This window comes from Saccostrea cucullata, unplaced genomic scaffold (assembly GCF_032062105.1).
Source record: "Saccostrea cucullata isolate Sc308-1 unplaced genomic scaffold, CSIRO_AGI_Scuc_v1 ctg106, whole genome shotgun sequence".
Taxonomy (NCBI): Eukaryota; Metazoa; Mollusca; class Bivalvia; order Ostreida; family Ostreidae; genus Saccostrea; species Saccostrea cuccullata.
This window is the reverse complement of record NW_026927985.1, coordinates 142,776-286,954: the sequence shown is the minus strand read 5'-3', so window position 1 is coordinate 286,954 and position 144,179 is coordinate 142,776. Positions and strand designations below refer to the sequence as shown.

The 144,179-nt window shown below is 34.0% G+C and overlaps 3 protein-coding genes across 6 annotated transcripts; all 3 read left to right on the top strand.

Annotated features, from left to right (window-relative positions):
• Positions 1-15,316: 15,316 nt before the first annotated feature.
• Positions 15,317-56,886, top strand: LOC134276088 (dynein axonemal heavy chain 10-like). The gene is made up of 68 exons (XM_062758372.1): positions 15,317-15,648; positions 16,431-16,574; positions 17,682-17,696; positions 20,248-20,417; positions 21,216-21,440; positions 21,588-22,405; positions 22,554-22,767; positions 22,981-23,346; positions 23,519-23,695; positions 24,017-24,200; positions 25,423-25,527; positions 27,698-27,819; positions 28,056-28,142; positions 28,247-28,360; positions 28,508-28,648; positions 28,991-29,340; positions 29,733-29,964; positions 30,262-30,516; positions 30,666-30,824; positions 33,618-33,734; positions 34,162-34,264; positions 34,377-34,555; positions 34,688-34,899; positions 35,056-35,212; positions 35,466-35,699; positions 35,941-36,063; positions 36,258-36,491; positions 36,599-36,825; positions 36,986-37,255; positions 37,628-37,811; positions 38,011-38,145; positions 38,337-38,489; positions 38,640-38,975; positions 39,162-39,353; positions 39,606-39,724; positions 40,339-40,633; positions 40,916-41,173; positions 41,314-41,521; positions 42,425-42,702; positions 42,967-43,119; positions 43,242-43,567; positions 43,838-44,045; positions 44,260-44,424; positions 44,705-45,026; positions 45,129-45,217; positions 45,408-45,558; positions 45,700-45,788; positions 45,883-46,080; positions 46,376-46,609; positions 46,744-46,841; positions 47,012-47,193; positions 47,363-47,505; positions 47,984-48,201; positions 48,426-48,647; positions 48,806-48,953; positions 49,092-49,227; positions 49,939-50,093; positions 50,318-50,536; positions 50,872-51,145; positions 51,315-51,418; positions 51,715-51,870; positions 52,134-52,673; positions 52,872-53,177; positions 53,300-53,471; positions 53,660-54,003; positions 54,280-54,447; positions 55,044-55,224; positions 56,056-56,886. The coding sequence occupies exons 1-68, from the start codon at positions 15,432-15,434 to the stop codon at positions 56,346-56,348; spliced, it is 14,103 nt and encodes a 4,700-aa protein (XP_062614356.1). The 5' UTR covers positions 15,317-15,431; the 3' UTR covers positions 56,349-56,886.
• Positions 56,887-72,279: 15,393 nt separating this feature from the next.
• LOC134276086 (huntingtin-interacting protein 1-like) lies at positions 72,280-117,583 on the top strand. Of its 3 annotated transcripts, none has more exons than XM_062758370.1 (33): positions 72,280-72,483; positions 75,462-75,525; positions 78,353-78,495; positions 81,264-81,320; positions 81,537-81,617; positions 81,975-82,051; positions 86,945-87,006; positions 87,833-87,973; positions 88,433-88,490; positions 89,671-89,746; positions 90,133-90,261; positions 92,192-92,247; positions 92,361-92,433; positions 93,110-93,202; positions 96,218-96,296; positions 97,015-97,103; positions 97,806-97,874; positions 101,966-102,004; positions 102,401-102,643; positions 102,997-103,159; positions 103,532-103,621; positions 103,716-103,802; positions 104,123-104,230; positions 104,570-104,635; positions 105,405-105,583; positions 106,003-106,092; positions 107,948-108,010; positions 108,548-108,648; positions 110,620-110,849; positions 110,999-111,060; positions 112,029-112,142; positions 112,873-112,940; positions 117,207-117,583. In XM_062758370.1, the coding sequence occupies exons 1-32, from the start codon at positions 72,394-72,396 to the stop codon at positions 112,903-112,905; spliced, it is 3,105 nt and encodes a 1,034-aa protein (XP_062614354.1). In that variant the 5' UTR covers positions 72,280-72,393; the 3' UTR covers positions 112,906-112,940; positions 117,207-117,583. The 3 variants fall into 3 exon arrangements, with proteins under 3 accessions (XP_062614354.1, XP_062614352.1, XP_062614353.1); XM_062758368.1 differs by lacking the exon at positions 101,966-102,004 and adding an exon at positions 99,893-100,030; XM_062758369.1 differs by lacking the exons at positions 101,966-102,004; positions 112,873-112,940 and adding an exon at positions 99,893-100,030.
• Positions 117,584-125,093: 7,510 nt separating this feature from the next.
• On the top strand, positions 125,094-142,382 carry LOC134276076 (PCNA-associated factor-like). 2 transcript variants are annotated; one of them, XM_062758357.1, is made up of 4 exons: positions 125,094-125,238; positions 138,225-138,293; positions 139,915-140,091; positions 141,714-142,382. In XM_062758357.1, exons 1-4 carry the CDS (start codon positions 125,187-125,189, stop codon positions 141,734-141,736), a joined length of 321 nt encoding a protein of 106 aa, XP_062614341.1. In that variant the 5' UTR covers positions 125,094-125,186; the 3' UTR covers positions 141,737-142,382. The 2 variants fall into 2 exon arrangements, with proteins under 2 accessions (XP_062614341.1, XP_062614340.1); XM_062758356.1 differs by lacking the exon at positions 141,714-142,382 and adding an exon at positions 141,264-141,696.
• The last annotated feature ends 1,797 nt before the right edge of the window (positions 142,383-144,179 follow it).

The following is a 144,179-nucleotide window of genomic DNA, read 5'->3' as shown; positions in this document are numbered from 1 at the left end:
TTTGCACATTTCTATATATTTTCTATTTTCGGCTTGTTTATTAATTAATGTATTTAACATACGCAATCTTGTGAAATTCTTCTTGATACGGAAGTGATAAAATGTAACTCAATGTTTATAAAAAGTCTTAACTGTAACAATGAAATAATAAATCAAAGCCATTAAATATTGCTTAAGGACAAATACTTATCAGATAGTGCGGACAGATGGACAATGCAGTTCAAGATCAAAAGAGTGTTTGACACTAATTGAGTTAAAACGTTTAGGTAACAATTAGCGGATTAACGCAGGTCAAATAATGGGCGTTAACCTTTAGCGGTGGTCAGTCTTGAGTAATAAAGATTGACAGTGATTGGATAGAACCTATTGATTAATTTATAATTGGACATGTCAATCAAAGTAAAGTAAATGTTTTATAAAATGTTACTTAATAAAATGTAGTTAGTTAGAATCAGAGTAAGAGAAAAGATACATGTAGATTAAGAAGTGTTCGTAAAGCCGTAACGTTAACCTCATAGTCATAAGGTTCGTCTGTCTGTCCGTTTAATTAATTATCAGACATATTGTACGGAGTGAAGAGTAGCCTATATCCCAATTGTTGTTTTATGTTTTATGAACTTTAATAAATGTGGAAAATATTGCGAGTATATATGGAGTAATAGACGCTAAAAACGGGCGGTTATAATATAATGGCAGTGTCCATGTTTTGCTTTGGAAAACCGAAAATATGTGTCGAATCATCGGAATCAAAAAGTAAAATAGGTCACAATCGCAATATTTAATAAAGATTCTGTAAATGTCTCATCAAATTTCATCGAGTTGCGGATTAGAGATGGATACCCCAAAGCGTAACAGACTGACGGACATCCCAATTACTGTATACAGGAAAATTTGGGCGAATTTAAAACGGGGCGAATTCAAATTACACAGTAAAATTTCTTAAACAGAACTATGACAGGGCGAATTTAAAACTGCTTAACATGGGGCGAAAATAACGCATTTATAACGCTTTATTTAAATAAAGACCCCCTCCTCACCTTGACTCTCTTACATTACCCCCCCCCCCCCAAAAAAAACCCCAGAATATCTTTTTCTCATCGTCAGTAGCGACGTCTGAATAATGTAGAGCTAGGAAAATAAGTTGCAACCCTGAAAATTCTTATCAAATTTCTTTATTCTGGGACTGCTTCTTTTAATGGAAGTGTCGTGTGTCTAATTCTCAGTTGTAATAAATTATCAGAATAACATTCTCTTCGTTTAGGAGATGTATAATGTGATGGATTACAATATCATATATCCCAAGACTAAATTTTACAATATACAAAAAATTATACACAGGTAGGAAAAAAGAAAGGAAAAGCATATAAAATGTACATTAATTTAAGAGGTTATATTAAGAATGTACTTATGCCATTCTGTGAAAGGATTGGCGCTGGCATGAAACGTAACCTATTCCTCCATTTTTAATAAAAAAAGGAAATTATATCAACAGCGATTGATTTTTTTACTAAAAAAATAAACAGTTTGAGGCATTACCCTCTTATCTTTGCCTCTGTGCACTTTAGGCTCCATATCTTTCGTAAGTTTGCTAAACTTTGCAGGAAATCGGGAGAAAAAAATGAATGTGTCCGTTCTGTTGAACAAATGTCGTGGTTATGAGACGTAACCACAACACAACGCAAGCCTACTAGAAACGTGATGTCATAATCGTAATGACGTAGTCCAATGAAAACACATGTTAGAAAGGATTGCAAGTAAGAACCTGAAGAGGCATTTATACATTATTTCATCATTTCCAAAAGATTTTCCAAAAGGAAATAAATTATTTGAAGACAATGGCAGGGTAATTTTTCTCGTAAAAATATACACGGATCAATAACTAGAAAGTTTGCTATTGCAAGCAATAGCGTATGTCGTCCCGAACTGGACAAGACTTTCATTTTTTCATAACTAAAACAATACCTATTAGCTAAGCTTGGACAACCATCAACTCGTATGAGTACTTTCAGTACTTTCTTCAAATAAATCCAAATGATGAAATTTATAATATCATGAACATGGCTGGGCTTTTAAACGTAATAAACGGACCTACGAGAGTAACACAAGTTACAAAAACTCTGATAGGCCTATTCTTATTTCCAAATTTTTAAATCCATTAATGGTTGACACAAATATCAGTGACCACAAAGCTACGAATATATATGTGAAACAAAATTACTGTAACAATTCTTCATACAAACGTAAAGTATGGAGCTATAAAGAAGCAAATCTAGAAGAACTTAATATTTTGATAAACAACTTTGATTGGGAAAGCATTATTTCAAAATCAACTGATATTGAAACCGCAACAACAAACTTTACACAACAATTTGTGCTAATTATGCGCAAATGTATACCCGAAAAAACTGTTACAATAAGACCAAACGACAAACCATGGATGGATTCATTACTAAGAACGGCTATACGACTTAGGAACAGATTAAGAAATAAAGCACAGAAAACCAAGAAAGAACAGCTAAAAAAGAATTTACAAGCTAAAATAAAGTAAATGATATGAAAAAATATGCCAGAGCAAATTACTACGACAACATTGATTCTCATTTAAACGACGCAAATAAAAATAATAACAAGTTGTACTGGAAATTACTAAAAGATGTCTTTCACACTAAAACTTCATCCGAAATACCCCCTATTAAACAGATGAATGAGAATGGTGATCCTATATACGCTTTTTCCGATAAAGAGAAAATTGAATTACTAAATAACTTTTTTAGATCCATCTCTGATATAAAAGATGAGGAATATGAGCTACCTGATTTTGAGTCCAAAAATGTAGAAAAAATTTGTGACGTAAATATCCAAGAAAGTGAGATTATTGATATTATTTCTATCCTGCCCGTAAATAAAGCTGTGGGCCCTGATTGTATCAGCCACAAAATGTTTCTTGTAAAGAATCCATAGCTACGCCACTTTGTCTGTTATTTAATAAATCTCTTAGACTCAAAGTTTATCCTGAAAGTTGGAAACTAGCACATGTCCTTTTATTTAAAAAAGATGATCAGTAACTTCAAATTATAGACCTGTATCTCTTTTGAGTTGTGTAAGTAAAATATTTGAGAGAGTTGCATTCAAACATGTATATAATTTTTTTTACACAAATAATTTGTTCTACAAATATCAGCAGGTTTTCTGCTTGCAATAGCAGTGTACCAACTTTTAGAAACATAAAATTGTTATTCAAATAGAGTTTTTTTTTATTTTTCAAACGTTAAATAACTGGTTAATATAAATTAAAAAAATGAATAATAAACTAGAGGAAAGTTACTGTACAATAGAAAACAAAAAGTTATGTATAAAAATTTATTTTCTTCAAAAATGTGGTTGTAATAGCAATTGTCCTTCCCTGTTATTTTTGATATATGTGAATGATGTAGCCGAAAACATGATAACTGTTTGCAGACTCAGATAATTCTTTACAAAAAAGTAAAACAGGATTGTCACATCATGGCAAAAATTCTGGATGAATGGTCCAAAAAATGGTTATTGAAATTTAATCCAAGTAAAACAAAAGTTTATTTTTCAGGTTAAAAAATACAAACCAGTTACCTGAATTATTTTTTGAGACTGTCAGTTAGAATATGTATCACAACATAAACATTTCAACTAAATTAGTAATAATCATTGAATAATCAGAAAGGCTACAAAAAACTGGACTTCCTTAAATTTTCAGTTCACACATTTTACAAACTTTAATTTCCTTTAAAAGACACTCTATGCATCATCATAAATGTTTGATTAATATCATAAACTTTCAAAAGCACTAATACATTTTCAGTATATATAAACAGGCTATATACGATAATTAAGAGACCAAAACTTTTAACAATGTTTAAAATCCCCCTAGCTCCTGATTACTTAAAAAACATTGTACCATGGTTAGAAACACTGTCAAATTACAATAATTCATTTGATTATTCTTTACCTAAATGCAGGCTTGAATTATACAACAAATCATTTGACTACCGAAACAAGTATATAGGAAGTTTTAAAAGAAAATTGAGCAATAATAAAGATAAGCCTCTCAAGTATTTTTCACATGGCAGAAGGTATCTGAACATTTTACATACAAAATTAAGACACAATTGTATTTTAAATAATGATCTGTATATTAATATCATAAGCATTTTCACTTTTATTTTATATAGTCATCATTTTTTCTTTGTTTGTAAAAATAAACATAGACGCTTAATGATGAATGCACTATTGTAACAATTTTAATGTGCATAAATTGATATGGGGAGATGATTTTATCTTCGTAAAAATGTAAAAAAAATTCGTTAATTTGTTTAATACCCAAAAGCAGAGAAGATTTCAAAAAATTAATTATATAATATCAACATATTTATTATCACCATTATTATGTTCCCCAACACCAGAACCCCTGTTTCTTATTATTATGTTCCCAGGGGCCATGAAATTATTATTATTATTTTTCACAATTTTTGAAGAGGTAACCTGTTCGTCATCATAAAACTATATCTACATTAAGTTTGTTTATTTAATGCCGCACGTGCTTGCAAGGCGCAGTGAGTGAAATGACCAGGATATAGCCGCATTTTCTATTTTTTGATAAAGAATTAATGCATATATTATTATATCACAGTGTATCTATATAGCCTTGCTCTATTGCAAACTAAAGACTTTCTTGTTTCTTGATAATCCAAATTTTGGGGCCATGAATTCATTCCACTATATATAAAAATTTTCATGGCATGCGCATGTGCGCGTGCTGCAAGCTGATTGGCTGAAACTTTAAAGAACATCTCTAGTTTTTTGACGTTCTTTGAGATTTAAAATTTAGTCATGCATTAGGATATCCTACAAAATGATATAGGAAATCACGCGCATGCACGTGTGCTGCAATCTGATTGGCTGAAACTTTAAATGGCTATTTCTCCTCTTTTTTGACCAAATTCTTTGAAATTTAAAATGTTTTATATCCTACAAAATGATATAAAAAAAAATCATGAAATTACGCGCATGCACGTGTGCTGCAATCTGATTGGCTGAAACTTTAAATAGCTATAACTCCCTTGTTTTTCAACCAAACAGGATTTTAGCTAGATGATGTTTAAATGATCACACACGTGCACGACGTGCGGAAAACAGATATTTAAAAATACCTAAGGTGACCTATATAGTATATTATATATAAATAGTGTAGACAAAATATGGTCATATGGATTCACTGCGCTTTGCAATGCTAAAAATTGAATATAATTGGTATCCTTCTGGGAAAACGTTGTTAAAGTCAAAAATGCACAGAGTTTGTCTTATTTAATGAATCTTACAGGGAATATGGCACCGAAAGGGAGTTGGGGAGTGTTTGGGGAACATCTGTAACGGTTCCCGTTACAATTAGCACTAGTTATTATTATTTTTTTTCTTATTTCTTCTCCGGTACTTTTTTTGTCCGCGAGTGTTCTCAGAACCTGTTCACCCAACTGAGCTAAAACCTTTTTAGGGTTAATAGGTGTATAGTGTAGGTGTGCGGATCGAAAATTTTGCGCGCAAAATAGGAGGTGCACGTGAAATGGCAAATTGACTGATACATAATATGAACTTCTATATTTTTTGAAAGTGTTTTGAAACTCAAATATAAGGATATATAAGATGTATAATATGATGACATGGTCAAATTTGCATGAACTCAGGCGCATGCATGTGCGCTTTCCTTTGATTGGCTGAAACAAAAACCTCAATATCTTTTTTGTTTTTCGATGAAATGCTTTGAAATTTATAACATAGTCATACATTAGGATACCCTACAATATGATATATAAACATTTTCGTGAAATCACGTGCATGCACATGCGCTGCAATCTGATTGGCTGAAACTTTAAATGACTATAACTCCCTTGGTTTCCAACCAAACATGATGGGATTTAAAACATAGATAGACATAAGGGACTCCTAAGAAGGTTGGTCAACATTCACATACATGAAAAATTTTCAATATCTTTTCTGTTTTTTGACAAAATGCTTTGAAATTTAAAACATTTCATACAGTACCCTCATATGATTTATAATAATTGTCACCAGGAGCGGTGAACTGCATTCTGATTGGCTTAAACTTTAAATGGCTATAACTCCCTTGTTTTTCAGAGATAGATTAATAACAAAGAACATTTATATGCACGTGCGTGCACGTGCAATGAGTAAAAAAGTGTAGACAAAATGATATAGTCATTACGCTCATGCAATGTTGTTGATAAGTCTTAAATGCATTTTTTGTAAACTTACAGATATGTTTTTTTTTGTCAACGGTGTTACAATTAGCACTAGTAATAATTGACACACAATTGTCAATGTAAAAAATATTATTGTAAAATTTTGTAAATGTTGTATGGCTATTCAGATTTTATGAAGAAAAATCGTGCGGCTAATTTTTTTTCTCTCCCTTTGACATATTGTCAATAAAATATGTCAAAACATAAAAAATTTGATTTAAAAATCAAAGTTTTTCACTTTTCCCCCCCATGGCAACTATTGACAATTTCCAATTTTTAAATCCAATGAGAACAATTACAGATACTAATCATTACATCAATAAAATTTCATGAAGAATGTTCAAGGGACCAGAGAGAACACTAGAAAAATTGTCCTTTGAAACATTAGCCATTTTGAATTAATGCCACACAACACATAAAATGTCCTTTGAGGAAAGTTTCAGGAATATTGTCTCAGCCATCTCCGAGAAACAGCTTGTACAACAAAAACATGGGTACAATCGCAATATGTCGTTCCCGACTTCGTTCGGGACGACATAATTATACGGAGACGGCTGGGACAATCTTCCTGAAACTTTCCTCAAAAGATGATCAGTAGTTGTAGTTTTGCAGTGAGGACTTTTAGCTTTAGAATGGCTACCGTTACCATGGAAAGGTGCGAAAAGTGACGAATTTTAGGTCTTTCGTAAAAAAGTCGGGCGACATATTGCTATTATTTTGTCCGTGAGTGTTCTCTCCGTTCCCTTGAACAATCGTCATGAAACTTTGTTATATTAATGATTAGTAATTGTAGTTGTGCGATTCAAATTATCAATAGTTGCCATGGAAATAGGGGAAAAGTTCCGGGCGACATACGCTATTGCTTGCAATAGCAGACCCTCCAGCTTAAAATTGTTATTCAATAGAGTTTTCTTTTTATTTTTCAAACGTTAAATAACTGGTTAATATACCCATAAAAAAAATGAATAATAAACTAGAGGTACTGTGAGCATTGAGCTAAATGATACTCCAATGTGGTTGTAATAGCAATTGAAGTCCGTGTTATGCTCTGGGAGACCCGAAAAAAGTGTCAGATCAAAAAGTAAAACAGGAGGTGCACATCATGGCATGATGTCATAAAGAATTTTTGAAAGTATCATTAGAGTTTATTCAGTACGTGGTGTAGGGGGAGTGCATAGGGGGAGTTGCGGATACATTTCAACTAAACAGTAATAATCAGGAATAATCAGAGGAACCTCTGACCCTAGGTTCACACATTTTACAAATTAAATTTCGAAAAGACACTCTTGCTCATCATAAATGTTTGATTAATATCAAGGAGCGGATTTCAAAGCACTAATACATTTTCAGTATATATACTATATACTAGTAATTAAAGCCCCCCCCCCCCCCCGTACTCCTGGCCCAGGGGTCTTGAAATTAATAATTTTGGAAGAATGGTTCTTCCTCGTTATAGCTAGTACCGGTATATAGGTAGTCTCACTGCTTTTAAATACTCAGGAGCAGAGTAGGATTTTTGACGAATTAATGCATTTTCACTTTTATTTTATATAGCCTCATCCTTAAAAAACAACCCCTGACCCTGAGGCCATGAACAATTTTAGAAGAGGTACTCTTTCTCATCGTAACTATGTATGTAGTTAATTTGTTTAATACCCAAAAGCAGAGAAGATTTTCAAAAAATTCACTATATAATCAATATAGGTCCATCCTAAGTTCCTAACACCAGAACCCCTGACCCAGGGGCCATGAAATTCACAATTTTTGAAGAGGTACCCTTCGTCATCATAACTATATCTACATTAAGTTTGTTTATTTAATGCCAAGGAGCAGAGAGGAAGATTTATAAAGAATTAATGCATTTTATTATATCACAGTGTATCTATATAGCCTTGCTCTAGCACTAGAGACCCTGACCATGGGGCCATGAATTCATTCCACCAGTTTGGCTGCTTGGTGTCCCTGAGTTTAAAGATTAATTCTAGTGGTTTTGGTCCAACGGGGGCAGCGACTATGTATTTTGCATTTTCCTCCCTTTACCAATTGATGTTTTATGCCAAAATTGGTTCAAATTGGTTGTGCGGTTGCAGAGAATTAGCTGATGATGTTTAAATGATCACACACGACGCACGACGACGGAATAACACAGATCTACAGCATGATATATAATAATTTTCTTTTGATTGCAAAGCAAAAGATACAAATCGTTTACATTTTCAGTTTCTATAAAAAATATTTCATACAGTACCTCATCAGGCACCAGGAGCGGTGAACCTCTGGTTCCTAACAAGTCTGGATCATCAATCTTCTAGAATAGAAATAAAAAGAACATTTATACCAGTTGAGTCTTTACATGGAATCTTAATCCTAACGACGTTGATGACATACTATTTTGATAAAAGAAACATTTTTTGTAGTTGTGATTGTTTTTTTTAAGTCAGATGTTAATTATAATTAATTACACACAACTGATCAATGTAAAAAAAATTACGAGAGAAAAAAAAATCGTGCGGCTAATTTTTTTTCTCTCCTGATCTTTCGGCATCTAAAAAATTCCCTTCCTTGTTTTTATACCCCCCCCCCCCTTCTACAGCCCTTCAAGAATTGTTGCGGCACAATATGAATTGTCCTTTGAAACATTTGAATTAAATTGCATCAATAATAAAATGTCACTAAACTCTCCCACCCGCTTGATATATAAGAATTATCCATGAAAGCACCATAAATCCACGTGTGCTTGCAATAGCTGATTGGAGTGAAAATTTTGGCATTTTGAAAATTCTCTATATCTTTATTCTTGTTTCTCAACAAAACAGGATGAAGTTTAGAATATAAATAGGTAATATGGATTCCTATGTACGCGGTCACAAGTTTTCCGCGATATTGCTATCAAAATTGAATGCAAGGACATGCTTGCATGCACAATGCGCACACGCAATGCGTTAAATGAACAATATGTTTGAAAAACGGTAAAATTTTTTATATTTTTATGACTTTTTATAGTGCATATATAATGCAGACAATATTAATATATATAAATAATGGTTTATGTATTGCAAGAACAACAAGTTCTACAATCAAATTGTCAAGGTAAATGTACTTTCATTTATTTTTTTGCATGCAATGCGTGCGTTGTGTCATACAATGTGTTAAATGACAAAAAGTGATATCATTTTTTAGCTCACAAAATTCTTTTATGAAAAAATCCAGTGCGATATTAATCTTTTCTGAAAAAAAGTTTTAAAGGAAATTTACACAAAAAAGGTGTCCGAGTTGAACAAATGTCGTGGTTATGCGTTTGGAAGGCTAACTAGAAACGTGATGTCATAATCGTAATGACGTAAGCCAATGAAAACTTACGTTAGAAAAGATGGCAATTGAGCAAGAAGCATGTTGCGCGAACAGTCTTTTTTTATTTCTGAAAGCAATATGAGCTGCATTTTTGAGAATTTCATTTTGCTAGTAAAATGTGTTATTATGATTTTTCTGTATGTAATCTAAATCCTTATGATCAATAAGACCAAAATAAAGTTTAAAAATGTTTCAGAAGAAATATTTCTGTACAACCGAATATATATATATATATACAGTATTATATAAGAAATCAGTAGTGTACAGGACGACAATAATTCAATTTTGCTTCAAGCAAAGCTTATAAAAAGTTCTTCCATAGCAAATATGAAAAACAAAAGTTCATATACATTCTATTTTCCTGTCATTGAAATAGTTAATTACAAATTTGAGATATTTTTTCCGATGTCAAACATGCAGCTCATATTGCTGGAAGTAAATACACATGTATGTATTTTAATACCAGTTTCATAATTATCTTTCAGACTCTTCATCTAAAATAACTGACATTCTAACTATTTCTTTAAATAATTACTTCAAACTCCGACTACTGCTCTTGATTAAAAAAAAAAGGGGGGGGGGGGAGCTGGGAGCATAGGGACAAGAAAATCCACGTTTATAGATGACGAACCACACATTATTTACATTTTGTATATGGGTGTGGTACACTGTTACGTCATTTTTAGACGTGGTTTTTCTTGCCTGAAAGAGTCAGATTTTTATTTTAACAACTTTTAAGTTTATTTAAAGAAGATTCAAAATTTTATTAATTTATTTGACATTTAATAATCCGGAAAGACAAGCCCCGATGGCTGGAAGATGATGCTTGAAATCATGGTTAATGGGAATGTCCTCCAATTACTTCTACTAGTTAAAAAGAAACACGAAGTTTCGCATGAAAAAAAAATCATGTTTGTGTGCCTATAGGTATAGTTCTATCTAATTTTTTCTCCTTTTTTTTCATTCTACTAGTTATCTATCAAAATTGCATACAACCCAATTTATTTCCATTTTAAGGATAAATAACATGAACAATTTTTATTCAGAATTCAGCGATAGATTGCCAAAGAGGCAAAATTGACACATATATATCTGTCAAAAAGACGATATCCCCCTCCAAAACCTCATAGAGAGGGAAAAAAAAGTAGTTGTAAGAATTATCATACATATGTGAAAGCGTGTAGGTTCTTAATTATCAATTTTCATAGGTTAAACGACAGACAATGAATCAACTTCGCCTCAGTTCAAGACAAGAAGCAGAGGGTTTTTTTTTATTAAAAAGGGAGAGATCAAGGTTGGGATAATAAACAGGATTGGGGGGGGGGGGGGGGGGTAATGTACATGTATAGAACAGAACAGAGCATGTAAAACATGAAAAGCCTATCTTCTTTCAACCAAAAGTTATACGCAATGTACGAATATTTGAATTATCAAATATTCGTACATTGCGTATAACTTTTGGTTAATTTATTAAGGTAAAGAATCAAAACACGTAATCAAACCCCAGAGTACTTTAAAAATGTGTGAAAAGGTCTAGAAGTAGGTCTTACATGCATTGATTATGAATACATGATTGTACTTTATCTTCTCTTATTTAGAAGTCATAGCAACAGTGTTAAGATTTTTGAAAGTTAGTCAAGCTTCAAGGTTATAGTCTTGGTGTTAAAAATCAAAGTTCATTAGAGGTTTTGTCACAAGAATTATGTAACTGTTAAACCGTGTAACTTCTCTCATTTAAAGGACGAAAGCAATTAAAATTTTGTTGGGTGAAATAATAAATTTTTATAGGTCTAACTTCAAGGTGAAGGTTACAGGGTCAGATATTTGGAAACTTCTTGTAACATGCAAGTATTGATGCACTGGTAAGATACACCTCATCTGTTCTCATTCTTAAAGTAATCAGCATTGATATTTTTTCACTTTTTGAAAATTAGGAAAACATCAAGGTGAAAAGTACAGGGTCAAAAATCAAAGTGCGTTTTCCGAAACGCCAGATATACTCGTCGAACACACTTCTTGCTTTTCTGAATTAAGAACCCTCTCTACAATGCACACCAAAGAGTTCTGATTCTATGGTATTTTTTGCAGTTAGAGTGATCTGCCCTTAGATCTAAATTCTTAAAATTAGAAATTCACAGTTTATTACACAATTTGTAATCAATTCAAGTATTCTTAACATTTTGAAAGGACAAGATAAATTAATTGAACATGTTATTTACATGTATTTTCTCTATTGAAGTAAACAATAGTGATTTCTATTCACTTATACTGTGTTGTGTTTGATTATTTTTCCTGGGGGTAAATGCCACGCACCATATGTTGAAAATCATATAAATAAGCTCAATACTAACACCTTTATAGAATTTTTTTTTTTTCAATATCCAAAAAATATTTTGTACTGGTGTAGAGAGGGTCCTTAAAAGGGATCTCCATGTGTTTCATAATAAAGCAAGATGTGTTTGTGAAACACTGATGTCCCCGTATGGCAGCTTATGGCGAGGGTTGAATTTTCTCAAGTGCATTTCAAACTCCAAAGGTCAAAAGTGTTGGTATCCAAAGGAAGGTCTAAGTATGCCATCTTTTGATACTGTATGACCTAAATATGAAACTTGGGTCTGAAATAAAACACATTTTTGGGGTTTAAGTTTTAAGTTGGACTCTCTCAGCCTATAAAAACTTGTCTTAGATTTTCCAAAGAACTTTCAAATGTTTTCCCAAAAACTATTACATCGTCAAGATAACACAAACATCGATCTATTTTCATGCCACTCAAAACAATATCCATCATTCTAGAGAAAGTGGCGAGGGCATTGCAAAGACCGAATTTTAAGAGCATGACGTAAATTGGAAAAGGCCCTTATGTGTTATGAATTCTGTTTTTTGGTTTGTCTTGCTCAGAAACTTTACATTGCCAGTAGCCTAATGCTAAATCTAACGTACAAAACCATTGCGAGCCTGCTAACAAATCCAGTGTATCATCGATACGAGGCAACGGAAACGCGTCTTTGCGTGTTACTTTATTTAGTTGACGATAGTCAATATAAAAGCGAGTACTCCCTTCTTTTTTTCTTAAAGTTGACATGAATTCTTAAAAACGCAACATTTTCTCTATGTACGATTTGTTTTATATACCAACTATAGCTGTATTCCGCTATATTTCTTTCAGACACCTTGTCTTATTGTAACGATAAATACCCCAATGCGCTCGTTACACTTGGATGATTTTTTGGCATGGCTATCGACTTGTGCACTGTTACAACGCACTTTGAAAAATTACGTACTTTGAAAAAATTTTTCAAAATGCGTTAAAATTTGGGACCAAGCTAACGCACTTTGAAAAAAATAAATTTTTTTCAAAGTGCGTTAATATGGACCATATTAACGCATTTTGAAAAAAAAAGTAAAGATTGATCAATATTCCTTCAAATAATCGGTATGATAAACAGATTCTGGTTTGATAACTTTTTTTTGATAAAGTCACAGTAGGACCTGAGATATTGACGTTTTGATAAAATAAAAGGGAAAATTTTTCAACGTCATACCAGTTAGGTAAATACATAATTATATGAATGCTTTGAGTATAGCATAGACATCGAGACTGGGCGAAGGGCCAGGGGGAGGGGATGGGGGGCTAAGCCCCCACTTATTTTGGAAAGATATATACATCGTATAAGCATTGAAAATGCAGCGTACCCTTTTTAGGTTTATTGTTCCCCTCCCCCGTTTGTTACCGACACATATGTATTGGAAAGATAAAGATTTGGACTGAGGGATCTTATACCCGTCGGTGGATCTAGACGGAGTTGGGAAGGGGGGGGGTGAGATGTGGCGGGAAAAGGCTTGGCATATCGTAAAACGCGCTTTATCCTTGTCTGTTGAAGCAAAATTTCGTAATATTCTGTCTGATAATAAATTGTCATTTATTCATTTGGAAATTTTCTTTCGGAAATGTATATATATACACGGCATTTTGAAATATATTCAACAAATCCTGTTTAAATAAAGTAAAATTGTTTATACTTGTAAACTGTATAACGCGGCCTTTGCTTTAGACTATGCCTAACATGTCTCCGCACCTCTGTAATGGAAAAACACCAGAATTGCCTAGGTACAGGGGGCCGCCATTTTGGACACCCAACATTGAGCGGAGGAGAAAAGCTGACAGGAGTCCTGATTGGTCATTAACCGAAAATCTTTGTGGTGGAATTTAATAGTGAAATATAAGAGATAAAAATGAAATGTGACTTAATAGAATGTGTAAAAAGACATAGGACTTATAAAGGAAGACTTGAGATGAGGGATGATATTTTACTGGACACTTTCATTCAGTGCGGATCTATACCAGTTGTGAATAGGCCAAAATTTAAAGGAAAAACGCAACGGCACGATATATTTTTCTTGGTGGAATTTTGAAGAAGAGATGTTGAACTTTATTTCACAGTGACTGATTTTTTGAAAATTGATTATATAAATAAGTGACAGTGATTGGAATTTGTATGAAAGTCTATGGGAAAACATTTGGTGGTGTTTGTCCTAATGTCAGAGTTTGTTGAAACATTTACCCCATATTTACAAAATTTGAATTTTATGATTGTGCGTATTTTGTTAAACATTTAAACACTCTGTTTAATATTCAATTATATGAATGTTAAATATTTTTATTTAAATTGTTTTAACTCCGCAGAAACGCACGACGACTTCAAACTTTCATATCAAATAACCGACCCCCTTCTGGCGGCCGGTAATAAACTCTATCAAACTCAACAGTAAACACACTGCCATTACTCCGTACAGTCTAACACGTCGATGCACAAAGACTCTTGTTACAAGGAATACAACTGTGAAATATAAAACTCTTAGGCCAAGGTCAAAAATATTTATACCAGCTGAAGGTCTTGTTACAATAAATACACATGTGAAGGATAAAAGCCCTAGCTCCAACTGTTCAAAAGTTATGGTCAAGTTGTGTTTTTTTTTTTGTAAAAGTAGGTCAAACTCCAAGGTCAAGAGGTCAAATTTGGTGGTACCCATGGAAAGGTCTTGTCACAAGGAATACACTTGTGAAATATTTTAAGCCATATATAGCCCCACCCACTCAATAGTACGTTATGGGCTAAGTTAAAATTGACAACAGACAGAGAGGCAAACAGACAGACAGATGGGACAAAAAGCAGTATACCCCATGGATCTTTCGATCCGGGGGCATAAAAATATTGAAAAACAGATGATTAAAGCACATGCATGCATGCATATGTTGATATTCAAAGTACGCCTATTTGTGACAAACGGACAAACAGGCGGACAAACAGACAAATGAGAACATTAAGGTAACTGGCCTTTGCAAAAGCAGGGAAAGGGAGGGGTGCAAAATAATAATTGATTTTGTACGTGTACTCTCAATGTGCGAAATATTTTTGGCGCCATCGGCATGCCATAGTCCGTCAGGAAAAAATGTCAGTAGCAACGCGTTTAAACAACATGGCGGCCCAAGTTACTGATATTCATGCGCCATAAAATACTGAAAGAATATTTTTTCATGGGAAAAGTATACATCATTAAAAAGGAATTGTGATTAAATTACGTAATACTTTGTGCTATTATTAAAACAATTTAAAGCTTATTTACATTTCAAATGAGTGTATGAACGGAGAACTTCTTAGTGCGGATGTGCAAAATTTGAAGAAACCAACCCCAGTTAGGAGCAGGTTGTTGTTGTTAGTGCAGAGAAATGAAAATGTAGAAGAAAAAAAAATGAAAAGTCGGTGAAATAACCAATTAGTGATCATCAAAATGGATGATCCCAGATTCGAATGGGTTGGTAAACAAGTGGCTTTGGCGCTTGATATAAAAGAGCCTGAAGTTTTTGAAGAATTGCTGGAAAGAGACGATGGCGTTTTTGAAAGAGGACTGGGAAAATTTCTCAATGACACACCAGAGGAAAATGAATCTTCCATTTTATTTTATAAAATAATCAAAGAAGAAGAAGAGGAAGTAGAAGTAGAATGTGGTACGTAGATGAATCTATTGATATATTTTACTTGTGCCTTAATTAAATTGGTGGAGTTTAAGGGGTTCACTCAGGGGTATATGATACCCTTGTGCCTTGTGCCCCCCCCTTTTGCAAAGGTAGACATAATATATAGGCATTGAACCCCCCCCCCCAAACTTTCAACAGACAAGTTGCAGTTTAAATCAGAATAGGGTATAAGTGGTAGCATTTAACAAAAAAATTGGTTCTGAAAGAAGTTCGATCATAACCACCCCCCCCCCCCCCTCCCCACCATGAAATAGAATTTTTGTGTTTGTACAATGGACATATTTTTCCTTTTTAAAAATTTTTTTGGCTTGTCAATTTTTTTGTTTGGTAGAAATAAGGCGCGGATCCAGGAATTGAAGTTAGAGGGGGCGCCAAAAGTAGGCAAGGGGTCTGGGGGCCGCCTTGAGGCCCCCAGTGGGTCCAGGGCAAAGCCCTGGTGGGGGCCCAGGGGGCGAAGCCCCTGGAAGCTCCTGGGTTCTAGAGATTTTGTAGGGTAAAACTGAGGTCTACCAAGTAGACATATTTACATTTTCTATAGACAAAACTGTGATTTACATTAACTTTGACAATTTTAGGGGGGGCGTGCGCCGGGTGCGCCCCCCCCCCCTTAAATCCGCCACTGGAAATGTAGAAATTTTTTTTACTCTTTCACTAACTCCCCCTTCAATTTGCTTCTGATGCCAGTGCCCTTGTGTATGGTTATAGTTATCTTACTTCATCTATTCTTAAACCTTAAAACTTCATACAATTAGAGCCAGAAATCCCAGATATAGAAGAAGAGGAGGAACCTACAGAACAGCCCGAGGAACCAAAAGACCCAGAAGAGGGAGAGCCATTAGCAGAACAGCCCTTGACTGTCTCAAGTCCTGCAGAGGAAGAAGAAACATCTAGAAAAGGTATAAAGACTAATTTATTTTAAAACTGATGTGGTTGAACACTTAAGTATCTATTCCTTTACTTATTTATAAAGGAATCTTTTACTCATTTAAGGAAAACAATTTAGCATATACTAATTCACACATTTTAATCAGGGACATATAATAATATACTAACGGGATTGGCAACTTCTTCATCGCCATGTTTATTTTATTACCAAAAACATCATGCGCATCCCTACAAGTTTTTCAAACTACATATATTCCCAGGAAAAAAAATGTTTTCAGATTAATGTCATTTATTCCTTTTATGTATTGGGATGTATTTTTGATAAATTTTTAAGCATAATATAATTGAAATATAAAGAAAACAAACACCGAAATTAGCGTTTTCTCTGAAATACGGCTAATCGGGTAATGTGCATATTTTGAAATAAATCCAATTTCTACTAAGATATGGAGTATAATCATTGCCAAAAAACATTTTTTTTTGATAGATAATTTGAGGTTTTGACCTGAAATATTTGATAATTAGAGATATAAGTAATTAAAGTTGACTTACAAAATCCCCCACTTACAAGATATTGCGAGAGTTGCTTTTCCTTTTAGTATATAGGTCCCTGTTTTAATATTTGAGTTTTTATTTCCTTCTATAATTTTTAGCTCAGTTGAGGTAAAGTGTAAATGACCTTTTATGATCATTATTTTCCGTCATTCGTCCATCTGTCTGGCATCTTTAAGAATGGGGTCTTATAAAAATGGTTGTCTAGACCTGATCAATTACCGGGATAATAATATAGTTCACTTTTAAATTGGGTACTTTTTTGGTTTGATTCATTTCGATTTTTATTTTAAACTGTATTAATTTCATGAATTGAGTTAAACAACACAGCGGCTGATTCTGGTTAATCAAAATTTTACATGGAATGATACCTTAAAAAATTGAGGCTAGAGTGTGATTTATGATATGGGGTCATAACTTTTCTGGAGAATAGAAGGTAGCATCTTCATAATCTTGTGATGAGGAAAAGCAAGGCCAAGGTAACTCAGGTGAGATGTGTGGTCCATGGACTGTTGTAATTATTAATATTGATATTATTATATAATGTATTCTTATGGACAAACTAGGCCACAGTAGAAAAGGTAAAGTGGTGGGAGACAAATAGGTAGCTAGTTCATATGAAAATATCTACTGGTGTTTATATACATGTATTATAAATGAGGGTTCGTTTAGTTTGATTGTGTTGGTGGTGTGCTGGGACATATAAATAAGTAAAATGTACGGGGTACAATTTACTGATTTAGAATGGCTAGAAACAAGGAATGGTGAAAGGCAGAGTGTCAGCAGACATTGTAGAATGTAGCAATCGAATCTGGTGAAGAAAATAACACTCTTACTCTGGTTATCAAAAGAGAAATTGTTCAGTTTTTATTAACTTTATAGAAATATTGAACTTTATGTGTTATCTTTTTGCTTCTAGCTAGTGATTGTTTCGTGGCCAAATTGAATGTCAGGCTATTTCTTTATCAATCAAAAAAAGTTCAAGGAATCTATAAAACAAGTGAACATTTCCAAGGAAACAAAATATTTCTCAGCTTTTAATGCTAATTCCCCCTATAATTTTTATTGCATGTAGCGGTATACTATTATAATCTGTCTTGGATACAAAAAGTATTGTAAAAAGACTGTGCACCAAGTGCAATCTTCAGAGGTTGCTTGTGACCAGACAACCCTAATTTATATGGTCCTTTGAAGAAAGATGTGTTAAATTTGTAGTTCATGAATTTGTAATGGAGTAATGTACGTTAAGGGGTTATACTTTTCTTTGGGATTAATTGATTGTGTTTTTGCAATTGAATTGATCTTGGTTATTTAAATATATATAGGGACACCCTCTTCAGGTAAGCCAGCTCCACAGATTTGAAGTAGATTTAACCCAGACTTAACACTAATGTCTATAAATAATAATGATTAACAACTGTGATTAACAGTGATCTCATGCAACCTATACAACTATGTAGTAATTGATTACAAAAGCCTTTAAATCAAGACAAAAGTGGTTCAAACCTATGCACATGCACTTTAACAGGTCAGAAAAAAAACTACCGTGCTTGAAAACTATACTGTGATTCTGTTCTATTCCTTGAAATCAAGGCTTATAATTAAATATTATGCAATACAGCACTGCTTTTGTGATGTCGTATCCATGCAGTCTTGCATAATTCTTCACTGGTAACTTACAAAAGAAAAAATGTGTTAGCTACACTGTATATATGTTGTTTAACACAATTGTCTTTTTAAAAAAATCAGATTTGTTCATTAAAAATATATTATTGATAAATAAAAATCAATATATTAGTAATCTTTTCTGACCTGTTATATACAGTAAAACTCAGTTAAAGCGAAGTCCCAGGGACCTGTGAATTTAATTCGCTATAACCGTAATTCGTTATATCCGTATAACGAATTCGTAAAACAAAATAGAGCGAAATCGCAATATGCATGTTTTCCTTCAAGTATTACTCCCAAACATATTAATGAAGCAAATATTTAAAAAAAAACTTCGATAACCAAGGTTTTATTATGAATTATTTTTCATATACAAATGTTAAAAGAAATTATAAAAGTCATTTCATTTTATCAAATTTTGAGATCATTGAAAGTTCATTATAAAAGATGTAAATTTCATTATATTTAATCTCAACGGGACTCAAAATCAGTTCGCTATATCCGTAAATTCGTTATATTGGAGTTCGTTTTAACCGTAAACTTTTACAAAGATTTGTTAAGAATTTTGCCGGGGACCCATAAAAACTTCGCTATAACGGTGAATTCTCTATATCCGTGTTCGTACTGAACGAGTTTTACTGTATTCCAATTCTAGATATTTTGCAAATAGGGTTGTAGGAATAGAGTAACATTTTATGGGAATATTTTATGAAACAATGAAGTACTGCTAGGTTATAAAATTGCAGTCTATTAATTTTTTCATAGTATGAAACAGAGTTATAGTAACCTGAATACCAGCACAGATTTATCCCCAGCTTTTTCCTGAAGTTTTTGAATGTACATTCATTATGTTGTATTAATTATACCCGTCGGAATGTGAATTTTAACCAAGATTTTGTGTTGTTCTGTGCAAATGTCAATAAATTTGATCACCATTTAATCCATTACCTGGCATATTAAATGGAATGTCTGCTTGTAAAATGAAAAAGAAATATTAACATAATTTAAAACTTAGATAACCATAATTTAATAAAACGAAATTATGCAGTTGTGGGTAAGAAAATTAATACATGTATGTACTTTTTATGCTTTTTACTGATTGAGTTTGAGTGGAAAAGTCTACAAATGATCAGAAAATATAAGCTATGGTTTTCTGTTGGAGATGCTTTCCTTATATAGATATTATCTTTAGTATAGAGGAGTAGAGACAACACAGTCACCTTTAAGAGAACATTTTTCAAAGATATACAGATAGAATATAAGAGATAAATGTATTTTGATAGCAATATTATTTCCATAAGGTAAATTTATTATGCTTCATATTAGAGACATTTCAATTTAATTCAATGAATTCCTCTGCGAACTTAATTAATTTTTCATAAAAAATTATAAAGAAATGTATGAAAATGTTAACTTTCAAATTTAATGCACAATATGATAACAGAAAGATTTGAAATAAAATAGGCAGACGAAAGAAGCGAGCCAAAAGTGAGGCTACAGATAAGGATGGGGCTGAAGATAGTGCCAAAATGCCCCAGGATGGAGAGGGGGGCAAGTCTGAGGGGGGCGAAGGGGAAACGGCTGAGGGAGAGGGAGCTGAGGAGGAAAACCCGGAGAATAAACAGCCAAAAACTGTAAGTGAGAGTGAAAGGTTGGTAAAAGAAATACACAACATATATATCAATATTCTTCAGTTATGAAAATGATAATGTAGGATATAAATTAATAATATATACATAAAGTGTTTGTCATCCACTTATTGTGATTCTCCACTTTCTGTACCTCTGCCTTACTTTGTATCTAAAGCTTACATTGATTTCAAAGAAACTTTCGACAATTTTGGATCACCTGAGTCACCTAGCTGGCATATTGCTCTTTGTTTTCTTAAGTCATTGGGACTCATTGCATGGCTTACAGAAACTGTTCAAGATAATTCCTTTTAAAGCATTACAACCATATCTACTTAAAAGATCATACCCGTAATATAAATTTAATATGATGCATATGAGAGATTTAACTTTAAACAATGAGACTTAATTCTTAAGGCTGTTTAATAGTTGAATGAATCAACTCTACATACTGTTTTACAAAAGGAAAAAAAAACTAGTTCTATAAATAAAAATATTTTTTAAAAATTAGTCTCTCCTTTATAATATATTTTACCATTATACCAAAGAAGTGTACTTGTTTCGATACAAATGTACCTTGGGGGTGGGGGTGGAGGGGCAGGGATGGGGGGGGGGGGCATTTATGCTTCTTTGACCTATTTTTAGGAGTAATACTGAAATTCAGGAGTGCAAACTGTTGTTTTCTCTCAGGTATTCTAATGCAGATGTGATAGAAAATGCCAGGATTGCTGATGAAAAGATATCCAGTGCAGTTTACTTTAGAAAATTGATACTCAGAATTTATATTTTAATAACGTGTTTCAGAAAATAATCATTCAGAAAGTCATGAGGACGTACCTATACATGTGTTACCAACACCTTCCTGAGGAGGTGGCCGATACAAAGTGTGTGTATTTTTTGAGGAACACCCCGGGGATGGTTCCCCTCCCCAACAGTTCAGAAGAAGCCAATGCAGAACTCCCTGGTTACTTTGAGATGGGAATTCTCAATGGTCATTCCCTCGTTATGCTTGAACAAATCATCTCTCAGGTATGTGAATTTGAACAAGGTATGCATATTTTTTGAATCTAGAATTTAAAATAAATGATGTCATCACACATAAATGTACGGTACCAGCAAAACTTATCTGAACACAGCACAAAGCAGCATTTGAATTAAAATTTATGATGTTTACAGGTGTACATGCCACTACTGTCATACAATCAACATCGAAATGGGGACCGGAAACAAGAGGCTAGAGCCGTAAGTCGGGCAGACACCAAAGCGACAGAAGCTTCCATGGTATCAGAAGATGGTGGTGAAAAAGAGGAGCCCAAGATAAATATAGCAGAATCTAGAGCTAAAGCCATGCTCAGAGACGAATTCCTCATAAACATGCAGAAGTTTGCCTCTGGAATTAACAGGACCATTCAGCAGATTGAGGGAGAAGTTAGATTGGAAATTCCAGATATTGAGCTTGGGGACCTTAAAATGGAAGAAATTTTGGCAGACAGTGATTTAATGACCATTATCAAAAACTCTTGTTCTGAATGGGCAAAGCAAGTGAGGGGTGCACTGGATGCAGAACTCAAAAAAGTGCCACAAGGGAAAGGGCCTCTGGCAGAAATTGATTTTTGGAGAGAAAGAAACGCTTCTCTTAGTGCTTTAACTGAGCAGTTAAAACTGCCTATTGTGGATCGAATGATTGAAATTTATAACCAAGTGGAGATGGACTTCAGTGATTTGAAGCCAGAGTTGAACAAGTACTATGTTGAAGCTAAGGACAATGTGAGATTTTTGTCGACTCTTGAAAGACATTTCAAAAATATTACTCATGGAGCTACATTCCAAGTAGTAATTGAGACCATTCCTTCAATGATGAATGCTCTACGCATGGTGTGGATCATATCAAGGCATTATAACAAGGATGAAAGAATGGTGCCCCTGATGAGCAGAATTGCCTGGGAGTTGGCAGAGAGAGTCTGTAAAGTTATCAACATAAGGACAATATATGGGTAAGGATTTCTTTGTTTTGTTCTGTTTGGATATCTATTGATGTGACAAAAGTGAAAATCAAATATGTTGCTTTAACTTTATCGATAAGGTCATCCAATGAATTATAATCTGTGAAAGTTTTACTGGTATTTAAATTTTCATTTACAGAGGTGAAGGTCCAGTAACAAATACAGAGGAGGTGAAAGTCAAAACTTCTGAGGCCAAAAGGATGCTGGAGGTGTGGAAAGAGCAGTATTTTGAGGTCCGTGCTAAAATTGAGGCCTCTGGGCGGGACCAGAGGTGGGAGTTTGATAGGAAGAAGCTGTTTGAGAGAACGGATCACATGGCTGTTATCTGTCAGAACTTGTATGATGTGGCTCAGGTATGTAAAAAGCAGTGCTAAAGTGAGACAGAAAATTTTGAAAGCTGCAAGTTTTTGGCATTAGTCAGCTTTTGTTTTGTTTGTTGTGTATCTTTTTTCCTTTGGCTATAAGAATTGAAATAAGGATATAATGTTAAAAATGAACTCATCTTTTCCCCGAAAATATTTGTTGTATTTTTTGGGGTGATAAATTGATTGTGTTTTTTAATGTAGGTGCTTGAGGAATTTTACAATATTTTTGGACCTGAGCTTAAAGCTGTCACAGGTGACCCTAAACGAATAGAAGAAGTCTTACTCAGAGTGGACAACCTTGTCAAACCCCTGCAGGAAGTGGGATTTGATCCATTTGAGATTCAGCACAAAAACTCATGGAAAAGTCAGATGGAGCATTTCTACAAACAAGTGGAGTCCATAGAAGGAGAAGCAAAAATGTTTATTGATGAATCTTTTCAATCTTTGCGCTCTGCTGAGGGTGCTTTTGATATGTTGCTTAACTTCAAACACATCAGATCCAGGAAAGCTATCAATGACCAGATGATGCAGAAATTCAAAGACATTTTAGTGCAATATGAGAAAGAAGTAATTTACTCTTAATCTTATTAGAAATTATGACATATGCTTTTGATACCTTCAGTGGTAAAAATAAATTCCTAAAAGACCTTAGCTTCTCATTATATAACCTCAATTCCTTATATATCAAATTAATGTTGCAGGACTTATAATGTTAATGTAATTTATTTTTCAATCACAGGTGAGTACTATGGATGAGCTGTTTCAGGCTCAGAAGGACAACCCCCCTCTTCACAAGAATCACCCCCCAGTGGCAGGAGCTGTATTCTGGGAAAGATCCTTATTTCATCGCATTAAGCACACCATCGTTCGTTTTCTCACTATGGAGGATATGATGCAGAGTGAAATGGGAAAACATGTAAGTTAGGATTTAAATTGAAGAAAAGGTTTTTATTACAGCTTTCATTTTGATTCATTCTTTTTTCAATGTCTAAATAACTTTTTATACTCTAAGTCAATTTTTATTGTGAATACTTCAATTTTGCATATTGTCTTCTCATAAAAATTTATTCTCATGTATATTTCTAATATATGTTTGCCTAGCCATTTGTTAGCTTTTTAAGTCACCTGACCAGAGCCAAAGGATCAAGTGGTAGTGAGGGTTCAAAATTAGATTCCTGATAAAATCAGGAGAGGGTACAGATATTAATATGTAAATGAAATATCTTTGATTTCATAGGCACGGGCAAAATACTTAAGTGTTGCAAGGCAGATGAAATTCTATGAAGATCAAAAATATGAAGAATGGAGACAGAATGTGGAGCAGCACTTGCCAGCTCTGCTGAAGAGAAATCTTCTGATTAAGCCCCATCATGCAGCAGAGGAGATGAGAGCAGCCGCCCAGAAAGCAGCTGATGAAGCAGGTATATAACAGTGATAACTAGGCCTACAGCTAGGTTTTAAACAAAGGAATTGGATATATAACATAAAAAATGCTTTTTAAACTTAAAAATTTAAACTCTTAAGTCGCTTTTGTCATTGCTAGCTCACCTCAACAAAGTCTTATGTTTCACCCTCATTGTCAGTATTGCAGGTCAAAGATTTTGGAACAGATTTATTTCCAAGTAACTCTTCGCCCTATCTTGATTAGAGATGCATGGAAAAATACATGTGGTATGCTTCATTGTATCAGTTAGGATTCAGATGCTGCATTTTAAACTAATTTTTCCTGAACAATAATGAGGTTCAGTTTTTGAAGTATGCTAAAGTTTCAGGATCAAGTCTCATTCCCAAGAAATTTTGAGGTCTGTGGTTACTAAATTTGCATTGATGATGCCCCTAAGAGATGCACACTACCAAACTTGCTTAAAATGCTGATTCTTACCTACTTTTTTGTCAAATTGAACAAGATATGGATTTTAGAGTAGGTCCATTTCCAGGAATGGTAAAATTATGGAGAGTTGAATTGATGTTGCATCTAGGTCTGAGCTCAGATGCTGACCTAGTGAGTGAGCAAGTTAAAAGTATTCTGAGTCATTCCAAAGTATCTATAGCTGAATAGTGACTTACCTCAGATAGATGCATGCTTCCAGATATACTTTGGATGCTGGATCTGCCACTCACACTATTAGTTACTGAACAGCTCAGTTTGTTGCATCATGTCCATTATTATTATTATAAGGTATTATAAGTCCTCTTCAGACCAAATAGCTAGGACAGTCACTCTTTTAGAACATCTGTTTTGTCGAGGTGAGCTCTGTATGTGTAATCTTTAAATTGTGCAATTTCAAGCTTTTAATTAACATTTTCTTTATTTGTTTGCTTTATTAATATAAAATAGAAATGGATAACAAATTTATAGATCACAAGATAACACAATACTGTAGATTTGTATGCTTATTTTAACTTGGTGAGATATTCAGCTAGTACAGATATATTGTTGACTGTTCATAACATGTACCAAGTGGAAAAAACTACGTCTACAGCAACTAATTTACAGCTTTAATAATTTTTCCTAAAGATGTGCATTATATTTTATGGAATGTGAATATTTCCATGCTTGTAACCTTACTATATCATAAGTTGTGCATGTAGTTGCATGGTCTGTGGATATCTTTTCATGACTTGATTGTTCAATATATATAGCACACCAGCATCATGCAAATATAAACCCAGAACAAGATCAGCAGGTTGTAAAATCCGAGGGAGAAACTCAGGAAGCTGATCAGCCTTCTGATCCGAGTAACCAGGGTAAACTAGCCTGTTGCTGTGTCACTAATGTGTTAGCCATGTTTTACTTGCAGACTTCAGTATAGAGAACACAGTCTAGGAAAATTGTTGATCAATTGCAAACAGTGGTCAAATTCAGACAAAATGTCGATCTTTCATAGATCTGTGTTCTCGTGTGAATTTACACCTGCCTGTTTAAATTTTAAATATTATCTTTTCCATTTTAAAATATGGATAAAAAAATATTCAAGGTATTTGGAAAGTTTAGAAATATACAGGTGTAAATTTTCTTTAAAGTGTTATCCATCTGTAGAACCCCCTGTGCTGAGCCTCTTGAGCTGGACTTGCTCTCTCTTAACACTCTTAGTCCTTTAAATCTTGTGTGCAATGCACTTTCCAAAATGCATGTGTTTAAAAAATTAGCTCCTGATCTATTGTTAAAACTAAACTTCATTATCTGAAACAACATCCAATTTAGATACATCTCAGCCTGATCTTTTATGTAATTATAAAATGTTAATGGGTATTGTCCAATCGACATAGAATGATTTAATATCAAAATTAATCCATCATAAGAAACCTAATTCAAATTCTCAAGTACACTTATTCATTGTCAGTTACCACAATATATCTCACACTCAACATTGAGAGACCATGAGTTTCCAACAACGTGTTGGAGAGTATTGTAAACGTATTACATTTGGCTGTGTATTCTTTTTAGCGGATTTGGCGGAATGCAGCAACCACTAAATCAAGTACAAAGCTAAATGTCTTGTACATATACACATAAATAAGAATATTAAGAAATGCGCTAAATCAAATCTATGCTAACTTATTCAAAAGTCAATTTCCGCCCAATATTGTACACACTAAATATAATACATTTACAGTATTTTCCCTAAGAATCCGCAACCAGCCATACTGACTGCTTCCATTTATAAATGGATTATCTGGTTGTAACAACTTGACTAAAATGTTTGTACATGTATTCCAATTGTTCAAACTAAATGTACTATACAGTATTGAAGTGGCAGAAACTTCACCCACAGAGACTATGCCTTTAGGTCACTAAGTGGGTATATGTGCAGTTTTTTAGATAAAAGATCATTAGGTCAGAAAACATGAGGTCACACATAATTAAGCCATTGTTTGAAAGTTACAAAACTATGTGATGTGGATGGGAGAGAGTTTATGATGAACAAACCCAAGACTGTGGCTTGAGACAATTATTTACCTAATAAGATGTTGTCAACCAATAACTATGTCATATTTTTTTCTTATTGGCATAAGCAATATGATTGATAGTTTATTCCAATGGTATGTATGGGTATTGACTGATTGGGTCGTGAAAGGTCAGTCTGAGATGAATCCAAATAAAAAAAATATTATGTTTTAGGTCTTTTGTGTCTATAATAGTGATCTTTCTTAATTCCCATAGCATGCATACAAACTAAAGGATGTAATTCTATTTAGATTGACTAGTAGATCTAGAGGTCAAAGAGCTTTGATCAAGAGCTTTGATATGATAGTAATCTGAAAAGATAAATTAGGGAAGTAATTATCAAATAGACAAACAACTTTGATATATACTATATAACTTAATTTTTAGAATAATATTGTTGGAAATTAAAAAAAATGCAGTTGTGGAATTGTTCATACCATTTTTTTATGTGGAAACCTTTAGAATATTTTTGTTTTGATTTGTGAGAATTTGTATACTGAAAGTTAAGAAATTGTAATTAATTTCTAAGATTAAATCATTAAAAAATCAATCTTTTTAAAGAAATCATAAGTTTGAAGGATAAAGAAATCTTTTAACAATAATTACTAGTCATATATGAAAGATATATAATCCTTCTAGCTGTTAAGAATAGGAGATGTTATGACTGCACATGCATGAGCACCTGTTTCTTGGGATTGTTTCAGTGGGATTTTAAGGAATTTTACAGCAAACATTAGAGAATTCATATTTTTCATCACATTGATTCAGATCTTGTAATCTTAAATTGATTTATCTTAAAAGTTAATGATATTTCTTAGAGCACATTCTCAACACTCTTAATCAATTAAGTAGACAGACTACACAAATACATATTATTTAACAATCTTTAAAAGAAACAACACTTTTTTAGTAGATCTGGAAAATGTCAGATTTTCTATCAGAATTTAATAATGTTGACTGATTTTGCAGGTGTTCAGCTGAAATTCTTGGTGGACTTTGATCCTCAGCTGACAGAGATTATATCTGAGACCAGGTACATGGAACAGCTGGGATTCTCTGTCCCTGAGTTAGCCAGAAATGTAGCTTTACAGGTAATGTAATATAGGAAGTGTCACAAAATATTCAATGACTGAAATTATTCATCAATGTTTAATTGTTGTCTTTATAGAGCAAGAAATTATATGGTGAATGCATCTATTTTCCTTCATGATAATTTCATATACATGTATAAGTAGGTATTTACACAAATTAATATATTACACTACTTTTTTTTTAATTATAAAATTTTTTCTCAGCAGTTATATGATTTTACTTTCTTTCCTAACAGGAAGAGAAGTACATTAATTATGTAGAGGGTCTACGCTTCATGCTGAGTAGATATCATGCATTGCTGTCCTCTTTGGATCAGGCTGAGGTAAAAGATAAAACTGGTTGCTAATATTTGATTTGATAAAATTAAATAGATGTCATATTCTTGATATAGAACACTTATTATAATATTTCATGATGATTTTACAGACGAGTTTGTTAGAGGATCACATGCGAGAACTTCGTCGCGTAATCAGACCAGGGTCCAAACGATTGAACTGGAACTCCTTGGGCATCAATGACTTTGTTCTCAAGTGTAGAAATGTAAGCCATGTACTGCAAAAAGAATTTTAAAGTTTGTGACCTCCTACTTCAACTACATGAAAATTGGAAATTACAATGCTCCTCTATATATATTGTCCTTTTATCAACATCCTTTTGTGTACAAGTCTGATGGATGTTTCTTTTTAGGCTATTGGAAAATTTGAATCTCTGGTCAATCAAATACAAAAGAATGCCAAAGACATTAACCAGAGACTACAAATGATTGAGAACTCCAATCTGTTTAAAGCACCACCACAGAAATATCCAGACACTCTGCCGAGCTGCAAGGTAGGGATAGTAAGGGCAATGTTAAGTTACCATGACTCTCTCTTCATTGTGCATATCATGTATTGTCTCATAACTCTGTCGCATTATCTGTCATCCATCAGGGTGTGGAAATCAGTGTCCAGGATAGGACTGAGTTGTGATTATGTAGCCTGAAATTAAATCTTATATTCATGGAAATAAAGCAGGCAAACTTTTGACTTTTGGAGTACTTAACATAATTACCAAATTAATAAAGTCTGCAATGTCTGATGTGTTTATAGTTCTGATTATCATTTCAAAATATGAAAGAAATGTGTCATCAAGCATTATTTCATTCTGAGTACATTTTTTATTTATTTGTAGGAATATTTTGAACATGTGGAAAAAGAAAGAGCCAAAGATTTTGAGATTCTAGCCAGAAAATATCGAGCAATAGGACCCTTACTGACAAAAATGGAAGGACTTGTTGTGCACACAAACTCTGGAAGATCTCCCAAGTTACACGCATATTACTCTTATTGGGAGAAGAAAGTGTACGATGCTCTGACCAAGTTAATTATGAACAATTTACGCAGGTTTGAGTTGGCTTTACGGACAGAAAAACCTTTATATCAGGTGGAGACTCTGCTAGCGGCTCCTGATGTGGTGCTTCACCCCCAAGCCAACGAAGTGTACAAGTTAACTCTTCAGTGTGTGAGAGATAGTGTGGAAGGGTAAGCAATTTAATCCTCTTCCCATAACTGCATGTTATGTTTTATTTTCCATTAAATTTAAGGTGAACAGTCAGTTTAAGAATATCTAAATACCCAGTACATGCATTTGTTAAAATTGAATTGAATATGTTGGCTCTAGATTTCAGTATAAGTATTAATATTTTTTATGCCCTCTTAATTGGAGTTTTAAGAAAAAAAATTTTTATCTGTCTGTCTGTAGATACTTAACCTTATCCATAACTTTTGAAACATTAGTGCTATAGCTTTTGTATTACAAGTTTATTAATTATGACAATAACCTTTCTTTGGGTACCAATATTTTTTATCTCATGACCTTCACCATTTTATTTTAGTTTTTATATCATTGTCATTGTTTATATATTATTTAACAGAACTAAGTTATTTGTGAGATGGATGCAAGGAACCTGTATTGAGACTCCACCCCAGAAAGTCGAGGGAGATGATGAACCATACATTTTCTGTTTCTTCACGGACATCTCTGCTAATCCAGAAGTCATAGACTATGTTCAAACCATTCAGACGGATATCAAAAATACTCTCACTAGTATGACAAGGTACCTTAACAGGTGGAAGAAATACAGGAGTATTTGGAAGGTTGACAAGGTTTGTTTCTTTATAATTGGTATATACATTAGTTTTTTTTAAATATATTGAGAAGACATTTACAAAGGAATATATAAAATTGTATAATTTGTAGGTGTCCTGAATTTCAGGTTAAATATTATGTCCAGTCATTTATATCCTTATATCCAAGTAAATAGATTGAGAATAAAGAATACATTATACTGATATATCAATTATTGTGATTTTTAACTATGTTGTTACCATGTGTAAAACATTTTAAATACTAGATGTTTGTAATGATTAACATGATTTTAATCAAAATGATTTTCATTGCAGCAAGCCATTGCTGAAAAGTGGTACCAAAAAGGTCCTTCAGTTGTGGCATTTGATGACAAACTGCAGTATTATTACAAAACCATAGATGAAGTGGAAACTCTTCCACTGGTAAAAGACCAGGACTGTATTCGTCTCCACATGGGGCCGTTAGCTTCTTCTGTGAAGGAGCATGCCAAGCAGTGGATTGGACATCTTGGAAAGATCTTAAGGGACTCAGCTAAGGAATCCCTATACAAACTCAGGGATGAATTGGATGTAAGTGATAAAAATTTAGAGGATTTTAAACACAGTGACAAAACTGGTTGTGAATATTGTGTTTCAAACTAATGAATAAATGGCATTTGTATTGAAGTCTGGATTTGCATTTCAATGTTTTCATTATTTTGTTTTGTTTTATTACAAAGGATAAGTCCGACGATTTAGAACAAACACCCAGCTCTCTAGAGGATCTCAAATTTGTCCTGACAACTATATCAGATATCAAGTCTATATCCCTAGATGTAGAAACCAGAATCCGAGATATCAGGGAGCGATACAGGACTCTCTCCATGTATGATATTGAGGTAAGATATAAGATAACTAGTGCTAATTGTACACATATTATTCACCAAACGCTCCCCAACTCCCTTTTGGTGCCATATTCCCTGTAAGCTTCATTAAATACGACAAAATCTATGCATTTGAGACTTTAACAACGCCAAGTTCATTCAAATTTTAGCATTGCACGCGTGCGCATGTGAATGCATGTGCGTAATGACCATATCATCTAGTCAACACAATCTATACATTTTAATATACTAAATATTAAAGTATTTAATCCAAAATTATTTAAAAATACGCTCATTCAAGTGTATTTTTGATTTAACTCATTTCACGTGCACGCACGTGCATACATGAGCATGGTGTCCATATCTTCTTGTAGACGTCCATTACATCTCTCTATGTTCTAAATCCTACTCCGTTTGGTTGAAAACCAAAGCAGTTATAGCTGTTTAAAGTTTCAGCCAATCAGATTACAGAGCAAGTACACGCACGTGTATGCATGTGCATGGCGACCATATCATGTTGTAGAAGTTCATTATATCTATATATGTTCCAAATCCCATCCTATTTGGTTGAAAACCAAGGGAGTTATAGCTATTTAAAGTTTAAGCCAATCAGATTGCAGCGCACGTGCATGCACGTGATTTTATGACAAATGCTATATATCATGTTGTAGGCTATATTAATGCATGGCTATGTTCAAAATTTCATAGGATTTTGTCGAAAAACAAGAAAGATAAGAGACTTTAGTTTCAGCCAATGAGCGAAGCGCACGTGCATGCGCGTGAGATCTTGCTATTTTGACCATGTCATCATGTCTATACTACTAATAAATAATAAAATTATGAGTTTCAAAGCATTTCATCAAAAAATAAAAAAGTTACGGCTATATCTATTATATTGGTCATTTCACGTGTTGCACGCACATGCTCTTGCAAGCACGTGCACGCAAAATGACCTTGATACCACAAATCTACATAACATGTCTACTGACCCTAAAAAGGTTTTACCTACATTGGATGAACAGTTTACAAGATCACTCCCGGACAAAAAAGTACCCAGGAAGAAGAAGAAGAATAATAATAACTAGATGAAACTCGTTGCGAGCAACGATATTTTTCCGCAGAAATAAAAGATCGTGATGAAACTAAAAAAAAGATATGCACACAAAGGGATTGAACCCAAGTCGCCAGAAAAATTCCAACGCACTAAATATTAGTATCGGGACATCTACACTAAATCTACTTGTACATATTTACGAAGCAGTGCCTCTCTCTTAAAATTATGAAAGGTGGGTCACTATTCAGTTTTTAGCGCCAAACGCCAGCAGTTAATCTTCGCGCCTTTTCTCTGGAATGTTCTATTAAATAGGTGTGATAGCTTCAATGAAATTTAGAAAAAAAAAAAAACCTTCTTATAGCCTAAGATTCTAGGTTTAGAAAGTATATTTAACACGTTTTACAAATTCCATATTGTATGTATGCATGTAACACTAAAGCGGTGAAACTGTTATGAATTTTCAACTTTTTTCCATTTCCTATTTATCCACAAAGTGAACTATCCCGATTAGTTAATCGACAAGAGGTTGTAGTGTTTCGCCGAAAACATGGCTCACCCTACGACGGTCAAGGAATCAGATATCATTTATGCTCAATAACTTGAAACAGGTCTTTAAGACAAGAATTCTAAAATAAACTCCATCAAGAGATCTTTAAAAAATCGTTTTCTTATTTCTGTCTTATTTATTAGTTTAATATATCACAAGTATGCATAGGAAAAACAGTGGTTAAGATTTAAACTTTCAATATTAATTGATATTCTTTTTTGAGAAAGTATTACTTATAAGTATGATTTAAGATCTGTTTTCCGTGGTGTAAAAATGATATGTAAAAATGATTATTTCCACATTTAGTCTTTTCTTCTTCTACTTTGAAAACCAGCCAAAACCAATTATAGAAGACGTTAGTTTGACACAGAACTGCAACGAAACTACGACGTGACAATCCAAGTATTCCTTTACATTTCATTCATCCTTATGTTACTTACGTTCAACCAAACGCTCGGCTGCCTCCGTAAACCCCTATTGCGAAATGTCGGCGTTGACAGAGACAGCCGCCATTTTGGACGCGCTTCAGATTTTTGAATACAAATATCTAGAGTTTAGATTTATCAACATTCAAACAAATTATATATTAAGCATTAAAAGAAGGACTTCTATTAACATACCAAAAATAAGTGAAAAATACTGAAAAACAAAAAAGTTAGAAAATACGATTTTTTTTAATTTGCATCTCGTAACAACCGGAAGTACTGACGACGCACGAGAAGGTGATTCCGCAAACCACAAAGTGACAAACTATCGTCTTCAATAAGTCTCCAGGTCATAACTTCAGCCATTTTCGTGAAAAAGGGGCGACAAAATTGCATTTTAAAATCAGGAAATTGGCCATAACTTGGCACCAGAAGGGAATTTTCCAAATTTCTTTTCTGATGTAACAACTTCATATAATGACACATATTTTGTGAAAGTTTCATGAAAAAACGCTGAATAGTTTTTGAGAAATTGCCTGTACAAAATTTTGTCAAAAAAAAGAATAATAATAAGAATAATAAGAAACAGTAGAATCACTATAAGGTCTTCCGTGAAGACGGAAGACCTTAATAAGAAACAGAGTAAAAACAATATGTTCCCCAACTTCGTTTGGGGAACATAATTACAGTTTGGAGAACAGAGCCATATCAATCAAGGATTGTAATAAACACATAAAGTGTAAAAGTTACCATAATCTAAGGTTGTCATGTTGAATTCTTAGTTCACTGATGAGGAGAAGGAGATCCAAGAGAAACTGCCTCAGATCTGGGATGATTTGGTTTTGAAGTCAAAGAACACAGATGCTGGCCTTACTCTAGTCAAAACTAAATTTACAGAGGTAAGGATATATATAAAAAAGAATTTTGTATGTCCCCCTTTGAATATTGTTTGAACATATGAATTGTGTCGTAATATTCTGACCTGGACCTTCCCTCTTGCCTTGACCATTTTTCATGTTTTTAATTGTCTAAGTTTCAAGAAGCTGAACAAAAGGATGACAATAAACGCTGAATACCAACAATACATAGAATTTAACAGTTATGTGTATCAAAAGATTATGATTATTTCTTGATTTCATCTTGTTTTACTATTGAGAAAAAAAGGTACATTTCTTTTCATTCATGCATGTTGCAGTGCATGTATCATAGGGTGGAGCATTCTTGTCCTATGGGCATATTTCAAGTTATTAGAAGGGACTTTTTTTCAACAAAGCATGATAGAGAGAAATTCAGTGTATGATCTTTATATATTTCTGTCTTTTACAGATCACCCAAACTCAAATTCAAGACTTCAAGAAAGATCTGGAGAAGTTTGCTGAAAAGTTTTATGACAATGGACCAGGGTCTGTTGGTACAGACTTAGAAAAAGGTGAAAAAAAAAAATAAAAAAAAAAAAAAATAATCTTTTGCTCTCTTAGACTATTATGTTTGTATGTGATGTTTCTGTAAAAGATTACAATTGCCTAACTTCTGTTGTGTAGGTCTAGAGCTGATGAAGACATTCCGTGTTGAGGTCAATGATTTAGAGGCTGCCAGACAAGAGTTAGCCAATGCTGAGAAGCTCTTTGATTTGCCCATTACAATGTATCCTAACCTCCTAGAAGTTCAGAAACAGATGAAGGGATTAGAAATGATCTATGGCCTGTATGAAGAACAAAAGGCAAGTTTAGCTTTTAAGAATAAGTGAAATTTTTTTTTAACATTTTTTTTTTTTAAATTAACAGTTCATTTGAAGCATTCTTATTCATGGATGAAACCATGAAGTAATTATGTAGTTTATTTGATTTTCTAGGCTGCCAGAGAACAATGGGCAGAAACACTTTGGTCTAACTTGAACGTCCAAGTCCTCCAAGATGGAATTGAGGGCTTCTTGAAGAGTCTTCGTAAGATGCCAAAAGACGTGAGATCCATGCAGGCTGCCCGAGCCCTCGAGTCCAAGATGAAAGAATTCAGAGATTCTTTACCACTGTTTGTGGACTTGAAACATGATGCTCTTCGAGAACGGTACTGTTAAATTTTATTGTAATCACTAGGTGTGCTTGTCTATCAACATTGTTATGTGATGGAATAACTTGAGTTAACCTATATGTTTAGAAAAAGACACTTTTATTAAGTAAAATGCATATACTTTGGGTTTATATTGGACATCCTTTTTTTAAGCCATTGGAAGGAGCTCATGAATAAAACAGGGCAGAAGTTTGACATCAATCCTGAGACCTTTACTCTGGCTAATGTGTTTGCCATGGAGTTACATCGATTTCAGGAAACTATTGGAGAGATTGTAACAATGGCCAGCAAGGAAATGGGTATCGAAAAGGTCAGTTGAAGATTTCAATCAAATTACTGAAAAATTATTATCGTAATACTCAACAATTAGTATCAAATAATTTTTTTAAATAAGGAAAATAAGATTATTTTCTCTTTCACATTGTACATGTAATACAGATGAGGCAGGAGGCTCAAATAAACTTCTGATTTATGATAATTAGGTGATTATTGAGCAGACTCTTTTGTTCAATATTTAAATCATCGCACAGAGTAAAGCATTCCATTATTTTTTGTTTTTATAGGGAGTCAAAGAAATTGAAGAGCAATGGAGCAACATGAAGTTCACAGTCCATGCCTACATGAAGGGCACATCAAACAGGGGCTGGATTCTGGGGGCAGTGGACGAGATCCTTCAGATTCTGGATGACAGTTCTATGAATTTACAAAGCATGTCAGCGTCTAGATTCATTGGACCTTTTCTGAATGCTGTACAGAACTGGGAAAAGAGTCTGTCCCACATCTCAGAAGTCCTTGATGTGAGTAAACGTAGAACAAGTCTACATAAGAATTTTTTTGTGAGGACTGTAAGGACACAGGCCATTGGCTGGAAACAATTATTATCATCATCATTTTCATTATTATCATTATTACTTTATTATTCATATATGGAAAAAGAACTTTCATTTTTTTTTACCAAGGACTAAAAAGAATGAATAGTTGGACTTATAAAAAAGTTCATTGACAATAGGTCATGGCTGTACATTTTTGACTTTCTAGGTGTGGATGGTGGTACAGAGGAAGTGGATGTACCTGGAGGGAATCTTCATTGGAGGAGACATCAGATCTCAGCTGCCAGAGGAGGCCAAGAAGTTTGATCAGATCGACAAAATGTTCAAAAAGGTATGTTAATGGGTTAAGCAGGAATTTTCATACCATAATGTTAACGTGCTTTAGGCATGAGGATACCACAGGAGGCACAATTCAAATAAATTATACCTTTGGTTCCAGTTGATTTGCATACACTTACATGCTATTAACAATATGAGATATAACAGTAAAAACAATAAAAACAATTCATGTATTTCTGATTTTAGATCATGAATGATGTCCATAAAAATCCAGTCATCAAAAGCTGTTGCCATGCTCCAAATCGTCTACAAGACCTAGAAGCCTTAAGCTTGGGGCTAGAGAAATGCCAGAAATCACTTAATGACTATCTGGATTCCAAACGTAACGCTTTCCCAAGATTCTTCTTCATCTCTGATGATGAATTACTCAGCATTCTAGGAAGCAGTGATCCATCTTGTGTACAAGAGCATATGATCAAGGTAGATTTCATATCACAATGCTGCCATTTGTTTATTTTCATTAGAATCACCATATTTAAATTATCACTGAAGGGAAAATATTTCAATGAAATTATATTTTTTTTCAGATGTATGATAACATTTCTGCCCTGAGATTCCAACAGGGTCCCAATGGTGAAACCCTGGCCTCAGCCATGATCTCAGCAGAAGGGGAAGTAATGGAATTCCGCGATCACATCCCAGCCGAGGGTCGAGTGGAAGATTGGATGACAAGTGTGCTGGAGGAAATGAGACGTACCAACAGACTTATCACTAAAGAGGCCATATTTTATTACTGTGCAGATGGCAAGACAAGGTAAAATTTAAATAACAAATGAACATTTTTGAAATAAAGTTATATTCAATCTTTAGCTTCAAGTTCATACAATACCATGATGGATCAATGCGTAAAACTTTAATTGCTTGAATATTATTACCTGACTGCATGCAGTTTGATACTGTTCTTGTTGTTTTAGAGTTGACTGGATGATGGGATACCAAGGTATGGTCTGTTTGGCTGGTAACCAAGTATGGTGGACCTGGGAAGTGGAAGATGTATTTAGAAAGGTCAAAAAAGGTGTAAAGACAGCCTTAAAGGACTACGCCAAGAAACAACACAAACAGATCGGAGATCTAGTAGTGACGGTCCGATCCCCTCTCTCTTCCAATGACAGAAAGAAGTTTAACTCTGTCCTTATTATTGATGTCCATGCCAGAGATATTATTGATGGATTTGTCAGAGACAGGTAATAATGAAACAAGAAAACAAGAGATAGATATACTGGGAGCTAAGCTAAATCTATAGCATTTTTATGCTAGATAATGATTTCTTTTTCTGGCCAGCAGGGAAAGGCTTTCAGGTGTTCTGCATTTGTATGATTACCAGTTTAAATGTATATATTAATTTAACAATTCATGTATTTTTCTATTATTTACAAAATTGTAGTAATACAGGCCTTGCTGTAAGATCACAAATGATTTAAAGCATGATATGAAACATGATAGATTAAATCTGGATCATGCACATCACATACACATTACACAAACATTTTGACATGTTTGCCTGAAGATCAAAACTCTAAATGCAGAACATAATGAAACATGTTTTTATTTTCCAGTATCATGGATGCTAAAGAGTTTGAGTGGGAGAGTCAGTTGAGGTTCTACTGGGAGAAGGAGCCAGACGAGTTAGTAGTCAGACAGTGTACCGGAGAGTTTGGTTACGGTTATGAGTATATGGGTCTTAATGGCCGTCTGGTCATTACCCCACTGACAGACAGAATCTACCTCACTCTCACACAGGTATTAAAAAAAAGAGAGAGAACAAAGGAATATAATTAACGTAAAAAAAAAATAATGATCTTAAAGGAAAATGTTTAAATTTCTTTATCTTGCATTCCATAATGCTATGTATATTTGGAGAACATGAACGTGGGAATCATGATAAGGTATTACATGTATTGGGTATATAGTACTGTAAAAAGACTCTGCTTATTGACAGGCCCTGTCCATGAATCTGGGTGGAGCTCCTGCAGGTCCTGCTGGTACAGGGAAGACAGAGACCACCAAGGATCTGGCCAAGGCTCTAGGACTGCTCTGTGTCGTCACAAACTGTGGAGAGGGCATGGACTTCAAGGTTAGACCAGTCTCCTGTACTTAATATGTAACATACATCATACCTGTAGGACTGCTTTAGAATTAAATAAAATCATCATTTAGTTTGCTTTTGAGAAATAAAAAGTAAAAGTAATTTGAGCAACAAAAAAAAGTATATTGAAAGATATCCGAGTTGTTTGTACGTGACATGGCAGTGGCGTTGTTTTACAGGCTGTTGGTAAGATCTACTCAGGACTGTGTCAGTGTGGTGCCTGGGGATGCTTTGACGAGTTCAACCGTATTGATGTGTCTGTCCTGTCTGTCATTTCAACTCAGTTGAAAACCATTCAGAATGCCCTTATTCTCAAGTTAAAGAGATTCCATGTAAGTCGTCTATGGTAACCTCTCTTCATACAAATTTACTCCAATCTTTTGGATCTAAAATATAGATTAAGAACATATTTGCTTATTGATTTCACCATTTTTTATCAGAAAGCAGAATGAACTATAAAAGCATATTTCATAACATTTCAGTTTGAAGGACAAGAGATCAGTTTAGACTTGAGAGTTGGTATCTTCATCACTATGAACCCTGGTTATGCGGGCCGTACAGAGTTACCTGAATCTGTTAAAGCACTTTTCAGACCAGTGGTGGTCATAGTGCCAGATCTACAGCAGATTTGTGAGATTATGTTGTTCTCTGAGGGTTTCCTCACTGCTAAAGTTCTAGCCAAGAAAATGACTGTGTTGTACAAACTGGCCAAGGAGCAGCTGTCTAAGCAGTACCATTACGACTTTGGTCTCCGAGCTCTGAAGTCTGTGTTGGTCATGGCTGGTGATCTGAAACGTGGCTCTCCTGATTTACCTGAGGTACAGAGTCTGTACAGAAATTAGTATTGACATGAGATTTCAACGAGAGTATGTGACATAAGCTTTGAACAAGAGTCAAGAGTATGCTTAACTGGAGCATGAAGTCTTTTTCTCCATGAGAAACTTACAGACTTCAGTCATGATTATAAATTCTGAGGTGTTAACCATTCATTATATGGTTTGTAGGATGTGGTGTTGATGAGAGCTTTGAGAGACATGAATCTGCCTAAGTTTGTGTTTGAGGATGTCCCTCTATTTCTGGGACTCATTGGGGATCTGTTCCCAGGTCTGGACTGTCCCCGTGTCAGATACCCCAACTTCAACGATGCTGTGGAGGCAGTGCTCGAGGACAATGGATACAAAATGTTGGATGTGCAGGTATAGTAATCAGCAATTCATAGGGTAAACTTCACTGTTAACATTGATAACATTTTTGATATGTTATGAAAAATTTATAACTCACCAAAAATTTATCAAATGTCCATCTCTCATCAGTACACACACTAACTTTTGCATAATGCTGTGAACTGAGAGTCTAAATTTGTTTAATTGGCCTTGGGCTTTGAAAAGGGTCAGAGAAAATGTCACTTGTAGATTGTTTATTTGTTTTTTTTCTGTGTGTGTGAGTAGGTTGACAAGGTGGTACAGTTGTATGAGACTATGATGACACGTCACACCACCATGATAGTCGGCCCCACAGGAGGAGGAAAATCAGTCGTCATCAACACACTGGCTCAGTCCCAGACAAGGTGAGATAAAGGCCTCAGTTGTCCTCAACACACTGGCTCAGTCCAAGACAAGGTGAGATAAAGGGATCAGTTGTCATCAACACACTGGCTCAGTCCCAGACAAGGTGAGATAAAGGGTTCAGTTGTCATCAACACACTGGCTCAGTCCCAGACAAGGTTAGATAAAGGGTTCAGTTGTCATCAACACACTGGCTCAGTCCCAGACAAGGTGAGATAAAGGGTTCAGTTGTCATCAACACACTGGCTCAGTCCCAGACAAGGTGAGATAAAGGGTTCAGTTGTCATCAACACACTGGCTCAGTCCCAGACAAGGTGAGATAAAGGGTTCAGTTGTCATCAACACACTGGCTCAGTCCCAGACAAGGTGAGATAAAGGGCTCAGATCCAGACAATGTGAGATAAAGGGTTCAATTGTCATCAACACACTGGCTCAGTCCCAGACAAGGTCAGGTTAAGGCCTGTTTGATGTCTCTCTTTAGAGTATATTACAATCACGAGTAAATTGAAGAAAGTCTCTTTTGATGGGTAAAAAAAGCCTGTATAATCTGAATGTAATGACTAATCACTCTTTGTCCTCTACATCTTTTCATTATTGCTTTTGTTTGTAATTTCAGATTGGGGATTCCAACCAAATTGTTTGTGATCAATCCAAAGGACCGTTCTGTTATTGACCTTTATGGTATCCTTGACCCGGTGACCCGTGACTGGACAGATGGACTTCTATCGAACATATTCAGAGACATTAATAAACCCACAGACAAGAATGAAAGGAAATACATTGTGTATGATGGTGATGTTGATGCATTGTGGGTAGAGAACATGAACTCAGTCATGGATGACAACAAACTGTTGACACTGGCTAATGGTGAAAGAATTCGTCTTCAGAAGCACTGCGCCATGTTGTTTGAGGTAAATTTTATTGTTAATCGTAGCAAGCTTGCCAGTCAGATGGGGGAGGCATTCCTCTGGTTTAGAACATAATTTTAGATTTCTCCATCTAAGTTTGATTTTGGGGACAGATATTGGCTATTACATAAAATTCTCTGCTTTGGGTACGGGTATCTGCAAAATCCAAAAAAATTGGATTTTGAAAATCGATAATATCACAGTAGAAAAATCTTGCCTATGTATCTTATGTCTTTGTAGGACTTTTTCATTGTTTTGCATTGATTTGGAATTTTCCTTCTTCAGGTATTTGACCTTCAGTATGCCTCACCTGCTACTGTGTCCAGATGTGGTATGGTGTACGTGGATCCCAAGAACTTGGGTTATGACCCTTTCTGGTACAAATATGTCAATTCCAGACAGAACAAACAAGAGAGAGAAGATCTGCAGAGACTGTATGATAAATATGTGATCTCCTTGATTGATATGGTTATTGAAGGAATTCTGGATGGCAGACAGGGAGACAAAATGAAGACCATTGTTCCACTCACGAATCTAAATCTGGTAAAGAATTAATTTATAACTTAAGTGTCTTCTATTTTGTTCTCTTTTGCTTTTCTTAAAAGCACTTTTTAAAAAATTCTAGTGTATTTCTATGAAAACAAGTCATACCCGTGTTACGTTACAGATTATTTCTTTTTAAGGTAACACAACTTGCCGCCATGTTGGATGCCCTCCTCATTAAGGAGGTATCAGAGCCAGAGGAGCTGGAGGCCTACTTCCTGCAGGCTCTGTACTGGTCTATTGGAGCCGCCCTCCTGGAGGACGGCAGGGTCAAGTTTGATGCTCAGATCAAAAACCTGGCAGCCATGTCTAGTGCCAGTGATGATGAAAAGAATTTTGCCAAAGCAGGTAAAATTCCTTACCAAGTGTTTACAATGAAAGTAAACCATATATTATAAAAATATTTTACTGCATGCAAGGAACTACCATTTAGACTTCTTTAGAATCCCTTCTATGACCTATCAAAAATACTTTTGAAATTGATAATTAATTGTCAAATTTGGTATGACAAAGAAGTCGGTTCACTTTATGCATAAAATGGCCCTATAGATATACCAATTAATTGATCAACACTTGATTTTCTATTTGAAGCATTAAAATAAAATAGAGACTTGGTGCTTTCATATCCTATTAAAAAAATTCTCCTCAAAGTCCAGGTCTGGGAGAACTGGCATTATGAAATTGCAATGTTCTTGAATTTTTAGGTAAACTTGTATAATTGAGTACTTTCAGTGAAGAAAAATGATATGAGCGCACCCTCTGATCTAAAAAATAAAACATGTCCATGAATCCTCAGAAACAGTTCTATCATTTACTAGTTTCATATTTTAGATCAGAGGTTGCGCTCTATATTAAATATCAAAAAATAACTTTAAAAATGGGCCGTTTTTGGTATACTTTTTCGGAATGTGAAGAAATTGACGCATTTCGTGACGTCATAATGTATTGACTAGCCAGAATGTGACGTCATCTTTGATAGATACGCAGTCACCAAAGATCTAAGTGATATTTTAAAGCATTGCTAACTAAAACTATGCAGTTTCAGTTTTTCAGAGATTCACAGGGCCAAATAAGGCAAAAGTGAACCTTGTTCTTTCATTCTTTAAATCGTTTTTTAGTTCATTAAAGCAAATTACTGAATGCATAACATAATTTATTCTAAAATTTGTTGCATTTGTCCATGAAAAGTAAATATTTTATATGAACACATTAAGAAATAGAATTATGAAAACAATATTTTTCTAATTTTAGGAGAACTCCCAAGTGCTCATGCAACTCTGTATGAGTATTTCTATGATGGAGAATTAAAACAGTGGGTGCCATGGACTAAAAAGGTACCAAAGTATGTTCACAGCCCCGAGAGGAAGTTCAATGAGATTCTAGTGCCCACGGTAGACACTGTGAGAGCCACCTGGTTACTGGAGCTGATGGTGGGCATTAAACATCCCGTGGTCCTTGTGGGAGAGACCGGTACATCAAAGACTGCCACCACCGCTAACTTCCTCAGGACCCTCAGCACAGATACACATGTAAGATTTATATCATGATAAAAAGCCTGAGATTCATTCAATTCAGTCATGTAGCTTGAACATCTTTTGTTGACATTTAGTTTTTTTTTTTACTAAAGTATGCTAGGTACTGTTAGTTTAAACTTCGTCTAGAAGATAAATAGATGTATGATTTACAGAAAATAGGAATTTAAAGTGCAGGCATACAATTGTAGATTTGTGTAAATATAAATTTCGTTTATATCTTGATGGTAAAATAACAGCAGAGTTTGCTTGTCATTGTAGATGCTGCTGAACATGAACTTCTCCAGCAGAACTTCGTCTCTGGATGTACAGAGAAATCTGGAGGCTAACGTGGAGAAGAGAACCAAAGACACGTATGGTCCTCCACCTGGAAGACGACTCCTCATCTTCATTGATGACATGAACATGCCACAGGTAGGGCATGTCAAGTTTGAAAAATCCTCGAAAAATTAAAAAAAGATTACCTTAAAATATCCAGATTGCTTCTGAAATGAATGCAGTGCTTTCCTGAATGAGATAAGTTTTGTTGTTGCCAGGTTGACAAGTATGGAACACAACAACCCATTGCTTTGCTCAAGCTGTTGCTGGAGAAGGGAGGAGTGTATGACCGCGGGAAAGACCTCAACTGGAAGAACATGAAGGACATCGGCTACATCGCTGCCATGGGCAAAGCGGGCGGTGGCCGAAACGAGACCGACCCACGCTTCATCTCTCTCTTCTGTGTCTTTAACATGACTTTCCCCTCAGACGAAGCCTTGTTCCTCATTTACAACTCCATCCTGGCTGGACACACTCAACCTTTCCCCAAGGAAATCCAAGACACTGTGCCCACTCTTACCAAAATGACAATGGGCTTGTACAGGTATTTATCATAAACTTTCTTCATGTACTTAGCCTAGTATTAGACTTTCACTTAATACTTTGTGAATAACCAGTATTATTCTCTAAAAATAATACACTCTTAAAAAAGGGGTAGAGGTAATAAACTGTCAGTTCTATTTTTAAATTTTTTAGCTCACCTGAACTGAAGGCATTTTTTCACTGAATATTTTCTTATAAATTGTAATGTTTTTACAGATACGATGAAATATATAAGGTACAGTATAATTAGATAATTTTGATTTTTTTTTAGTTCCATTGTGAATGATTTACCACCAACACCATCCAAATTTCACTACATCTTTAACCTGCGAGATCTGTCTAGGATCTACCATGGCATGTGTTTGACTACACCAGATCGATTCTCAAAGGTCGACAACTTTGTCCGAGTTTGGAGAAACGAGTGTTTGAGAGTCATAGGAGATAGGCTCATCAGTGACACTGACAAGGAAATTGTCAATGTAAGGAATTTTACTGCTTCAAATTGTAAGGAATATCTTTCAATCATTGAATTATATTTGGTCAATTTACGTCAAGCTTTTTGTATGAAAATTTATAGAAACTTTATTCTCATTTGTCACCTTTCATGTTTTTTTTTTTGGTACCCCTTAATCATTTAAGATGAAATTTAAGATGAAATCTACTTGAATGAATATGCATGTATGTCCTCTGTAGACAAAACTGAAGGAACTGCTGGAGGAGAACTTCAAACCTTACTTGGACAATGCTCTGAGAAATCCCATTTTGTACGGGGACTACAGGACTGCCCTGGAGGAATCAGAGCCTCGGCTGTATGAGGACATTCAGGACTATGATGCCTGTAAAGCTCTTTTCCAAGAGGTAAATATTGTGACAAAGAATGATTTTACTACATTTTATACATTTTATATGTTTTGATTTTAACATACATTTACTGCAACTTTAAAAAAAAAAAAAGATGAAAAGTGAGAATCGATCTGGTGTGCAAAGCTAGTATCGCATATGATATAATGACTTTATGAAAGCTGTGAAGATTTTTTAAAAATTTGAAGTTTGTGAAAGTGTAAATAAAATTGCATTTCATGTAACTTGTGAACTTCCTCGTTTTAATTTATACACTTTAACTTTTTTTTTTTTTTAGATTTTGGAGGAATACAATGAGAACCACACTCCAATGAACTTAGTTTTGTTTGATGATGCATTAGAACATTTGACCCGCATTCATCGTGTGATTAGGATGGACCAGGGCCACGCCTTACTGGTTGGTGTGGGGGGTAGTGGTAAGCAGAGCTTGTGTAAGCTGGCCTCCTATGCCGCCGGTTGTGACGTGTTTGAGATCACTTTAAGTCGAGGCTACGGTGAAAGCAGCTTCCGTGAGGACCTGAAAATCCTCTACAACAAACTTGGAATGGAAAATAAGAAAACTGTCTTCCTATTTACTGACCAACATGTGGCTGAGGAAGGTGATTATTTCTGGCATGTTGTAGAGAGTACCTTTATTTTGTGATATCTGTAGCTGTATTGAATACTAAGAATAGAATTTATGTGAAGATAATTATTTTCAGGTTTCTTGGAGTTGATCAATAACATGTTGACATCTGGAATGGTTCCGGCTTTGTATGCTGATGATGAAAAGGAATCCATCATTGGAACTGTAAGATAAATTTCTAAAGAAAACTCATTTCTAAAAATCAAAATATGGATTTAGAGGAAAAGCATTAGAGGTTGATTACTCTATGAACAGTAAATAATGCTTGATTATGAAATTAGGGAATGTAGGAAAAATTTATATGGTACTATTTTAAGTGAAATCCATTTAAAATTTGCTTGTTTTCTGATTTCAGATTCGTCAGGAGGCAATAGCAGCAGGCTGTCCACACATTCGAGAAATGATCTGGCAGTACTTTGTAAACAAGTGTGCTAACAATCTCCATATAGTGCTAGCCATGTCTCCTGTAGGAGATGCTCTGAGAACGAGATGTAGAAACTTTCCAGGTATGTAACTCGTGTCAATTTCATTGATGGTGGAATCTGCAAGAATTTAATTCTGTTGGGGCTCTATGAGTACCTGTACAATTATGTTGTATTTCAAATTAACAAAAAGCATAGCTTGATAATTTTTTCTTGTACGTTAAGGTATGGTGAACAATGCCAATATTGACTGGTTCTTTCCCTGGCCTGAACAAGCCTTGTATGCCGTGGCTAGTGTTTTCATCTCACCAGATGTAAGTATTATGATATCAAAGGGTATATATAATTGTTAAATTATCTTTACTATTAGGCTAACAGCTTTTTTGTTACATTTTTTTGTTATTTTAGAATCAGCTGATCCCTGATGACAAGAGACAGGAAGTGGTCAGCCATATTGTGATGGTCCACACAGACGTGGTCAAGAACAGTAAACTCTTCTTACAGCGACTCCGAAGGAACAATTACGTCACACCAAAGAACTACCTAGACTTTATCAACTCCTACCTTAAACTGCTGGAGGAGAAAGACAAATACATTCTGGCCCTCGTGAGTAGCAATACTGATTAAACAAAAGTTAATGTTATCTACTATGAAATCACTAATTTTTATAAGGTGGTAATCTGTGTTGTTTTTGTGGTGATGAGACCCATGAATTCATAAAAACGTATCACTTGCTCAACTACAAAATCAAAATCACTTTAGACATCTTTTTTCCTAAAACCACAAAAATTGACCACACAAAATGTGTAATTTCATAGTGATTAATCAAAGGTACAGATGAAATTATTCAAGAAAAAATATTACGTTCAGATGCTAATGATGAATTTTTGTCCTTTTTCAGTGTGAACGTCTACAAGGAGGTTTGCAGAAGATTGCAGAGGCCAGTGAACAGCTCGCCATCCTCAATGACAGACTGGCGGTGCAGAAGGTGGCGGTGGCAGAGAAGTCCGAGGCGTGTGAGATCATGTTGGAGGAAATCTCCACCGGTACAGCCCAGGCCACAGAGAAAAAGTCACTGGCCGAGTCCAAAGGCAAGGAAATAGAGGAACAAAATGTTGTCATCGCCAAGGAGAAGGTAAGAAAAGGATTCCTATAAAACTGATGATATGGAGATATTTTAAATTTCATTGTTTATTCTATTTAATAGATAAGGATTTTGAGCATACTTTACCTGTTGTATACATGATGTTTGTTTGTTTGTCTGTACAGGCAGAAGCTGAGGAGTCCCTAGCTGAAGCCTTGCCTGCCCTGGAGGCTGCCAGATTGGCTCTAGAGGACTTAGACAAGGGAGATGTCACAGAAATTAGGTCAGTGTATATCACTGCAAAGTATTTAATGAATGGCATTGTGTTGTTTATAATCAATACAGTGCATATATTTTATGTTAGATTTATTTTTTATTATCTGCTATTTCAACACAAAAAACTGTAAAAGAAAATTATTGCAGAATTTACATTTGTTTCCTCCTTGATAACAGATCGTTTGCCAAACCACCCCCCGAGGTACAGAGAGTTTGTGAGTGTATTGTGGTGTTTAAAGGAATCCGAGAAGTCTCCTGGAAATCTGCCAAGGCCATGATGGCAGAAGCTAACTTCTTGAAGAGTCTTATGGAAATGGATGTTGACAGCATCACACAGAGACAAACACAGGCAGTTAAAGGTATTCTCCTAATAATTTTAAAATTCATAATTTTTACTTAAAAAATAGCTTATTAGAAAAATTTACAATTACAAAAAGAAATAACGAGAATATGATTCAGTTTCAAAGTGATTGAAATATTTTTGACATTCACTAAGATAAATGGTAATAAAATGTTGGTAATTCTTAGGTTTGATGAGTGACAAAAACTTGAATTTAACACTGGATGCCATGAAAACCATTAGTAAGGCTGGGTCTGGATTGTTAAAGTTTGTGGAGGCAGTCATGGGTTATTGTGTAGTGGCCAGAGAAATCAAACCCAAAAGAGAAAAGGTACAGGAACTCATGAACTCAGCTTGATAACAGAAGAAAATATATTAAAGCGATGCAACAAGTAGCAGATGTCAAAAGTAATCTGTTTAGAGTTTTGATTTTAAAAAGAATAAAATTCAAGTTATATGGTTGAGGTTTTGAGATAATCATGTGATGCATAACTCCTAAAAAGTCTTCGAATTGGTCTACTAGTTTATGTATGTGAAATCACTTATTTCATGAAAATGGAATGATAATAGAAAATAAAATGAAAAAAAAAAGTAAGGTCTTTTAAGGAAGTTTGGAGACTTTAAATGAATGAATCTTAATTGTCCCCCCAAAATGGTTAAAAAGTGTTTGTTTTATATAAAGCTGTTTTCTTCTGGAGGAATTTTACTGATACAGTAACTGAACGTGTTGTTATGCAAAAGATTTTGTCACTTATGCTTGTATTTGCATTTGACTAAATGTATATTTATTTCATAACTGAAAAATAAAGGTAGCAAGGCTGGAAAGGAACTATCACCAGGCAAAGAGAGACTTGGACAAGATTACAAATGAAATCAACAAACTGGAAAATGAGTTGAAGGAGTTAGGACTGAAGTATGAACAGGCCATGGCAGAAAAACAACAACTGGAGGAGGAAGCCGCCATTATGGAGCGTCGATTGATCGCTGCTGACAAGCTTATCTCTGGTCTGACCTCAGAAAACAAGAGGTAAGATTGAATGACTCCAGTATTGAGCCAAATAAAAAGAAGGGCTTGGATGATATATGTCAAAATATCAATAATTTTGATGATTCTGTTAACTCATATTTATGTATCTTTGAAAGAAAGAAAGTCAATTCATGTCTTCTAAATGCCATCATTTAAAACTTTCTATAAAGTGAAGAAATTGTTGTATAGAACTGATACTAAATGTAATGAAAACTGAACTCCAGATGGCAGTTGGACCTAAACGAATTGAAACAGAAGCGTGTGAGATTGTTAGGAGACTGCCTGGTAAGCTCGGCCTTCCTCAGTTACGTGGGCGCCTTCAGCTGGGAATTCCGTAATGATATGGTGTACAAGGATTGGGTGGAAGATCTTCAAAAAAGGGACGTCCCACTCAGTGATCCATTCAAGCTGGAAGATCTTCTGACTAATGAAGTGGAAGTCAGCAAGTTAGTATACAACCATAACTGTGCTCTGTCCATATGCTTGCTCTAAGGTCTATACATCTATGAAATAAGAGATATAGTTACTGTATTATAGAATAGAAGTATGATCTTGATAAAATTTAGCAATCAGACTTAAACATTTGGGGATGTTAATTGACCAGGTGGACATCCGAGGGCCTGCCCCCAGACGAGTTGTCCATACAGAACGGTATCCTGACCACCAGGGCCAGTCGCTTCCCTATGTGTATTGATCCCCAGCAGCAAGCTCTCAGCTGGATCAAACGCAAAGAAGAGCAAAACAATCTTAAGGTCAACACTTTCTATGATTTGTTTGAATTTTGATGGCTTTTGTCAAGATAAAAAGGAAATAATGGACCATTCAATTATTTTCAGATAGTTTATAGAAATTATTAATAATAATATGCTTTTTGATTCTTTAAAATGTAGGTGTGCACTTTCAATGATCACGATTTCTTGAAACAACTGGAATTAGCCATCAAGTATGGTTTCCCATTCTTATTCAAAGATGTAGATGAATACATCGACCCAGTAATTGATAATGTATTGGAAAAGAACATCAAAGGTAAGAGATTATCATTATACACATTTAATGTTAATATAAGTATGTAGTCCTAGAAGAATTGTTTAAATTTTTTATCTTTGTTATGTATAGAAAGATGTGACCCAAAAAAGAACAGAAAATGATGTAATAACTAAAGTATGGATATTTTTTTTCATATTATGTAATGACTTATTAAATAATTTGTTTCAGGAAGTAAGTCAAATTTTGAAAGGAAGTATAAAGCATGACTGAAATGTTATTCAATTTGTGCTTTTTATTTACATGTCTGTTTCGTTAAACACCAAAATATTACCAACTGTTCAAAATTATTCAGTTTTGAAATGAAGTTTTTAGCTATCATGAATGAAATGTTGTTTCATTTTTGTATTACATCTGTTTTGTTGACCACCAAATACATATTGTTTTAAATTTTTGTGATACCCTATAGTTATATACCAAAGTGCGCATCATCTTATTTTCATAAGATAATTACTGGGCCTTTTTAAGCAAGTAAAAAATTAGAAGAAAAAAAAAATATTTTTATCAATCATTATGCATGTTGCTTCAAGTTTAATTTATGAGGTTGATTTCTTAAACCCTAAAAATTTTGTACATTGCATTCTGGTTTTCTGGTTAAAATAATTCTTTCTCATTGCAGACACTCTTGAATATTTCCTAAAAATTCATTAATTTTCAACATGCTTTAAAACTTATTATATGAATTCCTTGTAGGAGACAAAGGCAGAGAATTCATTTTACTGGGTGACAAAGAGGTGGATTATGACCCCAACTTTAGACTGTACCTGAACACCAAACTAGCTAATCCCAAATATTCTCCTAACGTGTTCGGTAAATCCATGGTCATCAACTACACTGTCACACTCAAGGTTAGTCTATGTTTGTAGCATTTTATGTAATGAACTTTCTGATTCAAAAGAGTGCTCCATTGGATAAATGGACAAAAATTCTAGTATAAATTGGAAGAAGTGTATAACTTGAGAATTGAACTTGGTAAATTCCAATAATGAATAATTTGATTTGATTGACTTTTTTTTGTTCAAGTTAGTCATTGTAAAGGTGTAGGAAGTAATTATTTTGAATTGAATACCAGGGTTTAGAGGACCAGCTGCTGAGTGTCATTGTGAAGTTTGAGAGACGAGAGTTAGAAGAACAGAGAGAGAGGCTGATCCAGGAGACCAGTATGAACAAGAAACTGCTGAAGGACTTGGAGGATGCCTTACTGAGAGAGCTGGCCCAGTCTCAGGGTAACATGCTGGACAATTTAGAGCTCATCCAGACCCTGGAGGAAACCAAGACCAAGGCAACAGAGGTAATGTATTGTACATTTGTCTAGTTGTATGTATATACCGGTACAGTAAAACTCATTTTACAAGCACATATATGGCAGATGTATCTATGATTATTTGGAATGCAGATATGCAACATTATAAGCAAAACAATTCTGACCCTCATATAATAAGACTTTAAAAGACATTTAAAAAATTCATTAAGATGATGATTTTAACTTGAATGTGATATATTTGTGTTGAGTTCATACCCTTTTTCATCTGTCATCTGTTTCTATATCTATGTGAAAATGAATATTAATTTTGTGCTAAATCCGCTTACTTGTAATAATTAATCTTAATGAACTTTAAATATTAGGTATCTGAGAAACTGAAGTTGGGAGCTAAGACAGCTATAGACATTGACAAACTTAGGGATGGTTACAGACCCGCAGCTCGTAGAGGAGCCATTTTGTTCTTCATTCTGGCAGATTTGTCTACAATCAATACCATGTACCAGTACAGTTTGGACGCCTATCTAGGAGTATTTGAACTTTCCCTGAAAAAGTCCATGCCAGATGCCATTCTACAGAAGAGGCTGAAAAACATCATGGACACTCTGACTCACAATATGTACAACTATGGATGTACTGGTAAGCCACATAATACCTGCTTGTTTGTTTTTCTTTAAATTATTACATACAATAACACTTAGGTTTTTACAAAATATTTATCATAACATGAATGTAATTTGAAAGGAAAGGCCAGTTTTATGAAGTATATTTTCCCAGATAAGATAAATAAAAATTTGTTTTTCTACAGGTATCTTTGAGAAGCACAAACTGCTGTTCTCTTTCCAAATCACAATAAAACTGGAACAGGACCTGAATCATGTGCCTCAAGAGGAGCTGGACTTCTTTATTAAGGTATCCTGACAAACCATTACTCCATATTTTAAAAAAAATAGCATTATGTTAATACAAAGGGGGAAAATAACAAAACAATTCAGAGGAATAATCTCTAAGAATCAATTTGAGACAGAGATTAACATTCAAATTCAATAATCATTATACAAAACATAATCAAGTCAAGGGGAAAGTCTAGAATCTTCCATGCTAGAGAAAGGTTACATGTATCGTGTGCACAGGAAAGATTATTTCAATTTTTCAATGACATATATGTCAAATGAATCCTGTTCATTATTTCTTTTTAATCTTTTCAGGGGAACATTGCCCTGGAGAAGAGTCGCCGTAAGTGCCCCCATTCCTGGTTCCCTGAGGCTGGCTGGGAGGACGCCATGAGGCTCAGTGAACAGTTCCCAGACAAATTTGGTTCCATCATTGACGATATTGAAAGACATGAAAAAGTCTGGAAGAAGGTAAAATTAATGCAAAATAGACCACAGTCCTTATTTTTTGTGTTAGGTCATGAAATCATATTTTATATGGTCAGGATAAAATGAAATTGGAATTTCATTTTACATGCATAACATGTTTAGTCTAGATATTTTCCTATAGTAATATTTTGTTCTTTTATAGCATATCAGCAGTCAAATTCATAACACAATTTTCCAAATGTATTTCATGGGTCTGCCTCTGGCCAACACGTTTTGATTGTAAACAAATTTGTATATTTTTTCAGTGGTTTGATTCTGATACACCGGAGTCCGATCCTTTTCCCTTGAAGTACGAGGAGACCCTGACACCATTCCAAAGACTTATGTTACTTAGGTGTGTCCGTGTTGACAGGATCTATCGTTCTGTGGAGGAGTATGTCACTAAATGTATGGGAGAAAAGTATGTCAACCCTCCCATCATTAGCTTTGAGTCCATCTTTGACCAGAGCACACCAACGTCCCCCATTGTTTTCATCTTGAGTCCTGGCTCAGACCCTGCTAGTGATTTGATGAAGCTGGCAGAGAGAATCGACTTTGGTTCAAACAAGCTGAAGTTTTTGTCTATGGGTCAGGGTCAGGAGAAAGTAGCTCTGCAGTATTTGGAGACAGCCATTGCTCGTGGTCAGTGGCTCATGTTGCAGAACTGTCATTTACTGGTGAAGTGGCTGCGAGAACTAGAAAAGGAATTAGAGAAGTTGAACAAACCCCATCCTGACTTCCGACTCTGGTTGACCACTGAGCCAACAGACAGCTTCCCTATTGGTATCTTACAGAGATCACTCAAGGTTTGTCTTTCCTCAACTTCTGCACAAATTACACATTTAGACAATTTTTACTATTTGCATGATTTGATGTAATCTCACATTAAAACCATTGAATTACTTTAATGAGTATTTCTACAGTTAAACATTATTTTTACAGTTAAACAGTGGAAAGTGTGAAAATGATTTCTGTTAGAGAATGTTTCAATTGTTAATCAACAGGTTGTGACAGAGCCTCCTAATGGTCTGAAGTTGAACTTGAGAGGTACCTACCACAAAATCTCAGCTAATGCTCTGGCAGAGTGTCCACACACAGCATTCCCGTCTCTGGTCTTCGTGCTGGCCTTCTTCCATGCTGTGGTACAGGAGAGGAGAAAATACGGAAAGATTGGCTGGAACATTGCCTATGACTTCAATGAATCAGACTTTAGGGTGTGTCAACAGATTCTCAATACATACCTGACCAAGGCTTTTGAACAGGGAGATCCTAAGATTCCATGGGCCAGCTTAAAGTATCTCATCGGAGAGGTAAGAAAATGTCATTATCAGTGCTAGTCAGATGATAACAAACATGTTATTGTGATGATCGCATGAATGCAAAGAAATCTGTCATATGACATTTATGAATGATTTCCCATGTTGTGGTGTAGGTCATGTATGGAGGTCGAGCCATTGATGACTTTGATAGAAGGGTTCTGAAGACTTACATGGATGAGTACATGGGTGACTTTATCTTTGACACCTTCCAACCATTCCACTTCTACCACAATGAGGAGGTAGACTACAAGATTCCAGAGGATGGACCCAGAGATAATTACACAGGTAACAAATACACATCTTCCTCAAACGTTTCTTGTTTTATTTTAACTAATACAATCACATTTAAGCTAAGGACATATAACTATCAATTTTTTTTAATTACAGTGAATCCTTACCAAACATTTTGTGTTTTATTAAGCCAGTACAATGACCTTAAAGCTAACAGAATATATAACCATCAATTTTTGTAGATTTCATTGAATCCTTACCACATGCTAACACCCCTGAGGTATTTGGGCTGCACCCGAATGCTGAGATAGGTTATTACACTGCTGCGGCGAGAGACATGTGGGGCCACCTAGTGGAGCTACAGCCTCAGACCGGGGAATCTGGTGCGGGGATCAGTCGGGAAGACTTCATCGGAAAGATTGCCAAGGATGTTCTGGCCAAGTTGCCTCCTGAATACGAGATGGACAAGATCAAGAAGAAGTACGGAGTGGACATATCCCCCACCACGGTGGTGTTGCTGCAGGAGTTAGAGAGGTTTAACAATCTCATCATCAGGATGAGGAGGTCACTTCAGACATTACAGAAGGTAACATGTCTTTCTCAGGCTACACGTGGCTTTACTCTCCCACAGGATATAAATATTATTTGGAAGAAAAAAATTATTTTACACAGTATAAAATTACTGTCATGATGTGTTAATGAAGTTTACTGCTGAATGACCTAATGTGAACAAATTTGGATGGTAAAAAATGTCGATTGTACTGTTTTTGTCTTAACGAGTAACTTAGCACATTGTTTCAGTATTATGGTTATAATACTTTATTCTCCATGTTGTTTTGTATTCATGAATTCTCTCTCCTAGGCTTTGGCTGGAGAAGTGGGTATGAGCAGTGAGTTAGATGAGGTGTCTAGGGCCTTGTTTAATGGTCAGATCCCAGCTATCTGGAGGAGACTAGCCCCTGCCACACTCAAGTCCCTGGGTAACTGGATGATTCACTTTGAGAGAAGGCTGAGGCAGTATAATGGCTGGGTAGGTTGGGAAAAACTGTTATAATTAAGATGTAATGAAAAGTCCTATCATATTATAAAACAAGATAATGTACAATCTGTATCCTCTGTTCAACAGTATTGTGTTGTTTTGAGTGCTCCCTTTTTTCCTGTGGATGTTAATTTGTTGAAGATTCCTGAAAAATATCCTGTTTAAGATATTACTTGTTTCATTAATTTTCCTTGTTAGTTTGTATTCATTATAATTACTCTTCTAAATATGTAATTTATTAGTCTATATCAGTGGAACAATATGCTAGTCTAGAGTATGTATATCAAATTCACAATTATCTTTTTTTGACATCAAAATATGTTCAAGAAAGAAATATAAAAAACCTGGAAAACTTAAGACTGAAAAAATGTTTAGATCAATAATTTAAATTATGAAACCTTGAAACATTTTTTTTCCACTACAGGATACAAAGTAACTATATATTTAAATTCAATATATCTGATGTAGTTATAACCAAAACATTTGCTGTACCTATGTGTGTACTCAACAACTTTTATTGTAAACATAAGAAAGCAATAAGAAAGCAATTAGAAGTATTTCACTATGTGTTACTTTTACAAATTCAGGTCAATGAGGGAGAGCCCCCAGTGATGTGGTTGTCTGGCCTTCACATCCCTGAGTCCTACCTAACGGCCTTGGTTCAGGCCACGTGTCGTAAGAACGGCTGGCCCCTGGACAAGTCCACACTGTACACCTCCGTCACTCAATGGCAGAACGCTGAGGATGTCACTGAGAGAGCACATCAAGGTAAACAGGGCCTTAGATGGGAAATCATTTTTATGACATTGCATTATAAGGTTTACCCACTACATGCAGGATACAGTCGAACACTTTATCTCGAAAACAGATATGTCAAATCCCATAGATATGTTGAAATTAAATTTGAAGTATGGGAATGTACATTGTACATGTTTATAAAATAGATAAAATCTTTAAAGTCTTATTCCTAAGAAAACAGGGTTTAGATATGATATATCAATAAGCAGGCTTCCTCAGAAAGTGTTAAGCCATTTTAAATGGATTTTTTATATGGGAAAATCAAATTCTTTTCAAATCAGCAGGACTTTGCAGATTCATATCAGAACCTCGGTATCTTCACCTAATGTACACATTATGACCCGTTAGGATAGCTTGGGCCACAATGAGGGATGAAACGTTTTCATAGAATATATATTTTAATAAAAAGAACATCAAATTTTTTTTTTTAAACCTTAACAAAACAGCTAAGCCAAATTACACGTAGGTTGCATTTATATTGAAACATTTCCAACCTGTGTGGATTAAGCCAATATATCCTGGGGTTAAGTAAAGCTAAACTGAGGGAGGAGTTTTCACTTAGAGCATGGTAGCATTTTCTGCATCTTAGTCATAATGCCATGAAAGACATGCTTGTTAGGTTTTTTTCTCAAGCCTTTGGAGCTTGGTTTGGGTCACAATATTGGGTAAGAATTTGATGGATTTTATACTTTTTACTCTCGTGATAAAGAACAGCATGTTGGGTTGAGGGGGCTCATTTGAACATATTGCTTAAGGACCTCTTTTCGGACCATATGATAAATGTTAATTTCTGATTTGAAGGTTGCTTTGTTGACGGCCTGTACCTAGAGGGAGCTGCCTGGGACAGAGAAAACTGCTGCCTCATCAGACAATCCCCAAAACAACTGATCCAAGAACTTCCTGTCATGAAAGTCATTCCTATAGAGGCCCACAGACTCAAGTTACAGAACACATTCAGAACACCTGTGTATGTAACATCCGAGAGAAGAAATGCCATGGGTGTAGGCTTAGTGTTTGAGGCTGATTTAGCAACAACAGAACATCTTAGTCACTGGGTGCTTCAAGGAGTGTGTCTCATCCTCAACACAGACTAAAACTGACATTTGGTTTAAACACTGGCCAGTGACAAGAATGGTACAATCTAGTGATGATAAAATATTTTAAGAAAAGAATTGACAAAATTTATGAGAAGAAACTGAAGAAAATAATACAAAGTAAATTTGTGCTGAACTTGATTATCTTTTATATATAATATATTTGATGAACAGTATTCTTTCTACAGTTTTTTTGTGATGTATGGAATAAAGAAACATCTTGTCTCAATAGTAGACCCTAAATCAAATTGAAATCCAGTTAACGTTTTTTTAATCATGAATGTTGCTTCAGAGAAAATCAAATTCCGTCCTTGCATTTTTTATATTTAATTATTATTTATTTTTTATTTATTTATTTTAATGTTTAGAAGTTACCTTACCTAATATTAACTGTGATATCCTTCAACATGCTGCTATGATGATGTCATCCAACAAGATAATTGAATTTATGATACTGAAGGTTTTACAATTAATTGATTGTTCTTATTTATTTGTTATTGTTGAAAAAGTAATCAAATTAAATGAATTTAAAAAATAATTTGTTTTGTTTTGATTTATCAGGTTATTGGTTTTATTTTCAATAGAATTAACTCCATTGCTTAGAAATTTAAATAAAATTGTGAAGGAAATCTCTTTTGATGTCACATTTATATTATTGCTCCCTATCTAAAGAACATTTGAAAAAAGAGAAATAGGCTTTCTTCTTATTCAAAAAGAGTGAAATGATAAATTTTGCCCACAGTTAAGGTAGGACACAATAGATAGGCCAAATTTTTCCTCACATTCAAATTTTCTGAAACTTTGACATTTTGTTCTAGGATACAAAATCTCTCTTAATATATGATATGAAAGAAATTCAACCACACATATTTTGCCCACATTGTCTGAAATATGGCCTATCAGACCCCTGTAAGAAGACTGTGAAATCAAACACTCGGCTTGAGAATGAGTCTTATTTTAGAATTATCAAATGAATTGATTTATTGCAAGTTTGTTTTAAAATTTTGATTGAGATAACCTGTTTGTTACTATAACTTAGTTATTCATATTGATACTGGCCAATTTGAGAAAAATATTAAGTAAAAAAAGAACATGCATAGCGTCGGAATTGAAAATTCACATGTAGATATCCTACACTTGAAGTTTTCTAAAGAAAAAATGTAGAATTCAATTTTTGCAAAAAATTAATAGAATGATTAAAATGGGTACCAGAATAAAATGTGTAAAAATAAAGAAATTTGAACCAGTAGTTTCTGCTATTTTGGCGATTTCAAAAATTTTAATGGCAAAAAAAATTAAAGATTCAGTAGATGACGTCACAATATTTGACCTTTGACCTCTTGATATGACCTTGACCTTTATAGTACACAAAGAACGGAGACTCCTTAAATATCAGCCCTCTACTATTTATTGGACAAAAGTTACACTGCATTTTATATCAGACTGTTACATGCTTGTTTATTGCACTTAGATAGCGTAAACACGCTCCAAAATGTAAACTCCCAAGTGACCAACATATAAGATTCTCTGATTTTTTTCACAAAATATGATGCAATCATGCCAAAACTTGTTATTTTTCTTACAGGGGTCATTCATTGTTGTCGATGTAGTAATATTATTCTTTTTTCTCCAGTATTTTTTAAGAAATTAGTAAAAAATAGAATCCAGGGGTGTTTTGTACTACCTTAATTAGAAGCCATAAAGCAATAATTGTCATTCTTCCAGCCACTTTTATCTCTACATTTTTCATTTTATCCCCACCCCCAATTAGGGCTTCTAACTTTTGAGTGGGTGGGGCGAAGACTTTCATATTTCACAGGTGTATATCTGGTGACAAGACCCATCTTTAGGTACCACCTTTGAATTTCCCCCTATTTTACATAAAATACCTCACTTAACCTTAGCCATAACTTTTAAACAGTTGGTATTAGAGCTTTATGCTTCTTTTGGATTATAAATATTAGTCTTTGACCATGACAATGGTCAGGTGTTTGTGAAACACTGATGCCTCCATGTGGCAGCTTATGGTGAGGGTTGAAATGTCTCAAATGCAAGTTAAACTCCAAGGTCAGAAGGTCCAAATTGTTTGTACCCAATGGGAGGTCTGTTCACAACACCTGTAAAATATGATAGTCATAGTACTAATGGTTCAAAAATTTACGGTCTAGGTTAAAGTTCTTTTTCAAGTGGGTCGAACTCTAAGGTCAAGGGTCATAATTGTTTGCATTGAAAGGAAGGTATGAAAACCTTAATACTAACGGTTCAAAAGGTCAAATATTTTTATACCCAATGAAAGCTTTGTTACAAGGAATACACATGTGAAATATGAAAGCCTTGCTACAAACGGTTCAAAAGTTATGGTCAAGGTTAAAGCTTTTTGAAGAAGCCACTCTAAGGTGTAGGTCAAAAGGTCAAATATTTTTATACCCAATGAAAGGACTTTGTCACAAGGAATACACCTGTGATATATGAAAGTCTTACTACTATCGATTCAATAGTTATGGTCAAGGTGAAAGTATTTAAACGTTAAGGTAAAAAGGTCAAATATTTTTATACCCAATGAAAGGTTTTGTCACCGTGAATACACAAGTTAGAAAATTGTTGGTAAATGTGGGTCAAGGTTACGAGGTCAAATTTATTGGTACCAAAAGAAAGGTCTTGTCGCAGGAAATACATATGTGAAATATGAAAGCCATAGCCCCACCCACTCAAAATTTATGGACAAGGTCCATAACAACAAAGTCTTTGCGGACAGACAGACAGGGAGGTAGACGGACAGGGCAAAATCTATACACCCCAAATCTTCTCTTACGGGGCATAAAAAGGCTTAATCAAAATATCTTAAGTTTCTTTTGAATTGAGATGATTACAAAGTAAGGGTCAACGTCAATGTCGATGTAGTTGAAAGCCTCTCATCAATATTCATGTATATAAGCATAATAAATTTTCACGAGTAGCTACTTTGAAATTTAAGCTAAACACAACTTAAAGGAAAGTTAAGTCAATATAAAACGAGATTTAAAATATATTGATGTAGGTGCACGAGAATAACCCTCATTAGAACGTATCGTGACAAGTATGTTAGAAACCTTTCCTAGTTTCTTTGAATGCAGGCTTAAAACTTATTTTAACACGATGTGTTTGTGAAAGACTGATATGCCCTGTATGGCCATCGTCGGAAACCTACAGCTGATTACGCTTCGCTCCTCTCTCGTGATTGAGAGAGCAACGAAGCGTAATCAGCCGTGGGTTTCCGACGATGCCTTGTGGCAACATAGCGATGATTTTAACTTTTCTTAAATGCAAATTAAATATGTTGGTACCCAAAATAAGTTCTTCTCACAAGAAATACAATAATTATTGTGAAATATGAAAGCCTTAGAACCACCTGTTCAAAAGTTATGGCCAAGGATAAGTTTTTGAAAGGTAGGTCAAACTTCAGGGTCAAAGTTGTTGGTTTATAGAGAAGGGTCTTGTCACAAAGATGGGTTACATATGTGAAGTATGAAAGTCCTAGCCCTAACCGTTCAAAAGTTATGACCAAGGTTAAAGTGTTTAAAAAGTAGGTCAAACTCCAATGTCAAGGTTAAAGGGTCAAAGCTGTTGGTATCCAATGAGAGGTCTTGTCACAAGGATTAATTATGTGAAGTATGAAAGCACTAGCCATAATCCTTCAAAAGTAATGGTCCATGTTTGTTTTTAAAAAGTAAGTCAAATTCCAAGGTTAAGGTCAAAGGCTCAAAGTTCTTGATATCCAATGAAAGGTATTTGAAGTATGAAAGCCCTTGCCCTTGCCGTTCAAAACTTATGGCCGAGATTAAAGGTTTTTTTTAAAAGTACGTAAATCTCCAAGGTCAAAAGGTCAAACTTGTTGGTATTCAATGAAAGGTCTTGTCACAAAAAATACATTAGTGAAGTAAAAAGTACTGGTATCTATCGTTCAAACGTTGAGGCTAAAGTAAAGGTTTGAAATTTTGTGTAAAAGTGTGTCAAACACCAAGATCAAGGTCTAAAGGTCAAATTTGGTGGTACCCAAAAGGAAGGTTTTTTCATGAGAAATACACATGTGAAATATGAAAGTCATAGCTCCACTAAATCAAAAGTAATGGGCAAGGTTAAAGTTTTTCATTCTTACAGACAAACAGACAGATATACAGAAAAAAAGACAGACAGGAGGACGGACACTACAAAAAAACTATATACCCCCGATTCTTCGATTGTGGGGGCATAAAAAGTGAGGTCAAAGGAAAGGCAAGGTCAACAAGCAAACTCAAAGAATTGTGGTCCCCCGCTTTCGGTGTCTTTGTGGGTGAAATGTGATTTTTTTAAGGCATATTGTGTCAAATATGAACGCCCTTTCATATGTTATTCAGAAGTTATCACAGAAGTTGACTTTTTTCAAATAGGTCAATCCTGAAGGTCAGTCTAGGGCTTGGAAATCAAAGCATGCTCGGAAATATCTTGTCACAGGAAATGTACATGTCAAATATAACACCCCTATCTCTTTTCAATCAAAAGTTAAAAGAAAAAATTAACATTTTTGAAAATTAGGTCAAACTTCAAGGTCAAAGTCACAAGATCAAAAATCAAAGTGCATTTAGAAAGGTCTTGTCACAAGCAATACACAGGTTGAATATGAAAACCCTCTGTCTTCTTATTCAAAAGTCATGAGCAAGGTTAAAGTTTTTGAAAAAAAAGTATGTCAACCTTCAAGGTCAAGGTCACGAGGTCAAAAATCATAATGTATTAGAAAGGTCTTGTCACAGATAATGCACATGTTAATATGAAAGCCATATCTCTTCTCATTCAAAAGTTATGGCCAAATTTAAGTCTATTTTTTTAGTATGTCAACCTTCAAGGTAAAGGACACAAGGTAAAAAATTATATTGTATTTAGAAAGGTCTTGTCACAGATTATATACATGTGTAATATGAAAGCCATATCCCTTCTAATTCAAAAGATATGACCAAAGTTAAAGTTTTGTGACAGATGGACAGGCTTACAGACTGACAATCTTACAGGCTTACAGACTGACAATCTTACAGACTTACAGTCTGACAATCTTACAGACTTACAGTCTGACAATCTTACAGATTGACAGACTGACAAACTTACAGTCTCACAGACTAACAGACTTTCAGACTGACAGACTTTCAGCTAGACAGACTGACAGACTTACAGTCTCACAGACTGATAGACTTACAGTCTCACAGTCTCACAGACTGACAGACGGAAAGACGAATGAGATTTAATTAAGTTGGGGACAAAAAATGATGATACGTTTGCATAGCTCTCATCAATGTATAACAGCTTATAAAGTGATAAAGAATTTTTCTTTGAAACTAGGCTAAACAGAAACTGTGAAGGGAGGGGGGGGAAGAGAGAGAGAGGGACATGTCAATCACTTTTTGCCGCGGCCATTCTAGTATTCATGGCAGCCCCCCCCCCCCCCCCAAAAGGAGACAAAACAAGATGTGTTTGTGAAACACTGATGCCCCTTAATGGCAGCTAAGAGCTAAGGTTGGAAGGGAATGGAAGGGAGCAATTAACCAGCCTTTCAATAAACATTTATTATAACAAGAAGTAATGTTTGGGGAAAAAGTATTTTTTTCCCTTTTTTGAGACGAGGAACATTTGTGGACTGCTTAATATGGACCAAGCAAGTCCAGTCAGGAGGGGAGAGAGTGCCCTGTAGGGAAGGCACCCCATCAGAAATTCCTAAAATTGTTTTAGCAAGTTGAAGAACTACTAATTTTTTTCACTTGTTCATTTTCAGGTGAATTCATTGTAATGTAATGTGATTTATAGCAAATCAACGTGTGTGACAGACATGGGGAATACATCTTACACATTATTTCGCATACCAGCAGGTCGTGCCATTTGACACATTATCAGATAGAATGAGTCAAATAAAATAGTACCCCGGTAGTTTTTTTTTAATTTAAAATACAAGTAATTATCAATAACATTCAAAGGCAGAGATAAATTGTGCTCCTCTGTTCTTGGTTTGGAAAAATCTTCAGAGTAAGACATTTGCCTCACTAGTGCCTCTATGCTTGTTATGTGAGGCCTTGATTTCTTAATTAATGGTTTAAAAATAAAATGCTGTTTGACTAAGTTATTCCATAAATCCACAACGTATATTAAATTTTCCACTACGTATATTAACCTTATTTCTTATTACTTCAAAGTAACATTTCAAAACAAACGTATGTCTTGAATAGATTCTCAGTAATGCCACTTGAGTCTGCAGCCAAGGTTTAATCATCCTTAATCTCTAGTATTGGTCCTCTCTGAAAATGTTTGCTTTGTTTTTCTCAGGACATGCTAATAAACGCAGCCCAAAGTTTTTGACTTCTGCCGGATCAAAATGTCTGAATCATGAGTGGCATGGATTTAATGTCTAGCAGAAACCTTGGCCGAGGAAATAGGCTTAAGTAAATTAACTTAATAGACGGTAGACCACATTAATATAAGCTGGAACATTCATATTGTTTCGTAAGATTTATTTATAGAAAAAAAGTTCCATCGTTGTCCACCCTGTCCTTTATTCTTTATGTTTTGTTTTCTTTTTCTTTTTTAAATCCCCCGTTTTCACTTGTTCGTTTTTAAGATTAATTTAAATCCTTTTGCTAATTCTCGATTTTTTTAGATAAAAAAGAAGGTAGTTCTGAAACATAAAAATTATTACTTTGACGATGTTGTACAAAAAATGTCGAAGCAAATTCAATTGCCCAGTGACTTCTCATATCAAAAATTACGTACGTGTACATCAAATAAACATAAATATGTAGAATACATTATTGTTTGTTGTTCCTTAAGGAAAAAAAATGGATTGAAAACATGAAAAAAAAAAAAAAAAAAAAAAGAGAGAGAGAGAGAGAAAGGAAAAAATGCCGACCTTGACTTTCAAATTTTGTCCATAAGGTGAACAAGGATCTATTTAAAAAGAAAAGAATTCATGACTTTATTTCGTTGCTACGAAAGCCTATTGGGCTCATTAGCGTAGGTTGAAAAATAAATTTTTCGCGTTATAACACGAAACTTTCGCATATAAACGCGTAATTTTCGCGTTATAACGCGAAAGTTTGCGTTATAATGCGAAAGTTTCGCGTAATATCGCGAAAGTTAGGCGTTTATTCGCGAAAATTTAATTTTTAACCCAAGAAAATAAGCTTAATGGGCCTTATAAAGAAGAAAAGTTATCATCTAAAAACTGTGCAATATACGAATTTCTGACCTCGGTCTTTGACCTTTTGACCTTAAAATTAGTCAAAAAGTTATTTTTAAAAGTCATATCGCCTAAAGTTATAACTATTGCAATATATTAATTGCGTTTCAAATAGAGAACCAAATACCGTACAATGTTGGGATGCATGAATTTCTTATCTTGACCTTTGACATTAAAATCGTAAGCGACCTATTTTTAAATACCGGTAATCGGTTGTTATGGTTTACAATTTTATAGAAAATGCTCCAGACTAACTAAAGTAATCATTTAGATTTGATATTTTGCAGTGTAATATGATAATATCTTAATTACGCATTTGATTTTGTTGAAGTGATTTTTATTTTTTTTACCACATTAATTTGTGATAAAAAAATCATTACAAAAGTTCAAAGGACTTCTGGAAAAGAAAATGATACATACAAACAGAAGAAATGCACCAATTTCTAAGCCTTTTGACTTTATAATCAATAGGAATCTTCTATAGGTTAGAAAAAAAGTTTTGATATGAATAATTCAAAAACCTAGACTATCTTTAGGAAACGCATTCGCACACATAAACAAAATGACAAACGGACGGACATACATACAAACAGATAGGCCCAAATAAAATCCACCAAACTATATGTAGAATGATTTTTAAAAATCCCTCGATTTAATTGTGAATTTACTTTTTCCAGGAATGAACAAAATAAATTGCATTACTATACATGTACACTGTATATAATAAAATTGTACATTGTATCAACAATATAATTTGAACACATACGAAACCATCCAAAAATAATTGTCAAACATTTATAGACATTGAAGTCTGAACACACTCTCGGTGGCTTCCGTGAATTAAATGTCTGGTCGTTTGGTCCTCCTTTTGCTCCTCCTTTTGCAATATGGTTGAGAAATTGAAGTCTTGCACCTGACTATTTTATAGAATCAGTGATGTCAACGATAGAATTTCCTTGCGTATCATCTCAATACGAAGCTAAGATTTCTAGTTTCGTGTCTTCAAGTTACTATGAAGCTGTCACAGCAACAAAAATGTATGTATTTCACTGCTTGTTTTATTTTACTAGTCACCCTCATTTTCTAAAGGTACTTTTTTTTTTAAAACGTTGTCACTTCAGCGGTTAGATGAAAGAATAAGCAGCAAATGAAAAGATGTCACAAGTCCAACAAATAGAAGGTTTGGGTTAAAGTTCGCGTGGGGGACTTCTACCTGCGCCTCTTCTGCTCCTCTTGTCTTGTATCTTAGTGCCATGTCATCTCCTATCAAGCGACACTGTCGGCCTACTTTTCTTGTTAGCGAATGATTTCTGGATCGGATCCGGTTTTCCCGCCTTCGGATTTGAGAACACATTCTGTTGCAGTAGTCAGTCGGACCTATGTCTTGCTTCTCTTGCAGGAGACATTTAAACCCCCATGTTTAGCTTTTCTCGATTGTCCGGTGTTACAGTCACGTGAACAAATCATTAACATACAAAAACAAGTGAAATATGTTAAGCTCTAATACTGTATTATGTCGAACAATTATTTTGTTGATAATTGTTGTTAGGTAGAACTAAAATTCATTTCTGTTTAACTCATCTGCACCTGAATCGAAGACTCAGGTGATTTTTTTGCCCCCCGTGAATGAAGTTTTGGGGTATATATTTTTTGCCCTGTCCGCCCGTCTATCTGTCTGTCTGTTTGTCCGCAAAAACTTTTTCCCAGTCCATAACTTTTGAGTGGGAGGGGCTATGGCTTTCATATTTCATAGGTGTATTCATTGTGACAAGACCTTTCTTTGCGTACCATCAACCTTAGAATTTCAGTAAGGCGTGGCATTCTCGGCGCTACGTACATATGTAGTTAGCGTCTGACAAATGGCGAATAAATTCTCAATGGTTAAGAAATTAATGACATCAGGAACTTTAAATTGTTGTAAGCAACGATCGATGAGACGGCTTAAGCACCACTTCTTTGCCATACGAGACCTTGTTATTGGCTATTTGGTACACTCTTTGAAATTCGACCGAATTTCTATCCCATGTATGTTTCAACAGTGAATGAAAGCTGTGTAAAATTCAGAAGTTAATTATATAACGTGGAGAATACCTCGCCTTACTGAAAGTTCAAGCTTAACTGGGAATTGTACGAATCTCATTTTCATTCGTTGGTTTTCAACAGTGACGGACCTGAGGTTACATCATGGAAGACAGTACAAAATACATGTCAAAAAAATTAAAATGAAAGGTATAACAAAACATTTATTAACGGACAAAGGTAGACAGTTTGGTTCTTGGGTTCGACAAAACGCATATGTTGCCCTCGAACTCAGTCAATAAATGTATAATGTTTATAATAATGTCAAGTTAAAGACCCCCAACAATTGTTTGCATGTTTTCTTCTGATGCTCAAGTACATTTGTAAGTTTTTGAATATATTCCAGTATGCAGTCTCTATTTTTCACGGTACAAACGTTATGACGAAGGTTCGAAAACGCTATTTTTAGCATATAGGTCATAGTCAAGGTCACAAGGTCATTGACCTTGATGTCATTTGAAAGAGCTTAATTAGTAGAGTATGCATACCAATTATTCAAAAGTTATGGCAAAATTAAATTTGACAAACAGACAGGCAGACAGGACAAAAACAATATGCTTCCCGATCTATCGATCCGGGCGCATAAATAAATCTACTTATTTTCATTTGATACCCATGGAAATTCTGAGAGATTGTTGGAAGGCTTGATCTTAAAAAAATAGACAGGCATTGTCAATCAGAAACTCGTACATCGAAGGGTAATGCGCTTTGTTTCACCATGCTGTGGCGTGTGGACCAGTAAATAAAAAAAAAAAATGACGACGAACAATTTCTATAAGTATCTGTTACTTTGTTATGTTATTTAACGATGCCAGATTTGTGGAAAATTCCTTTTTTTTATTCAAGTTCACTGATATGTCCTTTAGCAGGCACGTAGCATCGTTTTTGAAAGTGGGGGGGGGGGGGGGGGGGGACCATAGAAAATGGTTGGGGGGGTGGGGGGGTAGTGGCCAACTTTTTTGAAGGCTAACTTCCTTTCACTTCCATTTTTTGCATACATTACTACATTTCCTTCATATTACTATACTGTGGTAAGAAGTGGGGGGGGGGGAACCAACCTTTCAATGGACATTTTCAATAGTAAAGTTAATGTTGGGAAAAAAGTGAGGGGGGCAGCCCCCCCCTGCACCCCCCCCCCCGTTGCTATCCCTGTTTAGGAATTATGATGTTCATATTTACGAAAGCCTATTAGCATCAATCTAGAGAGAAAAAAAATTTAAAAGGCGTTATAACGCCTTTCAAAAAGGCGTAATAACGCGAAAAAAGGCATTATAACGCCTTTTGAAAAGGCGTTATTACGCCTTTCCATTCCAAAAGGCGTTATAACGCCTTTCTAAAAGGCGTTATTACGCCTTTCCATTCTAGAAGGCGTTATTACGCCTTTCCAAAAGGCGTTATTATGCCTTTCCAAAAGGCGTTATTACGCCTTTCTAAAAGGCGTTATTATGCATTTTTAAAAGGCGTTATTACGCCTTTCTAAAAAGCGTTATTACGCCTTTCCAAAAGGCGTTATTACGCCTTTTACTTTCAATACATAACTAAACATATTTAGCCCAACCGAGTGGGGGGGGGGGGTATGCACAAATCGTACCTTTGGGACATGAATTTCACAATTAGATATAGGACTAATTTCTCAAAAAATAATTTAAGCAGATAGCAATTAGATTTCCAGGAAAAAAGACTTTTAAATGCGTCATATATTTTCAATGTTGAACCAACTAAGTCCTTCTTTCATACCAGGCACACCTCAACCAAGGGTCATTGATTTCAATTGCTCATTATACCCATGCAAATAGTTGCCTGCTTTTTTCCAAGAAGAGAGAAAAATATCTTCAAATGACATAAATTTTAATACACTGTACATGGCAAGCAAAGCTCCAAGATAAGTCTGCCTATATTCTAGATCTTCACAAGTAGAGTGTTGCCTTCTCTTACGAATGCAAACAGTTGTCAGTGAGATGTGCAGGAATATAGAGAATTGCATAAATAAAGATGGTTTTGATTAAATCTTTCTATATTTATTAACATATATGGCACGCTAAATTCACAAAAATGAGATAATCATAGTTTCACAATCGATAAACTAGGTTTATCGGTTGTAAACTATAGTTTACGGCCTATAAACTATAGTTAACAACGCTAATCTATATTTCACATCTGTAAACCATAGTTAACGCGATAATCTATGTTTCACAAGCGTAAACTATACTTAACACCGAAAACAATTATTTACGATTGCAAAACATAGATTATCTGATAAATACAGTTTCACGATTTGTAAACTATAGTTTACAAACCGTTAACTATAGTTAACGATCTGATAAATATAGTTTCACGATTTGTGAAACTATGATTAACAACTCTTAACTATAGTTTACGATTGTAAACTATAGTTTACAAACGTGAATCTATGTTTATCAAAAAATCTATTGTTAACGCTTTATTCAGACAGATAAACTTAGATTAGCATTTGTAAACTATAGTTAACGACCGTTAAATATAGTTTTACAGATGAAAACTATACTTAACGAATCGTTAACTATACTTAACGAATCGTTAACTATAGTTTACGGTTTGTAAACTATAGTTTACAGTCGATAAACCAAGTTTATCAATTGTGAAACTAGGTTTATCTCATTTTTGTGAATTTGGCGTGCCATAAACATAAGATAACGCCTTTTCCTTTTCCTTTTCATGTAGGCCAGTAATACGAGTGCGAATGGGGTAAACCCCCTCCAAACATACACACTTTTGAGGAAAAGTCTTGCTGCAGTTTAAATATTATAATTAACTATTGGTTTCTTGGTTCCTGAACATTTTGTTGCAGTATGTAAAACTGTGACAAATTATTGCATTTTTTTTTTGGAAAGGCATAATAATGTAATAGTGGTCCTTTACTCATTATTAAATAATAAGTCGCCACTTGTGGGTTCATCATTTATTACATCATTCAAGTGTTGATATGGATGGATCGATGATATATATATATACAGGTGAAGTAGTATGTAGAATAACAATGAAAGTATAGCCCTGTAATAGGAATAAACAACAGTAAGTATAAAAGTCAATAATCAACTTGCAAGGGAATATGCTCATTACAAGAAAGATAACTCTTGCACTATAATTATAAAGTTCAAATCATTTACAAGTTATTCCCCTTGACTGCATAAAATATAAAAACATTAATTCTGATAATGTTCATGTACAATATTACTGAGTAAATATATATACATTCCAATGCAACTATTTCATGTTACATTTATCTATGATAAAAAAACATATGATTATATCAATTAATCACCTGTTTATGGAACAAGGCTAACTCGACATAGTTCTCTGAATATGTCTGGTGTATGTATTACATATCAACTGTAAATAATAATTCAACTATATAACTTCAAAATAAATAATCAGGTCACATCAATGAAATTGATAACTGATATTTATAAATTACCAAGATCAAATGATAAAAGTAAGAGAAAGATACTTTACAATCAAATCAATTGAATTTACTCATGAATGATAGAAAATGCATAAATTAGATAATTTACAGAAATATTAAATAAGAAATTAATTAAGATAATAAAATATAGAGTGCACTTACTATCTGTCAGTAGTCAGTATATCTGGTCATTCAAGATTACTAAATATGGCAGATTTCATATAGATACAGTCTCTTTGATAAATAGGTATATAGAACTTTCCTCTAAGGAGTCTAACTTTGTTATAAACAAAGGCAGTTCACCAAAAGCGGGAAACTACATACTGTAAATCTATTGGTTCCTAAAACCACATGACATGAATCACATGTCTGAAAATGACCACATAGGTAAAATAGCCATAGGCATTAATTGAATAAGTCAACTAATGATCAATGTATAGCACAATAAAAGAACCAAGGGAGAATAGGGCAATACAGGAATATGTATCCAATTGTGTTTCAACTCATATATATACAAAATGATGATGATGTTGTAAATGATGTAGATGATGATCAAGTGAAATAATCATAAAATCAAGAAACACAATATTCCTGTAAGATCATTTATTAATCATAATTATATAGAAAATATCACCCTATTACACTCTCCCCCTGCTCGAGAATGATGTCCCATCATTCAAAAAATTCTATCATAAAAATACACAAATTCAACAATTGTCATAAAAATACTTGTCAATGTATACAGCCATATTCATATTTTGACTTATGTATCAACTAAAAGCTTTAAAATACTTTCCACAATTTTATCTTCATGTCCTTTAAAAATAGAATTGTTGGAAGTGTTCATCAAATAATCTGCCTTTAACCTCCAGTCAGGTTGTCTCTCTGTTGAGTGTTGGTTTACAACAAAATTCCCTGATGTCATCCATTTTGGTTGTGTTCTCACTCTTGATGATCGTCTTGTCTGGGGTACTGGTGTCTTGACCTGGGTATCTTCTTCATCACTTTCAGTATCAGGACTATCATGAGTTGAATCCAGATTCTGGATATCCTCCTGACCAGCCGGCTGTTTCTCCTCAGAAAATCACCAGATAATCAAAGAGCACCTCTTATAAATATAACTACATTTCAACCCATGGAACTTGTATGTTTGGATTTCTTAACTCTGGAAACATCAAAAGGTGGATATGAAAATGTGTTAGTTATCACCGACCATTTCACGAGATATGCCCAAGCCTACCCAACGAAAAACCAAACAGCCAAAACAACAGCTCAGATTCTTTTCAACAATTTCATTCTACATTATGGCATTCCCAAGAAAATACACACAGACCAAGGAGCGAATTTCGAAAGTAATTTAATCAAAGAACTTTGTGATCTTATCGGAATTTCCAAATCACGCACGACTCCTTACCATCCTATGGGAAATGGATTATGTGAGCGGTTCTATATACCTATTTATCAAAGAGACTGTATCTATATGAAATCTGCCATATTTAGTAATCTTGAATGACCAGATATACTGACTACTGACAGATAGTAAGTGCACTCTATATTTTATTATCTTAATTAATTTCTTATTTAATATTTCTGTAAATTATCTAATTTATGCATTTTCTATCATTCATGAGTAAATTCAATTGATTTGATTGTATAGTATAAGAGCTATTTTGAAAGAATTTCAATATGAAACTATATCAGTTATCAGTACAATGAGGACAGGGCTCAAATGTTTTGCTTTCAATAAACTTGTTCCTAATACATGTCTATATACAACAGATAATACAAATAATCTATCTAATATATACTGGTTAGGTAAACAAGTGTTGTATGATAGATTGTCTTACCAACCACTGGTAGAATGAATCACCACAGAGTCAAATCAATGCACACTGAAGTCACAATATACACCAAAGTCACAGTTCACAATGTTCATCACTGAACGGTATATACGGTAAAGTCATCTAGCACGAAACTGTCACTGTTCACTATAGCTCTCGCAAGGAGGAAGGTAGATGAAGACCATCATTCGTCAGCTTCTTGTGTAGGCATCGTCCATCATCAACAATCCCGTTGGGCGCCAAATGTAATAGTGGTCCTTTACTCATTATTAAATAATAAGTCGCCACTTGTGGGTTCATCATTTATTACATCATTCAAGTGTTGATATGGATGGATCGATGATATATATATATACAGGTGAAGTAGTATGTAGAATAACAATGAAAGTATAGCCCTGTAATAGGAATAAACAACAGTAAGTATAAAAGTCAATAATCAACTTGCAAGGGAATATGCTCATTACAAGAAAGATAACTCTTGCACTATAATTATAAAGTTCAAATCATTTACAAGTTATTCCCCTTGACTGCATAAAATATAAAAACATTAATTCTGATAATGTTCATGTACAATATTACTGAGTAAATATATATACATTCCAATGCAACTATTTCATGTTACATTTATCTATGATAAAAAAAAATATGATTATATCAATTAATCACCTGTTTATGGAACAAGGCTAACTCGACATAGTTCTCTGAATATGTCTGGTTTCTTGGTTCCTGAACATTTTGTTGCAGTATGTAAAACTGTGACAAATTATTGCATTTTTTTTTTGGAAAGGCATAATAACGCCTTTTAGAAAGGCGTAATAACGCCTTTTAGGAAGGCGTAATAACGCCTTTTGGAAAGGCGTAATAACGCCTTCTAGAATGGAAAGGCGTAATAACGCCTTTTGGAAAGGGGTAGATCTAATAACGCCTTCTAGAATGGAAAGGCGTAATATAACGCCTTTTAAAAAGGCATTATAACGCCTTTTGGAATGGAAAGGCTTAATAACGCCTTTTCGCGTTTTTACGCCTTTTAATTTTTTTTTCTCTCTAGATTGATCCTAATAGGCTTTCGTACATATTTTGTTTTTTGAAACAATGATTTTTTTTCATGTTTTATATCATGAATTGGTCCATAACCTGATAACTCTTTATCGTAGAATGACTATTAATCGGACAGGAACCAATTCATTTAAATTTTATTACAATTTTTAAATTAAGAAACTCACTGAAACACTGAAAAGGAATACTCCAATAAAATATGCATTTTTTAACCTACATGACTTCAAAATTGCATCGGGTTCAAGATTTTGCAAAAATATTTTAGAGGGTCAATGGGTCGATTTCCTGATATCAATACACAACACAGTCATAGGGAGTTGAATGCATTAGGGCCTACTGTTTACTTATATTTCTGTGTTCGGTCAGTATGTTTTCTTAGTCAGGGATTTTCTAAAAATGTCCACAAGACAACATCTTCCCAGAGGTATTGGGAACCGTAGTAAAACTGCAACCGATGTTGAAAGAGAAAATTTTGAGAAAAGTCAGGTAACGTTGCATCTGTACATGACTTACATTTACACTGTCACTGATCAATAAATAAAGTTTAAAAAGATAAATATCACAGTTAGAAGATTTTTGACATTTCGTGCTTATTTAAATGTGGTGTCATAAATTTGATATTGAAACAAGACAGGTGTTTAATATAATTGCATGACAATTTTCATGAATATCACTAAATTACTATCTCCTATGTTCAAAAAAGTAAAATATAGGTTTTACTTAAGTAGTATTTATAACCAAGTGATATCAATAATAAAACCAAAAAAAATTATATGTGTTTGAAAGAGTTAAGAATAAGTCATCCTCGCAATGCGAGCTAGGGGTCCTAAATCTACACTCTGCCATTGGACCTGTATTCTCTTTAGAGAAGTGGACAGGCTTTCGCCTACCTCGCTTCGTGGATGTAGGCAAAAGCCTGTCCACTTATTCTCTTTAGAGAAGTGGACAGGCTTTCGCCTACCTCGCTTCGTGGATCTAGGCAAAAGCCTGTCCACTTCTCTAAAGAGAATACTGTTTGACCCTGGCAAATTTCATTCAAAAGTTCGTGGACTGACTGTAGATGCAACTTTTGGAAAAATTACAAAAATTGATTGCTTTTCTTATTTCTCAACCAATCTAATTGAGTCATTCTATGATAAACAACTTGTAACCCAAGTATTTGGGGTGACAACTGCATAGGCATCGGAACTGGGGGAGGAGGGGCTAGGGGGGCTTAGCCCCCCCCCCCCACTTTTTTGGCAAAGATAGACATAATATAGGCATTAAAAATTGGGGTTACGTTTTCGTTGGTTTAGCCCCTCCCCCACTTTCAATTACCCATCCCACTTTCAATTTGCTTCCGACACCTATTGAATTGAATCCTTTCTGTTTACATTAACTCATTATCTATCAATCTATTTATTAATGCTTTCAAATTAATTTGATTGGTGCTTCTCAATGAGAGTAAAGCAAGCCCTAAAATACTAAATGAAGTTTGCAAGGGGTACATGTACAATGCAATCCTACAAAACAGAGTACTCTAGTTCGATAGAGTACTTTAGAGTACACTAATAAAATTCTTATAATTTAATGCAATTTAACTGCTTTTTTGTATGTTTTTTTTACATAAGTTTAACATAATATTAAAATATATATTTCAAATAAAATATGTATGTTTTCCTTATTTTGGAAGTTATTTTCATTTTTGTTTTCATGTTACTCTTTATCGATTGATCCCGATCCAGTTACACTTAATGTTTCATTGTTAATGTGAAAAATATTAAATTTTACGTAATGTAATTAATTTAATTTTTGATAAATAAGATTTAGTTGAAATAAATACATGTAAGTCTGAAACAAAATAGTATTCAAGATCGGGGTGTTAATAACCTTTAATGCATTGAATCATTAATGTTGCTCCCTTGTCAAACTATCTAAAAAAAACCCACAAATATTTGAGACAAATAATGCAATATTATTTTATCATACTGTTTAATCAAGTGGTATATGTACTTAAACAAACAGTTATATTAAATTTCACAATTTTTCTAATGTACTTTAAAGTACTCCCATACTCTAGCGTACTCTGTTTAATTAGTAGTACCCGGTACAATGGCAATCATGAATGTGTTGACTCAGGACCCCTAGCTGACATTGTGAGTATGTTCTAAATTAGACTTTTGGGTCATTTACTCTTTAAACCCTTTCCAAATTTTAGTTATTTACCAAGTTTACTAATAACTTTTATTTAGAATCAGCAGTACATATGTACACATGCCTAATCAAAGATCATGCTAATACAACAAATAACATGACCTCTGAAAAACTGACTTGCACAAAAAAGATATCAATAAGAAGTGCATATAAACTCTCTTCTCTTAAACACCTTTTGAGTACCCAGAATATATTGCAGTTCTTGGTGACAATCATTCTTACAATCGAAATGAGTATTTTTATTCACAAATGTTAAACACTATTTACACTATTATTTCTTTATTTAAAAATACATAAATATATCTAAAATCTTGAAATCTTTAATATTGGTTATTTTGAAGCATACATTTTAGGCCCCAGGCACTTTTTTATCTCACTCTGGTAATTTTTTTACTGTATAAAATTCACTGTTTGCCAGGTGCATACATGCACAGCCTTCTTAAACAAAGTGCACAGTGTGAGGCAAGGGTGCCTCTTCTAAAATTATGGAATTCATGGCCCCTGGGTCAGGCTTCTGGTTGTCCAGATGGCTTGGATTTATTAATCATTTTTAAAGAAAATGCATTTTTCCCTTTTTAGCTCACCTGAGCTGGAAGCTTAAGTGTGCTTTTCTGATCGATATTTGTCTGTTGTCTGTCATTGTCAGCACTCGTCATTTTTATCGTCATAAACTTTTCACATTTTCATCTTCTTCTCAAGAACCACTTGGCCATTTTCAATCAAACTTATTACTATGGAAACATCTTCAGGTAGTGTTAATTCAAGTTTGCTAATATCATGACCCCCTGGGGCCTGGGAGCAGGGTGATGCCATAATGGACAATCAAAGTTTTACTTAAAAATATAAAGGAAAACTCTTTAAAAATCTTCTTCTCAAGAACACCAAAGCCATGATTGGTGATATTTATATGGAAGCATCCTCTGGTAGTGTAGATTCAAGATTGTTCAAATCAAAACTCCCGGGGGTAGGATGAGGACACAATGCGTGGGATCAATTTTTACATCCCAGGAATATACAGATGTATACTAAAATATCTGTAAAAATTTTCTGGAGAACAGCAAATCCATGATTTAGTGATGTTTTTAATATGGAACTAATGGTCCAAGCATCCTAAGGCGGTTTAGATTCAGGTTTATTCAAATCATGATCCCCGAGGTAAAGGGTGTGGCCACTTTCTAGTATTGTCAATCTGTTTTCAAGCTAAGCTATAAGAATTTTTTGCTGCATGTATTTTTTAAATGTTAAAGTTTTTGTGTGTATCTCTTTTTCAGACTGTTGCCATTAACAAGGCCATAAACAATCAAGAATCTCCAGTCAAAGAGAAACATGTGCGCAGTATCCTTAAAATGCAGAATACTATTTTAAAATAAAACATCATTCACAATTGTGATAGGATAGTAGCTGTAGATAAAAATTTCAATTTTTTTAATGTTTCAACAATGTTATTTCTAGTTTTGCCTTGAACATTTCTCTTGGTCCATTTAAAATAAAAAATAAAAAAAAATGTCTGTTTGTCTTCACCAGAATGACTGACTAAAATGGCCATATCAGACTCAGAACTGAAAATGAACATTAGGTCTTCCTAGCCAAAGTCTCAATTGTCCAAACCCCTTGGCTTTTTAAAAATATTCTGTCAGAGAATCCTTTGCTGAAGGACTTTCATTCAGCTTAAAGTTATGGATGTGACCTTAACGAAGGGGAGTCGGATATAGGGGGAAAAAGTAGTAGTTGGTACAAAATCTCAAAAGAGGAACCACTAGGCAAATGGTAACACCATGCAAAGTTAGTAACTTACACATAAGGATGAGGAAATATTGTATACTTAATTAGTCTAAAATGTTAAATCGAGCCTTAGGCATCAATTGTCCTTTGGCAAAGGGTGTTATATAAAGGTCACTTCAAAGTTATCTTAAAATGATGTAAGAGGCTCTAATCACTGGGCCATGACATGAAAGATGACACGAAAAGGTTTCCTTAAAAAATAATTTAAAAATATAATTACTAATTAATACAAAGTTCAGAGGATTACTAATTTAAAAAAAAAAATTATAATATCTTAGAATACAAACAAAAGTTTTGATGAAAATTTAAAAGATGCATATCTTTTATGGTTAAAAAAAAAGAATTTTTGACAATGTCTTCTCATGACCTTCTCAGCCAATTTTATTAAATGCCACAAAGCATCCTTGAGTGAGGAGAATTTCACTTCATTCTTAGGAAATACATGCAATGCCTCCTGTAACCTATGGAGATATTAACAAACAATATTCAAGATCAAAAGTCCATGAAGAATTTGTGAAAATTTGGTGATGCAGATATCTATCAAAAATCTTTTTTTTCTAGAACCACGTAGCTAGAAAAGATAAACTGATATGAATGCTTCATTTTATACTTGTTCAAATCATGTCCAAAAGTTTAACCAAGGAGTATAAAGGAAATGTCTCTAAAAATTTTCTCAAGATTAGTTAGGCCATGATAAGACATATGAATATGGAAGCACCTAGTAGTGTAGATTTAAGTTTGACCCCTGGGGGTAGGGCAGGGCCACAACAGGGGGCAGCAAAGTTTAACATATGAAATACATATTAAAAAAATCTTTAAAAATCAAAGCAAATCCATCACTAGAGATATAATGCATTCAGAGCAGCAAGTCTGGTGATTTTATGGTTTAAATCATATTGTATTAAGTAAAGCATATGCAATGACATATTTATGTTGAAAGTCAACAAAAAATGAAGCGTAAGAGGTATGACCGTGAGTCAAATGTGTGGCCTGGTATTAGATATGAGTCATAATGGGTTATGTGACAAACATGATTAATGAGGAGCACCTTGATTATAAAAGTGTGTGATTTATATAATTGTCTTTTTGTTTTGAAAAGGAAAATACCCCCCACCCCCTTTTTTAAAAAAAATAATTCTATTGACAATATATTTTAGATTTACATTTTGATAAGCAGTTAAAGATGATGAGCTTACATATATGCATGATATATTTAAAAGGGTTCCATGAAATGGATTGGCTTGGAAGGTCAAAGCTCAATTAAAGTCCCTTGATCTGATAGAGCTACAAATTGACTCTATAAACTACCATAAAGTAACAATCACATTTTTTATGGATCCAGATTTCTCATTTTATTTAAGTATATGTATTAGTAACTGATTTGTGCACCTTGAAGTAATGTCAGATAATATTGTTTTAAAGTATTTATGAGCGTGCACTAAAAAGAATTTATGTTAAAGCATGTGTTAATTGCAATGACATTTTTTTTTTCTGATATAGTGATGCTTTAAATAAGGAAGAAGCACTATTTTTAACATCAAGTAAATGAACAATCTCGTTAAATCATCAGGATTTTACTGTAAAAATTCAACTTTAGCCCCTTGAGCCAGAATTTCAAGTGTGTACAACTATTTGTATTTTATATTTAATCTTTTATTCCCAGAGCACTAGCTGCCCTTTTAATTACCATAAAGCATCCTCTGATGGGAAGAGATTTGAATTTATAATAACAGTAGGGTAGGTCAGGGTCATCAACCTGTTTATTTTTTCTACCTCCCAACCCTTTATAGTCATCTCTACAGACCAAAAAGCTTGCTTGTTTTGAATTTTTGTCATCTGACAAAAAATTAAAAAAATTAAGAGAATTTATCAATCTGTAGAAATGACTACAAAGGATTGATGTGTCTAGAATTAGGGAGTGAATGATAGTTGATTGACGAATGCTGAAAAGTGGAGAAATTCTCCCCAATAATGTACAGCAAATCTTGTGCTGTAAATTGCACCTACATTATGGTGTTATGGTCAAAGACCAATACAAAAAATATTATGCTACAGTTCTGCAGCTATAGTGACAGATGGGCAAGTAAATACATCTTCTGTAAGATTTGTTTGTTTGTTTGTTTATTGTCCCTTTCAAGAGCTTTTCACTCATATTGAAATGCCACCACTTCCTTTTTGCTGTATGCCATTTGCCACCATTTTCAACTCTAACCACTGTGCCATGCGGGTCACTTTCGAGATCTGTTACTGAGTACATGTACTAGGGATGTGTAATTTTGTTTTATTTTATCATTCTGAGTTGTGAATAGCAAATGTTTGAAAACTGTTCTCTCTTTTTCATATTTCCTACATTATATTTGAATTCTTAACAATTTATTAGTTGCCATTCTTGGAACATTCACAGAGAATGGGGCCAGCATGTTCTGGCACATTGCTACCAAACTACCAGTCCAAGGCAATCCCATAGTATGCTGGAAGTTCTGCCATGTGGTTCACAAGCTACTCAGAGAGGGACACCCTAATGTGAGTTTGTGAACAACACTTATCTTTAAAAGAAATTAGTTATATTTGTGTGCTATAGAATATGGAAACTCAATGCAATGATTTTTTTCACATTACATAGATTATCTATTTATCTTGTAAAAGATCAAATACATATTTCACGAATTTTTGGAAAAGTGATGTTTCTAACCTAGGGTTGAATGTTAGATTTTCTCAGTTGTCAACATACTTGCCAACCTCTGACATGTAAAAATCTGGTCATGACCAGATTTGGAAAGTAAAAAATCTGGTCATAACGCGTAACGACATTCACGACATATTTACCATCATTAAATTATATATATATAAGTATTTGTGTATTGAGAATTCTTTTATTTAAAAAAGACTTTAACTTACAAAGACAAAAAATTAATATATGTTTAATTGTTGATTAAATTTAGATGTTAAAAAGAGCATTGAAGGTTTTATTATTCAGTACTGACCTGAATTAAGTATGCATTTTATTTCAAAGAAAGCCTTTTCAGTTTAATTTCTGCTAAATTTGGAAGTATTCCAGTTTTGGTTCTGAAGTGATTTTTTTCTATCTTATTTAATTTAATTAACAAGTGCAATATGTAAGGTCTAACTATCTTCGATCACTGAAAAGTTGTTTTCCAAGATTTCTTATTGATTGTCATAAATATTGCTTCTCTTTTTTGGGGGTTCAATTTGTTCCTGCTGACCCTGATAACGATCTACTTCTATCGGAACCATTTTAAATTGACTTCAAACTTTGATTTGTCAAAACAACTACCAGTTAATTGTTTACACCTGCACTCATAATTTACTGATAAACGGCCCATAGTTTGTTATATTAACTGGAAGCAATTTACATATAATTAAAAGCATCCCGCCGGGTGATAAAAAATAATCGGGTTTTTGTAACCCGATCGGGTGAGTTGGCAACTATGCAAGTTGTCATATCATTAGTCTAACTGAAACATTCATTTTACAAGTTTTTTTTATCGCTGTGTTTAATGATTTCATAGTTTGTTATATTTAGCAATTTACATATAATTATCCTTATTAACTTTTTATGCGCTGATATCAAAGAGAGGGATGTTGTTTTTTTTTTCCTTTCTGACCATCTGTCATTCTGTTTTCTGTTATAATAAACCCTAATATACAATTTTTTCACAATAATTTTTTCATATGGATCATAACATGAAATTGAAACTCATAAAATACATTGATAGTCAACTGTTTAAAAATCCTGAAGTTAAGAAGTTCTTTGCGAGTGTATAGTGCCCTTGGGAATGATTATTGCCCATTTTTTTTCATTTATCTATCAGAAGTGTTTGATAGCTCCTGCTTTGTTGAACAGATTTCTGGAGTACACATACATATTCTATGACATTATATCACATGTATTAAACACAGAACTGACATAAAGTGGACAAAATATTACAGGTAAAAATGAGCCTTTATTAAAGGGTCACCATACCATAAAGGTAACTTTTAATGTTTCCTGCAGCTAGGTGTTCAATACAGGTTTGAATATTAGTTAAATAAGTTATCACCACCACCATCCACATGAATACCCACCCACCCCAACTCCAACCCTTAAAACTAATACTTTACTCCCTCTTCATACACTTTTCAGAATGTACAGTCATTTCATTTAGAGTAGCTGAGTAAAGCATTGCAGCTCATTGTTCCTTTAAAATTTTGAAGATTTTATACAATAATTAAGACTCTTGGTTGTGAATATGGATTAATAATCACTAGTTGCTCAATACATGCTTTTATTGAACGTGCCTATAATGAATCCACACATATCAGTCCAGTCCAATACGAAAATTCGTAATATTACAAGTTATCGTAATATAAAACTTATATTACAATTTTTCGTAATGTAGTTAAATTACGAATACGCGTAATATAGCAGATTGTAAGAGACTATATTACGAGTTTTCGTAATCCAAGACAAATCCAAGCATTGCAAGAAATTGAGTGGAGGGTAACAAAGTATGACGTCAGTAATATATCAGATTCCACGGCTACTAGTTTATTCAGTTACGTCTATCAGAAAGCATGGAAATTCAAGAAGAAAGTCCCGCCAGCTATGGGTGATTGGACAATTTCTTTCATTATTCTTTTAGAGGAATTTTCCCAAAGATAAGACCAATTTTCCAATAAATTTCAATATTCGATTAAGCATGTCGCATTGGTCTATATCACCCGAACTCCCTACTTTTCTTCCGAAGTCTACCCTAAAAATCACACCCTCGTCTCATAATTCAACTGTTCGCGCAATTCTTATTTGAAATACACAGAATTCAAATCTTAGTAAGAGTCGTACAAGTTATCGCCCGTGACATCTCGTATTACACGTCATACTTTGCTACCCACCACTCAATTTCTTGCAATGCTTGAATTTGTCTTGGATTACATCGTAATATAGTCTCTTACATCTGCTATATTACGAGTATTCGTAATTTAAGTACATTACGAAAAATTGTAATATAAGTTTTGTATTACGATAACTTGTAATATTACACTTTCTCGTAATCTTACGTTTTTTAGTAATATTACGAATTTTCGTATTGGACTGGACTGCATATAGTGAAGTTATTTTAATTTCATATGGGCTTAGATGAAAATGTAAACAGATCATGTTTAATGAAGCAAAATACATGTAGCTCTTCCCTGGCACCATGCTAAAAGCTTGTTTTACTGTATTCAGTGATAATATTTTCCCAGGTTGTTGTGGATTCATTTAATTTATTCTTTGATAATATTTTTCCCAGGTTGTTGTGGATTCATTTAAATACTGCAGTCATCTGAAAGACTTGGGAAAACTCTGGGTAATTATATTATTGACTGCATTCTGTTAAAAGAAGGGTTTTCAACATATTTTTCTCCAAATCAACTAACTTAGCGACATATTGCATGTTGACACCCCTGTTTTGGGATTTAAGAGAAAAAGAAATTAAATCAATTAAGATTTATATAAGAATGATCATTATGTTTTGAAGTTTATGTACTGTGTATTTGAAAATAATGTAAATTTTAATTTTTAGGGTCATTTAAGGGAAGGATATGGCAAATCAATAGAAAATTACTGCCGCTTGTTAATCCAGAAGCTGCAGTTTCACAAAAAAGTAAGAGATCCTGAAGAAACAGATACTGTAAACCAACTGTTGTTTGCAACAGTCTTAATTCATGATTAGTCAGTGTGAAATACTGCCCAGGTATTTTTTAGATGGCCTGCCATGAATATGGCCAGGGCATAAAGTGTTAAAGGCATAAAGGCATCCCATCTTACCATCCCTCTGTTCTCCTGTCTTTCCTTCTGTCATGCTTTAATATCAGCTCAGTTTCATAGAAACTATTCAAGATATTTTTATAAAACTTGATGGATACATGACATGAGTCATGGATTTGAAGGGATTGCCAAAAATCAGTGTTAAAGGAACATGTAAGTAATTATTATAAAATCATTTCTGGATATTTTACAGAACATGGAGATTCCTGGGAACCTCAAAATGTCTGATGAACAATTTGCCAAGATCTGTGGATCAGATGTAAACAATTAGTGAGTACATTCTTGATTGATCTGTTTGTAGATGTTGAACGTCCTGGGTGTAATGAAGGGGTTGGCAGACTAACTCTGTATCATTTTTTGCATCATTTAACTTGATATTTTTCACTAGTGAGAGAATGCAAAAGTACATATTGTAAGATATAAATAGCAGAAAAGGAATTTTGACATGATATTCAATCTTAGACTTGGATCATTTTTAGCTCACGTCAACAAAGTTGGTAGAACTTGTGTATAGGTTTTTACCCTCGACATATATCCTCAGTGCATGGTTACATTCCAGATTGAAGTTTTTGAAGCAGATTTCTATGCCCTTTACTGATCAAAGAAGCATGAATGATGTATAGCATGTTTTACTATTCAAGACCTGTTCAAGTTACTGAATATTTAGCCAATATTTTTTAAAAAATATTAAGCAGGTCTCCTCAGGTAAAAAGAAGCTCTATATTGACCAAACTTTGCATAGATGATATATCTAACAGACTTGTTTTTGATGTGGAATTTGACTATTGTACATTTTCTTCAAAAATACTGTAAATCACTTTTTATTCGCGAGAACTTTATTTTCGCGTAATTACGCGAGACAGTGTGCTCGCGAAAATTCAATTCTCGCGTATAATAGTATTCCTTAAGAATATATAGAACAATAACCACAATTAGCGAAAATTTTGTCTCGCTAATCAAGAGTCAATGACTATCTCGTGAAAATAAGGTGTCGCGAAAATTTAGTGATCTACAGTATCCAAGTTGTGAATTTTTTTGAACAGATTTAGTCTTTAAGTAACTATTTGAATGGTGACCAAACTTACAAAGATTTAGGTTTGCCCACTACCAGACTTGGTCTAGATGCTGAATCTTACTTACCTTTTCTGAAAGATTGGGAAAAAAATAGTTTTTGAAGCAAGAACATTTACAAGTTACTAAAACTCCAATTGAGACCAAACTTGCATTTATATTAATGTTGCAGCAAGGAATGCATACTACAATGACTTTTTTTATCTAGGAATTTTATCTCTCTTAAATACATGTATAACTTTTGTTGAGGTGAGCTATATGTAATTTTTGATTACCTTTGATTAATGTAGCCTGCATCTTGTAGGCTTAATATGTTTTGTTTGACATTATAAGGTTTACATATATACAGTAGGTAAAATTTTGAAAGGTGGAAAATGATGAAAATTCTTTGTTTCCTTTTTCTTAATGCAGTGATGCAACATATAGGCAAGTTTGTTTGGACTGGTGATGGAACATGACATGATTTATCATTAAATTATCATTAAATTATCAGTTAACTTAACGGAGAGAGAGGGACATAAAATTTAAATTTTAGATTCTCATCCAAAGTTGCTTGAAAATTGAGGCAGAGGGCAGATTTTATTTTATTACTTTTAAAAATACGAGGGGCGTTCAATAAATAATGTCATTAGGGCTCAGAAAGAAGCAAACGGCGCTTTTCAATGATTTAGTCTTCATGATTTTACTTATTAATCTATTTTAATTCAAACACATGTCCGCAACTTTTTTTATCCATTTTCTGATTGTTTTTAGAACTTATTTTTGGGTATGACCCTTAGTATACTGGAAAATGGCAGATCCAATGATTTCCTGGACTTGTTTTTTCCTTCTGAAAGGTGTTTTATTCAAGTTTGGAAGTAGAAACAAGTCAAAAGGTCAAAGATCTGGCAAATATTGTTAATGTGAAAAACATTAACTTTCTGTTTATCCCGTAAACCCCTTTACTCTTTAGGGCGTGCGGATTTAAACGCTGTCGTGAAGAAATTCAGTGTAGTGGATTCCTGATTCTGGGTCCTTTCTCTGATAAACCTTTCAATTTCTTTGCAAAAAAAACTGCTTTCTAGACACCTCCAGATATTAAACTGTCTCCCCGAATACAAATTTGAACAATAATACCACTAATATTTAAGAAAATTGCATATAAATCTGTTTTTGTGCTCTTGCATACCTTTGCTCTTGACAGACCTTCGCCGTTTTTATCAAGTACATCTTATGGTAAATTTTGTTTTAAGGGTTTTAAGCAATAGATTCATGTTCCAATATCTGTTTGAATATAAAACAAACGTGAATTATTACAATTACTGATATTTTAAAATAATTGTTAAGACTTTTGTACACGCTGTCGTTTTCACTAATTTTTCAAAATACAGGGTGACCTTAGAGTACCAAGCTTAATTACTGTCAAACATTTCTTAAAAACAGTGTAAACTACTCCCGATATGATGTCTATCAAATTTGCTTTGTGTCTTAAAGTCAATCATACAACATCAAATATTATTTGTAGAAATTTGGCAAACAGTACATAAGTTGTTATAATTTTTGTTGACAAGGAGGGTACCCATTTTTGAAGCCCATTATATAATTTTTTATCTTTGAAATCCACCTGCTAATTTGTCTATAAAACAGGCATCCGTTGCTGTAAATATCACATATTTCAGTGAATATTTCTTTGGGATTTTTAACAAGTTTTACAGCAGCTTTAATGTTGCTTTTATTTTCACTCTAGTTTACTGATTCTTTACCATTCATTTATAATGCAGTGTCTCGAGTAGCCCTTGTTTCCCAGCTTCTCACGATAAAACTATGTGATGAAAAGTGGTCACAAAAACTGTTATAAATTCATTAAAGATTCAATAATGAGAGAAAGTCAAGTTTTACGTCATATGACTACTATGTTGTATGTAATCGAGCTAATGACATTATTTATTGAACGCCCCTCGTATGTATGAATAATGTTCTTCCAATGTAAATTTTCACAATGTTAATGTAAATATGGTTGAAAATTATTTTTTATTCTCTAAATATCAATGGAAAATCCTGCAAAACCAGATGTCTTGAACATTTACAGTTTTCTGTAGCTCTATTACTCTGTAAAGTTTGCCAATGTGTTTTAGGTCATCTGAGCCACTTTTAATACAGGTAAATACTTCTAATTTCCCTATTTAGCACAAAAATAAATGCAAAAAAACAAAAAAAACAAAACAAAACAACAACGGAATGGGATATTCTGAGAGGAGAAAGAGGGATGAGAAACTAAACTTTAATTTTATCTGGCCTAGTAATAATACAAATTCAATAAGTATAACAGGTTTATCTACGCAAATGTATTTTTTTTCGGTTATTTTAGCAAACGCATACAGAGGAAATGATAATCATTGTTAATTTTCAAATGAAATCTAATCCTGAATTAAATAACTTTTAGCTATGTAGAATGGCTTCAATTTTTGTTAGACTCTTAATCTTCATTTCAAAGGATGACTGCACTTAACAACATGAAATTGTGACAATAAATTTGAGCATCGATCAAGACCCAATGAGCCCCATGTTTTCATTTATTATGGTTATCCCATTGCTTGTGTCCATAGTTTAAAAAAGCATACAACAGAATGAGAGTAGGTTCAAGTTTGATCAAATTATGACTCCTTGTTGGGGAGAGGGGGTGAGACTACTATGGACAAACTATATACAAGAAAAAAATCTTTAACTTCAAAGGCAAGTAAGTGTAAATTTGTTCCTGGGCAAAAAAGGTATATTATTATTCTGTCCAAATTTGATTAACCAGGTTCTGTGATAAAATAACACAATTTATGAAAGTAAGAGAAGTGAGTAAAATTTAGAACCAATAATCAGTTTTAGGTGCAGTTATCCATAATTGATTGCAGGGAGTAATATGGTATTCAAACAATATGCTAAATAATAATTTCACATGTAAAACAAGATTGGCTAGTCTAATCAGCAAAATAATCCAGAATTCATACATGAATATATTTATGTGAGTTATGCAGAATCACTAACTAATTTTAATTTGTCTCTGTATTATTTCTTATTACATGTATCTTTAATGTCATAAAAATATGGAAATTAAGCACCTTACTTCTCAGCTTCTTATACATCTCTATATAAGTGAAAAATTCTCGAATGGATGTTATACAATATACAATTATCAATCGATCTCAGCTTCAGGGTCTTCTATTGAAGAAGTCTTCTTTTCTGATTAAAATTTGTCCATTTTGGTTGTACACCATTGTTCAGACCACACCTATAAATTATCATCATCAAAGATGTAATTAATTTTAAAGAATTCAACATTTTAATAACATTGAAAAATATTGGCTTTTAATATATATGCAAAATTTGGCCAGTATTGGTACAATGTTTTACAAACTTTAAGTTACAGTCATTGGCTACGACTTCTTTTGGACAATCCTAGTTTATTTTGATATATGTCATGCTAAAATCATTTTTATCTATTCATTAAAGAAAATCTTATGATTGATTTTGATAGTCATGCAGCTGCATGTTTTATTAGCTTTTAAAGCTATCGTCATCGACATATAAATTTTTAATACCTTCCGTAGATATATATAACTAAATATAAGAAATATTTTCACATATAACGTTTAAAACAAGTAGTTCAATGGCACTCTTTTTGATAATTAAATAGATCTATTGTAATTTGACTGGATAGTGATACGATGAATTTTATCTACCGGTATAAGCAACAAAATGCCTTTTAGATACAATAACAATTTTATCAATTTTGGAGTAGGTTATATTGATGTAGAAAATATAATTTGAAAGTTGTTATATGCATGTCTTTTGATGGGTCATTCAGGGTTATTGATGGTAATTGAGGGTTTCCTGTAAGTATGGTTAATGATGAAACATATGCATTTTGTAAGTATGCCCTGTATGCCAATATTGGTAGGGTCTGATATGAAAATTATTGGTAGATCAAATTAAAAATGTTTTAAAATCAGATGAATTCTTGCACATGCATGTCTATCCATTAGCTGTAGTTATCTAAGATAGTAGTATATTTTATAACTACAGTGAGCTTCTAATAACCTATGTTAACAATTTGTCTTGCAGTTTTGAGATAACTGTGGACATGCTGGATTATATGGATGAAATCCTGGCTCTTCAACACTCAGGTATTGTCTTACAGTATCACTTTCTTTTCACAAGATACTATTGTATTTATATTAATGAGACAAAAATTTCATGAATTGTGATTTTTTTATGGAATCTTTGTCTAGTTTTTTTTTGCTCACCTGAACTGAAAGCTCAAAAGAACTTTTCTTATCACCTGTTATCCACCGTCCATCTGTCTGTCCTTCCTTCTGTAAACTTTTCACATTTTCAACTCTTCTGGGCCAGTTTTAACCAAAGTTAATACAAAGGATTCTCAGGTGAAGGGGGATTTAAATTGTTAAATTGAAGAACCAAGCTCCATTTCTAGGTGAGATAGTAAAAAAAAATAGGTTGGGGTCATTAAAAAATCTTCTCAAGAACAACTGGCCAAAAATGCTGAAGCTTATGTGGGAGTATCCTGGGGTGTTGTAGATTCAAAATTATGCAAATAATGTCCTCTGGGGGTAGGCCGGGGCCACAATGGAAAAAGCAGAGTCAGAGTTACTCAGGTGAGCATTTTGGCCAATGGGTCTCTTGTTTGGTATGCCAGAACATAATTGACAGTTGGAAATGTGAGATAATATGCATAAAGGACTTTTTCAAAAGGCCTAAAATATCAGTGAAAGCATGCAACTTTGTGAATGGTTAGCTGTTAGTGAACAGAGAATTAACATTGAATGGTGAGGGCACAATGAATTCACTGAGAGTGCATGAAGGGTATCTGAATAGAAATGGGATTTCAAACATTACAAAGACTATATTTTCTGTATTTTATTTTAATAAAACTAAATGTGCATCTAATACTAGTATTTGCCCTTCTATATAGTTTTTGTATTTGTTTTTCAGTGTTCAGTTCCTTGGACATGTCTAGGTCCAACTCCATGACAAACGCTGGACAGTGTAGATTAGCTCCCCTGATTCTGTGTATACAAGATTCATGTCAACTCTATGATTACATTGTCAAATCACTCTTCAGGTTACATTCTAGTGAGTATTAAACAATCTAAAATGACTTATACCCCTTGTCCAGGCACAAAAAAGCCCACCATGAATATGATGGGGCATATGGTGTGTGTCATGGCTGTCTTCTGTTTTTGTCTTTCCATCTATTTGCCTCCTCATCTGTGATATGATCAGTTACATCAACATATAAGTATCCTCAGGTGATGTATATTTAACTTGAAGCTTATTCTAATTTGGCCCCAGGGGTAGGTATATGGGTCCTGGATAACAGGGTCAAGGTGACCCAGGTTAGTGTTGTTGCCCTTGGTCTTATAATGCCTGTGTAAACATCTGTATTAAATGCTCCTAATAGGTGAATTTTTAATATGATGATTTTTTTAAATATTTATTTTGATGGAATGAAAATTGCAAAGTATGATTTAAAAATTTTCAAATGTTTTTATGTGTAATTTTGATGCATAATGACATTTCATTTTTTAACAGGTCTCCCTCCAGATACCCTGTCTGGACACAGAGATAGGTTTATGACTGCATATCAGAAGCAAGTGTTTTGTTTGTTTAACTTAGTTTAATGCCCTGTTCACACGGAGAGTTTTAAGTTTACCTGAATGCGACCCTTGAATTACTTCGCATTATCTCTGTGTGAACGCTAAGAGAAGCTAATTCGAATTAAAATTTGGGGCATGGCAAAATTAAGTCAATTGCGTCATGTCGGTGGTCAGTTTTAAGTACTTGTGCTATTTTTGAGTGAAAAACTAAGAAAAAATGTGTTAATCACTAAAATGTGTGTACAGACACTGTAACATTATGTAAAATGCATCGGCTCCTGCATAAGGTGACGTGATTTGCAAATGACGTCATAATAGCCTCACTGACGCCTGACCGTAGAAGTAGAATTTTACTTCGCATTACTTTACTTCGCATTAGCTGTCATGTGAACGCAATTTAATTCGCATTAGTTTGATTCACATTAGTTTACTTTGCATTAATTTACTGCGAATTAAACTCGTCGTGTGAACAGGGCATTAGCTCACCTGAACCTTAATGATGAAATGAGCTTTTTTGATCACTTGTTGTTTATCGTCATGAAGTCATGAAGAGCAGGGCTGTGATTATTAATCATATACATGTGCAAGCATCATCACCTATCTACTTTTAGGATTACTTTATACAGGGAAAATTTTGCCCCTGTTTTATTTGTGCCCCTTTCGCCCTATCCTCAGTTGGGTGAATTTAAAAGGGGCAAATTCAAAGAATACAGTATAATTTCTTAAACAAGACTGTGACTGGGTGAATCTAAAACAGGGCAAAATTGTTTGCAGGAAAAAAAAACCTGTATACAATATTCAAATCATGGTTCCTGGGATAGAGTGAAACCTCAGAAGGGAATTCAAGTTTACTCGGAAATGTATAAGGAAAAAAATCTATAAAAATCTTTTGAAGAGAGGCAAGGCCATAATAAAAGTAATAATATTGATAAGCATCATTCTCAGCAAGTTTAAGATTTTTTTCCCAAAACAAATGACCCTGGAGGATAGCTAGGGCAGGGTCACAATAGTAAAAAATTGATATGAAATTTCTTTAAGAACAGCAAGCACAAGCATCATCAGGCAGTGAAAAATAAATATTTGAACATTAAATCCAATTTTAAAGCAGAATTTTCTAATATCTCATATTTTTTCAGGGCAGATGCATCTTGAATAATTTATTTTCTTTTTCAGATTAAAGCAGTTTTATCTTAGTAGTAGTAATTTACAATATTTCAAGAATCTAGTCCAAGTCCCTTTTTTACCTGAGGCAAGTAGATAATTTGGAATTGTTAAAAGTCAATAAATATAATGATAATAAACCTGCTAGGTGTATAATGTTATCATCAAAATATAATTACAGTCAAACTTCGTTATCTCGAATTTGAAGGGACAAAGAGAACACTTTTGAAATGTGGTTGGGACCTTGAAATCATTTTAAATTTATATAAAAAGGGTATTGGAGAAATTGTTCTTGGAGATATTGAAGTTGAACTGTATATCTATAATAATATTGTTACTTTGTTGTAATTAAGAAGCACTTGTTTTCAATATATTTGAAATAAATAAATTGTATTTCAAGTTGTGAATAAAGGTTTAAAATTTTGACTGATTGTTGAACAAATTTAAAGACCCTTGTTTCATTGTCTTCTGTAGGAGCCTCCAAACTTTCTGATAGCCTCAGACTTCAGTAAACACGTCAAACCAGTGGCAGTTGTCCCCGAACCAGAACCCGAGAATGAGCCAGATACTGACAGTATAGGAGATCTGATCGACACCTCAGAGGTCAGTGGTGAATTCTGAGTTACTCTGAGAGTTACCTATTATCTGATTAGTTAGTGATGCTATCAAATATCAGTTACATAATCAGCATTCAGTTATTTGACAGAATTATGAATAATTAAGCAAGCTAATTCCTTCAAATGTTTGGCTTTATGTATGGTTTTGCAATAAAGGGAAAAGACATATCTTGCCTATAATTGTATATTTTAAATTATATATATTCGGAATGAAAAAAGTACAACATTTCAGAGATGTTATTTATAGCCTAGACCCAGGGAGTTTATCAATAGCCTAGACCCAGGGTTCTGTCAATAGCCTAGACCCAGGGATTGTAACAATAGCCTAGACCAAGGGAGTATATCAATAGCCTAGACCCAGGGAGTGTATCAATAGCCTAGCCCTAGGGATTGTATCTATAGCCTAAACCCAGGGATTGTATCAATAGCCTAAACCAAGGGAGTGTATCAATAGCCTAGACCTAGTGGAGTGTATCAATAGCCTAGACCCAGTGGAGTGTATCAATATCCTAGACCCAGGGATTGTATTAATAGCCTAGGCCCAGGAATTGCATCAATAGCCTAGACCCAGGAATTGTATCAATGGCCTAGACCCAGGGATTGTATGAATAACCTAGACCCAGGGATTGTTTCAATAACCTAGACCTAGGGTTTGTATCAATGGTATAGACCCAGGGATTGTATGAATAACCTAGACCATGGGAGTGTTTCAATAGCCAAAACTATGAGATTGTATCAAAAGTCTAGACCAAGGGATTGTATCACTAGTCTAGACCAAGGGATTGTATCAATAGCTAAGATCTAGGGAGTGTATCAATATCCTAGACCCAGGGATTGTATCAATAGCCTAGACCCAGGGAGTGTATCAATAGCCCAGACCCAGGGGTTGTATCAATAACCTAGACCTAGGGTTTGTATCAATGGCATAGACCCAGGGATTGTATGAATAACCTAGACCATGGGAGTGTTTCAATAGCCAAAACTATGGGAGTGTTTCAATAGACAAAACTATGGGATTGTATCACTAGTCTAGACCAAGGGATTGTATCAATAGCTAAGATCTAGGGAGTGTATCAATATCCTAGACCCAGGGATTGTATCAATAGCCTAGACCCAGGGAGTGTATCAATAGCCCAGACCCAGGGGTTGTATCAATAACCTAGACCTAGGGTTTGTATCAATGGCATAGACCCAGGGATTGTATGAATAACCTAGACCATGGGAATGTTTCAATAGCCAAAACTATGGGAGTGTTTCAATAGACAAAACTATGGGACTGTATCAAAAGTCTAGACCAAGGGATTGTATCAATAGCTAAGACCTAGGGAGTGTATCAATAGCCTAGACCCAGGGAGTGTATCAGTAGCCTAGACCAAGTGAGTGTATCAATAGCCTAGACCCAGGGAGTGTATCAATAGCCTAGACCAAGGGAGTGTATCTATAGCCTAAACCCAGGGATTGTATCACTAGCCTAGACCTAGTGGAGTGTATCAATAGCCTGGACGTAGTCGATTGTATCAATAGCCTAGACCCAGGGAGTGTATCAATAGCCTAGACCAAGGGAGTGTATCTATAGCCTAGACCCAGGGATTGTATCACTAGCCTAGACCTAGTGGAGTGTATCAATAGCCTGGACGTAGTCGATTGTATCAATAGCCTAGACCCAGGGAGTGTATCAATAGCCTAGACCAAGGGAGTGTATCTATAGCTTAGACCAAGGGATTGTACCAATAGCCTAGACCCAGGAAGTGTATCAATGGCCTAAACCCAGGGAGTGTTCCAAAAGCCTTGTGGTCTAGGGGCCTGGTCTGAACTTTTGAATGCATATCCCTTGTCAAATTTGGCCTTTTAAATTTCACAAATCTTCTAAAAAATAGGTAAAAGTTTTTACTAAGTTATATTCATTTTTATTGCAGGACAAATTTGATGCAGCATTTGGTAATGGTTTTGAACCTCCAGAAATTGATGAGAGGTAAAGCTTAGTTGTAGAACAATAAAAACTTCATAACATTGAATTATAGGAAAAATCTAAGTAAAAGTAGTTGTAAAATATGATGTTTTATTTAATCTATAATTTTGCTTCAGGGATTTGCTTATTGAACGTTTGCAGAAAGAAATACAGTTTTTAAAATCTGAGATAGAGAGGATCAAATTTGAGGTAAACATCTCTGTTGAATTTTTTTTTAATATTGACAGATCAGATTAACTTTACCTTTGATTGAAGATATAAGATAAATTTGAGTGTTCTACTTAAGTCCAAAACTTCCTCAAATTACTATTTTTCTATCATTCTGTCTAAGCTTAACTGAGCTGAAAGTTCAAGTGAGCTTTTCTGATCACTGGTTGTCACGTGTCCATTTTTCTGTGCAGTAGTCTTTCCATCTTAAACTTTTCACATTCTCAATTTCTTCTTTTTAATCATAGTTGTTACAAAGTAATTCTAGGTGATTGGGGATTCTAAGTTGTTGAAATGATGAGCTATGTCCCCTTCAAAGGGAAGGTAATCAAAAAAGACAAAGGTAGATTGAGGTCATTAAAAAATCTTTTTCTCAAGAACCAATGGACCAGAAACCTTATGTGGAAGTTTCTTGAAGAAGTGTAAATCATAGTCCCAGGATGGGAGGGGTCCACAATAAAGTATTAATGTTTTACATTGATATCTATCTTTAAAAATCTTCTGATGAAGAACCACTGGAGCAGAAAACTATGTGAAAACTTTCTAAAGTGGTGTAGATTATTTTCCTGATGTAATTTAGGTCAAATCATGGCCCCATGGGTAAAATGGGGCCACAATAGATAAACATTGTGGCCCATGTGCCTTTTATTTTATATAGGATGCAAGAATAATTGCTGCACAAAAGGAGGAAATTGCAAAACTTGAAAAAATTCTGTCTGAGTTGAGACTATCTGCAGATAAAGCAATGAAGGTTTGTAGCATAATGTCATTTACAGTGTACTATATTATTTTATAATATTAAGCATGTCTGGATGTTAAGATGTCTTTCTTTCACCATTTTCAACATTTTTTACACTTCCTGTAATTGTAATTTGAAAATGTACTATTTCTGGACTTTATAATTCTGTACCTAAATACCGACATTCAAGTATCAGTATCACAATTAGGGATGTGCGATTTTATCGGTCGGTATACCGGTATATCGCGAATTTTGTTGCGTGATATGTATCGTGATACAGAGACCTAAATACCGGTCTTTAGGTACATATTATAAAGTCCAGAAATTATTTATTAATTTGTTCAATCTTTCAAATTACAATTACAAAAAGTATAAAAAATGTTGTGAAAAGAATGGCATCTTACCAGCCAAACATAATTGATTTATATACATAAAAATTTCAAGAAAGTAAAATTTGGTTTTTCTTGCATTTTTTAAAGAAAATTAATGACTTTTCATATAAGATTATTGTAAAAACTGCTTTTAAAAATATCATGATATTATCATGATATTGTGGGAAAAAAATTGTGATATATCGCGATACGAAATTCTTGGAGATACCCATCCCTAATCACGATGTGTATCAAAATTAAAAATTGCAATATACCGGTAAACTGATAAAATAACACATCCCTACTGAGGAAAGCCTTCAAACTGAGATATCCAAGGGTTTGAGGTATTGATGGTAAAATACTGAAAGAAAAAATGCTTGGGATTTCAAAATCACGTTGACATATTCATAAAATAGTATTTGAGAAGTTCAATTGTACTCTAAAATAAAAAATGAATTTTAAGTGGATTGATTTCAATGAATTTTAATTAGTATTTAGTTTAATTTAATTAAAATATAGTAATTCGATTAAATTACAGAAAATAATAAAGCAAATGTATCTATCATTCTGTTATAAAGCAGCATAATGTGCACTATCGGTTGTTTCACTCAGATCAATATATAATATTATTACCCCCACAAATGAAGTTTAGGAAGGGGGGTACTTTTGAAGCAGCATGTCCATCTTTCTGTTTTGCTGTAGACATGATTTTGTCTGGACTTTTTCTTGAAGTCTTTGCATGGATTTTGCTGAACATTTTCTGAAACCAAATACTTTCAAATGTTGAGTTGAAATTGCACAGGTCATACAAAAACTTAATTTCTGTCAATATTTTTGTATCACGTTTATTGTTCAAGGATTGAGATAGACCAAAGGTTACTTGAGTTTTACTGGTTTAACTCTGTGAAAACAGTTCTTTATGTTCTAGCTCTATTTTTTTTTAGTTTACACTGTCACATACAGGCAAGTAATAAGATGTACTAAATGAGCTGTAACTGAGTTATAAGAAATATTACTAAATTAGCTATAGCTGAGTACTAGGCTTACTATTTTGTTCATCCCTGATCATCTTTTTTCTCTTGCTTTTGGGTAGCATGGCTTCAACTATCAGTTTACTGTAAAACAACTTTCATTCGCGTGCGAGAAATTTTCGCGAGGTTTGTGAGAGTCTCGTCATCACGAATATTTCTCGCCATGAACCGGTCCTAAAGTGTATGTGTCTATTATCTAACAACAGATCCAAAAAAGGCTTGATTGCTAAAAATAATTGTGGCGAACTAGTTTATCCCTGTTAAATTGCGAAATAAAGTCGTCGCGAATAAAAGTTGGTTTACAGTATATAAACTATAATATTATATACTAATATTAAGATCTATTATAACTCTGTTCTAAATTTAATTCCTCCAAAAATAATAAACGATTACCATCAATATCAAAACCCTTACATTTAAATACCCTGGTTAAAAAAATAAAATAGAGCAAGGTTTACTTTCTCAGAAATTAATCTTATGTCATTCCATGGAATGAAACTCTGGCACAGAGAATAGAAAGAGAAATCATTTATTATCACATCATAAACGCAAGAGTATGGGGTACTGTATGAATAAAGATAATATTTGGTGTTCAACCTGATAAATTCAAATTAAAGCATAATAAAGACTTGCTTTTAAAGAAAGAATATCACATTGTTTAATGTTGGTAAATTTATGAGCCCATCAGCAAGAGTTATTATCTCTCTTAAATTTTCATGCCCATACTTTCTAAGGAAAGTTCAGGTATATTGCTATTACCAGGTCCATCTGTTTGTGACACAATCTTCTTCCTTAAACAACAAGTTCTCTTAAATTTTATACAAAAGCTAACTCATCTTTTGTACTTTGATTGGTGATACTGTCAACATCTGCAAAAAGATTTTGAAATTTTCATTTTCACCCTGGGGCCCAAATTGCAGTAAAAAGTGCTTCCTTCTGCAAAAATCTGTAACCCTGTACATGTATTCCTCTTGCATTTCTTGCTGTATCCCATTCATATTATTGCACTTTTTAATTGATCGTGTCCCATAGATGTGCAATTAAGTTTTGATTTTTAATTTCACCCAGGGGTGATCTGGGTTAAAAGAATGTTTTTCTATAAAAAACCTGGTTTCCTGATCTCTTAACATTTTTTACTCACATGAGCTGAATGCTCAAGTTATCCTTTAGGATTGTGAATGGTTTGTTGTCTAGTTACAGTGTATGGAATATAAAGGTTTCAGAGTGTTGATAAGAATATTAATTCAACAAGGAGAAACCAAAAGCAAATGAAAATTATATGTGTTTTTTAATGTCCCATTCAAATAAGGTAGGGCAGTTTGGTTTGCTGCTGTCTGTCGGTCGGTCCACTAAGTGCCCTTTCATTTTCTTTGCAGAGGTTGTAGGTACTGTTAGGAAATTTGGTTTACAAATTTGTCATAAGAATATCTAGGTCAAGTTCTCTTTTGGGTACGATTGAGCCATTTTTGACAGAGTTATGCCCCTTAGACTTAGAAAAAATCCAATTATGTGCTGTTTCACAGTACAGACGCATTATTTTTCATCCAAGATGATAAGAACAAATCAGAAAAGTTATGGTTTCATCTGAGACTCTTTATTTTAACTATGTTTTCATTTATTTATAGGAGACTGAAAGCACGAGGATAAAGCTTGAAGAAGCTACTGTGAATGCTGGTGCCATGGCTAAACTTGCTGAGGCTGAAAGTAAGACACCAAGAAGACCCAAATATATAAACTATATGTTTTTTTTTTTTTTTTTCATAATTTTTTTCATAAATATAAATGCCAATTTAACGCTTTTTAGTTCACCTGAACTGAAAGCTCAAATGAGCATTTATGATCACTGTTTGTCTGTAGTCCATCTGTCCAGATGTCCATCTGTCTGTAAACTTTTACATTTTTGACTTCGGAACCACTGGGCCAAATTCAATCAAACTTAACTGCCACAAAGCATCCTTGGGTGAAAGGGATTCAAGTTTGTTCAAATGAAAGGCCATCTTTCAAGGGGGGAATAATTAAGAAATAATGAAAAATTAATGGCACCTTTTAAAAATCTTCTCAAGAACCACTGGGTTGGGAATATATGTAGAAAAAATCTTTAAAAACTTTCTTCTCAAGAACAACACTGCCATGATTGGTCCTATTATTATGGAAGGTAGTGTAGATTCAAGACTATGTATATTATTTTAAGAAGTATCAAAGTCATATGGTAGTATATAAGCTCTACAAAAATAAATTCAGTTTAAAAAGGTCCAAATTTTTTCTTTTGTATGTTTTATTGTTTATTATTCATAGTATGCCTTAACAGTGCAGTGTAATTTTAGTTTGTTTTTTTTTTGATTTGTGCATGATAAGATGTAACTGTCTGGCAAAAAGTGTGGTGAAGACATTTATTGACAAGACTTATTGTTGATAATTACAGAGCATGCAAAGGCAAATGATGAAAAATTCAAGAAAATGAAGGATATATATAATAAGCTGAGAGAAGAACATGTAGCCCTCATCAGGAAGGTAAATATCTCCAAGCTTTGTACACAGTTGGTCAGATGTTATTGAATATTGGTAGGGCTGTCACGGTTTCAAAATTTTTCGGATCGGGTCAGTTCCAATTTTTTTAGGTTCGGTTCTGGGTTTTTCAGTTCGGGTATACAAAGGAATAAAATCTCATGATTTGAATTATATTCAACAAAAGTAAAGATTTTTTTTTCATTTAATCTAAGAAATAGCAACATAAGAACTAGTTTAAAGTAGTTTCCTGACTAGAAAACAATATAGTACCAAATTATTTAATTCACATTATAATGGCAATGTACTAATGAATCTCTCGTTTTAGACGCCATTTTTAAGGTAAAACCTACTCTATTGTACAAATTGGAACTGAACTGAATTCCTGAAAAACAGAAGCGAACCCGACCCGAATTAATTGTTCCGTGGTTCTGGGTCATTTTGGGTACCTGTGACAGCCCTAAATATTGGTCTGTAGATGGAACTATTTTAATGTGGCCCTTGTTGCTCAATACTCTAATTGTTATTTTTAATAAATGGGGTGAAAACAATCTAAAATGAAGGAATAATACATATTGTGTTACGTACTTTGATTCTAGTTGCCACTTATAAATCGGTGTGTTGTTTTGATATTTTGACATTACCCCATTTCAAGATGATTTATAAAACTGAAAAACATTTGAAATGAGAACACCACTGATGTTACAGAATGCTGACACAGCTAAGAAGTTGGAGGTAGAGAAGAGGCTAGTCCAAGAAAAAGACCAGACAATTCAGGTAAAAAAAACACGTACAAGATTGAAATCATCTCCCTAAAGCTGCTTATTGATACACATTCTTTGGAAATATTTTTTTGTTAAAGTTATAAAAGTTTGAGTGTCATGTAAATTAAATCATTGTATATAAAAATTTGTTAACTTGTGACTTGCATTTCATGTGCATGTGAGAAACACTGGAGATTTTCTATATGTGTCTGTAATGATTGATGCTTTCATAGTTAAACCTGATTATTTTTACTTGTTTGATTAGTTTGCCATTGAAGAGTACAATTCTACCCATCATCAAATGAAAATTTCTTCCCCCCCTTTTTTTCCTCTTTTTGTGATTTTTATAAACCAAAAGAAAATGTGTTTTAAAAAGTAAACATATTAAACATAAGACATGCTTATACAAAGAGAAAATGCTTGAAACGAATTGATTCTTACAGGAAAATGATTTTAAATTCCAAGTGGCTTCTAATTATATTGTGAACTTGAGGAATATTAATTTATGAATTGTGTTTATAACAAAGCAGTTATCCACCCCTGGCACTTGTTGCAAGCATGTTTTAGTGTAACCTGACATGTGCATATACAGCGCTATGACAAAAGTATTCGCGATTTTTCAAAATGGCGGACGTAAACACGATGCGCTTCGTAAAAATAAACAATAAATTGTGAAACAAATAACAGACTTACCTTTATTAATACTTGGTGAGGTGGCCCTTAGACTTGATTACTGCTAATAGTCGACGGGGAATAGATTCATACAAGGATTTGATATAGTTTTCGTCGAAGGAAGTCCAGATGTGTAAAATAGCATCGAACAATTCTTCTGGAGTCTTTATGTTTGGAGCTCGAATTTGCAGAGTTCTCTTGATTTTTAGCCATAAATTCTCTATGATATTAATGTCCGGTGATTGAGCTGGCCATACAATTGTAGGAATATTATTTTGTTGTTTGTAATCTACAGTAATACGAGCTCTATGGACGGGGGCGTTGTCGTCTTGAAAACGATAGGTTTTGTTGAGGAAATGTCGGGCAATTACGGGCCAAAGTTGATCTTCTAAAATGGATATGTATTTTACTGCATTGATATTTCCATTGACCATGCAAAGTGTACCAACCCCGTGGTAAGTGATGCATCCCCACACCATTACCGAAATCCTTCTCTGCCGAGGGGGGCACATGCACTGCGGCAAGTACGATTCTTTAGATGTTCTCCACACATACACTCTATGATTCTCTCCTAAAACTATCTGACTTTCATCAGAAAATATAATTGTATTCCAATAATTATTCACTGTGAGTTTCCTTTTCTCTAAACACCATGCAACACGCCTTTTTCTGTTGATCTCGGAAACGACCATTTTTTTTCTAACAACTCTTCGCTTATAATCATGATCACGCAAAAATCTTTGGACTGTCCGTGGATTAACAAAGTCATTAGCATCCCTGCTTTCATTAAATTCATTAGTAATATCCTTTAAAACCCGTCCTCTGTTAGTTTTAGTATGTCTAATAATCCAGTTCTGATCTCGTTTTGACAGCTTCCGAGGACGTCCTTTTCTTTTCAATGTTTTGACTTCACCAGTTGACAAATATTTTTTCCAAATAGATCTGATGGTTGACTCAGGTATTTGTAATAAATTCACAATTACTGATGTTTTTTGCCCCTCCTTTTTCATTTCCACAATTAATTTTTTGACATCATTAGATATTTCTGTAGATTTCCTACCCATCGTAATATCTGTGTGTTTACATAAAATCCAAGACAGCAGACGATAAAAATACTTACATATAACGTCACTTCCGATGTGAAGACAACTCTGTAAAAATTTCGTTTGTCAACATGGCATCTAATTAGAGTTATTTCCCATTCCCCGAGCGAGGCGCAGCGCAAGAAAGACGCCATTGCGTAAAAATCGCGAATACTTTTGTCATAGCGCTGTAAGTGTATCTTGATCATCCCCTAAGCCTAAACTAACTACCTTGGACTAAAATGTCCTCCACTTAATGTGCATGTTCTTGCATTAGGAGTCCAAATCTCAGATGGAGAGAATGGAGAATGAGAGAAAGATCATTCAAGATAGTCTTCAGCAGAGTGCTGACGAGGTCACCTCACAGCTGGCTGAGGCGACCGCTCAAAACACCGAACTGCTGAACAAACAAGAGGTACGTAATGCAACTCACTGAGAAAATGAGCTGCTGAACAAATGAGAAATAAGTAATACAGCTTACTGACAAACTGAGCTGCTAAACAAACAAGAGATAAGTAATACAGCTCACTGAGAAACTGAGTTGCTAAACAAACAAATAGTAAGTAATACAGCTCACTGAGAAACTGAGCTGCTAAGCAAACAAGAGATAAGTAATACAGCTCACTGATAACCTGAGCTGCTAAACAAACAAATAGTAAGTAATACAGTTTACTGAGAAACTGAGCTGCTAAACAAACAAGTAGTAAGTAATACAGCTCACTAAGACAATGAGCTGCTGAACAAACATGAGGTAAGTAATACAGCTCACTGAGAAACTGAGCTGCTAAAACAAGAGATCAGTAATACAGCTCACTGAGACAATGAGCTGCTGAACAAAATAATACAGCTCACTGACAAACTGAGCTGCTAAACAAACAAGGAGTAATTAATACAGCTCACTGAGACCATGATCTGCTAAACAAACAAGTAGTAAGTAATACAGCTCACTAAGACAATGAGTTGCTAAAGAAACAAAAGATCAGTAATACAGAACACTGAGACAATGAGCTGTTAAACAAACAAGTAGTAAGTAATACAGCTTACTGAGAAACTGAGCTGCTAAACAAACAAGCAGTAAGTAATACAGCTCACTGAGACAATGAGCTGCTAAACAAACTAGAGGTAAGTAATACAGCTCACTGAGAAACTGAGCTGCTAAACAAACAAATAGTAAGTAATACAGCTCACTGAGAAACTGAGCTGCTAAACAAACAAGAGATAAGAAATACAGCTCACTGACAAACTGAGCTGCTTAACAAACAAGAGTAAGTAATACATCTCACTGAGAAACTGAGCTGCTAAACAAACAAGAGATCAATAATACAGCTCACTGAGACAATGAGCTGCTGAACAAAATAATACAGCTCACTGAGAACCTGAACTGCGAAACAAACAAGAAGTACGTAATAAAGTTCACGGAGACAATGAGCTGCTTAACAAACAAGAGATAAGTAATACAGCTCACTGAGACAAAGAGTTGCTAAACAAACAAGTAGTAAGTAATACAGCTCACTGAGACAATGAGCTGCTAAACAAACAAGTAGTAAATAATACAGCTCACTAACAATGAGTTGCTAAACAAACAAAAGATCAGTAATACAGCTCACTGAGACAATGAGTTGCTAAACAAACAAGAGATCAGTAATACAGCTCACTGAGAACCTGAGCTGCTAAACAAACAACTGAAACAAGCATTAAGTAATACAGCTCACTGAAACAATGAGCTGCTAAACAAACAAGTAGTAAGTAATAATAGTTTACTGAGACACTGAACTGCTAAACAAACAAGAGAAGTAATATAGCTTGCTTCTGAACAAACAGAGTGTTTGTAAAATTTTGTACCTTATAGCTCACTGCCATGAATGCCTTAGGAATATCCAATCCTCAGGTAGGAAAGATTACTAAAAAATTTCATGTTAATATAGAATTGGCAAGAAACCATTGTTAAGCACTTAAACTCCATGTATCTTTAATTAAGTCACCTTTATGGAGACTTTAAGGAGAAGAAATGGCTTTATGGTAACTTAAAGATGGTGTATATACTACCTAAAAATTTAGCTTTATAAGGATGCTGAATGGTGATTTTAAAATGTTCAAAATAAAACCATACATTAAGCAGCTATAAGCTGTCTTTAAGTCAAGGTGAAAAGAAACTCAACTTGAAGTATAAACACACAAGAAAGGTAAGAGTGCATCATACAGCATGCTATTTAACTTGTCTGTTGTGGTATATCCCGAGAATAGAAACAATAACAGAAGTGTGAGTATGGCATGTACATGTAATCATGGAGCATCATGCAACCAACAACAAAGACTCACATTTATTAAAAGAGTATGTACTATTTGACAGAGCCCACCAAGTGTAGATTGTGACCAACTGCACATTTTGGTAAGTTTTGTAATCAGAGACACATAAGTAATACAAGTTATTTCTGGGGATGCTTTGTGTGAGCAGTTTAGGAGTTTTTATATTTATTTTTAATATTTGATTTTAAAATCATTTCCTGGTTTATTTGATTCTTGATTGACTTAAAGAATCACTGTCTAGTTTATGGGTACACCAGGGGCATTAACTACTGTACAGATAGAGATATGGGAAATTTATTTCCCATGCATCCCATGTTTCCAACTTTTGTTAATGTCTGTTGTATATCCAACTAAGGTTAACAGTCACTTGGAAATGTAAAATATTTAAAATATGATTAGTGATGACAAAGTTTCAATACTGTAATTGTAACTACTTTTCATGTTCATAATAATAACCTAGTCGTATTCCTCAATACAGCATTTGGAAAACCAAGTGAAGACCTTAGGAGACACGAAAGCTAACCTGATGTCCCAGCTACAGAGCAGTGAGGAGGAATGTGAGAGTCTCCAGGCTAGACTAGAGGCCCTCGAGAAAGAAAAGCACCAGTCTGAAGATGCCCTACAGCTGGAGATTAGGAATGTGCAGGGTCAGCTGGCATCTCTGAAGGATGAGATGACAACCACTGAGATCAAGAGGAAGAATGAGATTGATAGCTTAAAGGTTTGATAGTTCTTAATGATTACGGTAGAACTATTAGCACATAAGAGAGAAAAAATTGTTACATTTTTGGCAAAAATCAATTTGACACTTACAGGTACATTAACTTCTCAAAAACTAATATTAATTATTTTGTTTTGGCAACAAAGTCATTGAATAATCTTTGGGAGTTCATGCATTAGGGTCCTTCCTTGAAGTTTTGTTTGCCAATATTTAGGATGAAAGGGATTTACAATATTGTAATAAACACACAAAATGAAGATGTGTGTCTTACCATTTATAACATCAAGGGAAATTTAAAAAATAATTGTTAAATAAAAAAGTTTGTGAAACTGATGCGCAGAAATTCTCCTCAGAACCAGTTAGAGAATACGTTATCAGAGAAGAAAGAAATGGAGACTCAGCTTAAGGAGTGTATAGAAGATCTGCAGCGTCGTCTCAATCAGCTGGATACTGACAAACAGGCCGGGGAGAAGAGGCTCCAAGATAACCTTAGTCAGCTCCACAAAGACCTCATTGGTGAGCCTCCATCATCTGACAACTTGTATAGATAACTCATTATATTACAAAGATTGGCCATTGTGTCCCCCAAACAAAGTTTGGGGACATATTGCTTTTACTGGTGCTTCTACAGTGAAACCTGTCTTCTTCTAAATGAAATAAAAATTAATTTTGGGTTAGACAATGGGTCGAATTACCCAATGTTGAACATTTCTAAACATTTATATTGTCATTGTCATGTGAATTTTATTGAAAAAAATACTCATTTTCATGAGGTTTAGAGTACACATGTATTTAGTTGTCACCACAATTTTCTTGTGTTATTCTGAAATATTCTGTGAATTAAATGTAGTACATGTACTATTGCCTTTCTTTTTTCCCAAAATGCAGCTAGTGCGGTGAATGAAGGTAGAAAATTCATTAGTGATGCAATGCAGCAGGTGGAAAACCCAACACATATTCCTGTTAGATGTACTGCAGGTAAAAAGATCAATAAAAAGAAAAGTTCTGTTCTTAATTTATTCTGATCATGAGTTACTATGAGATAGACTATATGAATGATTTGTACTTTCAGAATTCCTATTGCTGAGAGCTGAACCTGTTCTCTCTTCCCTTGAGAATCTCAAAACAGCCCAAAATGTATACACACAAAACCAAACAGGTACATGTATTTTTGTTTTCTGTCTTTTCTTCCAGACAGTGAAAACTGCACTTGTAGACAAAGAGAAATACATTACAACTTTAAAAAGAGAAATACATTACAACTTTAAAAATTCCTTACTCAAATCCATTCAAAACAAACTTTCATGCATATGTATGAGATGGTGATATAATAAAGTCCATGCACTTGTATAGAGTACCAGTCCAGATGGAGACTGAGTTACTAGTCATCACTTCAGAGAATTACTTGATCCTGGGGTATTTTATATCATCAAGCCCCTCTTTACCTTTCTTGTCATTTTATGGCTGTTTATTTTTCAGATCTGGAGGCTCTCTTGACGACCATCACTAACTTTAGCCATAACATGAGTGACTGTGTAATTAATGGAATCGCCACCTCCCACTCCGCTCAGCTAGAGGCTGCAGAAGGTACACTTCAGATATAGCGATAGAATGATGATAGATAACAAATGAAGCAAATCTGTTCTCTATGAACAGTAAGAGAAATGATGTAATGATCAATCAATCTTGGGGGGAAAAATGGGTTCAAAATAGGAAAAAAAGACATTATTAACAAGTTTTTTTGTGATTTTATGAATTCAGAGTAATATTTGAGACAAAAGCTTTGCTATAAGAAAAATTCACATACTGAGAATAATATTGCTGACCAATTATTTTTTTTACAAAACAAGAGAATTTTGTTTCTGAACTTTAGAATGTGTAATTTTAACATGATAACAATGGATTTTCCCCCTCGAATAATTATAGATTTGATGTCTGCCTGTCTGTCGGCTGGAGAGAGTGGCCTAGAGGTTCTGAATTCTGTATCAAAAGGTGGGTATCTGCCCAAAGAACTAATTCTGTTCTTAAACTATTAACTTTTTATAACAATGCGAGAGACTTTTTAACTGGTAAAATAATTGAAGTATAATAGATTGCTTTTCAATATTTTTAGTTCATATGAGTCAAAAGCTCAATAAGCTCTACACTTGTGGTCGAAATTTGTCAATTGTCTGTATTGAAATTATTATAGTTGTAATCAACTTTTAACAATTTTATTTTCTTCTGATTTATTGAGCTGAAATGATATAAATGAAAACAAAGAACATATGAAAATCTTTTCTATGAAAAATTATGAATGATGTCTTTTTTGCTCACCTGAGATGAAAGCTCAAATGAGATTTCTGATTACCCATTGTCCCACATTTGGTCCATCTGTCTTTATAGGTCTGCCCATCTTTAAACTTTTCACTTTTTCGTCCTTTTCTCAAGAACCACTGGACCAATTTTTAACAAAAGTTGGTGCTAACCATCCTTGGATAAAGGGGATTTTAAATTGTTAAAAAGGGGAGATAATCAAGAAAAGGCAAAAAAGGTTGGGATACTAAATAAAAAAAAATCTACTCAAGAACCACTGGACCAGAAAAGTTGAAACTTATGTGGAAACATCCAAGATGTTTGAAATAAAAATTGTTGACAAAAGATTTCAATTTAATTTTTTAATGTTGAGTAAATAAGAGGGCTTTGGAAACAGACACCATGTATACAGCTTACTGGTAATTGGAATCACATTTGAATACAAATGAATAATTTTAAAACACAGGTGGATCTATTCAGTCAGAAGTCGAGAAATCCACAGATAAAGTAAAGCAGCTGATCAAGCTAGCAGAAGACTTGGTTCCCAAGATGGTGGATGTGAAGGAGCAGGAGATAGGAGACCTTGTGGAGAATGAGATGAACTCCACTCATGTTGTGTTAGAGCAGGCAGCAAAGAAAATAGAGGTCTGCTTATATAACCTTAGAACATAGTGAAAAGAGGTGTTTTTATACTGTAAGATAACAATGATTTTAGTGCACAGTAACTGTAATGGTTGGGGCCGTGGATATCGGCCTGGATAGCTATTGGTAGAACACCTGACTGGAATGCAGGGGTCCCATTTCATCCCGGTTGAGCCATACATTTTCTTCCCTCCTGTTACATTACCAGGATAAATCTAACAAGTCTCAGAGAAGTTCTGTTTTGTTTACTGGTTTCTTGATATTGGAATTTTTTTTTTGTCTAACCATTTATTTATCTCATTGAAATCCATATTTTTACATAAAATATAACAGGTATGGTAAATGTAGATATATAATGTGTTTAAACTGATCCAGTAGAAAGTAATCCTGTTGGGATTAGTCTTTTCTCTGACTGTTTGCAGGAGATGCTCCACCAGACAAGGAAGGACATGTCAGGTGTAGAGCTGACTGTCAATGAGAGTATTCTAGATTCCTGTACCGGTCTCATGAAGGTCAGTCTTATACTATAGCATACAGACATTTTGTCCAGAAAGTCTCACTGAGATAACTGGTACTTTACTAAGTATATAGTCCTGCCATATTAACCCGGCACGTTAAGTCATTTCTGATCCAAACTAATTTTTAATTCAAACGGTAGTTCACCTGATTGAGGCAAAGACACAAGTGAGCTTTTCAGATTGAAGACAGCCATGCATCCATCTTCCGGGTGTCATTTGTTTACTTTTCACATTTCAATTTCCCCATCAAGAATCACTCAACCAATTTAAAGCTAACTTGCAAAAAGCATCCTTGGGTGAAGGAGATTTAAATTTGTTCAAATGAAGGGTCACACCCTCTCCCAAGGGAAGATGATTAATTTATTAGTCTACATGATAAAAAAAATTAAAAACCATGACGTGTGATTAGATATCACCCATTGCCTAGTTTCGTGGTTGAATACTTTTAAACAAACTAATTTTTTTAAAAATTGGATTGCTCAATCCAACATATACTCCGTTGCAGATCTTCACACATTTTTGATTCTATGTTTTCTACTGACTTATCAGTTACATCTTGTGAGGTATCATCTGCATACATATTTACAAGAGAGTGTTTCAGTGATTGTGGATAGTCATTTATGTACAAGATAAAAAACTGGGCCTAAAATTGAACCTTGAGGAACCCCAATTGTAACACAATGTACGAGGGGTGATCAAAAAGTTCGCGAACTAATAGAATAACTTCCATAAAAGAAACAATATTTGGTTTTAATATTGATTATATTTTAAATTAATCCTCTCCGATTTTAATGCACATCAACCACCGTTCTGCGCATGCGTGAATCACGTGATATTGGCGGTCACGTGACCCCCTCCGTAGCGTTCTGTCACAAAAGCTGAAAGATTTTTCAGAGTTTTATATTTCTTTCCATGTAAGTTAATTTTTAGAACAAGAACATTTCTTTTGTCAGAAATGGTCATATCTCTGCAACAGAATGGGTGCGTAATAATATCCTTTCCGAAAATAAGCATGGCGACCATTAAAACACAAATCTTCTGTCTCGGGAGAGACGTTTATTCAAGGTGGATAGAGAATGGGTGCCTCCTTTTTCTCATATCTAATATGTTTAAAATCTAAAGTAAACGATATCTTAGGTATTTAATAATTATATTATTGTTCAAATATTCAACTGTTTTTCAAAGTTTAAATTGGAGGTCTTTGATAGCAAATTGCTTAATTAAAAACACATATCTATTCAAACTTGCTTTCACTGGGCAACATGACAAGTGTCATATTTAACCATCTGCCTTCCTTCACTAAAACGATCAATCCAATCACTGATTAAATTTATAGGAAGTCATTTATCTCAATAAACCATGTACAAATTATTTTATGATACTGCATAGTGATTTCTAAGATATACAATAAATTGTACAATCATTTGTTGAACGAGTTCGACTGAGACAACCATTTTTCGTAACAAGTGACCTACATAGTGACGTCATTTTCACATTGTGACGTCACAAACAAGGAGAAAAACTTTATTCAACATATGCTATTAATAGAACTTGTGTATGGCTATGTGTGTACCAAATTTTATTCTAATCTGAATTGTGGTTTTGTAGATATAGAGATAGTTCGCGAACTTTTTGATCACCCCTCGTAATTGCATTATGAGACTACCTTTGTAAATTTGACCCTTTTTTAGCATTTCCATTTTTAAATTAAGATTTAAATCAAATTAAAGATAATTTCTAGAATTTCAATCTGACAATATTACCCAACTCTGATTTATTTAAGAAAATTGTTTTAAAGTGTGCTGTGTAAATAATAAATTAACCTGAAAATGTTTTTTTTTTTATTCAGGCTATCAAAGTACTTCTTGTCAAATCACAAGATCTGCAAAAAGAAATCGTGGCACAGGGAAGGGTAAGTTAAACTTGGTTGTAGAAAAGAGAAAACAATTTGATCTTGTTTAATACTTTTCATTGGTTGAAATATTTTGTTTAATACTTTTCATTGATTGAAATATTAAGAAAATGTCTTTTTCAAGTCATATGATTGCATTTATGAGAAGAGGGTGCTTATAACATTTTCTTTAAAACAGAGCAATGACATAGGAACTGCCATTGACAACACTTGTTTCTGCAAAAATTAGATTTTCAGTTTAACCTCATTTTACAATGTGCTCCAAATGGTTTCATTGTTTCTTAATCATCTACCTCATTTTTTTATCCTCAATATCAATAAAATCTAAGAAGACTTTTATAGAATGCCTATTAGATATGACCCTTGTGGGACACCTATAAATGTTTTTCCCTTGTATTGAACATACTTTATTTAATCAACTCCTTTCAAATACAAAAAGATTTCACAAAAGACGCTGTAACATTCATATTTTCATTATAATCAATCAAGCAGAAAATATCAGTGATGAGAATTCTTCACTTTCCTCTTCTGTTGTAGGGTACATCTAGTGTTAAGGAGTTTTATAAGAAGAATCACAGGTGGACGGAGGGTTTGTTGTCCGCTGCTAAAGCCGTCGGCTGGGGAGCCACCTCACTGTTGTAAGTGTTAGTGTTGTGTTTTATGAGAATCATCGGGTTGGTACTGTGATTGGTTATTAGGGCCCCGCTCGGCGGGCGCCCTATAGTGATAAGTCTGTCCGTCCGTCCATCCAGCTGTCCGTCCGTCTGTCCGTCTGAAATCTCTCTCTCTCCTTGGCCCAATCTGGCTCATACTTCACTCACAGAGTGCCGTTGGGTAACCGGTGTGCAGTGACCTTGAACCATATTTCTAGGTCAGAGGTGAAGGTCAAAGCAGAATTATATGAAAAATCCTTGTCCGGAGCATATCTTCTCTCTCCTTGGCCCAATCTGGCTCATACTTCACCCACAGAGTGCCTTTGGAGAACTGGTGTTCAGTGACTTTAAACCATGTTTCTGGGTCAAAGGTCAAGGTCATAGCAGAATTATATGAAAAATTCTTGTCCAGAGCATATCTTCTCTCTCCTTGGCCCAATCTGGCTCATACTTCACCCACAGAGTGCCTTTGGAGAACCAGCATGCAGTGACCTTGAACCATGTTTCTGGGTCAAAGGTCAAGGTCATAGCAGAATTATATGAAAAATTCTTGACGGAGCATATCTTCTCTCTCCTTGGCCGAATCTGGCTCATACTTCACCCAGAGAGTGCCTTTAGGTAACCAGCGTGCAGTGACCTTAAATCATGTTTCTAGGTCAAAGTCAAGGTCATAGCAGAATTATATGAAAAATCCTTGTTCAGAGCATATCTTCTATCTCCTTGGCCCAATCTGGCTCATACTTCACCCACAGAGTGCCTTTGGGTAACCGGCATGCAGTGACCTTGAACCATGTTTCTTGGTCAAAGGTCAAGGTCATAGCAGAATTATGTGAAAATCCTTGTTCGGAGCATATTTTCTCTCCTATTAGTCCAATGTTGCTCATACTTCACTCAAAGAGTGCCTTTGGTCAGTGAATATGCAGTGACCTTGAACAAAGTTTCAAGGTCAAGGTCAAGAATAGCCTCTCTTTTTAAAGTCTTTGTTTGCTGCATTATTTCTTTCCCTTAAGTCCACTCAGCCTCAAACAAATTGACTGGATATGGAACATTTGTGATTTTCCTCCAATATTATGGTAGAGGATATGCAACATTTTTCATAGAGGATAAATTTCTTAAAGTTTTTTTTTTATTGTATTATTTTTCAGGGATTAATACTTTTTGTCCCCTTTAATCTCAAACACCTTCAAAAGTAGAGGTACTGTGAGCAATGAGCTTACTAAATGATATCCCCCGCCTCCCATATGATTATAATGGAAAAGTCCATGTTTTACTATGTGGGGATAAGAGATGGGTACCTCAAAGCGTAACAGATAGACGGACGGACAGACGGACCGATGGATGGACATACCGATTAGAGTATACCCTCCCACTTTTCAAGTGGGGGGTATAATAAACCCTTTTCAGCTATGTTAATTTTCATGTTCATTGTTAAAAGTGGGGCCCTTTGAGATGGCTACCATCTCAATGATATCTAGTTATCTCTGCCTTAAAAATTACAGAATGTCTCAAAATATTGTGAATGGATTTCCTTCAAAGGTGTTAAAGGCAAATCAAAACCTATAGTTTTAGGTCTTCTGAGTCAATCAGGTAACATATTGCTAACTTTTTTGCCCTCGTCTGACATCTAGCAATATGCTTTAGTCGTAAACTTTTAAACATTTTTAGCTTCCTGAATCTTCCCTATAAGTGTTGAACCAAGTTCAACAAAGTTTTGAGGTAACATCTATTGTTAAAGGGGAACCAAAATGTAAATTTCATAATCATTGTTTCTTTCCTATTGAAGTTTGAATTCTTTCCCTTGAAAACATGTTCATTTTAGACAAGATAACTTCTTAAAAGCATAAAAATATATGTGTTATAATGCTGTTTAAAAAATTAGAATCTTTATAGTACATTAGTTATGAGATGAGATAAATTTTCAGTTGAACAAACAAAGAACTTTTCTGTGTGTTTCAGAGATGCTGCAGATAAAGTTGTGAAAGGAGAAGGAAAGTTTGAGGAGCTGATTGTCTGCTCCAATGAGATAGCAGCCAGCACTGCTCAGCTAGTGGTGGCCTCAAAGGTCAAGGCTGACCGCAAGAGCAAAAAACTCTCCGAGCTGTCCGAGGCCTCCAAAGGGGTCTCAAGCTGCACTGGAAAAGTGGTAGGATCTGCCCGGGAAGCTGCACAGATCATTGAAGAACAAAGTGAGAAAAAAGAAATATCATCCTATGATTACACAAAAATTTGATACATGAAATATCACTAATGCAAAATTTAACGGGGGCTGAAATTAATTGATCTGAAATATGTGAGCTATTGGAGGTATTACTTACATTTTACATTTTAATTACAGGCCTGATGGATTTTACAAAACTGAACTTGATGCAAGCAAAAAAAGAGGAGATGCAGTCACAGGTACTAAATATTCTGCTGCAAGACAAGAAATGCTTAAACATGGAGCTATGAACACATCTCTTCAAATTATAATCATGTTAGATGAATCTTACAATAAGCAAAAACATTTGCTTGTTCTCAAGAAGAACTATGCCAAAAATGTTGACACTTACCGGGTATATGAAAACTTCTTGACTAATGCTAGATTCAAAGCATGACCCTCAGGAGTAAGGGTAGGGCCACAATGGGCAATCAACATTTTACATAGGTAGACACATAGATTTTACAATGGTTTTACATAATTTACTCAGAAAAAACTGAAGTGTTGAAGTTTGATCAAATGATAACCCCTAGGGGTGAGGTAGGGCCACAATGGGGGATCAAAATTTTTACATTGGAATATGTAGATAAGAATCTTCAAAATTCTTCTTCTCAAGAATAGTAAAGCTATTTTAGTCATTGATTTGGAAACATCCTTAGATAGTGTTGATTCATATTTGTACAAATCAAGACCATTGAGGTGGGTGGGTCAGTTTCAGAGTTTAAGATATAGAATAGCATAGGAAAAATTCTCTAAAATATTCTCCCCAAGAACAGCAAAGCCACATTCAGTTACATTGATAAAGAAGTATTTTGAGGTAGTGTAGATTCAATTTTTTCAATAATGACCGTGAGAGGTAGGGTTGGGCTACATCTGTAGGAATGTCTAATAGAAAAATTCTGTGTTATGTGAATAAAATTTTGTATAAATAAGAAATAAATAAAAAATTCTGTTGATGAGGAACAGCAGGATATTATTGATGTAGGTGAGCTTTATGGCCCATGGGCCTCCTGTTTGTTTGCTTGTATCATCTGTCCTTATGTGGCAAGTCTTTCTTAATGATTGGAAAAATAAGACACTACCAGATCTGATATGATCAACAAAATTAATATCAATTTGCTATATTATGATTTATGATAAAGTTCTGATCAGTTTTTGTTCATTTTAGGTTCGAGTTCTGGAGCTTGAAAAGGAACTGGAGACTGAGAGATATAAACTAGGTCAAGTGAGAAAAAGACACTACCAGCTGGCTGGGGAAAGTGAAGGATGGGAAACGAATGAGGTAAGAAAAAATAGGAGGGATGGCCATTCATTATTGGTGAACCAGTCACTCAGGTGGGGTGATGCTAATGAGTTTAGAAAATTTGTAATCAGGTGGAAAAAATAATATAAGTGTAACTTTGACCACAATGTCCTGAAAATTTAATTTCAAAATATTTAAATAAAAATTCCTGAATTGTTAGCATTTTCACCTTCTAAAGTTGATACAGAGATAAAAATGATGTCTCTTATGATCAACATCGCAGAGGTTAGTAGTTGGTTTTTGAGATGAGAATCAACAAGTTTTTGTTAAATGAATATTATTAAATGATCGTTGAGTACTGTAGTCTAATTATAATAAAAACCTAACCTCTTCTATCCTTTGCAGTTAGCTATCAAATTTATTAAACAGTGTATAGTAAGCCATAATTTAGACTTATTTTAGTTAAAGTGACAATGCAGAAGGATTTTATGTTACAAATCTTCTGGTACAGTTTTCAAGTTATCTGATACTTCAGGCATGGGGCCAGCTGGTTTTCATTTTTTTTTTCATTGAAGTAAAATTATATAGTGTTCTAATGGTGGGTTTTCATGTCCTATGGACATAATTTTAGGTTATTTCCTTTGAGGGATTTGTTAAGCAAGATAAGCTACAACAAAAATGAGAATTACAGAAAATCATTGCAATAGTTGCACATATGTGTTTTATTTGAGATATTGATTACGTATTTTTGTTTTCTGTTTGGATTTAGCTCACCTCAACAGAGTTGGGGGAGCTTATCTAATATCCTCCGTGTCAGCGATGGAGTCAGCGCCCCAGGTTAAAGTTTTGAATGTGGTTTTCTTTCAGAACCTTTGTTATTCCTACATTGTTATCATAGTTGCATGGATGATATATCTATAAGTACCTGTATGTGTTATAGTAGCAGTCAGGTTGTAACAGTCAGATGTTTCATTTTCCATAAGAATTACCAGTTTTGTGTGTTAAAATCAGGTTTAAGTTTTTGGAACAGGTTAAAGGATTTGGAGCAGGTCTCATTCTCAAGGAACTATAGGTCCTAGCTGGACCAGATTTTCATGGATGTTGCATCTAGAGAAGCACACAATTAATACTAATTTTTACCTTCATTTTCCTTATGACAGATCAGGTAAAAAGTTTTCAGAGCAAGTCAATTCTCAAGGTACTACGTAAGTTAGTGTGACTAAACTTGCATTAATAATGTTTGGATACACTTAATCAAACATTCCTCAGATGCTGGATCTGACTCACTTTTTCCAGATGAGTTTTAAAATAGAGCAGAAGAAAATATACTTTAACCAGTAAACAGCAAGATAGATTTTGTCCCCCTTAAAAAGCATTCTTAATCAGGAAATGCACATTCATACCACCTATTTCAGAATATGAGCAAATATTTTAGTATTATTGAAATGATATTGGAAGCCAGACTTTATGAACCTGAAGTATGCCTTTCAACAGGAAATTATTTACATCGTGTGAGAAAGCTAGATTTTTTTAAATTGGTCAATTTTATAGTTTCCAAAGTACTCCTTCATTGTCAACATTGAATCAGTGATTGGGAAGGGCTTGCGCCATGCGCCATAGTCGCATTGAAGTGAAAAATGGCGCATTGAATCAATCAATATGGCGCCAAGGTGCGCATTCAATTTTTAACGATGTTAATTGGAAATATTTTGCATAGGACTTTTTCTTGTTTTACTTTCGTTTTAAATGCAGTCAATTTAAAACAACAAATCTCATTGGTTGAAACCTGTCAAAAAGTACTTCCGGCTAAACGAAGCGATACTTCATTCATTTGTATGGTAGGGCTGTTCCCTTTCCAAAACTGTCGTAATTTTAACACAAAATACAGGTCAGTTATATTCTAAGCAAGTTCCTTTAAATTTGCTGATTTCATGCGTTAAAAATCAGATTCGGTTAATTAAAAATGTGTTTTCTCTCATATTTCATATTTGTTTGTCACTTTGTTATTTCTTAAAATGGCCCTTCAGATTATATTGATGGCCCATTCATTTTCAAAATGGCCCATCAAAAATGTTGACAGTTGCGCCATAGTCCCATTGATCATTTTGGCCTTCCCAATCACTGTTGAATTAGAGTTTTAAAATTAGCACTAAAGGTAAACTTATTATGCCCCCAGAAACGAAGTTTCGGGAGTATATAGTTTTTGTCATGTCCGTTCTTCTGTCTAGCTGTCTCTCTGTCTGTCTGTTTGTCGGCAAAAACTTTAACCTTGCCCATAACTTTTGATTTAGTGGAGCTATGAATTTATATATCACATGTGTATTCCTTGTGATAAGACCTTTCTTTTGGTACCACCAAATTTGACCTTTTGACCTTGACCTTGAAGTTTGACCCACTTTTACACAAAAATTTTGCACTTTTACTTTGGTCGTAATATGTATTCTTTTGGAAAGACCTTTCATTGGATACCAACAATCTTGACCTTTTGACCTTGACCTTGGAGATTTTTGTACTTAAGAGAAAACTTTAACCTTGGCTATAACTTTTGAATGGTAAGTGCTTGTGAGAAGACACTTTATTGGATACCAAGAACTTTGACCCTTTGACCTTGACCTTGAAGTTTGACCTACTTTAAAAATACAACCTTGACCATAATTTTTGAAGGGTAAGGACAAGGGCTTTCATACTTCACGAATTTAATCCTTGTGTCAAGACCTTTCATTTGATGTCAAAAACCTTGACCCTTTGACCTTGCAGTTTAACTCACCTTTACCCAAAATTTCCTTACTTTTACTTTGGCCCTAATTTTTAAACAGTTCATTTGAAACCAACAATTTTGACCTTTTGACCTTGACCTTGGAGATTTCCGTACTTGTGAAAAACTTTAACCTTGGTCATAACTTTTGAACTGTAAGGGCTAGGGCTTTCTTACTTTAAAATGTAATCCTTGTGAGAAGACCTTTCATTGTAAATCAACAACTTTGACCTTGACCTTGGAGTTTGACCTACTTTTTACAAACTTTATCCTTGGCCAAAACTTTTGAACAGTTGGGGCTAGAGCTTTCACATTTCACATATTTAATCCTTGTGACAAGACCTTTCATTTGATATCAAGAACTTTGACCTTGACCTTGGAGTTTAACCTATTTTTTATTAACTTTAACCTTGGCCATATTTTTTGAATGGTAAGGGCCAGCGCTTTCATACTTCCCATATGTAATCTTTGAGACAAGGCCTTTCTTTAGAATCAACAATCTTGACCCTTTGACCTTGACCCCAGAGTTTGTGCTACCTTTAAAAATGTCAACCTTGGTCATAATCCTTGAACAGGTGGTGCTTGGGTTTTATATTTCACATTTGTATTTCTTGTGAAAAGGGCTTACTTTAGGTACCAACATATTTGATCTGCTTTCTCATTAACCTTCGCTATGTTGCCATACGAGGGCAGCAGTGTTTCACAAACACATCTTGTTTTTCACATAGTTTTTGACATTGTAAAATATATTATGCACAAAATAATCAATAGAAATCTATGGAGAATTTTAACTTTTTACATCTTCTCCTCTACTACTACAAGAGTACAGAGTACAGAGTGTCATTGAGTAAAGGGAATTTAAGTTTGTTCAATGAAAGGCAACATACTCTTACAAGGGGATATAGTTTTAAAAGAAGTAGTAAAAATTGGGTGGAGTCATTAAAAAATATTTTTCTCATCTGGGCCAGAAAAAATGAAACAGTTTTATTCTCTGTCAGAATGGTTAATATACTCCATCTTATCACAGGTCAAGGAGTATTTCCTCCAGTCTTCATTATGGAAAGGAAAATCTTAAGAGTTTTACTGCACTTCTGATATTTGTCACACTGTGAAGGGATTTCATTTTGATTAATTTCCTTTCACATCGAGACAGAATATCACTTTTATTCAGTAAATAAATTACAGTAACTGTATAACTTTGTTGAAAATGTAATAAAGAAAAAAAATTTAACAGCAATGCCATGATCATTTATAGGGAGTGTAGATTAAATTTTTCAAATTATGCCTCCCCCCTCCTCCTTCGTGGATCACACTGTGCACCACACTGGTGCCAAAATAGGCAATCAATATTATGTAAGAAAAAGTAAAAAAAAAAAAAAATTTAAATCATTTTGCAAGGAACAGCATAGTGATGATTAGTCATATTTTTTTATGGAAACATCCTCAGGTATTATGGATTCAAGTTTGTTCAAATCATGAACCAATTGCAACCCCCCAACCCCCTTCCAGGACAAGCGAGGAGCCGAATAAGTGTAATTTACGTATACATAAGAAAAAATATTTTTTTAAAAATCATATGGAAGCATCTTTAGTCATGTAGATCAAGATTGTTCAACTCTTGATCCCTTGAGGTAATGGAGGGAGCTGCTATGGGCCAAATTGTACATGTATGAATACGTAGGAAAATTCTTCAAAATCCTCTGCAAAACAGTAAAGCTGTGATAAGTCATGTTTATTTTAAAGTATCCTCAGGTACATGTAGTTGAGATTCATTTGTTCCAATCAAATGACTTATTGTGGACTGCAATATAGCTCAAGTGCCTCTTGTTTTACTAGCCATTCATTACATGATGTAGCATTAGGCATGGGTCTGCTTGTGTCATTAATGTTTGCTATTAGTAGCAGATATTCTGTTGAAGAAAAAGTCCTTTTTTGTAACAAGCATGAACAACTATAAATGATCTAAAAAATGTGTCTTCATTCTTATTTGGTTTTATTTGAATTGAATAATAAAAAGTTTATAAAAGGGCCACTATTGGAAAAAGAATTTTAACAAATGCAATATTTGGGTAGAAAATGCATGACAGTTTAAGTGTTATGTGAGCCCAGTCAGCATGAAGAGTGTGTGGTTATTGTAAAATATACTGCCTTTTGATACCCTGGTAATGTCATGAGTAAAATATTCTTAAATTATAAAAGATATATTGACTTTTTGAAAGACCTTCAAAATCATGAATTTGGTTTTCCTATAAGTATATTGACAGACTTTTAGAGAAGACCATTAAGTAAATAAATTGAACAATGAAGAATACTTTTTTATAATGTTTTTTTATTTTCTTTTTTTTCAGAAGTCTTGACAGAAGAGAGTCTTTTGAATCTAGATGTCACTATATGGGATGTGACTGGTGAAAAATCATACTGTCTGAATAAAAAAGAAAATCCACTTGAATATCCAGCTGAATAAAAGCTAGTTTAATTGTGCACAAGTAAACTCATTCTCATTTCTGTATTTGTTTAAACTGGCAAAGCATATCTTTTTTTATCATTACTCATTTCAATATTAAATTTTTAAACTTTTTTTTCCTAACCTAGAAAGACATTTGTTTGGTAAATAAAGGATAGACTTCCTTGAAAAATGTTGGTATATATTGTTACATGCATATACATGTATATAGGATGTATGTACCATATTCTAAATGGTCAGTAAAGAAGACTGAGAAGAGTCGGGGGGGGGGGGGGGGGGGGGAGGACTAAAAGAAGAAAGGAAAAAAATTTCATTCTTTATATTGTTCTTTTTTTAAAACTATCTTACTTGCTATAGCCTAAAAGCCTAAAAAGTATAAAGTTTATTCATTGTTTTGGGAAATTATTTTTATTGTCTAAGAAGACTTCCATGTTGTATTTGAACCACAAAAAATATTTTTATGTATTCTACTAATTGCTTCAAATTTATTTTAATTATATGTTTAAACAAACACAAGTTTGGAAATTGAAACGGGTCATCCATATATAACTTTGCTGAGCACATTGGATATCTCAATAGAATGTTTGACTGAACAAAGGATCTGGAAATTAAAAAAGTGATAAAATTTAAATCACGGAATTTCGCAGTTATGGAATAGAAAACCTGGCCTGGGGGCCATAAAACTCAGACAAGCTCATGTGATCTCAGTCTCACTTTTTCCAAAGGAATGCCATTGTGGAATAGTGAAACTGAGATCAAAAGTGAGCTTGTCTTAGTTTTTATGGCCCCCAGGCCAGGGGTTTTGATGTTAGGGTGGAACTCAATCAAAATAGGGAAAAATGCATTATTTCTTTGAAAATCTTTAACTCTTCTCCTGGGTATAGATGTATCTTAAACAGATTGAGTGCATGGTTTTATTGAACAAGGGTCCTTCTTCGAAACTAGAAAGGGTTTCTCATGAACATAGATAAAATGCCTCAAACGTTATTTTTCTCTACTTTGATGTTAAGAGAGCAAACTACTATAAATTTTGTGGTAAGATTCTTTCAAAATTATGAATTCCATGGTTCTAAGGTCTAAGGTTATTTATTGTTTCAGGGAGGGACTAATCGAAAATATTTTTTTCTTCACTGTACTATTTAGCTAGAAAACTATTTGTATGGTTGTGATTAGCAAGGGTTGCCTCTTTCAAATTTGTGAAATTCATGAAGCTTTGTTGAGGGGTTTTTGGTGTTGGGTAGGGTTCAATGGATTATTTAGTGAGAATGCATTAAATCTTAGAAATTCTTATTTAGCAAATTGTCTTTTTTTTTTTTCTTTATTGCATACTTCCTTGGATTCTTGTATTATATTCAGTGACAGGTTACACCCTTGAGTCTCTTGTATATGAATAAACCAGAGAATATTTTTTTGATTTGATATAAAAAAAGTTTTTTTTTTTATTTTAGAAAAGACATACTATACAGGAATGCAATGTGCGATATTTTTATCTACAGTACAATTTCTTCCTAAGGACTTGAAGATTGACTTGTAATTAAAAAAGAATAATTCTTTTGCTTTGAAAGCATTATATATAATAATACAAAATCATTTTGTTTTGACTTGGAACCACTGGAGTAAGCAGCTTTTATACAATAGTAGATTGCCTCTATGGCTGTGTCAAGTGCTGTATTTTAAAGGACATTCCAGTTTTGATTTTGGTCCAAACTAATTCAAATATCAAATAAGTATCAAACAATTTTAGATTTTTAAAAAAAGGGGCATTTTCTTAATGTATTCACTTTAAGATCATTTAAATTTTTTTTAATGAAATATCCTTACTGTTTTCAATTTCAATTTTTGAACTAAAATTTTTTGATTCTTTAAAAACTATTTTAATTGTTGTGCTTGTATAATTTTCATGAAAATTGATATTATAATCATTCTATGAATTGTATTTGCATGTACTTTATATTTTGTAAAGAGCCCAATGAATTATTTATTTACTTTAAAACAATATAACATATTGTTTTATCATGTAATAAAGAAGAAAGGAATAGTCAATGAATTACATGTACATATTTTTTTTTGAGTACAGTGTATTTTATTCCTGTTTTTTGAATGTTATATGTTTTTAATTATTCTAGATCTGAAAGAGACAGTTTAACAAATTAATTTTAAGGGGGCTGACTGGGGTTTCCAAGGTTGAAAAATTTAATTACAACTTTATACAACTGATTTTTAAAATGATTTTTCAACTGATAGGTAGATTGACATTGTAATGGTGTGTTTTTGACATTTAATAAACTGAAACTCTTAAAGAATGGGTAATAAAAATGTTATTAAAGAAAAAGTATTATATATATTCTCTTGAAATTTAAAAATAGAAATTTGAGAATCCCTAGATCATGGGGTTTTTTTTGTTATGTGAATTCTTTGTTTCCGTCATATTTTTAATAAACACAGGAAAATTTGTTAATTTTTGGCATTTTAAGATGCCCCCTGTGGAAACAAGAATTTATGATTTTGTGTTTATTGCATATAATATACGAAATAGTATTGCTCATCATATATATATATATGAATTTGAGCAAAAAGTCTATTGTAGTTTTTGTATAATTTGCTTTACAGTGCAAAAAATTGGCATTTTCCTATATATTTCTTTAGTAAATGTACCCGTATTTTTAGATGGTCCCTTATATTACAAATACCTGGATGGTAGATTTTTCCCAAACTTGGCAAGTTCACTGAATTCATAGCAAGAAACATATATTATTAAATTAAAGAGTTTCTCAACTGTATGGTGTTAATTCACACAATAAACCCCCAGTCGGCTCCCTTATTAAATTGGTTTTTTTTTTTGGCAAAAAATGTGTGGTCTTTGCAGATATTTATATTACAATAGGTTATGTTTCTATCAACTATTACATGAACATTTATTTTATATTTTGTCCCCATCATGAAAAAGTTGGTGAATAAAGTGTAATCAATTTTTTTCATTCAATCATATTTTTTTCCCTTCATCTGGGACCCAGACGAAAGTTATCTTATCTTATTGAAGATCGAAACGTGTCAGGCATCTTTGTGTATGTGTTTAATATTAACTTTTTTGTATTTCATCAGAACCACACCTTTGTACCCTCAGATGAATCAATTTTACTTATCCCTTTGACAAACTCGCTGAAATATCAATAAATATGCAGATTTGATGATTATAAATAACTACCCTGTAATCAAATTTTATATTGGAACTTTTCATTTTTGAAATAAAAATTTCTTATTTTGCTGTTTATGCTAAAATATGACATCTTAGAAACCTTGTGAATTTTGTTTTACACATGAACAACAATAAAAGTCAAGTTATACAGGTCACTGGCGAGAATACTAGTAAGTCCAGAATAATGTAGTATGTTAAATTTGTCTTATCAGGATACATGTACAACTGGTTCCAGAAAAAAAAGGCCAGATTATAGACATCATTCCAGACAAAATTATAAACATTGAAATTTATTGAATGAAACATCAGGTTTAGATTGTATTAGGAAAGATTTCAGTATACACCACATCTTGATTAGACAAGTTTGACTGTAGTACCTGTCTGAACCTGTGAAATGCACCAGTGAGTGGTTTTGTTTGCAGTCAGTGTGTCAATTCATTCTAATTAAAATAAGGTCTTTGATCCACTCCAGTTAGATCACTACACAGTAAAGTTAGATCTTAGATCCGCTCCAGTTAGATCACTACACATTAAAATTAGGTCTTTGATCCACTCCAGTTAGATCACTACACAGTAAAGTTAGATCTTTGATCCGCTCCAGTTAGATCGCTACACATTAAAATTAGATCTTTGATCCACTCCAGTTAGATCGCTACACATTAAAATTAGATCTTTGATCCGCTCCAGTTAGACCACTACACATTAAAATTAGATCTTTGATCTGCTCCAGTTAGATCACTGCACATTAAAATTAGATCTTTGATCCGCTCCAGTTAGATCACTACACATAAAAATTAGATCTTTGATCTGCTCCAGTTAGATCACTACACATTAAAATTAGGTCTTTCATCCAGTCCAGTTAGATTGCTACACATTAAAATTAGATCTTTGATCTGCTCCAGTTAGATCACTACACATTAAAGTTAGATCTTTGATCCACTCCAGTTAGATCACTACACATTAAAGTTAAATCTTTGATCTGCTCCAGTTAGATCACTACACATTAAAGTTAGATCTTTGATCCACTCCAGTTAGATCGCTACACATTAAAATTAGATCTTTGATCCGCTCCAGTTAGATCACTACACATTAAAGTTAGATCTTTGATCCACTCCAGTTAGATCACTACACATTAAAGTTAGATCTTTGATCCACTCCAGTTAGATCACTACACATTAAAGTTAGATCTTTGATCCACTCCAGTTAGATCGCTACACATTAAAATTAGATCTTAGATCCGCTCCAGTTAGATCACTACACAAACGTAGCGATCTAACTGGAGCGGATCAACGATCTAATTTTAATTAGAATGGTATGATTGTAAACTGTAATTCATTGATTTGTCATCATGACTCAGTTCAGAAATAATTCTGCTTAATCATGATCTGCGCATGTTACATACCACAGTATTTTGGAGAGATGAGTAATGGACAATATGGAACTGTCTATTGTGCCAAATTTAAATTTGCCATCAAAAGGTCATTCATGATTGGGTAAAAGGGTTTAAAAAGCAATTTCAAAATATTCAAACTTGAATCCCCTTCACCCAAGGATGCTTTGGGCAAGTTGGTTGAGATTGGTCCCAGTGGTTCTGGAGAAGAAGTCGAAAATGTGAAAAGTTTACAGGCAGACGGACAGACAGACTTTTTCCCTACAGAAGATTTTCCTTATTCATTATGTATAACTTTGATAGTATATTATGGCCCCATCCTACCCCTGGGGGTCATGATTTGTACAAACTTTAATCTAAATCATCTGCAGATGCTTCCATATACAAATTTCCCTTATCATGGTATTTCAGCTATTGAGAAGGAACATTTTGGAAGATTTTTTCCAATACCGGTATATATTCCTATTTAAAACTTTGATCGTCCATTGTGGTCCCACCCTACCCCCAGTGGTCATGATTTGAACAAACTTAATTCAAAGAGAAAAAAAATTTAAACCTGAGAAAAAAAACTTGATGGAAAAAAGAAATATTTGACCATTGTTGTCTAAATCTGAAAATCCTATTGGGGGGGGGTCTAACTTTTTCCCAAACACTACAACTTGCCCTTCTTTTACAAGACTGCAACGTGCCTGTTGAAAGGGGGGCAGTGCCTTAATCTTCAATGCCTATATTATGTCTATCTTTGCAAAGGGGGGGGGGGTATGCCTCCCCCCGGATCCGACGCCCAAGCAATGTAGGTTCTTTATTTTAAGGGGACACTATCGTTCATGTGAAGGTAAGTTTGATCAACTTAAAACCTAAAGCAACGGAGACATTGCAATATTAATAAATAATTTGTTCCTGTTAAACATTAACGTCACTAATCATGCTAATATTCCTAGATAAGTCCACATTTTAAAAAAATATAGGCAAATGAACTCTATTACTTTTTGTCAATTTTCCACCTTTGTAAATATTTTTAGAAGGCTTTGTCAGAATGTTTTCAATCTATCATATGATGAAGAACATACCCAAATGATTACAAAAAGTGATTCAAGTATTTACCCTTCCCCTCAAACTAACGAGAAATAAGTTATTTACCGATGTTACTTTTCTTAACCTTTTTGCACTTACAATGTCGAGCACGTGCACTGGAAGTTAATGTAAAGAATGAGTGCACTTTAGTACGTCATTTGGAACCTTTTTGGCTACCCATTTTAATCTTTACATTACAATATATATCTAAATTAATCTATGATTATTGTGATTCTAGTGTTTAGGGATGGGGTAGATGTATCGCCCTGCAGACCATAATACAGAGGCGACATGAGCCTATATTTCCTTAGCTGCAGATCTGTAGCGTTATGGTTTTATATATTTGTCTTTGACCATAACGCTACAGATCCCGTAATGCAAAGGTGCAATTTACGGCGCAATATTTTCTGCGCACTTTTGGAGAGAATTTCTCCACTATCCAGCATCGGTCAATTAACTACCTTTTAATTCCTTATTCTAGGCACATTACTTAACTAATCTGTATACATTATCCATCTTCCAACCTTTTATAGTCGCCTCTATAAGTGATAAACTCGCTTGATTAAAGAAGAAGGTACAGTTTCAATACAAATAAAGCCCTATATGTTTTCTAAAATATGAAAGTGCCCTAAGAAATTAAAATTCATTCTTTCTGAATCTTGGGAATTCTCTGTAGTAAGAATACACAAATGGTTTTTCTCAAATGACCTCCTAAATTCCAATTGTGACGTAATTAACTTGTGCATTTTCCCGTATTTTCTTAAAAAGTTGCAGAAGACATCAATTTTCAGTGGAATTTTCTTTCAGAAAACATACTCTGCCACCGTCGCCCTAAAAGATTTTGAGATATGTGATTTTTCATAGCTGTTTGCACAATATATCCAAAAATTAAGGCGGGCGACGGTGGCAGACACTATTTTCTAAAGGAATATTAGCAGAAAAACGAGTCATATTGAAGCTTTTCTGCATTAAACTTAAAAATATACCAAATTAATGACGTCATATTTCAAGAAATGTTCTTCTTCATGCCATATTTTTTAATGATTTATCATATTCACCTACTCAACAATTGTTAAAGCCAATTTCATAACTTTTTAAGAACATTAAATTTTTAGGGCACTATTAAGCTCAAACCGTACCGTCTTCTTATTTGTTAGATAGCTGAAAATTTACTTCAAGCGAGTTTATTGCCTGTAGAGACAACTATAAAGGGTTGGGAGGTGGATAAAATGTACATATTGGCTGCAGAATGTGTCTAGACTTAGGGAGTGAATGGTAGTTAATTGACCAATGATAGAAAGTGGAGAAATTCTCTCCAAAAGTGCGCAAAAAATGTTGCGCCGTAGATTGCACCTTTTTTGATATAAAACCATAACGCTACAGATCTGCAGCTAATATTTACTAATCTCACTACCAATACCAGAATTCTTTTAAAACACTCCTAACGAAAAATACACAGTAAAATTAGAGACATATAATCTTCGAACCTTTTAAAATTTGTGCAAAAATCTTCCATTGTTTGAAGTTGGAAGTAGGATAGATACTGTCCGAATAGAAACTTCAAATGACAAACACAATGAAATGTTCAATGTAACGTGAGTAAAGTGATTATAATATCAATCGTTGACACTCGGGGACCTGTTAATTTAGTGTCTAACTTGACGGTAGTTTGGAGACTTTTTTCAAAAAATTAGATATGAGCCGCAACTTTGGCCAACATTGTCCATTGGATATGTATAAAATATAAATTAAAATACACATTCTGTGCAAATCAGACCAATGGCAAAGTTGCGGCTCGATGTAAACAATGTCGTTGAAAACTGGGTATGCATATGAATAACAATAGAAATGTGACAAATTGTTAGACCCCCGTCTCAAAAGCTAGTGTCGCTCGGCATTATTTAGTACTTTTATGCAATATAATATACCAAATTAAGCCTGCTCTTAAGACATAGTTTAATACCTATAAAACATAAATTCAATGAAATTCGGGATTTTATTTTGCACAAAACACCGGGACCCAACTTTCATAGCTTTAAGTGCACTTATCCTGTACCGAGGGATTCGGGAGCCCCAAAATCTAGTTTTACAGCCTGTCGAACGACCGAGGTGTGCCGAGTGAATGTTTAGCAAGCCACGCGAGATGCTCCGACTGACTCTTGCGGCATGTCAGATTCGGGCGGGAAGTAAACAGTACACATTTGATGATGGTTCGCACAAAGGCAGACGGTGGATCAAGTGCTGCAGGAAGGAAAGGTAGATTAGAGAAATGTACAGACATAATCCAATAGCCTACATCCACGTCTTGTTTTTTGTGGGGGTAGGGGGTTGCTTGCGGGTACGCACTGCAAGTAGGGCAGTGACTTTTTCTACAGGGGCATATCGATACGTATCACGACATTTGAGCCACGATAAGATATGTATCACAATATGTTTTATTGGTTATAAAATCTTTTTTTTGTATTGAAATAAAGAAAACAATTCTTTGCAAATAAGAACAATTTAATTTATTCAAAATAGTTGTTTATATGTTGTAAAAGTTAGGCCATCCTTATCATTCTACAGCCAGTTAATAAGTCAAGGGAATCTAAACAAACTTGAAATTCAACCATACTTAAATTTTTCCATTTCCAAGAATCTTCGTTCTTTTTTGACTCGATTGAGAATAAGTGCTCACAAATTACAGATAGAGGTTGGCAGATATTGTAACCCAATTATACCAAGAGATGAAAGATTTTGTATTAATTGTAAAAATGTCGTTGAAGATGAACATCATTTTTTATTTGTATGTCCTCTATATAAACAACTAAGAAGTGAATTTTGTACACTTTTTAATAATACATGTATATCTTATGAAATTCTTAATCCAGCAGATGTTAATTCTACAAGAAATATTTGTAACTTCATACGTGATGCATGTAATATAAGAAAATCTATGTGACTATATATTTTATATTTGTTTACTGTATGTATGACTTGCGCCGCATGTGGTTTTTGTCAAATTGAATAAATAAATAAATAAATAAATAAAATAAAAAAATGTTTGTTTGGAATTGCCGCCTGGGGGTTTTCAGACCCAGGAGGGAGGGAGGGAATTTTTTTTTTTTTTTTAACAAATTGAAGCTATTTTAATAGAAATTGAAAATCGCAATGAACAGTGGTGATTTTCGTTAATTTCCCTCTTTCTTTTATTTGATTAGGCCAAAAAAAAAAAAATATGTGTGTTTCCGGTAACATGTCCCTCAAAATTAGGGTAGGTAGGTAGGCAATTACTTTTTTTTTTACTTTTACTTTTTATTTTAACTGAACATTATATTTGACTGTTTTTTAGGTAAACTGTATATGATATTAAATATTAACAAGTAGTATTTTGTTTTCTAGAGGTAGGTAGCAGAACCAATTGCAAGAAATTGATTTACAGAAAAAGACATTTGAATTTTAATCACAATTTAATAATGAAATTTTGTCACATTTAACAAAAAAGTAAAATAAAGAATTCAAAATTGTTTTTCAGGCCTACTTCTACCTCGACCTCATTATCATTACATGTAAAGACATATAGTTAATATCCATTTCTTTCACGGCCAATAATGTCAGAGTTAAACCGCCGTTGTTAGCTTCAAAATTATGACTATCTCCAAATAAATTTCCCACAGTCCAGTGCCAAAGAAAGTTATATGTTGCAGTTATTTCGTATGAGTGTGGACATTTCTTGAGCTTAAACCCAATGACAACATGTGGTGGACTTGGAGTTGAGTGATGCACATATAAAATAAGTGATGCAATACATCTGGGGCCACAATTTGAAACACTAGCCATATTCCTGGAGTGTTTGCCTAGTGGCTGCCCCTTACAACGTTTTAAATGAATTGGAGTGCATTTTAAAACTGAACTATTCATGCTAATAGGGGTCAAACAATTCTTTTATGCTATGTATTATATATCATTGGATTCGTAATAAATAAAATTTTTCTCATCTATTTACAGAATTTTTATTGTAATTTTCTATAAATAAATAATTCAGGTGAAAGCAGATGTAAATCGCAAAATAGATATTTTAAACAAATATGCCAAAATTGTCTTTAAAAACTATGAAATTTATGTGTGATGTTATAATTAATGATTAGATTATTATTTATTATCCATTTTATAAGTTTGATTCCTCAGAAATCAATAATTGTAGTGATAGTACAATGTCAATCTCGCCAACAAATTTTCAAACTTGTGTGATAAAACTTGATTTCTAAACGTTTTTAGCTCTACTGGTCAGAGACCAGAAGAGCTTATGCGATAGTAATGCGTCCGTCGTCCGTCCGTCTGTCTGTCTGTCTGTAAACAATTTTTCAAAATGCTACTCCTCCTACAGTTTTGGTCTGATTTCAATATAACTTGGCACACAAGTAGACTACACTAAGATACATGATTCTGTGTATTGGTTTTTGATTTCAATGAACGGTGTTCCCGTTGTTACTAAAAATAGAAATTTCTGTGAAATTCTTTCAAAATGCTACTCCTCCTACAGTTTTGGTCTGATTTCAATATAACTTGGCACACAAGTAGACTACACTAAGATACATAATTCTGTATATCGGTTTTTGATTTCAATGAACGGTGTTGCCGTTGTTACTAAAAATAGAAATTTCTGTGAAATTCTTTCAAAATGCTACTCCTCCTACAGTTTTGGTCTGATTTCAATATAACTTGGCATACAAGTAGACTACACTACGATACACAATTCTGTATATCAGTTTTTGATTTCAATGAACGGTGTTGCCGTGGTTACTAAAAATAGAAATTTCTGTGAAATTCTTTCAAAATGCTACTCCTCCTACAGTTTTGGTCTGATTTCAATATAACTTGGCACACAAGTAGACTACACTAAGATACATGATTCTCTTTATCGGTTTTTGATTTCAATGAACGGTGTTGCCGTTGTTACTAAAAATAGAAATTTCTGTGAAATTCTTTCAAAATGCTACTCCTCCTACAGTCTTGGTCTGATTTCAATATAACTTGGCACACAAGTAGACTACACTAAGATACATGATTCTCTTTATCGGTCTTTGATTTCGATGAACGGTGTTGCCGTTGTTACTAAAAATAGAAATTTCTGTGAAATTCTTTCAAAATGCTACTCCTCCTACAGTTTTGGTCTGATTTCAATATAACTTGGCATACAAGTAGACTACACTAAGATACACAATTCTGTCTATCGGTTTTTGATTTCGATGAACCGTGTTTCCGCGGTAAATAAAAACAAAAATTTCTGTTAAAAACTCTCAAAATGCTACTCCAAATACAGTTTAAGTCTGATTATAATATAATGTGGCATGCAAGTAGACTACACTAAGAACATAAAGAGACTTAATCAAGGCTCATTATTCTTTTTATTGCTGTGGTAAAGTTTCAATTCCCAACTGCTTAAGAACTTTTCTTTTCCTTTGCTATAAGAACAAACCAGTAGAGCTTCAGTCTCGACAGAGACTTCTGGTTGAACATTTTAATGATCAAATTCTATTAAAATAATTATTTTCTACACCTTTACATTTATAACTATGCGTAAAATGGAAGAAATCTTCTGAATTTCTGAGAAACAGGTAACGAAATCGGCACTGCGCGGTCCCGAACTTCACAAAATTTTCGTATTTTATATTGAAGTATATTACACGTGTAGATCATTATAATTATCAAACCTTTCAAGGAATATGTAGTTGATAGCTTGAATTTCATGTAATGCTTTACTGGATGAGAAAATATTGGGTATTGACTGAGTTATATGCTCAAAAAACATCGTAAGTAACAGTCCGCCATTTTGAATTTTGGTGGGACTTTCCGAGATTCTTATGTTTTTTAAACAAGTATATCATGTGATTTCCAACTGTAGTATGATGCAATCATCTATTGTTAACCTGCAGGTGGCCACCTGTGCTCTGATAATTTAAAAACAAGCGGTAATTTCAAGTCAAATCAACAATGAAAATATACACACGTGTCAACATCGATTTGATCAGAAGTCTCATTAAGGGTTGGATGCTAAGTGTCAAAAGTCGTCATTAAAGGGTAAAGGAGGGAACGATCTAAGGGGAAAAGAGCTATTATCTACGCATGTATATAATCTTAAAATGCTTGAAAAGACGTTTTTAATTATCTGTTACAAGTGCCTTTTTAACTGCGCGTGTTTTGAAGACTGTAGTTTTAGAACAAATTATGGTACGTAATCCGGATTTGCAATAAAAAGTGCTAGGGTCGGCGCGTAAAATTAGGGTTGGTCGGGTTACCGAAAACACAGGTATTTTTTTTTTTTGGCCTTAATATCATTTTTGTCTAAAATATACACAGAACGGTACTCAAGTATCAATCTTTCTTCGATGTTAGATTTGCTTATCTATTAAAAGTCAAATTTCAGCTTCAAACTTTTTTCTTTATTTTAAAAATCTTTTTAAAACACTTTCTTTACAAATCTTTTTAAAACAATTTCATTAGTGTATTTCATAGCATTTCTCTTTGAAATTTAGCCCTTCATTAAGACAACCCTTACAAAGAGTGCGAACCACACAAAATTTCTTAAGAATAGTTGCCACTTGGGATGTTTTGTGGAAAAGCGGAAGGGGTGCTTGGTATGTAATCCCTGTTGAGATTCTGCTAGGCTAGATATTTGGACTGACGCTGTCGCAGAATCCCTGGACAATCATTAATAATTCATGTCTGGAGATTAAGTCCCAACTTCGGTCGACTATAGCAAGAATTGTTCACCTAGATCACACTGCTGTTCGCTTCAATTAAGTCATTTAGTTGTTTATTTGACTCTCTGTCACTATTATTTCTACATAGCTTATCGTTTAGGCATGTAAATCCCAACATAAAAATATTCACTGAAATCTGCTTTCAAAATATGGCTCCCGTGACGAAATTGTTTACCTCCTCGAATAAAAGAGTTCCTATAGTCTGTTTTTACCCTATGTGACTCTGAACCAAATCTACTGTGGCTATTGAACATCACATAGGGTAAAAACAGACTCTAGGACACTCTTTTATTCGAGGAGGTAAACAATTTCGTCACGGGAGCCATATTTTGAAAGCAGATTTCAGTGAATATTTTTATGTTGGGATTTACATGCCTAAACGGTAAGCTATGTAGAAATAATAGTGACAGAGAGTCAAATAAACAACTAAATGACTTAATTGAAGCGAACGGCAGTGTGGTCTAGGTGAATAATTCTTGCTATAGTCGACCGAAGTTGGGACTTAGTGTCCAGACATGAATTATTAATGATTGTCCAGGGATTCTGCGACGGCGTCAGTCCAAATATCTAGCCTAGCAGAATCTCAACAGGGATTACTTGGTATGTTCTAGAGTGTTCGCCATGAATCAGTTTTAACATTAGGTTTCAAAGACTTGTCATACTGACAGACAACATTTTTCCTTTTGTATTTGGGAATAAACATTTCTGACCCATGTAATTTTTTAACTGGGAACTGAACGATCATTTTTAATTTCAACATGACGGACTTATCCTATCAAGTTCAAAGGGCAATCTATTACAATAAACTCTTTCCAGGTATCGGTGTATCATTCCATTTAATTTTTAGCTCTACTGGTCAGAGACCAGAAGAGCTTATGCGATAGTAATGCGTCCGGCGTCCGTCCGTCTGTCCGTCTGTCTGTCTGTCCGTCTGTCTGTAAACAATTTTTCAAAATGCTACTCCTCCTACAGTTTTGGTCTAATTTCAATATAACTTGGCACACAAGTAGACTACACTAAGATACATAATTCTGTGTATCGGTTTTTGATTTCGATGAACGGTGTTGCCGTGGTTACTAAAAATAGAAATTTCTGTGAAATTCTTTCAAAATGCTACTCCTCCTACAGTTTTAGTCTGATTTCAGTATAACTTGGCACACAAGTAGACTACACTAAGATACGTAAATCTGTGTATCGGTTTTTGATTTCGATGAACGGTGTTGCCGTGGTTACTAAAAATAGAAATATCTGTAAAATTGTTACAAAATGCTACTCCTCCTACAGTTTTGGTCTGATTTCAGTATAATTTGGCACACAAGAAGAATACACTAAGATACATAATTCTCTATATTGGTTTTTGATTTCGATGAACGGTGTTGCCATGGTTACTAAAAATAGAAATTTCTGTGAAATTCTTTCAAAATGCTACTCCTCCTACAGTTTTGGTCTGATTTCAGTATAACTTGGCACACAAGTAGAATACACTAAGATACATAAATCTGTATATCGGTTTTTGATTTCGATGAACGGTGTTGCCATGGTTACTAAAAATAGAAATTTCTGTGAAATTCTTTCAAAATGCTACTCCTCCTACAGTTTTGGTCTGATTTCAGTATAACTTGGCACACAAAAATAATACACAAAGTTACATAATTCTGTGTATTGGTTTTTGATTTCGATGAAAGGTGTTGCCGTGGTTACTAAAAATAGAAATATCTGTAAAATTGTTTTAAAATGCTATTCCTCCTACAGTTTTGGTCTGATTTCAGTATAACTTGGCACACAAGTAGAATACACTAAGATACATAATTCTGTGTATCGAATTTTAATTTTAATTTTGATGAACGGTGTTGCTATGGTTACTAAAAATAGAAATGACTGTAAAATTGTTTCAAAATGCTACTCCTCCTACAGTTTTGGTCTGATTTCAATATAACTTGGCAGACAAGTAGACTACACTAAGAACATAAAGAGACTTTATCAACGATCATTATTCTATTTATTGCTGTTGTAAAATTTCAAATCCCAGCTGCTTAAGTACTTTTCTTTTCCTTCGCTATAAGTTCAAACCAGTAGAGCTTCAGTCTCGACAGAGACTTCTGGTTTATTCACCTTCTATTTTTATGAAGATGCATAAATGTTCTGGTCTTCAATGCTTGAACGTTTTCACATCCACTGATCCAACTTGGTCTGACATTTTGGCGGCTTTCATTTTGTCAAATCGCCACCCATACTCCCTATATCATAAAATTAATACTATGAAGAAAGCGTTTTATTGACCGGTATTGTTAAATTTATGTGAGCTCAAACCCGACTTTAAAAAGCTATTTCGAAGAACGAACTAACTTGTAAAAAGCGATGTCGGACATAAGGACGGTAAAAAAAATATTTCCAATATTTTGCCAATAAAATTTTTTGAGCGGGGGGTATTTCAATGAGGCGGGCGGCAATTCCAAACAAACTATAATTTTATTTTGGCCTTTACAAGAATATTTTACTCAAGTGGTGTTAATAGGCCTATTATTTATTTCATATCTATATTTATTTAGCTTATTTATTTTATATTAAAACCAAATGTTAAATAAACAAAAAAAAAACATGTCAGAATTTTTATGCGATAGTTCAATGTTTCTTCATATGTATTGATACGTGTATTTTGCTCACGCAGAATCCATATTATCTATATCAATATATTGTCCCAGCCCTAATAATAAGCATGATAATTTAAGGTAAATAATTGATACTTCCAAAAAGCATAGTATTTGTATTATAGGTAGGGAAGTTTGGCAAGCCCTCACCACAGTCATAACATGTCCCTTAGCAGCAAATCGCCACTAAATGATAGAATTTTTAATGTTTTTCTTTTATTTTTACATAAAAGAGGAATAATTCAGTGACGTAGCAACGGTTTTGAAAGTGGGGGGACATGACCCACTTCCACGCAGAACTGTTAAGGCTTACTATGAAGAAATCAACAGAATATATATGCACACACAATAATATTAATTATGCTCCCCTTCGAAGAAGGGAGAGCATATTGCTTTGCTGCTGGCTGTCGGTCCACTTAGTTTCCGTTTATTTTCTTCGCAACCGTTGCACATACTGAAATGAAATTTGGTATACAGATATATCACTTGAATGTCTAGGCAAAGTTATGTTTTGGGTTCGTTCGCACCATTTTTGACAGAGTTATTCCCCTTGGACTTAGAAAAATTCCAATTTTTTAGCTCTACTGGTCAGAGACCAGAAGAGCTTATGCGATAGTAATGCGTCCGGCGTCCGTCCGTCTGTCCGTCTGTCTGTCTGTCTGTCTGTAAACAATTTTTAGGTCACCTGAGTAAACTCAGGTGACCTATTGCTATCCGTTTTTGTCCGTCGTCGTCCGTCGTCTGTCGTCCGTCGTCCGTCGTGCGTCGTGCGTTAACATTTAAACATTTTCAGCTTCTTCTCTGAAACCACTGAACCAATTTCAACCAAATTTGGCATATAGCATCAATGGGTGAAGGGGAACAAAAATTGTGAATTTCGTGGTCCCCGCCCCCCTGGGGCCTGGGGGGTGGGGCAAAAACCACTAAAAATAGTGCAATCTTTAAAAATCTTCTTCTTTACTCCCGGACATCAAGCAGTCAAACTGTTGGTATGATTGTAATCAGCATTGAGTCCTCTACCAAAATTGTGAAATTCATGGCCCCAGGGTCAGGGGTTCTGGTGTTAGGGAGGGGCTCTATTGATTATATAGTGAAAATGCAGTAAGTCTTTAAAAATCTTCTTCTCTGCCCCTGGGTATTAAATAAACAAATTAAGTTCATAGTTATGATGAGCAAGAGTGGCTCTACCAAATTTGTGAATTTTATGGCCCCAGGGTCAGGGGTTCTGGTGTTAGGGCGGGGCTCTATTGATTATATTGTGAAAATGCATTATTTCTTTGAAAATCTTCTTCTCTGTTCCTGAGTATTAAATAAACTAATTAAGCACATAGTTATGATGAGCAAGAGTGTCTCTTCATAAATTGTGAATTTTATGGCCCCAGGGTCAGGGGTTCTTGTGTTAGGGCGGGGCTCTATATTGATTATATAATGAAAATGCATTAAATCTTTGAAAATCTTCTTCTCTGCTCCTAGGCATTAAATACACTAATTCAGTAAATAATTATGATGAGCAAGAGTGCCTTCACCAAAATTGTGAAATTCATGGCCCCAGGTTCAGGGGTTCTGGTGTTAGGGCAGGGCTCTATTGTTTATATAGTGAAAATGTATTAAATCAGTGAAAATCTTCTTCTCTGTTCCTAGGTTTTAAATAAACTAACTAAGTAAATAGTTATGATGAACAAGAGTGCCTCTATTAAAATTGTGAAACTCATGGCCCCAGGGTCAGGGGTTCTGGTGTTAGGGCGGGGCTCTATTGATTATATAGTGAAAATGCATTAAATCTTTGAAAATCTTCTTCTCTGCTCCTAGGTTTTAAATAAACTAACTAAGTACATAGTTATGATGAGCAAGAGTGCCTCTACCAAAATTGTGAATTTTATGGCCCCAGGGTCAGGGGTTCTGGTGTTAGGACGGGGCTCTATTGATTATATAGTGAAAATGCATTAAATCTTTGAAAATCTTCTTCTCTGCTCCTAGGTTTTAAATAAACTAACTAAGTACACAGTTATGTTGAGCAAGAGTGCCTCTTCCAAAATTGTGAATGCCTTAGCATAGATCTAGCTTAAAACATGAAACAAATTCAATCATTTGAAAGTTGTTGCATGATGCTCAGGTGACCTATAAGGCCCGTGGGCCTCTTGTTCAAAATGCTACTCCTCCTACAGTTTTGATCTGATTTCAATATAACTTGGCATATAAGTAGACTACACTAAGATACATAATTCTGTGTATCGGATTTTAATTTTGACGAACGGTGTTGGCGTTGTTACTAAAAATAGAAATTTCTGTGAAATTCTTTCAAAATGCTACTCCTCCTACAGTTTTGGTCTGATTTAAATATAACTTGGCACACAAATAGACTACACTAAGATACATAATTCTGTGTATCGGTTTCTGATTTCGACGAACGGTGTTGGCGTTGTTACTAAAAATAGAAATTTCTAAGAAATTCTCTCAAAATGCTACTCCTCCTACAGTTTTGGTCTGATTTAAATATAACTTGGCACACAAATAGACTACACTAAGATACATAATTCTGTGTATCGGTTTCTGATTTCGACGAACGGTGTTGGCGTTGTTACTAAAAATAGAAATTTCTAAGAAATTCTCTCAAAATGCTACTCCTCCTACAGTTTTGGTCTGATTTCAATATAGCTTGGCACACAAGTAGACTACACTAAGATACATAATTCTGTGTATCGGTTTTTGATTTCGACGAACGGTCTTGGCATTGTTACTAAAAATAGAAATTTCTGTGAAATTCTTTCAAAATGCTACTCCTCCTACAGTTTTGGTCTGATTTCAATATAACTTGGCACACAAGTAGATTACACTAAGATACATAATTTTGTGTATCGGTTTTTGATTTCGACGAACGGTCTTGGCGTTGTTACTAAAAATAGAAATTTCTGTTAAATTCTTTCAAAATGCTACTCCTCCTACAGTTTTGGTCTGATTTCAATATAACTTGGCACACAAGTAGACTACACTAAGATACATAATTCTGTGTATTGGTTTTTTATTTCGACGAACGGTGTTGGCGTTGTTACTAAAAATAGAAATTTCTGTGAAATTCTTTCAAAATGCTACTCCTCCTACAGTTTTGGTCTGATTTCAATATAGCTTGGCACACAAGTAGACTACACTAAGATACATAATTCTGTGTATCGGTTTTTGATTTCGACGAACGGTCTTGGCATTGTTACTAAAAATAGAAATTTCTGTGAAATTCTTTCAAAATGCTACTCCTCCTACAGTTTTGGTCTGATTTCAATATAACTTGGCACACAAGTAGACTACACTAAGATACATAATTTTGTGTATCGGTTTTTGATTTCGACGAACGGTCTTGGCGTTGTTACTAAAAATAGAAATTTCTGTGAAATTCTTTCAAAATGCTACTCCTCCTACAGTTTTGGTCTGATTTCAATATAACTTGGCACACAAGTAGACTACACTAAGATACATAATTCTGTGTATTGGTTTTTGATTTCGACGAACGGTGTTGGCGTTGTTACTAAAAATAGAAATTTCTGTGAAATTCTTTCAAAATGCTACTCCTCCTACAGTTTTGGTCTGATTTCAATATAACTTGGCACACAAGTAGACTACACTGAGATACATAATTCTGTATATCGGTTTTTGATTTCGACGAACGGTCTTGGCGTTGTTATTAAAAGTAGAAATTTCTGTGAAATTCTTTCAAAATGCTACTCCTCCTACAGTTTTGGTCTGATTTCAATATAACTTGGCACACAAGTAGACTACACTAAGATACATAATTCTGTGTATCGGTTTTTGATTTCGACGAACGGTCTTGGCGTTGTTACATAGAAATTTCTATGAAATTCTTTCAAAATGCTACTCCTCCTACAGTTTTGGTCTAATTTCAATATAACTTGGCACACAAGTAGACTACACTAAGATACATAGAATAGTGCATCGGTTTTTGATTTCGTTGAACGGTGTTGCCATGGTAACTAAAAATAGAATTTTCTGTGAAATTCTTTTAAAACGCTACTCCTTCTACAGTTTTGGTCTGATTTCAAAATAAGTTGGCACACAAGTAGACTATACACAGATACATAAAATAGTGCAATGGTTTTTGATAAGTACAAACCAGTAGAGCTACAGTCTCGACAGAGACTTCTGGTTGATAAGAGTTATGGCCCATGGACTTTGAAAAATTCCAATTATTTGCAGTTTCTGTTCATTTTCTTCTCAAGTGTTGCACATACTGAAATGAAATTTGGTTTACAGATTTATCACATGAATATCTAAGCCAAGTTTTCTTTTGGGAATGATCACACCATTTTTAGCTCTACTGGTCAGAGACCAGAAGAGCTTATGCGATAGTAATGCGTCCGTCGTCCGTCCGTCTGTCTGTCTGTCTGTCTGTAAACAATTTTTCAAAATGCTACTCCTCCTACAGTTTTGGTCCGATTTCAGTATAACTTGGCACACAAGAAGACTACACTAAGATACATAATTCTGTGCATTGGTTTTTTATTTCGATAAACGGTGTTGCCGTGGTTACTAAAAATAGAAATTTCTGTGAAATTCTTTAAAAATGCTACTCCTCCTACAGTTTTGGTCCAATTTCATTATAACTTGGCACACAAGTAGACTACACTAAGATACATAATTCTGTGCATCGGTTTTTGATTTTGATGAACGGTGTTGCCTTGGTTACTAAAAATAGAAATTTCTTTGAAATTCTTTCAAAATGCTACTCCTCCTACAGATTTGGTCCGATTTCAGTATAACTTGGCACACAAGTAGACTACACTAAGATACATAATTCTGTGCATCGGTTTTTGATTTCGATAAACGGTGTTGCCGTGGTTACTAAAAATAGAAATTTCTGTGAAATTCTTTCAAAATGCTACTCCTCCTACAGTTTTGGTCTGATTTTGATGTAACTTGGCATACAAGTAGACTACACTAAGATACATAATTCTGTGCATCGGTTTTTGATTTCAATGAACAATGTTGCCATGGTTACTAAAAATAGAAATTTCTGTGAAATTCTTTCAAAATGCTACTCTTCCTACAGTTTTGGTCTGATTTCAGTATAACTTGGCACACAAGTAGACTATACTAAGATACATAATTCTGTGCATTGGTTTTTATTGAGTGGCAAGGATCATTTTTCTATTTATTGCTTATTTAAAGTCTCAAGTCCCAACTGCTACTTTTCTCTTCCTTTGTTTTAAGTATAAACCAGTAGAGCTACAGTCTCGACAGAGACTTCTGGTTGATAGAGTTATGCCCCTTGGACTTTGAAAAATTCCAATTATTTGCAGTTTCCGTTCATTTTCTTGGCAACCGTTTGCACTAACTGAAATGAAATTTAGTGTACAGATATATCACATGAATGTCTTAGGCCAAGTTTTATTTTGGGTATGATCGCACCATTTTTGACAGAGTTATGCCCCTTGCTTGGACTTAGAAAAAGAAAAAAATTCCAATTATTTGCAGTTTCCGTTCATTTTCTTTGCAACCGTTGCACATACTGAAATGAAATTTAGTATAGAGATTTATCATGAATATCTAGGTCAAGATCTGTTTTGGGTACAATCGTGCCATTTTTGACAGAGTTATGCCCTTTTGGACTTGGAAAAATTACAATTTGGGGGGAGGGGGGCATAAGTGTTTTACAAACATCTCTTGTTTTTCATTGGTAGTGATATCCCTAAAATTTGTCGAAGCACAAGGGTGTCCGATGCATGGTATTCAGGTTACTGTAGCTAATTGTATACAATCCAGACTACTGCAACATGTCTGAAACAGTCCTGGTAAATTAAACCAAGTATCTTTAAGCTATGCTTAACTTTAATTCTGTTTCTAGTTGTAGCAGCAAGTGCCCCAAGAAAAGCACTAGGTGGAAGCTCCTCCTCCTCTAGTGACCCCTCCAGTGGTAAGTACGTATACAGACTTTCTGTCATTACTAGCGTTAAGCAGCATCTACTTGTTACTTTATTTGGAGCTATAGTAACAATGACTCCCAGATTTCATTGTGGAGTGATAGGTTATTCACAATGTTGGGTACATATATTCCAGAGCTCATATGTTTGATATACGGTATGTTTTATATACATGTAATAGTAATAATTTATAGAAATGCTTTATGTATTTCCAAGAACTGTAACTCTACTTATTGTATCCCAAAAGATGGGAAATCTAGTTCATCGCCAAATTCATTATACTGCCATGACTTCTAAATTACGAAAGGCTGCAATTTATCGAGAATTAATTGTATATAGAATATACATATTCATACGTGTGTATTAATGCATTACCTTTATCATATTTTCATAAATTTAATGCAATTTTCTTTCTAAATACACTTTAAAACAATATGAGCTGCATTTTTGAAAATTTTATTTTGCTGTTAAAATGTGTTATTATGATAAATCTGTATGTAACTTAAACCTTTATGATCAATTAGACTAAAATAAAGCAGAAGAAGGACTCTTAAATATACAATCCAATATACAGTTTTATAAGAGAAATCATTATTGTACAGGACAACAATAATGTAATTTCGATACCATTGAAGCTTATAAATAATTCTTCCACCGCAAATATGAAAAACAAAAGTTTATTAGAATTATTTTTTTTCTGTCATTGAAATAGTTATTTACAATTTTGCAACAAAAAATTCCAACATCAAAGTTGCAGCTCATATTGCTTTATGTATGCTGTGACAAATTTTCGCAAAAAAATTGTGACCGCATTCATAGAATAAAGTAATACTTCACTGAAAATTTTGTCTACAGTAACTGCAAGCCCTATCAAACCAAAGTTGGGGATGTACACTACTTGATTATTACTTATATATGTGACTTTGCCTTCCTTAATGACAACTTTTATTGTGGTGAGCTCTGACTCTCTACCGATAATTACATATGTTTTAAGTCCATCCTTCCATCCCTCTCACTCTTCGCGAAAAAGAAAAATCATCATAGGACATTCTGACAGACAGTTGAAACAATTTCACAGGACCAAACGATTTTCACTGGTCCAACTTTTATCATATATAATGATCATAACAAGGTGTCTTTATATCATATGAATCAATAAACAAATATGACATTAATTATATATATAATATATTTAATAATATAAATAATATATTAAAATATAACTGAAATCTTCCTGGAACTGTCCTATCAAAATATTTTAGAAACATCGTGGCGAAAGTAGGTTTTAAAACAATCATGATCGACAAAATGTTTGATAATGTGTTTTGGTATTAGTTTCAGCGTCTATATGATGAAATAGAAAGTATAAAATTTAAAACCCAACCAAAACAAAACTCAGACAAACGGACCAATTTTACTAGTTATTGCATCAGACCAATAAGATTTTCACCTGTTTTGTCCGATGGACCGGTGCTTTTGGGATAGACTTCCCTCTATCCTTTCCTCCTTTTGTCTATCTGTCCACTCTGCATTTAGCTCATTTTCAAGAAACAGATTATCAATGCACCAAATCACTACCGAAGATAAAAAAATACTTTTAATACAATTATTTAGGAAAGACGGGAAAGTATGCCGGAGGAAACCCTGTTTGTCCACGTCCAACTCCTGATTGGCAGAAGGGAATTAACTCATTTTTTCAGTCCCCCCAGAAAGGAAAAGAAAACCAAACACCAAGTGACTTGGAATCTACAAAGAGCAGCAGCAGCCAGAGTAGTAGTTCTTCAGATCCAGGTCAGATGGGTTCATTTTAGCTTAATTGGTGATGTTTTAAAAATAATTTTTCAGTATGGGTTCATGAAGGTTTGAGACAATGAATATGATCTGCCATATATAAAAATGTGAATCATAGCTTAAAACTAATCTTTAAGTATTATTTAGAAAACGAGACAGGTTTTTTTAAATTCATAGTACATGAACAAATTTTGGGGTGGATGCCCCCAGATTTGTATCTATGATATAGAATCTGTTGAGTTCTCTAAATGATTTGTGACACAATCATAAAAAAAAAAAAAAAAAAAAAAAAAATAAAAAAAATCTCACCGCCCAGTTTATGGCTGCAGTATCCAAACTTCCACCAGAGTCCATTTGCTCTCTCTGTAGTTTGATAGAGCTCTACATAAACTTTATTTGTGCTATTTATTCAAGTTGAAAAATCCAATGTGCTTGATGACTATGAACTGTGCATGGCCCTTTTCCACCTTTCCAGGGTATCCTAGACTCTATGCCACTAAATCGGATGTGAATCCCACAGTGTTAGGGTGGGGCTCTAATTATATACTGAAAATGAATTAATGCTTTGAAATCTGCTCCTTGATACTGATCAAACATTTATGATGAGTGAGGATGTCTTTTCCAAAATTGTGAAATGTATGGTTCCAATGTCAGGGGTTGCTGTGGGGTGAAGAATGGGAGGGGGGTTGCAGATGTGCATTTGTCGACAACAGTTGAGAAAAATCTATGGTGTAATATTTGTTTAATTGCTTTATGCCTACACTACAGGAGATTATAAACAGCAAGTATAAGGAATGAAGAAATCATAGAAATCTTTGAATGAAGGTTGACATGATTTTCTTACACTCTAAACTGTTAAATATGAGAATTGAACAATGCATGTACATATATTTGATGGGTGTATCATGCTGTGGCAGGGCTCTTTACTCACTCACTTTACTCTGCAAAAAATAGTGCCAAGTAATTCTCAGGAAAACAGAAATTTTATAGTACCCTGGTTTTCATTAGAAAGAAAACTTTGCCCCTGTTACTTTTATTTTTGCTCTTGTACCTTGGTTGCAAATGGGTAAATTCTAAATGCTGAAAATAAAAAAAAAAACCCATCTTATTCATAAAAGATGAGCAAAATTGAAAACAATTTACTTTGAATTTTTTATATTCTTTTTTCTTAGGCCCTGCAGTAGAAGATGACTGATTCACATCAAAGACACAGTTACACAAAGTATAAAAAAAAACTGCTCAATTTGCTGATTATATATTTGTGTATACACAAAAATATTTGTTAGCAAGTATTAAGGTACAAAAAACATTATAAAAAGTTCTAAGATATTTTATCATATGGAAATAAAATTATGATTACATGTTTGAGAAAAAGAAGTTGCTTATATGCATATTTATCTTTGTGCTCTTTCTTAATTTAATAGAGAATTATGAGCATTAGGTATAATATTGCTCTGATAAGAATTTTAAAATGAGGACCATTATACAGTGACTGTCATTGCTTATTTTTCTTTTAACAATTTTTATTGTTATGCCCCCTTTATACCATTGGGTAGAAGATTCAGGGTATAAAGTTTTTGCCTTGTTTGTCTGCAAAAACTTTTTAATATTTTTTTTTCTAGGCCCTGCAGTAGAAAATGACTGATTCACATTGAAGACACTGTTACACAAAGTATAAAAAACTTCTCAAAATGTATGGACTAGGTTAAAGTATTTGCAGACAGACTGGTCAAAAACTTTAACCTTGTCCATAACTTTTGAGTAGGTGAGACTATGGCTTAACTGTTTCACTGGTGTATTCCTTGTGACAAGACCTTTCTTTTGGTACCACCAAATTTGACCTTGTGACCTTGACCTTGGAATTTGAACAACTTTCACAAAAATTTAACCATAGCCCTAACTTTTGATTAATAGTTGGTGCTAGGGCTTTTTTGATTATTTCTGCCTTAGAGAGAGGTCCATTACTTAGAGGGCCAACTCAAAAGCTGTTAAATTTTATTGGACCCTATGGAAATTTGTTGGAATGATGCCAAATTTTCACATTTTCCCATATTTTTTGTATTTCTGCCCTAGGGATTTACTTTTCATTCAAATGCATGAAAGTTATTGTAAAAAGTTACAAAAAATTGTGAAATTTCAAAAAAGTAGACCTGGTTTGGTCTAGGTATTATTACAAAGATTTTTTCCCCGAATGCATCTAAATATTCCTTATTTCAGTATATATTTTGTACATGTATATATTGGTGCAGATGAATTATTTTGGTAAAAAGAATAAACATGTTTAAATTGCTTGTATGTTTCTTTTGATGTTCTATCAACAGTTTTTGATAAAATGTCCATGAATGTCTTGAATATTCAAACGAGTTATGCATCATTCTTCTGTGTCATGCATTGCATATGTAGTTGTACAGAATCAAGTGCAAGGATGTTGTGAAAGTCATTTCAGCGTTTTTTTTTCTAACTTCATGTATTCATCTTAAAAGCATATTTTAAGACCCATAAATGCTTCAGATAATGTAAAACAAAAGGCCCAAGGGCCTTGAATCCCTCTTCTGATAAATTGTACAAACTTATATTTGAATCCCCTAAGTATCCTGTTCATATAGCTAAAGCCTTAAAATTTGAAAAGTAGGTCATCATGACCTACATTTTGGTTAAAACACTCTGAGAGCCCAGGATAATTAAATGACAAAGTGTGATGATTCTAAGCCCCTTATTATCTTAAAGAACGAGGGCGCTTTTGATTGGCATTCAGCAGGAATCTGGGCGTAAAATTTAATCAACATGTCAAATGAAATTTTAATTTTTTTTTATATTCATCGGGTTTCTGAGAAATGGGAAAGGAAAATAATTTGAATTTCCCGAAAGTAAATTTTGATTTGCTAAAAAATAACTTGAAAATTGGCTAGATCAGACATTTGGTACAAAAAGGTACATTTTAGAACATGATTTTAATTTTTTATATTTGTGGGTCTTCTCTCCATGACTTTGAAATTATTTGTTTGTAAAAAATGGAGAGAAGACCCAGAGACCATGAAAAATGAACTTTTTCCAAAAAAAATTCCTTTAAGTAAATTAAATGTGCTTCTTTGTCCTTTTAAAAATCAACTGTAAGTGTAGCGTTGATAGCTCAGTAAGTTGGGCTATCTGTTCGGTGCACTGGAAGTAAAATGTTTTTTGGTTCGAGCCTCGCATGGGACGTTTATTTTTTTAATGCAAACAAACCATTAATTTGTCAGTTTCATTTTATGTGCTGATTTATTTAAATTTTGAATTAGATAATTGGTTCAGTTTAGTTAGAGAAGGAAATCAATTCAAATTTTCGATTATACTTAAACTTTGATGTTCATGTACACTTACCATATATGCCTTTAATCTGATACATGTAGATATTTATTTTTTGTGATTCATTACTGTTATTGTACCTCCTAGGGAAAATGGTCATAAAATGTTACTATGATAATCTGACAGGGCATTTCAAACTAAATGAAAAAAAACCTTTAGTTGTGTTTGTAAACTGACCAGCTATGGTCAGCCAACCAAATCATAGACGTTTAAACCACAAATGTTTCGTACAAATGATTCTTGGAGATCACACGCCAAGTACGCCCATCTTCTTTAAGGATATAGCCATGAGATACGATTTATTAGGTATATAGAAAATAAAGTTTACGAGATTAACTATAATTTGAAATGGTATTTCAAAAGAAGGTCACAGTGACCTACATTTGGTTAACTCTGAGACCCCAAAATGCCTTAAATAACAATACCTCTTAAGACTCTTATTATTTGAAATATTCAAACAATGCCTAGAAATTGCAAAAATAGGTCACCATAACCTTCTTTTTATTTGACACATTCTGAGGACCAAATATGCATCAACTGAACATAGCTTCTTAGCTTCAAAGTACTTGAAATATTTTAAAAATTTCAGAAGTAGGTCACCATGACCTACATTTCAGTTGACCTCCTCTGAAGACTCAAGATGCAGCAACTGACAAAATTTGATGAATATTAGCCAGTCAGGACTGAAGATATTTAAATGAGATACCATAAGTAAGTCACAGTGACCGACATTTTGATTGAAA

Excerpts from the sequence above, each read along its gene's own strand:
- LOC134276088 (XM_062758372.1), top strand. The coding sequence starts at position 15,432 with ATGGATGATCCCAGATTCGAATGGGTTGGTAAACAAGTGGCTTTGGCG. Across the intron at positions 43,568-43,837 it reads ATGACAATGGGCTTGTACAG|TTCCATTGTGAATGATTTAC; the intron begins GTATTTATCATA and ends ATTTTTTTTTAG. Across the intron at positions 55,225-56,055 it reads CACTGAGAGAGCACATCAAG|GTTGCTTTGTTGACGGCCTG; the intron begins GTAAACAGGGCC and ends TCTGATTTGAAG.
- LOC134276086 (XM_062758368.1), top strand. The coding sequence starts at position 72,394 with ATGTCCACAAGACAACATCTTCCCAGAGGTATTGGGAACCGTAGTAAA. Across the intron at positions 100,031-102,400 it reads AACTGCTGAACAAACAAGAG|CATTTGGAAAACCAAGTGAA; the intron begins GTACGTAATGCA and ends TCCTCAATACAG. Across the intron at positions 108,649-110,619 it reads TGGGGAGCCACCTCACTGTT|AGATGCTGCAGATAAAGTTG; the intron begins GTAAGTGTTAGT and ends TGTGTGTTTCAG.
- LOC134276076 (XM_062758357.1), top strand. The coding sequence starts at position 125,187 with ATGATGGTTCGCACAAAGGCAGACGGTGGATCAAGTGCTGCAGGAAGG. Across the intron at positions 125,239-138,224 it reads AAGTGCTGCAGGAAGGAAAG|TTGTAGCAGCAAGTGCCCCA; the intron begins GTAGATTAGAGA and ends TTCTGTTTCTAG. Across the intron at positions 140,092-141,713 it reads TAGTAGTTCTTCAGATCCAG|GCCCTGCAGTAGAAAATGAC; the intron begins GTCAGATGGGTT and ends TTTTTTTTCTAG.